This window comes from Rattus norvegicus, chromosome 13 (assembly GCF_036323735.1).
Source record: "Rattus norvegicus strain BN/NHsdMcwi chromosome 13, GRCr8, whole genome shotgun sequence".
In the NCBI taxonomy this organism is placed as follows: domain Eukaryota; kingdom Metazoa; phylum Chordata; class Mammalia; order Rodentia; family Muridae; genus Rattus; species Rattus norvegicus.
Window position 1 is genome coordinate 88,395,027 of NC_086031.1, and position 144,179 is coordinate 88,539,205.

General features: G+C 39.9%; 3 protein-coding genes and 1 non-coding gene across 15 annotated transcripts; 1 reads left to right on the top strand and 3 right to left on the bottom strand.

Annotated features, from left to right (window-relative positions):
• The first annotated feature begins 2,489 nt into the window (after window positions 1–2,489).
• Aim2 (absent in melanoma 2) lies at window positions 2,490–44,299 on the top strand. Of its 7 annotated transcripts, none has more exons than XM_039091426.2 (7): window positions 2,490–3,688; window positions 32,759–32,880; window positions 35,329–35,610; window positions 39,544–39,695; window positions 40,922–41,341; window positions 42,928–43,116; window positions 43,753–44,299. In XM_039091426.2, exons 3-7 carry the CDS (start codon window positions 35,349–35,351, stop codon window positions 43,798–43,800), a joined length of 1,071 nt encoding a protein of 356 aa, XP_038947354.1. In that variant the 5' UTR covers window positions 2,490–3,688; window positions 32,759–32,880; window positions 35,329–35,348; the 3' UTR covers window positions 43,801–44,299. The 7 variants fall into 7 exon arrangements, with proteins under 7 accessions (XP_038947354.1, XP_222949.5, NP_001414422.1 ...); NM_001427493.1 differs by having other exon boundaries at window positions 3,596–3,688; window positions 32,759–32,943; window positions 43,753–44,292; XM_063272376.1 differs by lacking the exon at window positions 2,490–3,688 and adding an exon at window positions 7,869–9,299.
• A 4,921-nt stretch (window positions 44,300–49,220) lies between these two features.
• Window positions 49,221–66,791, bottom strand: LOC102556096 (pyrin domain-containing protein 3-like). Of its 5 annotated transcripts, none has more exons than XM_039091428.2 (8): window positions 66,311–66,791; window positions 65,350–65,382; window positions 62,386–62,670; window positions 61,365–61,471; window positions 56,425–57,945; window positions 53,631–54,047; window positions 51,374–51,562; window positions 49,221–49,524 (listed from the first exon to the last, which is right to left on the bottom strand). In XM_039091428.2, exons 3-8 carry the CDS (start codon window positions 62,648–62,650, stop codon window positions 49,447–49,449), a joined length of 2,577 nt encoding a protein of 858 aa, XP_038947356.1. In that variant the 5' UTR covers window positions 62,651–62,670; window positions 65,350–65,382; window positions 66,311–66,791; the 3' UTR covers window positions 49,221–49,446. The 5 variants fall into 5 exon arrangements, with proteins under 5 accessions (XP_038947356.1, XP_038947358.1, XP_038947357.1 ...); XM_039091430.2 differs by having other exon boundaries at window positions 65,732–66,316; XM_039091429.2 differs by lacking the exon at window positions 66,311–66,791 and adding an exon at window positions 65,976–66,302.
• Window positions 59,644–59,726, bottom strand: Trnal-cag13 (transfer RNA leucine (anticodon CAG) 13). Its single transcript has one exon. It is a non-coding gene; the product is annotated as a tRNA-Leu (tRNA).
• Window positions 66,792–77,373: 10,582 nt separating the features above from the next.
• Ifi214 (interferon activated gene 214) lies at window positions 77,374–88,309 on the bottom strand. 2 transcript variants are annotated; one of them, XM_039090523.2, is made up of 4 exons: window positions 83,678–83,827; window positions 83,010–83,291; window positions 80,847–80,977; window positions 77,374–77,550 (listed from the first exon to the last, which is right to left on the bottom strand). In XM_039090523.2, exons 2-4 carry the CDS (start codon window positions 83,269–83,271, stop codon window positions 77,530–77,532), a joined length of 414 nt encoding a protein of 137 aa, XP_038946451.1. In that variant the 5' UTR covers window positions 83,272–83,291; window positions 83,678–83,827; the 3' UTR covers window positions 77,374–77,529. The 2 variants fall into 2 exon arrangements, with proteins under 2 accessions (XP_038946451.1, NP_001333295.1); NM_001346366.1 differs by lacking the exon at window positions 83,678–83,827 and adding an exon at window positions 88,167–88,309 and having other exon boundaries at window positions 77,383–77,550.
• Window positions 88,310–144,179: the final 55,870 nt, after the last annotated feature.

Below are 144,179 nucleotides of genomic sequence, written 5' to 3' on the forward strand. Positions count from 1 at the left end.
TCCTATTCTTCCCCTTGAGAAGGCTAGGCTGACACCATGACAGGCTTCAAATTTGCAGTCGAAGAGAAGAGGCCTAAGTCTCTGTTTCCAAGAACAGGGCAAGTCCTGCCCTCAGAAGCCGCCCCACTACCTGGCCTGAGGAAAGAACAGTAGGTCAGCAGCAGTTTCCAGACTTCCTCAGCTACTTCTTCAGCAACAGTTTCCAGCCCCAACACCCTGGTAATGGAATGTTCCTAGAGATAGAGCAAGATAAAGTTCACCCATCCTGGAAACTATTAATGTGCTTTAAATCAGGCCTTGGAGCTCATTTGGTTGTCTCTTTATTTTGGTAATGGGAGACCCCAGTGTGCTGGACTTCTGTGGAATAAAACACTCTTTGTGTTTACATACTATTTGAGTCCTGGATATCATTCTTCAGCAAATCATGGACCCTTATGCCCTGACCCCTGACACCTAAGTTTCCATTAACCGTAGGCGTGATAAACCAGGACATTTCCCAGGCACTCATTCATTGGTTCCATTCATTCCTGAAGCAGGTCTCACTAAGGCCACATAAAAGCAACTTGTTACCTGAGTCTAGTTTTCCATTTGTTTTGTTCGTCTATCTCTTTCTCTTCTGCAATTTCTAAAAGACATATCCAGAACTCCCCTATGGTCGGGAGAATAAGAGCAGCCTCCACAGGCTCATAGACATGAACGCTTAGTCATCATGGAGTGGCACTACTTGGGAAGGATTAGGAGGCCCTGTGGGGGAAGTGTGCCACTGGGGGGATGGGTGGGATTTGAGGTTTCAAAAGACCAAGTGAGGCCCGGTGGCTCTCTCTACTCGATGCTGCCGATATGGATATAGAACTCTCAGCTACCTTTCCAGCACCATGTCTGCCAGCACTCTGCCATGGCAGTAATGGACTACATTTCTGAAACTATTAGCAAACCCCAGTTAAACGCTTTCTTTATAAGAGTTGTCTTGGTGTTGATGACTCTTGATAGCAATGAAACACTGACTAGGACACTTCTTTATCAAGTTTTTTTAGGTTTGCCGCCGCACACACACACACTTCTGGTAGGATCCAACGACATTATTGTTTTGGAGCTGAGAGGTGCAGTCTTCTAAGGAAGAATTGATCACGTTATTAGCTTTATTGGACCTTTTCCTGCAGGCCTTGAGGCTTCAGTGGTTCTATTCATTTAGGCTGTTGTCTTTGTCAGCCTCAGTTTCCCTCCTCCATACTCAACCCTTCATGTGATATGATTTTTCTGTCCTTTCTATCTTGTCTCCTAAATCCTTACCAACTTAGCTCTTCACACTGGGCACTTACTTGGGATGTTTTATTACCTTCGACTTGGTTTCCTTCCATTGTCTTTTACAATTGCATTCATCACACATCCTGATAGATGCTCAGTAGATGTTTGAAATCGCGCAAAAGAATGGATTGCATTTCATCCTATTCCCATAACCGTTGAGGCAAAGTGTAATTTACACTTAGTATAGTAAGAGGTTGCCAGCGACAACTAATACTAAAGTAGAATACGGAAAACAATACACCCAGCCGTAACACGAGACAACTGTATGGTCCAGAGAACGAGCTGTGATGAATGGACCTTCGGTTTTGAATGAGTAACTTTATTAGTCAGCAAGTTAACGTAAAAACAGAACAATACTAAAGGGGTATTCATCATCCCTTGAGTGTGGAGATCAGCTGGTGATGCCCCCTTTGGGGTAGTCCTTGACGTTTCCAATAGAGAGAGTCCTGGGCAGAGAAGAATGAAGGTGAGGTTTCCAACTAGAAGAACGAAGGGCTACAGTTAGAAGAAAACCAGCATTGAAGCAGATGCTTACAACACCCAGCAGAAACCAACACAGGAAGTTAAGGCCGTTAACTTTCTTTCTATGACTGAAAGTCACACTTTAGGCCCTGATACACCATGGTTAAAAAAAAAATGTTGGAAATAATTGACCTAGTTTTTAAGGACATAATATTTTTATTCTTGAGCTGTTTTGCCCTCCCTGTAACAGAGAAGGAAAACTAGACATCCCCAGGCAAGAAGCCTTGGAGGGCACGGTGAGACAAATAACACTCTGAAGTAGCAGGAGGACAAAACCAGCCTCTCACTGAGTAAACGGGGCATGCCAATTTAAAGAAGTAATGTGCACTATAGCTGCTAGGACAATCCTGGGTAATAAAAGAGATCTGATTATGCAGAACCCAACCTTTTTATTGTGTTGATATTTAAATCATAGAAAACCAACCACCAGCAAGTGGGTGGGTGCTGTGCCCAGGGCTGTGTTAGCCCCTTAGGCTATGAGCTCCCTGGCAATACAGGAATTACCTCTCATGGAGTTCCCTATGTCTAAAATACCTCTGGTTGAGACCTCACAGCTGAAGGAGAAATTCTGCTGAGGCTTGTCAGGAAAAGGAAACTGAAAACTAGACTTTGTTTGGGCAGAGCCTTAATATATAATTATTTTGCCCCAGCATCAGGGCTTACTTAGGACTCAGCTACAGGGCTAAGACTTGCCAAGTTTCAAAGTGAAAGGAGGCAGTAAGTACTTTCTGTCTCTCAAGACCTGATTTTCATGATTTTCATGTCCTACCACTAATAGTGAACATCTTTGTGAGGTGAATGGTTTGAACTATCAGGATTTACACCAGTCCCCGAATTGAGGACTTAGGCTGCTGCAGAGAGAAAAATCCAGGGAGGTAAGTAAGGTATGTCAGAAATTTTCCGGAAAAAGCTTTAGGACCATTTTGCTAATCAGTAAATTAGGAGGAAAGAGGAGTCATGGGCTTCTGTGGTTAGAAGGAAGGATTATATTCCAGAAAAGAATAAGGCTGCAGGGAGCCTGGTTCTAAACCCTCAGTTGACTGTGGAACACACGTTATCTTTTATTGTACTACAACTGAGACCTTTACAAAAGAAAGTGCATTTGGTTGTGGCAGGAATTAGAACATATTGTTCAGAGGGTTGACCCAGACTGAGCCTAAAAGGAACTCTGATTTTCTGGGTGTGTTGGTCTGTAGGTGTTTTATTGACATGGATTTATATTTAGAAGAGGGTTTTTGGTTTCTAGCTGAAGGGGAAAAGCAACATAGGGGGTAGAGAGCAATTTCTCGATATAAGTTAAGAATAACGGCATGGCAGAAAGCCTATGATGTCACATTAGCTTGAAAGCATGGAGCTTGAAACTCTAAGTAACCTTCCCATCGAAGACATGTCAAGTCAAGCAGATCATGTTATTCCATAATCCCAGATGTTCAAGTGGCCCGGCATTTTTTCAAAAATTATGTATGCTTTTAATCTCCATTTCCTTTACTTTATTAGGTATTAGAAAATTCATTTCGGTCTACTTCCAACTGGATCCCACTTCTTTCCCACTTCCGTAGTGAAATCCCTAGAATTTGGGGGAAAGAGTGTTCCTATGATATCTGCAGAGGTTTGTATACCTGCTGGTGGCTTGGGAAGGTTTTGGGACTTTCACAAAGTAGAACTTACTGGAGAAACCTTATTGGAGGAAGTGGGACACTGAGGGCGGGCTGTGAGAGGTGATAGGCTGTCTCACTTGTAACTCTGCTTCCTGTATGAGAAAGAATTACAACTCGCCTGCCTCCTGTCCTGCCTGCTGCCACGCTTTTCTTACTGGCTACTATGTTTTCCCTGGCCTGAAGAACTCCACCCTCATGGACCTGTAAGTAAAAATAAAATCTACTTCTCCCCTATGCTGCTGATGTTCATTTTATCAAAGCAGAAAAGAAACTAATACAGTAACGACTCTTTGAAAGTCACTGATAACCTTTGTGCCCTTACTGAAAGCGTGGTAGATATTTCTAAGTATGGATCAGAACATAGTTGTTAATTATGTTTTTAAATCTTTTTGCTTTTTATGTTATTTTATTCTTGGCTATTTAAAACTTTAGTTATCGAAGGAACTGTTTTGTAAGTCCCGATCCTCAAGGCACATTTGTCATTTGTTCATGGAGAACTGTCAGACTTTGTTCACAGCTGTTGGCTTTACTCAGTGAGGGGCATACTGTTTAGAACTGTTATATTTGCCTTAGTGACTTTAACATTTAATCATTGTATAGCAACTCTGTCCTTAATGGCACTATTTGTCTTAGAGTCTTCTCTGACTAATATTAATAGAGCTGTTCTAACTAGGGCTTTTGTGCTTAGTGCCTGATACATAGGTCCACATTTCTGCTTCGCGACTCTTCAGCACTTCAGTTTCCCCAATGTATCTTTTGTAAACACCCTAGGAGCCACAGTGGGTTTTAATCCAGTTTAGCATTCCTTTTAAACCTGTGAGTCTAATTCATGTGTGTTCTGTCCATTGAGATATTTGAATCTTGTGTGACCGTCTTATATCCCTTCATATGATGTTTCCTTTTCCATGTCTGTTTTCTTCTTTTTAAACAATTCGCTTAAGATTAGTCTTTATACAGAATGATGCCTACTGTGATAGTCGTGTTTTCAAAAGTACCATTCATACATCTCGCGGGGACATGCCATTTATCATTACCCAGAAAATGATTTCTGATGTGGGTTTTGGGGAAATGCTGTAACGTAGAGTTTACTGCTTCAGGGAGGTGAATGAGCACACAGCATAGCCACTCTGAAGTGGAAGGCCCTGTGTGATTTAGTACATAGACAAGGCTGTATACCTTCCCCTGAATCTAGCTCCAAGATATGAGACTTGCTCTTTCTATTTATCCCCACAACTGTTTAAATATTACCTTCTCAAAGAGACACAGTCACTACCAACTTGAGTTACACCACACAGGCCCAGCCCACGTTCTTAATGAAAACTATGTGCTATACATACTTATACTTGTTTTGGAAATAGTGAAGAAATCTTGTCTGATTCATGACTCACTTCCTCTCAGACTTGTAAGATGCCTGACTGGACAAAATGAGCTGATTTGTGAACAACGGCTGTTGATTTCCTGGTTTATCTCTCAAATGCGTCTCTTTTGCATTTTTTATTTTAAAAAGGAGTTTTGCAAGTTTTTAAGACATACGGGTTGGCTGTTTAATCACAAGTTCATAGGGAGTGTAGCAAAGTTTGGGTCTTTTGGGATACTCCCATGACGCAACTGCATAATCTGTCGTGGGGGCAGCCCGACCTGCAGCAATCATTCTCAGGGGAAGGCATGTTGGTACTGGCACGGCGCTGTGTGGTTTGGAGAGCTCTCTCTGCCATGTTACATATTAAATCCTCATAGTACCATCTCCTGCTGTCCATATTTAACTGATGGCGAATCAACCCCATGAGATAAGTACAAGTTAGGGTCAGAGCCTGATTTATATACTCCTGTCTTGGTACCACCTTTTACTAGGGCATTTTTCTAAGTTAAATCTGGACACCCATCTGTAGTTGTGATTTTTGGAGATTTGTAAGAAGCCGTTCAATCGACATCAAGTAGTGACCTGATATATAGCTGCTCACCACGGGAACAAAGCCTTAGGCATCTGTTGTCCAGAGTCTGGTGGAGTGGATGTTTGTCGTGAGGCTTTTCTAAGAAGAAGAATGCTGTCTGACATTTCAAAGTCTCTTTTAGTTGCTTGCTCTCCCCATAGCATGATAAATATAAACTTCACACTATAATAATAACATATGTTGTGCACACCAGGTGTCAGGTATACCTTATGAATTGCATACTTATGTAATTTAGCCACATCTCACGTGGAGTCTGTGCAGTAGGGACCATCAGACGATTCTTCATCAAAGTACTAGAAAACATCTTTGATCCCATCACAGAGCTAGAAAGTGAAAACATGTAATTCTAACACATGTAGTCTCTGTACCAGGAAAATATCACCCAATAGAAATATAATATAAATAAATACACTTACATTTTCTAGTAGCTACCTTAAAAAACAAAAGCAAAACCCAATAACAGCAGCCCAATATGTTTGATTAAAGTCAAAGTATCCAAAATATTTACTGAGTCTTCAAAACTCTGGCATATATTTTGTTCTCAGAGAACGTAATTTCTGGTGGTAAATTTTCATCTATATTTACATTTATATTTATATATATTTAAAATTCACAAAATTTACAGTTGAAAATGTAGGTTTACATATTCAAGTAATTTTAATCACACTGATTTTTCTAGAAACCAAATTGAGTTTGTTTTTAATTAAAATTAAATATAATATAAAATTCAGTCCTGTCAGCTGCACACATGAAATATTTGAGAACTGCATCTAGTTGTTGTAAGCAGGTTGCTCTGGAATTCAAGCCTGTTTTCTATTTGTTTACTAATTAACTGATTAATTGATTTCTGGTGTGTATGTGTGTGTGACATACATGTGTGTGTCCGTCTGTCCGTTGGTCTGTCTGTCTGCGTATGCATGCCAGAGTTCAGGGTGGGGTATCTTCCTTGATTTGCTCTCCATTTTATTCTTTGCAACAGGGTCTTCTCCTAATGAACCTGGAACTCAAATGATTTGGTTGGGTTACTAGGCCAGAGAACTGTAGGGATCTACCCATCTGTCTTCCCAGTTCTGGAATTATAGTGCGTCCTTTGTGCCCATCTTTTAACATGGGAGCTGGCAGTTTACTAATTAAGCCATCTCCCTAACCTCTATAATTCATATAGAGATTCAGTTGCAGAATAGAATCACTCTTTTCTCTGTGCCTCTGCTCCAACTGCCCAATCCTGGAAAAAGCTCTTTCCACCTTCTCCTCAAGGGTTTTCCAGGTTTCTCTGACTTTCATCCCATAATATCCACAATGTCTCCTCATATTGACTTTAACACACAACTGTCAGACCCTGCATATATCTAAACATTTGCTTGGAGAAAGGCAAAATGCTTTGCAGAAGAAAACACAAACAAACTACAGGTAAGAAAAGTCAAGATGAGAGCAAGCAGCCAGAGAGCTATAGCAATCCCAGAAGAAAATAGCAGCCAGAACAGATTGTGTACCAGAACCCTGGGATTAATGAGGTTCCAAACTAGCTTGTGAAGTTATTTTTGAAACCCTCTCACATCCTTCTTTTTGGTGGTATGGTGATATAGGGAAAGTGGCATTGTCCTTTGGAAAGGCTACTGAAGAAAAAAAAATGAGAATGCAGGCAAAGCCTACTGGGTAATGTAAAGAAAAGGAATCAGTTGTGAGCCTCGCCTCTCTTGCATTCTGGTCAGAGCTGAGCACTAACTTAAAAATAGAGACACAGGTTATTTTGGTCATGTTATTCCTGTCCGCATGCCGTGTCAGGAGCTGTGCTCTTGTCCTACCTTAGTGAGTGGACGGAGGAGCTCCCTGCAAACTGACCTGTATCCCAGGATTGGGTCTTTGTATTTTATATTCTGTGAGGTGATCTCTCGGAAGATGATTACTGTGAACACATACTGACTTAGCAGGTCAGGGGGGAAAGCCACTGAAACTGAAATTCTTGAGCCTGTATGAACTCGTCCAACTTCTCTGTGCATAAAGCGAGGCCTTGTCCTTGCTCTGTATGGAGAGGAGACAGCCAAGAGTGACTGAATGTTCTTCAGGCTGGGCAAAGCCAAGCAGAGATAAAGCCAAAGACAGTAATCCCACCCAGCTGTGGCACCCTTCAGATTGGCTAAGGTTTAGGCTTTTGTCATCTCTAATGGGCTCCCGCAGCAGGTGTGATTAGCTTGATTTTCCACATGATGGCGTTGAGAATCGTGGGGACCCAGGTAGAACACTCAGGGAACAGGGCCATCCAGGCATAGAGCCTTGAACACAACTCATCTTCGATCTCAGCACCTTTTACACAAGCCCTGCTTCTTTTCCAATATTTTTTAAAAGAATGTCTTTCGTTATTAGTATTGTGGGGTCAGGTTTTCCCTTCCACCTTTTCACGGCAAGCACTTTACCTGGTGAGCCATCTTCCCCAGCCTCAGATTGTCTGCTGTACGTTAATTTGTGTGGAAAAGAATACACGAAACCAGATTCACGGCTGGAGAGGAGCCTTCCAAGAGTCTAGAGCCTTTCTTGGCCTCAGGTTCAGATGGATTTCATAGTCAGGCTTTATTTATCCTAGCCTCTTCTTCCTTCCACAGGGACACTTCTGAGTCCATGAATTTCTGTCCTGCTACCTGCCCACCCCCCTCATCTCACGTATTTCCTCTTTTCTCCTTTTCTCTGTCCCACCCTTTCCTACGTCTTCCCTCACTCACTGAGTGCCTGTGTATACGGTTGGCTTCAGGATCTCCAAGGACACTCACTTCAGATACTTGGAAGCTTAAAAATGAAAGCTTTATTTTCAGGCGCTCCGGGAAGCGGCCATTTTGGGATCTGAACCACTCCCAAGGGGAAGTTGTATTGCATTTTTAAAGGATGCGGACACAAAGCGAGGGGGATGCTGGGAGGAGCAGCAGTGTTAGCAAACTGTATTTTGACATTAGGGGTTAAGCACGGGAATACCCGTTGGAGACTGGGCCGTATTCAGGGCACCTGGCTTCAAGGTCTTTAATTCATTCTTCTAGACATTTGGTTCAGAGCTCAGAGTGATAAGGAGACAAAGGAGTGATTGGTCAGCTGAATGTGGTTAATCGGGGCATATCAGGAAACTGGCGAAGAAGTAGAAACTTAAGTGTTCTTTGGAAAGTCAGTAATGTTCGATGATGCTTTGCTTGGGCAAACACATGAAAGAGTGTTTCCCTAAAGCAGCTACAGAGAAAGGGATGTTTTTCTGAAGCACACTCATGAAGGAACATTTTGCTGAAGCAGACGCAGGAGAGAGGATGTTCTGCTAAAGCAAGCACGTGAAAGGACCCGTGATAGATTCTTTGCAAACAACATGCATGTGTTGGTCGGCCTTACGTTGTGTAGTTGAGCTCCATTTGACTCCACAGAGAGAAACACACCAAAAAAAAAAAAAATCTTCTCTAGGGGTTCCTACGGTTTCATGCCACTTCCGCTTCCACGAACTCAGGCCACTAATATGACTCTCACGGAGGTCACGTGATGTTTAGGTCACTCAATGGAAAGTGCCGTGGCTTGGCTGGCTTGTATAAATAGCTTTGCAACACTTCTTGATCTCCACTTCACTGAGAGAGACACAGCCGAGAACTTGTGGAGTCCCTCGTGTTTCTGGTTCCTCCTGATGAGCCGGCTGCCGATTTGGCGGGGGCCTGGCTGTCTCTGCTGGTTCATGCCACTGCTACTGATTTGCATTTGCTATCCGGACATTACTGAACTAGACAGCTGGTATATTCGTGAAGTGCTAGCGAGTGGATCGAGCTGCCGCAGGGGATTTCCATGAGCTGAATTGCCGATTTCCTAACAACGAGGACCCGAGTTGCTCAGGTCCACTGCCCCGGTATCCTAAGAATCTTTCTTTTCCACCACCTCTGGTGGGTGGTGGGCTGGATGGGAGAGTAGAGTGTTTAAGAACCCATTTTAAGGTAGGATTTGAAAAATTTAAACCTACATGGTTTTTTTGTTTTTGTTTTTTTGTTTTTTGTTTTTTGTTTTTTTTGTAACTTGTGCACCTTGGTTTAGATAAGTTATATATATATATATATATATATATATATATATATATATATATATATATATATATATATATATATATACCAGTTAATAGATAATTAAGAGAATATCTGGAAAAGGTGCATAGGTGTTCGTTCCCAGGTCTGGGAACATGAACTTGTCAACTTTGCAAGCAAGATGGAGAAGTTGTCCTCGAGATGGCTGGACTCAGACACCTGTCTGCTTATAAGTTGTCACTGAGATGTCTGGACTCAAAACACTGTTTATAATGAGGCTGTTCCACTATGGGGAAGGCCACAGCTCCCCTAGGATCTGGGACCTGGAATTTTGTTTTGGGAAATGAAATGGTAGTATTTAGAATACGTTTCTTTTGCTTGTTCCCAGCAAAATTAGGATTATGGTCAATATTAGGAAAAGAAAAGTGAAGAAAATGTCGTTCTTTGAGTCAAATGAAACAAAACAAAAATGTCTTTAGGGTGTCAGGTTTTAAAAATGAAGATTCGGAAAGAAACAAGGTTGGTATCCCAGAGGAGAGAGTGTTTTGAATGATGGTAGATGAAGGCGTTTGAAACTGGAGCTTTATGTGAGCACGGCCCGCAGTGCTGGGCAGGTATCTTTGGCATCCATTGTCTTGAGGATCAAGGGCAGCCTCTACTTGGTAGTTTTCTTACTGTGACACACACACTGACTAGGGTTGAGTTGCTAGGTAACTTGAAGGGTGTTTCTAAAATCAGGCTCAGAATTGGTATGATAGCTGTGGTAATGCTTAGGAGAAAAACAGCAATGAAGACCTCTGGCAACCTGTGGGATGAGCGCTGAGCTGTGCACTGCAGGGGTGGCATGAGCTGAGCATTGCAGGGAATATCCTGGCCTCAAATCATAGATGCTGTCACTACCTTACCTTTCACAGCCACACCATTTTAGCCAACTGGTCCTACGACTGTTCTTAGAGATTTGCTTTCTCAGCACATTAATATTTGAACGTTTTATTCTCTGACTGACATCCTTCCTGCTTCCGAGTCTCCTTTGACTTCCGTTGCCTTGTTGTCTTTACCTGTGTCTTCTTTGACCTCATCCACATCTGCAGTTGCTATTTCCTCTTCTTTTGAATTAACATTTTGGTTAGCATACAGACCACCGAGTTTCATTATGACCTTTCCTATCAGCCCTTTCTGCTATCCCCACTCTGGTCTCACTGCCCTGCAGTTTTTGAACTACACCATCTCAAGGTGTTTTGGCCTAATCTACCTTCGATGCTTTTTCTACTGCTGTTGGATTACAGTTGAGGATATTAACAACTCATCCCATATGTCTCTTATTCCTGGGTTAGACCATCAAGACCCCCACTGATCTTCCTGTTTGAAACCTTCCCCAGAGTGACTGAATATGGATGGAAAAGCCACTGACATCTGCAGCTCATGTCACTGTATGTTTTTGACTCTCAAACTCTCCTGGGTCTGGACTTTGAGGAAACCAGGGCTGGCAATTATTGTCACCTACCTGTTACCTCCATATCACTCATTGTAACTGAAGTTAGCTTCGGAACACACTTCTTTATCACGTGCCTCTGATGAGGCTTTATAACAAAACCCCTATTTTATATTAGAGCTGCTCTATCTAATACATGACTCACGAACTGTGGTACTTAAGCACTCAGATGCTGGTCTCACAATCAAGTCTCAGGTTGGACTATTGACTTTAAGGGCTCACTCCCTGGTGCACACAGGAGCTGTTATGACACTTAAAAAATATTATTGGGATTGTAATGAAAAGGTGACAGGAGATATACTTAAGTCTGCAGGAGAAGAAATGGAGAGCTGGTTGGCAGTTGGCAAAAGTCATGCTTGAATAATCTCCATCAAGTACTCTGGTTAAGTAAAACTCATGCCTAATTCTAGTTTGGTCAGTATTTGACAACATTACCCCTTTAAACAATCTGGGTACTGAAAGGCCTGCTCTGTTCCTTAGCTCTCCCTTCTGGAGGACCTGATGGTTACCATGTTTTGAGGGTCTTAAGATCAGATTCTAGAACTATAACTGTGTTTTGAAACCACTTGCACAGTATCCGATGATGGGAATGTGTCGGTATCATCATGAACCTTCCTGTCTCTAGAATCGTTGTTAGGTCCAAGGTAGTGGCTTCCCCCATAGTGTTCTGTGTTTCTCCATCACAGCATCTCCACATTGTCACAAAGGTCCGTGGGCCAGGGGCCTGTAGCTCTCTCGCAGGTGGTAGAGCCTTTAAGACTTGGGCCTAAGTGGGAGTGAGGTCAGTGGGGGTATTTCTCCAAAGCGGCTGTTGAGCAAGTGGTTCCTCTTTCCATTCCTCTCTTTCACTTTCTACAAACATGAGGTAAAAGCACGACTGCTTTTTTCATATGTTCCCACCATGGCAGACTGTGCCACCACCATCTCAGAGCAATGGGGGCCAGTTTGTCATGATCGGAAACATCCAAAACTGTGTGGACAAACACAATTTCTTCTTTGGAGCTTAATCATATCCAGCACGTTGTTATAATGCAGGAGACCACCTAACACGAACAGCACCTTCTCTTTGTCCATTTAATTAAGCTGATTCTTTTTATGCACACTGTCCAGATACAGTATCACTTGAGAACACATGAGTCGCAAACAATTTGAAACGTGGATAGTGTGAATAAGGGTCGTATTTCTATTCCAATAAATCTTATATTCAAGACATAAAAGGTGGTGGGAACCGAACTGGACATATACAATTATAGATGTTAGGCTCTCTGACCCTTTTTCAGAGCCAGTACTGTGCTTGATATGTGATTTAAAAGTCTGCATATAGAGACCCACAGCCAAACATTAAGCAGAACTTGGGGAACCCCCAGGAAGAGAGGGAGGAAGGATTATAGGACCCAAAGGGGTTAAGGACACCACAAGAAAACCCACAGAATCAACTAACCTGAGCTCAGAGAGGCTCACGGAAACTCAGCTGCCAACCAGGGAGCCTGTATGGGATGGACCTAGGCCCTTTGCACTTATGCTACAGTTGTGTAGCGTTGTCTTCTTGTGGGACTCCTAACACTGGGAGCAGGGGCTGTCTCTGTTGCCTGCCTTTGGGACATTTTTCCTCTTAGTGGATTGCCTTGTCTAGCTTTAACAGAAGAGGGTGCCTGCTCTTGCTATAACTTGATATGCTATAGTTGGTTGATATCTATTGAGGCAGAGGAGGTATAGATGGGGAATGGGAAGAGGGGAGGGGAGGGAGAGGGACTAGGAGGAGAGGAGGGAGAGATACTCTGGTCAGTATGTAAAATAAATTTATAAAGATTTTAAAAGGCCTCAATATATCTGCAAGTTGTATGTCTCTTACTATTATTTTTATGATGAGAATGTAAGGAAATGCTGTTTTGGAAGGATTAGTATATCTGTTCTGATGAGCTTAAGAGATTTGAATTATTGTTATTGGATATGAAAGGTCTTAAGAGATTTGAGTTATTGTTATTGGGAATGAAAGGTCTTAAGTGTGAGCTAGCAAGATCTGATTCACTTAAGGCAGCTGGATGTGTTATATAAAAGTTCTACCTCAACTCTGAGTGATACCATAGAGATTTTTTTAAATGTATATTCATAAATCAAATATTTAAAAGTAAGAAAAATGAAGGATCTTTCCTCCTGGGTTAAAAGATACTTCGTTATGGAGGTTTGGAATGGGCATCTCTTTAGTTTTCCCCATGTCTAAAGAGATATGGTTTCTACAATCCTTGAGTTAGAAAATCAAGTCGTCAAGTTTCTGAAGTGAGTCACATCCATAGTCTGTGCCAGTTATTAAAACATATCGAAATGCTCCACACAGGTTAACATATGGGATTTTTGCTAACATCTCTATGAGGTCAATACTGATGTAACACTCTCCACCTGACAGTTATAGACTTAGATGTCGGACAAGTTAGAGTATGGTTATCCTGTTAACTCTCCTAAGTGGAGAGATGAAGCTGGAGTCGGGGCACTCTCATTCCAAAGCCCACTCTCACTGCTTTCTGTTCTTTCCCTCACACTAGCTCTCCGTGCCCCTTCTAACTCTACAGTGGTTTGCTGTGGCTGTGAGATTGTGGGTTGGTGCACGGGGAGACTGTCCTGACGATGATGCTCTGAGATGTGGCCTGGAAGATGAATAGTGAGCAGGATAAAGCACCTCCATATTGTTCGTTTTGTTTTTAAATAAATCACATACAGTGCATAGAGGGACAACCTCCTCCCAAGCAGGGCTGGTGGTGCCTGGCAGGATATTGAGGGCTGTGACTGCTCAGTGTAGTGGTTTGCCTAAGGTTGGCAGAAACTCTGACCTTCTGTTCACTATGGTTCAAAGACCGTTTTCTGTAAGCTGAAAGAGAGGCCCAGGGGGCTTCTGCTTCCTGCGCTTTGAAGTTCTTTCATCCACAGATGCCCACTGCTGAGGAACTCCCTGAGATCACAAGCATGCAGTTTAGCCTATGGTTTTGTGTTTCCTGTGGAGTTGGATTTTGTTTTTATTTTTGATTCTTTTGTTGTTTTGTTTTGTTGCAAAAGCTGTATTGAATCTTTGAGTAGCTTCCTCATATCTCTCCCATGGAAGCGACTCCCACCCCAGCTCATACATTTGCAATGCCAGGAGCAGCCACAGAGCACTAGCAAAGCTTTAGTCTTGCCAGTCCTTGGCTTTCCCTGGAAACTGGGTACCTGTGCTGCGCTGGCCTGAGAATGCTGTTGGCAGCTGTATGTGTGGTTGTGTGCTGTGGAAGTGTTAGTGGGCCAGAGGAGCTAGGAAATGTTTAGAGAGGTAATCTTGTGAAGAAACAATTGAATAATGTATGTTACAGCTGGAAAACAAGACTGTGGAAAAAATAGCAACAAAATCCACAAAAACTTTGAGGTAGAAGTTAAATCCTTGGTTACTATCCTCCCTGACATTCATTGCAATCAGACATTTACTAAGCTTAGTGCATGAGCCAGGCATTGTGGGAAGTGATAGTCTGACATTATCCCGTTTTTATTTAAAAATTTCCTACTGAATAGTCTTTATGTGTTTACTTTATAGACAAGTAGCATGCCTGAGATCTGTGAATGTAAGGACCAGAATTTGAAGACTCACACATGCAGCACACAAGGCATGCATGCACACATGCATACATGCACACATGCACACATGCACATACAAATGCACACATGCACCTACTCTTCCTACTATAGTATTGCTTTTTCTGAATCACAGAAGGGAGGGCTTGGACATCGGATTCAAGAAGGATATTTTCTGCACAAGCATGCAGATCTAAATGAAGGCAATAGTGTTTCAGAGAGCAACACCCTCTCTCTTGGTAGCAGTCTTCCCAGAGTCCAGACCCACACTTGACTTGGACACTTGACAATATGCATAGAAATGAACATGGATGATGAGATATTTCAAATTATATATATATATATATATATATATATATATATATATATATATTCATGACACCCAGGCCCTCTTCTATACTATAGTTTCTTCTCATCTTGGTCCCTTCTGACATCAACATAATAACCACAGCATCACAACAATCATTTATAACTACCTGCCTGAAGTATTGAAACAAGGTTAATATGCTTTTCTCTCCAATGGTCCTGTCTCCTTAGGGAATTTTTAATAATACACAAAGTAGGATATTTTTAATTAGGTGATTAAAATTTCAAATGTTTCTTGTCTAACCTTCATTATGCTATTTTAAAGGTAGGGTTTTCTACTGCAAAGCAAGCATGGAGGTCTTAAAGATTTCAGGTCACACAGACTGTGTTGGCAAGGATGGTTTAGGTAGAAGGTGATCTAGGTGCTTTTCAGTATAGGCTGCAAAGAAGAAAGACCAAAGAATAAAGGTGTAGGTCAGAGGGTTAGAGGTTAGAAGGGTATTTTAATTTATAGCTGTAAATGAAGGACTCAGAGGAGCTCATTCATGAATGGAGGCCTTGGGGCCCCAAATAGCCAATGTAAGACACTACTTGATCTGTAGCAGAATTCAAAGGGTAGGTGTTGGCTCAAGGAACCAAAGCTTGATTGGTTGCAGTTGACCCTTGCCAAAAAACATTTTCCATTCAGGCTCCATATATTCCCCACCTTGGCAATAGCCTACGAATTCTTTAGTGTAAGAGGAAAACAGCAGGTAGATCTGAAAGTTTCTTTTCTTTGAATCCAGATTAACTAAATGAATCATGGTAAATTGTAGGACATTTATACCAAAGTAGCCAAATTTTCCATAATTATATTAAATTCATACAGAGGAATGAAAATCACTTGGCAGAATTTTCACAGATCAGCAGTGGGACTATGAGTGGTTTTTATAGTATGCTTGTTTGACTAAAATTTCTGATTTTTGAAGCAATGATTTAAATTGCTTTTGTAACATGTACAAAGGTAAGAACAAGCAAGCTTAATAAAATAAATGGTAAAACAGAAGAAAACTGTATGTTTTTTGGAGAATTTCTACTTTTCATTTCTTTTTTTTTTGCTAGCAAAAGCAACACAGAATAATCTACTGAAAATAAATTATAGGTACAAAGCAGACAGTTAAAAACAATCCTTAACTTTGGAAAATTGATTTGAAAATGTAAACTTGCAAAAATAGCTAAAAAGTGATTGTGATGGGGGTGCTGTTCAACTGTCAAGTTACCAACAATTTTAAAACAGTACCCACACTGAGAATATTGTTTCTTAAAATAATTGACTATACACATAAATACGTATAGTAGCGGTAAACAGTTGCTTAAAGGTATAACAAGAACAGCTCAAGTAACCATGGGCCCAGCACTCAGTTCTAGAACAAATTAGTGCAGGGACTTCTAAAACTCCATGATGATACCCACTCTTATCCACTTTCTGCCTTCCTGAAATACACACTGAGTATCTTGGACTGTTATCACTTTGTATCGTTCAACAATATGCTGCTTTTATAATATACATTCATATATATTATACACTACTAGGTCTACAGATGTTGCCAATGTCATTCATGTTCTTTGTGGTTCATTTCCATCTGTATTGTACAGCACTCTCTGCAAATCTGACAGTCTCCCCTTTCTCTTTCTACCCTTACTTGCTCTCACTGTCCTTCATCTTTTCTCTCCCTCCTATCTTTCCTCTCCCCTCTGTGGGTCCTAACCAATCAGCATGGTTGAAAGCTTCCTCCAGGAATGGGAGTTGGAATATGTATATTTTTAAAATTTAATAGAAGATTTTGCATTTATTTCAAGCAAATTACATCTTTGTGCACCACCAGCAGTATGATCTAGATGATACATATGGGTTGGATAAATGTCTCAATGGGTAAAAATTTCTTACTGGGTAATGTGAGGACCTGAGATTAGAACTCTAGAACTCACAAAAGGCAAAGATAATGTACACCTTTAACCTTGGTGCTTGAGGAGCAGACAGAGGTGGTTTGGATCCCTGGTCCTTGCTGGCCATCGACTGAAACTATAAGTGTAAGTTCCAGGATAAATGAACAATCTCTCTCTCTCTCTCTCTCTCTCTCTCTCTCTCTCTCTCTCTCTCTCTCTCTCTCTCTCTCTCTCTCTCACACACACACACACACACACACATACACACAGACCACCCCACATTGACTTCCCCATACCCATTCACTCAGACCCACCTACCAATACACTCATAAATATGCATACACATATACCTATAAATACAGAACATAACACACCTGCACATAAATGCACATACATACATGCACACACACACATATGTGCATCCCACAGCCACATGCATGTATGTTCACATACATACATAACACATGTCTACATGTATATATGCACACCCCACATGGATATGACTATACATATACGTGTGCACACACAGACACAAGCTCCTTTATATCCACATGCACATCCACATATAACTATCACATAGACAAACATTCTCACACATGCACATACACACCATTAAAGGACACAAAAACCACACACATGCACAAACATATATACCAACATATGCACAGGAACATACACAAAGATAGTAAGAGTTTTCATGTTATAGATGTGAGGTAGAGCTTAGAAAGTATCTAAACCTCTTTGTATAGACACTAAAAAACAAGGAGATATAAAATTGAAAGGCAGGACATCTAAGTGTTAATATACATTAAACTATAACCATGACAAAGCCATGCAATATGAAGCAAACACTTCAAATAGCATATAAGAGGAAACAATTCATAGATTTTAATTTACACACTGTTTACCTCTTCCTATGCTTCTGGACATATATCCATGTGCCTTCTGGTATGTCTCTACACTACAGTTTTACTCTTTAGTTAAAGTGACAATATTTGTGGATATGACAGAGGTTAGGAGTCAAGTATCATGCTATGTTGAATTTCTAAGACACAGATGCTGAGATTTGCCTGAGGGAGTCACAGGAGCATTTGTAGGTGAGAGAGGTAAACTGCATTGGGCAGAGGGAGAAGCTGAACTCACACATTAGTAGTAGCAGCTGCAGAAGCCCCCTCAGGTCCCCTCAGGCTTGGATGGCTTTCAGTTGTCCAGAGATGAGGCACCCTTTCCAGAAGTTAACAGTTGCCTTCAAGCTGAGTACAAGCAGCAGTGTGACCTTGGGCAAGGTGTCTCCCTTTGCAGAAGATGATTCTGGTACAAAACTCAGCTGTCAGTAGCATGTACTCTTAGTTGGGGCGGTGAGCAATGGGTTAAGGGATTGAAGGTCAGGGTGGTGACAATTTCCAGTGCAGTTACAATAAACAGTTACTGAACCACAACCACACAGAATAGGTAAGTCAGGGGTGAGCAGAAAGTGGTTTGTGGCCATCCTAGAAGACAGGGTAGAAAATATTTGAATGATTTTGTGGTAATATGCTTCATGGATTCAGGAGATATATCTTGGAGTGTCCAATTTTTTTGTGTGTGGGCTGGTATATATTTTAAAGAGCTTTGTGTTGTCCAGAGAAGAAAATAATGAAACAGTGACAAAGACGAAGAACTTGGGAAATGCCAGAAACTGAGCAGGGAAGCCAGGGTGGTTGGAAAGGTAAGCAAGCTTAGAAGAGACTTTTAGTAAGACAGCTGCTTTCACCTCTGTGCTTCTGTTTTCATCATTAGAGCTGATTCCATTCACTTTGTCACCAGGAAGTGGTGTGGGGTAATGTGGTAAGATTAGAATTTGGGCTGTGGTTTCTGCCGGCTCAAGTTCAGGAATCCTTTTTGTACAATGTGTTAATCATATAACCTTAACGAACCTAAGCCTCTATTTACCCATTCTCAATTTTGATGTAACATAAGTGAGTTATTAATCACTTGAAATGTTGACTGTAACTATTGAAGTTAGAGGTTCAGAGACAGTGACAGCCCAAGCCAGAAAAAGTTACCCAGACTACAGAAGTCTTGTATCATGTCCTGTGTGAGAACTCCCAACCAGACATTTTAAGGAAGAATTTTATGTCATCTTTAAATAAAAGACAAAGAAACGATGATGACACAAAGTAAATATGAGAAGTGGATGCATATGCATGTGTGTGTATGTATGTACATATGTATGCATGCATTTTTAGCTATCAACAAAGAGAAAAGAAACGGTTGGTATTTGGATATTACAGCTTTATTGACATAAGAGTGAGGTGTTGGTTACCAATATGCAGAAGAAATTTAATTAGAGAATCAGGGTGATGCTCTTGATATCAGGAATCAATAAACGATAGACTGCATTAGCTTATGAGAATCTTGGTGTATTAGATACCTTCATATTTGTGATGTTCAGGTATGTCATATGATTGATAAAATATCCCGGTCTATTCACAGGAGGACACAGGAATCAGGTGTCAGAGACAGAGATTCTATCTTATGCACACATACATGCATACATAAATGCATGCATGTATGCATATATGCACACACATGCACACATGCAGACACATACACACATGCAGACACATACACACATGTGCGTGTGTACACACATGCTCATACCATGTTGCCGTGCTTTGTCATGGCCTGAGTATATCCCAATGACTCGGTGCTTGTCCTTGTCTCTCCGTTTCCTGCTCTTCTGCCCTTCCGCAGCCTCTGTAACTGTCAGTTCTCTCTTTTATCCCCAGCTACATTAACTTTTCCATAATTTTGTAAATCTTATCCCACCTGACAAGCAATGAGCAAGCAGAAGTAGAAAGTTACTAACTGTAAAGAGAAGCGCAACAGAAGGACCTGTCTTTTACATACAGAAATGGTGTGATGGATTCTTATCATTAAAAGCTCATTAGCAAGTGATTATTATAAATGTTGGGCTGTAAACTGGAAAAAACCCTGTTATTATCCCCATGTATCCTGAATTTCAGCACAGGGGTGGTCCTTGCATATAGACTTCCATTGCAGAATCAGAAATCAACTGACTCCTCTTACAGTCCGCATGTCCTTACATCACCTCTGACTTATCCTTTTCACTAGTGTTCTGAGTATGAATCACACTAAACAGACATGGTAAGCAGTCATGATGAGTTGGGCATGGGATGGTCTTATAGAGATTAGTAAAACTCACACACAAGTAACATTTGTAGGCTGACATCTCAGTATATTACATTCTCTTTGCTCATTGTTATTTTTGAAACATGGACTTATCTAGCCCAAGTTGTCCTTGAAGTTCCTTTGTAGCCAGAGATGGCTTTGAAATGATCTTGCCACCCCCACCCTTTAAGTGCAGCATCCTGGCTGGCTTGATTTTTACATTGTTTATTAACAATATTTGAAGATGTCATATGCTCCTATAGCTTGCAATTTTATGAAAATAGAAACAACACAAAAGAATTTCATGATACTAGTAATGGTGCACGGCATTTGCTGGATGTTTTACATTTTTCAGTTAACATTTCTTAGTATTAACTATATAAACTCAATGTTCATAATGACTTCCCCCCATAGGTACACTCAGGTACTCTCATGGAGTAGGTACTTCAGAAGGCCACGAGACTTAAGCTCACCCAAGTCGATGTGTATTTTCATTTGTATGTTAGGGTAGCAGATCTCACGAATCTGTGTCTAATGCAACTATAATAGGATGACCAGGGAATCCTGACTTTGGGCTTGGAGGATTTAAGAATGATTTTAGAAGAAGAGAATTGTAAAGACAGATCTAGCTATGGTAAGTAATTGATCAAATAGAGGGGGATGGAAAGAGTAGCAAGATTTTTCTCAAGGCGGCAGGACTCAGTATAGGGGATTGAGGGATGTGGAGGAAGGCCTGACCACTGACCTGAGACTACTGGACAAATTGTCCCTCATGCAGGGACAACTCACACCAGAAACAAGGCCTGTGTGCAGGCAGAAGGTAAGGGGAATCTTCTACAGGGTAGCAAAACTGTCTGACCCTGCAGTTTCAGAAGCTTAGAGCTTTCTCGAAGGCCGTTATTTCTGCTTTGTCCCTCTTTCTGTTCATCTTTTTCAGGAGAGTATGGCCGAGCATACGTCAAGTAACCTAGACTAGAAGTCAGGAAATGAGGGGTGAAAATCATAGGAAAATGAGGAAATGACCAACTATATGTTTCCTAAATCTGAGGAGAGCTTTTGAGATCTGAAACCTTCCACTCTCTGGCTTTACTGAGTTATATTGGCATAGATAACTGGTAGGTGTTTACAGGATATAATGTAGTGTCTTCATGATGTAGTATCTTGTGAGATGATCATCATATAACCACACTAATCTACTTGTGTACATGTTTGTGTGTGTGTGTGTGTGTGTGTGTGTTTGTGTGTGTGTGTGTGCGCGTGTGTGTGTCCACATGGATATCCTTTTACTGTGGGTATGGTGAGGATGTTTGAGATCTATTTTATTTTCACAAGTTTCAAATATATATTACACTATTGATCCCCATACTCTGTCTTCATCCTGCCTTCTGGTACCCACAGGCTTATGCTTCTGTTCTCTAGTGCTCTGACCTTTTTTTCTAAGTCTCCCTCCCTTGTCCTTCTTCTGCCCAGTGTCACGCTGTCTGAGCTCTCTGAGTCTCTTGGGCATGCTTCCATATCCCCTCCTTCCTCAGCCACATCCTCTCCACAGCATCAGTCGCCATCTGCATTCTGATGCCGCTTGCTTTATCCAGAGTTCTGACCTTTCATTTAAGCTCCAGGCTCAGAGGTTCCATTAAATCTCTGTATTTACATATCTCATGAGTACCTCAAATTCAACACTTCCTGCACGCAGCCCACATTCATATCACCTGCTCTGACCTTCTCCTCCTCTTCCTGGGTTTTTTTTTTTTTTTTTTTTTGTAACGATGACACTTTTTGAATACTTTTCTGTCCCAGCATTTTGGGTTTAGCCTTCAAATCTCTACCTCTTTTCTTTCTTTGTTTTCTTCTTTTTCTCGTTTGTTTTTTTGTTTTGTTTTGTTTTGTTTTGTTTTTATTAGGCACATGTCACCTTTGGGGTTTTTCAGCATCTTCCAAATACTTCACAGAAGTAAGCCCAACTTTCAGCTTCCTTTGCAGTGCAGATGGCTGGAGCTGACAAGGGCTTGCCCTAACGAGGTTTGAGTCTGACATCTTTGTTATTAAGAACCAGAAACATGGAGGGCGTCGACCTTGCCAATACGGCTCCTTTAGGGGTGTTTAACTTTCAGGCACCAACTGAAATTGCAAAGGGATTGCCGACACAGAGGCAGCACTGGGGCTGAACTTGTAGCAGTTGCTGAGGAACCAGATCTTGACACTCTGCAGGTGACAGCAGCGGCAAGCTTCCTTCCTCAGAACAGCTACTGTGCGGTTTGAGGTGTTGGTGGGGGAAGAGGTGGGGGCCCTTTTCCTGTGAGTTTAGACCAGACTTTGAGCCTTCATCCTTTACTGGTCTCTGAGGTTATTATTTTTAAGAAAACAGACTTTATTAAACCAGCTGGAGTCAATTCTGTTGTTTGCAGCAAGACTCTTGAGCAATTTGAGGTTATCGATCCTTCCGTGGAAGGAAATTTAGCTATATTTTGAACTGTGTGACAGGTTCAGGGAAGGATGGGATGAACAAGAAATAGGAACCGTGGGGTTGGAGAATGGTAGGACCTATCGCTAGGGTTTGCTTAATCTCTCTATTCCTAAAAATGGTTTTGTATCTTAGGAATGGAATTATTCCCAGATGGTCTAAAAAGGCAAGGCATAGAAAGGGAAAGAGAATGAGCATCTTAGCAGAACACAGTAGATGCACACAGAAGTGACAGGTGTGTTCCTGAGCACCCGACTTCCTTCGAGTCTTCATTTCATTCCAGCTCCAGTAGCTTAAGCTTTGAGTCAGAACTACTATAGTGTTCTGTGAGGTAACCTGGGGAAAAAGAGAGCCCTTAGTGGCTGAGTTAATGCTGTATCTGAGGCAATTGTGCATTATATGTGCATATGCATATTATATATGTGTGTTATAGATTATATATATATAGAATACTATATATAACACACACATAAAATATTATGAAAGAACTTCCATTTCACTAAAGTAGGCTTCTTCTACTCCACAGAATTCCTATTTACTGAGACCCTGACCCCAGGGCAGGCACTGCAACACATGCAGTGCACATCTTTAATTCTAGCACCTGGAGATGTGACCCAGGTGAACTACCAGGTCAAGGGGGGTTTGGGATATTGTGGAAATTGTCTTTCAATAAAATTAAAAAAAATAATTGACTCTGAACAGGATGAGTCCAAGCGCTTTCCCCACTAATGAATCCTTTCTAAACTAATTTATCTGGATTAATTCTACTTCTAAAATGGCATTTAATTTATTATGGATCATGTTTGGTGTTAATGTCATTGTGCATGATTTCTGGGGCCGATGGCATGGTAAACACTTCAGCAAGAATTTTCAGAGCCTCTTTTATTTAAGACTTAATCCTTATTTTCATCGAATCCATATATTGCTCTGGCTTAAAATTCAAATAGTACTATAAGCATTGGGAAAGTAGCTCCTTTGGTGATGGGAATGCTATTCGGTGACAGAGTGCTGGCCTAGCATGCACAGTGTCCTCAGTTTAGTCCCCTTGCACTGGTCAAAAAACAAATGAAATCAAAACAAAACAGTGTAACTCTCTGCCCCATGTGTTCCTACTTCAAGTGCTACTCACCTGCACCAAGTATTTTGACCCTTTGCTTTCAGTTTTATGCTCTGAGACAGGATCTCTCGGTGAAGCCCTGGCTGGCATTGAACTTACCATGTAGGCCAACCTGAGGCAACTCTCTCCCCACTAATTCTCAAGTGACGAAATGTCAGGTGCATGCCACAGTGCCTGGCCATGTTCAGCCTTTTCTAATGATAATACGTTTTTAATCTCCCAGTTTTAGCTATGCTATAACCTACTTTCAGTTTCCTGCAACGGAAGCTAAAAATTTCGTTTCCTCACCCCTCTCTTTTCCTATGATTTTGAGAGTCCCCACATCTCACACATACAGATGATTTCAATATCCAAGTGTAGTCATCTCACACTTTCTGATTAAAACCCACAGACACTTAGCATTTTGCATCCCACTCTGCATCTCAAACTTCCCCTTGACCTGGTGGTTCACCTGGTTCAGCCTCTAGGTGCTAGAATTAAAGATGAACACTGCGTGTACTGCAGGGCCTGTCTCGGGGTCAGGGTCTCAGCAAGTAGGAATTCTGTAAAGTATAAGCTTTGATGCTATTAAAAAACAAAACAAAACAAACATCAAAAGTCACTTACTTTTTAAATATCTGAATGGTAAAGAAGTAGAAGTTGCAAGTGAAAGACAATGTTATCCCTTGAGAAATAATGGACTTTGGCAACTATGTCAGTAAATGAGTACACTATACATATAAAATAAAACCACAAAACGGAAAAAACAAATTGAAGAAAAAAAAATAGAGACATGTCCCAAGTTCATGGAGAAGTAGATTCCGTACCATTCATGAGTCATTTCTCAACTCAATCTATACATTCAATGCAAGCAAAATTCCAATGAATGACTTCATGAATTCTCAAAAATTGGTTGTAATGTTATAGAGAAAAGTAAAAAAAATCTTGAATCATTTATACAATCCTGAAAAATAAGAAATTTGGAGGACTGAAGTTACCCAGCTTCAAGACTAGCAATGGGGCTGTGGAAACTCAGACAGTATGACAGTGATGGAAAAACACACACGTACGAAGCTGGGCCTGTGTGCTGCTCTAGTAGAGGACCCCAACTGTGCTCCCGGCACCTACAAAGGCAGCTCACATCCATTTGTCATTCTAGTTCCAGGGTTTCCAATGCCCTCTTCTGGTTCCCAGAGTTTCTCGAGTACATGAGAAAACACACAGCCTCACATATAAAGAGTAAATAAAATTAAAAATATATGTACAACCAATGGGTCAGAGTACAAATCCTAAAAGTAGACCCAAATAAGCACGGTTAAGTGATAGATTCTTGATGAAGTAGAAAAAGTAATGAAATGACTATTTTTTAATTTCAGTAAAAATAGATTTTTTTCATATAATAATTCCTTACCTAAAATTATCTTCCCTCTAGTTCTCTCAGTTTTTCCCCACACCCCTCCTATATGGACTAACACATAGTAATTGGACAATACAAACAAACTGAAGGAAAAGAGCCCAAGAGAAGGCACAAGACCCAGAGACCCATTCATTCACACACTACGGAATCCCATAGAATCACTAAACTGGAAGTCATAATATATACTTGGCGCAGACACTTGTAGGCTCTGTGCATACTGCCTTAGTCTCTGTGAGTTCACATGAGCTTGGTCGTGCTGATTCACAGGCCCTCGTTTTCTTGGTTTTCTCCATCTCTCTGGCTCTTACTCTCTTTCCATCTCCTCTTCTGGGGGCTTTGTTGAGCTCTGAGGTGGAGGATTTGAAGGAGACATCACATTTAGGGCCGAGAGTTCCAAGGTCTCTTACTTGCTTCATAATGTCTGACAGCCGGTCTCGATATTTGTATATTTGTATCTATATTATATTTCATCTGCTGCAGAAGGAAGCTTCTCTGATAATGGCAAAAGGTACTCTTTTCAGCAAAGGATTCCAGGCAGCTGGTCACCAATGCCTGGAACGTAAAATACTGAAGATTCTCAAAGAGGGTTGGGAGATGATGACTCAGATAGAGCTGATTGCTGCCAATCCTGGCAACCTGAGGCTAATCTTAGGAACCCACACAGTGGAAGGAGAGCCTGACTCCTGAGAGTCCTTTGTTGACTTCCACATGGACACAGTAGCATGTGTACAAATGTGCTTCCTCCCTTTCCCCCTCTTCCCTCCCCTCTCCCTTTCCTCCTCTTCCCTCCCCTCCCCCTTTCCCTCTCTTCCTCTCCCTCTCTCTTCCCCTCCCCTCCCCCTCTTTCTCCATCCCTCCTTCTCCCCTCCCCCATCCATTCCCTCTCCCTCTCTCCCTCTCTCCCTCTCTCTTGCCTGCTTTCCCTTCATTCTTACTCTCAATCTCTCGCTCTTTCTTGCTTACACCCTTGCTCTCTCACTGTCAGTCTTTTTCTCTCTAAATAAATAATTTCATCAACGTGAAACCTTTTCAAATATTCTTAGAAGATAGCATAGGTGAAACTCTACACACCTGCATGTATGGTCAAGGCTTTAAATGGAACTCCAAAGACCGCAAGCTCGGAAAGAAGTGAACATTTTTAGAGAAATTAAAATTTTCTGCTATTTGAAAGAATTGCCAGAGAGCAATTAAAATATATTTGCCAAGGTCATGTCTGATGCATTATTTATGTTAAAAAATACATAAAGAACTCATTTCAGTTGTTAAAACACCCAGAAATCTATTAATAAATGGATCAAATATCTTGACTGGCACCTGACCAAAGGGAGTAGATAAATGTCAGACAATTAAGTGAAGAGAGGCTTTGTCTCATGTGCCATTAGCGCAGCATAAAGCATAAGCAAGGACGTCACACCCTCCTCTCCCATCTGCAATCCAGAGCTCTGACAGTACCATGCACCAGCAAGGTCATGGACCAACAGGAAAGCTAGCTCGCTGTTAGAGGAAATGCAAAGTGAAACAGTGTGTTGTGGTAAATATTAAAAAACATAACCTCTTAACACCACTAGGGCCTGCACCCATAGGGCCACAAGGCACTGTGGGGTACAATACCTGAACCTTTTATCCCACACCATTGCCAGCACCTGTGGGACCTCATGGCACTGCAGGGCAGCTTTATCTCAGTGGCTCCCCTCTGCCCCCAAGTACTCCAGGCTTCACATCCCAATCCCATAGTGTGCTTGGTGTGTCCCGCCAGCACACATTTCTCTTGAATTCAATTAAGTCGCTGCATGAAAGAGCACACCACACAATAATCCCTGATTCAGTTGATAAGATATAATTTGCCCATCTAGCCAGAACAAAATCCTGTATACATATGTGCAGAGAAAAATCTTAATATCTGCCGCCATGTTCTCCCAGCTCCTTCTGCTCACTCCCGCTCCTTCTCCTCTTTCTAAAACTTTGTTCCCGCCCATCCTTCCTTCTTGTCCAATGATAGCCTTCGTTCTATCCTGTCCCTGCCTTTCCGAATAAAGATATCATCTTCAGAACAGCGTTGGTGGGTTCTTATAAAGCCACTTCTGCTTTGACTGTACATCCCTTGGTGACACACAGAACTAAAAGCCATACACAGAGGAACCTGGTCATGGATATTTACAGCAGTATTAGTGATAGTTGAATAAACTTGAGAGTAACCAAAATGTTATCCAGTAGGAAAAATGAATTTTCAAATGTTGGTTTATCTAGACAATAGAATATTATTCAGCACCAAAAATAAATAAAGTGAAGACAAAGCAAAACAGAAAACCTACAAAGGAAACTTAAATACATATTAAACAAGATTGATAGAGCAATCTGAAAAGACTGAGTAGTGTGTGATATATGCGTGGTAACTTCTGACAAAGGTAATAATGATGATAATAACCATGGAGATGGTGAAAGATGGCGGCTGGTTGCAGTTAGTGGTAAGTAAGCGTGACTAGGCAGACATTGATGTATGCTTAAGGTTGGGGAAACCATTCTGAATTGGTGGCTGCCTGTCATTACACATCTTCCTCATACATACAGACACCTTTGATTCCAGGACTGAAGCCTGATGTGAGCTGAAGACTTTGAACAATAATGTGTGCCAGTGTATGCCTCTCAATCTTAGCAAAAGTTCCACTCTGGAATGCTGGTAGTAGTGGAAACTGTATATGAGGTGGACCAGACCCATGGGTTGCCTTTACCTTTGGCTCTGTGTTGCAAGCTGCTTTGTAAAGTAAAGTCTGCTAAAACAAACTCCCAAAATCAAAACAAAGCAATGTGCCTTGGTTGTCCCTTGTTTATCCAACTAGACCATATTTTACTTGTTTGGAAGGACTGCAGAGTGTCTCTAGGGCATTGCATTGCTGGGTTGAAGCTCTTCTGTTGAGCTTTGTCTCTGACCCTAGACAGCATTTCTCTGTGGCTCCTGCTTTCTTTGCTCACTCCTGTGTGACTTCTTATTAGGTAGTCATTTTATTCTAGAACACAGTCCAAACTTCTTATTTTTCTTCCCTCCATCCCATTGTCTTCTCTTTACACTTATACAGAACGTTCTTCAGCTGCATCTTCCCGTTGACTTTAAAAGGATTTCTTCTATGACATTCAGTGTTTCAAAAATCCTTTTGTTAGTCCGTTCATTATCACAATTGTCAGTATTTCTTCATTGTTGCAACTTCTGTCTAAACGTCTTGTTGACTGACTATATTTTTCTTTTACCCTATGCCTTGTCTCTTTCTTTTAAGTACCCTTTCCTTTTCCCGTTGCTGTAGTAAAATTCCCCCAATGAAATTAATTCAGGGAACAAAGGGTTAATTTGGGCTCACAGTTTGAAAGTACAGTCATCACATCAGGAGAGACACAGTCAGGCAGCTGTTCACAGTGCATCCACATTAAGGATCCCAGCCCAGGGATTGGGGTCTGATCTTCCTGCCTTAGTTAACTTAATCAAAATAACCTCCCACAGGCATGGCCAGATGCCCATATCCCCGTGGTTCTATCTTGAAGCCTTCAGAGTACTCTCTAGTCTTAAATGTCTTACTCACACATTAAATACATATATTTCAAATGGTGGTAGATTATATATGTGGGGGAAAAGTAATACGCAGGTTACAGAATGTAATGAGCATGGATGGTTCATTGATAGGGTCCTCTTTGAGGTTATATCTGTGGACATATCGGGATGATTCTTGTAGTGAGAGTTGAAAGAGGCCCCTCACTGCTTGACTTGGATCACAGAGCACAGTTAGAGGTTATTCATCTGCCCTCATGGCTTCTGGAGCTTGTTTCTGTTAGAACTGTTCTTGTAACTTGTCACTGTATATTTGTAATTGAATCTCCACTTTCAGGACTTCAGGTAGCAGCTCAACACATAGAACCTCTTCATATTCGATCTGTCACTGTAAACATGTATGTCATCATTGTTGAAGCCTTGAATTAGAACGGAGATCTTCACATCCACCACTGGCTTTGGAGTCTGAGAGAAGATGGAGGATTTTAGATGCATTTTTGTTTGAGATGCATTTGTTTGCAATTTTTTTTGTTCAGTTCGGTTTTATTTTTGTTTTGGTTAGGTTTGTTTTTTTGGACATGGACACTCATATAGCACAGACCTTAGGGTTAAATTTGTGTAGATCAACATGTCCTGAGATATTTATCCTCACCTTTGCCTTCTAAACACCCTGAGAAGGTCCTAATGATCAGAAATCAGGTGGTACCTTAGGTCTGTTTGCTACACAAGTATCAGCAACTCATCTGTTATCACTTCTTACAGACTCTTGGTCATTTCTTTCTTTATGGCACTGTAGCTTTGAGATGAATCATCAGGAAGCATCTATAAAATTTTATTTTTTATGACTATGAAAGGAACAATATCTCAGCTAACTTAGCTGGATCCTACCAGCCATGAGCATGGGACTCTTTTTGGTGCCTTGGGGCAAAGGTCAATGCTTAGCAACAGTACTGTAAAACAGCTTCATGTACCAGATGGAGGCAGTACATGCGTGTTGGGCAACAAGGGTAAGAAGCAAAGCAGAGTGTTGGATCAGGGTGATTTTACGGTTTTTCGACAGGAGAGACGTCTGAGGGCCCCAGCTATGCTGCGCATCCTCTGAGAGTTTGACCATGAACAAATGACATGAGCTCTGAAAGTAGACATTTTCTTTACTGTCACTCCAGCTCTGTCCCCTGGAGTCTCTTGGTTCGACTCATTTCTCTTGAGCTTCAATCACTCTTAAAGATTTCCTGCCAGTCTTTTTAGGAGACTGACATTTTCTGCAGTTCCGCATGCAAGGTCCCTGAGGCACCTCTATGGCAGTAGCCCAGGAGTTTAATGACTTAAACCCTCATCCAGCACTGGGAGTCTTCCACCTGACATGTCTGCCCTGGGGCCCTCTGTCTTAGCCTAAGACAATTGGTCAGCTTGCAAGATCCCAACCTTTCTCCTCCACTTTTCCTCATATTTTCATCTTCTGTCTTTTGAAAACATAGTTTTGAAAAAAAATACCCATCCACCTTCTTTTCCCAGTTCCCAACACAAGCCCTCACCTCCCATCCCAGGCTAATCTGCTATTCCTTGTGAAATATCACTACTTTGAACCTTGTCTATCACTTTTCTATTAGTAGCTGACTTTAACTCAATGATTACTCTCACATGGTTTTGTTATAAGTTCTTGATTCAGTAGCATGGCATTATAACAGTGGCCATTTAATGGAGATGTTCACCTTTTCCCCATTTTACACTTGAGGATATGGACATATTAGAAGGTTGTAATTTACCAGATGTCACACAGCCAATAAATGGCAGAGCCAGGATTTGAGTCTGTGTCTGTCTAGCTGTATAGCTGTCAGCCGTAGGCAGCAAGTGAACACTGTTGGAACTCCTTGAAGAATTGAGAAATCTTGGCACAAGAAAGGTGGGCGTCTGTCCCTCACAGCAGATGTCAGATGCAGGAAATGGGAGAGTGGGCTTCCTTTGTTTCAGAAGGTGTGCTCCAGAGGAATCCTCCTCAGGCTCATTCACAGGAGCAGTTTTCCTTTTGTTCTTCTATACCACAGCTTGCCCGCCCCCTTCTAGATCATTCTCATCAGCATGAAACAAAGTCTGATGCCTCCCATGTTAGAAAAGCAAGCAAGTACAAGTGTCTTTCTCCATTTCCTTCCCCACCTCCCACCCTGTCTTCTGTCACATTTCTCTGACACTTTTACAGCAAGAGCTGTAAAACTTCCACCCCGCATTCCTTGTTGCTCTTTTTGTTACCAATAACTCCACATGGCTAAACCCCTGGCACATCTGTAATCCTCACCTTAGGTAGCATTACAACAAAACAAACAAAGGAGACACAGTTGGTTCTATTTTAACTTTAAGAGTGATCTTCTTTTCTTAGCTTCTGAAACGTGTGTTCTCCTTTGCTATAATCCCTCAACTGCCACTTCCTAAAGAGGACGCTCGGTCTGCTGTTGGCGGTGGCCCGTGAGCTAGCTTTGAATTCTTGTTTCTCTCTCAGCAGTTCTTCTGATTGATTTACTCATGCTGAGTTCACCCAGGTCTATGCCATACCAGTAGACACACAGGCCAAAATATGACGTCCCGGTAGGGCACAAGTCCCTACTTAGTGGTAAACCACGTCAAATGATCTTGATAATTTGTGCTTGATGTTTGCCTGGTAACACTAACTTGAAGATAGCTGATGCCCAGGCCTAAGGACCACCAAGGGCAACACTAACCAGGGTTACACCCGAGTCTCACGGGCAGAGAAAACTCTGTAATGTGAGTAGGGGGTGTCCTTTGCCTACTTCCAGGCTGGTGACTTGAAGCTGTTGTACTAAAGCCTGTAGGCAGTTGTTTAATTCCATTGCGTGTTGGGAGGCTTTTCCTGTGAAGTGGGGCTCGGGTCTAAAAGGCTTTTCTTTCTGTTTGTTGCTACTTCCCACTGCAGTAAGCAGAATTCTGAGCTAGATTTGGGTCCTATCACCTGTGGGTGGAGACCTTTTTGCTCATCCTTCTGTCCAACCCAGATCCAAGGAGGAGAACTAAAGGAAGTGAGCAGACTGGCTTCCACAGTTCCAGTCAGTCTAACCCATAGTCTAGTCTAAGGGCTTATAGAATTCTTCCAGGGAGTGATATTTCACTGTGCTAGCATGGTACTGAGTTTAAAGTCTAAGGCTTGGGATGAGTTATTTCTCCTCCTCCTCTTCCTCCTCCTCCTCCTCCTCCTCCTCTTCCTCTTCCTCCTCCTCTTCCTCCTCCTCTTCCTCCTCCTCTTCTTCTTCCTCCCCTCCTTCCTCCTCTTCCTCCTCTTCTTCCTCTTCCTCCTCCCCCTTCCTTCTCCCCCTCCTCCTCCTACTATTCTTCTTCTTCCTCTTCTTCTTCTTCTTCTTCTTCTTCTTCTTCTTCTTCTTCTTCTTCTTCTTCTTCTTCTTCTTCTTCTTCTTCTTCTTCTTCTTCTTCCTCCCTCCTCCCTCCTCCTTCTCCTTCTCCTCCTCCTCATCCTCCTTCTCTTTCTTCTCCTCTCCCCCCTCCACTTTGTGAACTTGGAGGAGTGTCAACATGGACAAATCTTTCCCTTCCATTTCTTCATTGTGTCTTTTCTTACTATCCAATGAAACCAAGACACAAAGGTCTCTCACATGGCTTCTTTAGGTATTAGAAGGGCAGGTTGGGCTCTGTACAGCCAGTTAAAATTTGTGTGCCTGTGGTAAGATGGCTGCTAGGGGACCTTATTTAGCTGCCATCTTGTTCTGTGATCTTTCAACTGGGCTTCTCAGTCAAACCAAAGGTACCCTGAAAACAGCCCAGAAGATGCCTAGAGCTGTGTTTTTAGTTAGAGAAGCTTTGCTTACTCAGTCAGTGAATGTTTGTTGAATAGTTGTTGTATCACAGATGGTATTTTCAGAACTAGGACTGCAGAAAAGAACAATGGAGTCCTTGCCCACAAACTACTTTCACTCTAGCACAGAATGTGAACCAAAACACAAACAAAAACTACTGGATTGCTAAGTAGACAAGTAGAGAGGTCCTGGAAAGTTTGTGGTAACAGAGGAACAGGGTCAGCTCTAGTTTTATAAAATACATGCAGGGAAAGTCAAACAGAAACCTACAGAGAGGTTGGGTTTCAGTTATTCTGACACACTGTGAAGAGAGATAAATGGTTTTGACAGGGGAAAATGATGGCAATTTGTGATGTTATTATTAATATTTCGAGTTACAAATGAGCATGTAAGGAATGGTTGTTGTGAAATAACAGTAACGTTAGAATTTTGTTGTTTTGTTTTGTGGTTTGTTTTGTTTTTAATCCAAAGGTATCATTGCACATTCTGTGAATAATACAAAGGCAGTTGGCAAAAGAGAGAGCAGAGGGCTTGGATTCAGAAGACTTGAGGTCAGGCCATCTAGTCATCCTTTATAAGCTGTGTGGCATCAAGTAAGTGATTCTGCCTCGAATCCCAATTTAACCTACAACTGCTACGGAGCTGGTGTTTTCCAGGTATGCCATACAGGACAACTTCATGTCCTGGTAACACACCTCCTAGATAGAAAGTCATTCTTGCCAATATGTTCTTTTTCCGTCCCATCTCTCAGACTCCCTGTGCAAGCACTTTGAATATACACTGTGCGCGGTATAGCATGTGCTCTCAGATTGCAGCTGCCACTCTTGATGGCCATGAAGCTGCCAATCAGATCGGAGTGCATTTCCTTCGAGTATCTCCACTCTCTAACCAACCCCTCACTGGTTGTGTTTCATGGTGCTTTCAGTTGAACCCCAAGCTTCCTGTATAGTAGTCAAGGGCTCTACTGCCAAGATTCATTTTGGTCCCAACAAATACTTTACAACTTTTTAAGCAGACTTACTATGTAGTAAAATTGTATGTAAATAAGATAATCACCTTCAGAGAAATTGGTGTTTTAATTTTTCGTATAAAATGTGATTGAATGTGACTGTTTTTATTGAAGAAGGGTGTAGGAAGATTCAAATTTCACACAGACCAGTAGAACACAGGCTGAGGTGGTTAGCGCATTGCACATGCTAAGCCAGAGGAGACTTCCTTCCTCCCTGGTATCAAAAGGACTGGTGCCCTGGTGCAGATTTATCCCAATGCTATTTCAGGTGTATTTCTTAAGTTGGAAAAGATGCTTATGGTAGTTTTGAGCTTTGAGTATGAGCACCACCCATGTAAACAGAGCCACTCTGATCTTTTCTTTACCTGCCCAGTTTTTACCAGGGCAGTGATAAGGTGTCATTAATAACTCTACAGAGCTCATTGACATTGCCCGCACTGATGGGAAACCTCCGGGTCTTTGGCCAGTTGCTTTGCTCTTATGATCCACATCTTAGCCATATGTCTTCTACATTATTCTCTCAAAAGTAACATTATTAGCAATGTCAATGATATTCTCCTACATTGTCATCACATACTGAGGCACGTTGCTTGCCCATCTCCTTTCACTGCTTTTCACCTAGACAGCTGATAATTTCTCACAGATATGTGTTTTTTTCATGTATTCTGCAAAGAAGGTGTTTATTAATTATGGACACTCAAGGTGGTACAGTCCCAGCTTGGACCTTCTAAGTTGATGTTTGCATTATTTGTATTTTGATGAAGAAATTTAGAATATGCATTCAATGAAATGGAATACAATCTCACCTCTCTAACATGTCCTTTATGTACATTGTTCAGGAAGTTTTTCTTTTTTCTCAATGTAAAGTGAAGAAAACAATTCCAGTGTTTCTCAATTGTATTGCTATTCCTATTTAGGTATTTTATCTGGGTGAGTATTTACTTTTCTGTGATTTAAGGCAAAGATCAATAATCATTCCTCACATAGTTTTTGAATACTTTTCATTGCTTGTCATTCTTTCTTACAGATTTATTCATGTTGTTTCTGTGACACGTTTCTTTGTATGTGTGGTTTTGATTTAACTCTGACATTTTTCTGCTTTAATATCTGATTTTCTTAATTATTACATCTTTATAATAAGATGTAATATAAGTATTATATAATATAATATAAGTAATATAAGTATAATATAAGATGCCTATAAGTATTTATAGGCAGTAAGCATAATGTTTCTTGGTGAATATTTTTTAATCATTTTGTATATCTTTGTCCTTATCTTTTCACGAACTTTAGAATGATCCTTAGACATTTTCTCTGAGATTTTGCATGTAGTTTGTATATTAATTGACAAAGCTGACATCTTCATTTTATTGAATGTTCCCATTCAGAATATCACATACATCCTAAATTAATAGAGAGATAAGCTAAAGAACAGGGGAAAGAATCCGTAAATAGACAAACTCAGATATGGGAAAGTGAATTTTTGGCAGAAGAAGAAGTCATAGTCTTTTCCATGTGATCATGGAAGAATGTTTGCTATTGGAACAAGAGGATCTTTTTATATTTTTATACCATATACAAAAGAATCCAGAATAGGTCATAGATATACAAGTTAAACCTTTAAAATCTCTAGAGAAGAGCTCAGGAGTTAGCTCTTCTGATCTTGATTGGAAAAGAGGGGACACCCAAAATGTGGTCTTCAAGCCAATGAACTGGTAAATGTATTTTGAGAATATATATGTTAAGGTTTTAAATTGTATGTCTGAAGTATACATACTATGTCACATACCCTATGCTTTAGAGGGGACAGGAACATAGACCCTAAGAATCCCTAGGTTATCACATGCCCTTTGAAAGAATCCTTTCCTGGCACTAGTGACCATCTTGCATAGTGATTCACCTTTCATGTTTCACCTAAGGCTCTCTTCCTGCTCTGTCATCTTGGGTATTTCCTGTTACCTATTCACCCTGTGTATCCTGAGTGGAGACTTACATAGAATGCTGTAATCTTACAGTCGAGGTTTCTTTTTAGGCTGATCCTGAGTCTGGGAGATGGAGAGTGACTTTCGGGAAATGCTGTTGTTGACCGGCCTGGACCACATCACGGAGGAGGAACTGAAACGGTTCAAGTACTTGGCCCTGACTGAGTTTAACATTCCCAGGAAGACACTGAACATTGCAGACAGGACGGAGTTAGCTGACCAACTAATTCAAAGTGCAGGAGCAGCATCTGCGGTGGCGAAAGCCATTAGTATTTTTCAGAAGTTGAATTATATGGATATTGCAAAGGCTCTTGAAGAGAAAAAGAAAGAAGGTGTGTAGAGTGCCCCCTCCCCCAATGAGATGAGAGAAATGAAGCCCTTGTACACTGCATGGTAGGAAATTAATTTGCTTAATCACCAGGCCCTTCACCTCCCTGCTCGGGAGTCACTAAACAGCATGTTACAAATTCCTTAGCCAGTAGTGAGGGCTGCCACCGTTGTCTCTTTCTCCACCAAACTATTGGTAGAAACTGTGGAAATGGGATGTCGGTGTTAATGTCCAAGGTCTCATTACACAGTAGTTAAGGTTTTCACACTTTGCTGAAGGCCTGTCTGTAACATTAAGAAAGCACATCCTTGAACAGACAAACCAGAGACTCCTTTAACTTTGCCATGGATTATCCACTTCTGTACTGAGCCATCCTGCCATGGTCCCAGTCAGTATTTTTTTTAGGAAGCCTTTGTGCTTCTACTCCATGGAATTTTTATTCCCTTATTTATCTCCAGTATAGATGCCGTTACAAATTTTCAGGACACAAAGCACGTGTTTGCATTCAATAAGCCACTTCCGGATTTCCACAGAATCATACGCAGGTTGTTAAGTTCCCAGTCGCTCCCTAAGAACAAGTGGTGTTTCCTTTGTGTTCAAATGACTAATAAGAGCCAACAAAAGAATACTTCATCAAGGGAATCCTTAAAATGAGAGATTCCAAAGGCAGTAGTTTAGGGACACTGTAATACAGAAGCTGCAAAATGTTACCTGATGGCAGAGTTGATGTGTGTGATGCAGGAGGAGAGGCTTGGCTTCCCGAGGGTTATTTCTACACCATTGAAGTGATGAAGTAAGGGCAAAATCACATACAGATGTGAGATGTTATATGACTTTGAGGAACTTAGAGCGAGGCCTGATTAATGATCATTTTAAGGGTGGCTGACATCGGATGGAAAGTGTAGTTCTTACATTTGACCACATGGTGACAGTAAGAGCACACCATTGCTCCCAGTCACTTCTGTTCATCTACTGGCAACCCAACTGAATAATTCTGATAGCATCGTTTAGTTCCCCCCCTCCCCCCAATTACTTTTTATTTGTTTTTTTTTTTCTGGATAAGATGATATAAAACACCGTTACTTAAAAATTTCCTTCAGTTTACTGTTGTAATGATGGTGGAATTTTGATTAGCTCAAAATGATCTACTTTGAGACGTGGTTGAAAACTCAGGGGTGAGTGCTGATCTAGAAGTCAGTTTAGTTTCTTTGCAGCTTAGAAGCACTGCCTGAAGTCATCTGCAAGCTTGCCTCAACCACCGCCGTGTCAGTGATGCCAGTGGCTGTTATGGTAGAGCACTGATCTCTGGGCTATTTCCGAGAAGTTTCACCTCGTATTTATTCTAGTAAATGTTCAGCATGTCATGACCTTGCCTCATGAAAAGTGGGGGCTATCTGAACAACTTAAACAATGTCATCAAAGAATGATAACAGGCTTGAGCAAGAGAATGGGTAAGAAAATTATGAGGACAAATAAGTATGACAAAGTCAAGCAAATCTAAGCAAATTCTCTAATTATAATGATCTTAGATAGGTGAAAAGTATGCATCGAATTATTTGATAAAATGAGAGGTATCTAGCGGAAGATGACAGTTTTCCAAATGCTTCCTCACAAAACTGTGAATGACCTTTATAAAAAGGTCAGTGTGATTGATAGGTTGGAATAGCATGACATGTTTATTCCCTTGAGCTTCCTTAACTCTTTCTCCTCTCCTGTGCTGTCAATATAGATTAGATATTCTTATGTGCACATTTATCAAAAAAATAAAGAAAAAATTTATAGAACTAACCATTAGAAGATCAGTTGAACTTCTTGCAAACATATTTAATCATTTTGGTGTTAGTTATACACCATCATCATATCCTAAGTTTATGTACCATAACCGCACAACAGAGTTAGAAATGGGACAAAAATATCTAGTAAGTTTATAGTTTTGCATTGGGTTTCATTCAGAGCTTTCTTGGGCACATGCGATTCACAGACCAAAGATTAGACATACCTACAAGAACAAATGTCTCTATAGGATTCCTGAGCAAGACTCAAATCCTTTCTGTTGTCTGAAATAGAGTGACAGAATAGTTATTATGTGACCACTGTTAGCCATATACATTAAATTATTTGATTTCTAACAAAATTAAATCTGTGCACATTCTGGAATGGTTCAGATTCTGTGAGAAACCACATCTAAAGAGGTTCTTATCACACCTTTACCTATAAGTTCCTTAAGTAATTGAACACCGACCATATTAAGAGATGGTCACTTAAAAATCAGGACAAGAAGTTTCTTTTCGGAATAAAATAAAGGGTTAGTGTCTGCACATTTGAGGAAGAGAAAGCAGTAACTTATTCTTAGTCCTTGTTCTATTTCTTCTTCATTCTCTCTTCACTCACCTACCACCCTATTCTTTAACCCAGGCTGCGCTTTGCATATGTTGGCTAGTATCAATTACAAGGAGATACCTTGTTTCAGGCTCTCCGATTGGACCGGGTGGCTGCTTGTATTCTGTGGTCAAATAAAAATATTAACTACATTGTATGGTTTAATAAGATCACTAACTGGACTTAGCAGTGAGGTGGAGCTGCTGGCTAGAGTCTTTGATCCTCTTTAATTAACTAAGTTTGCAGGATAAAGGTCCTAAATGGGCAGCATTGCTACTTAGATTCTCCATTTGTGTATGGCCGAAGATTGGGGTCTGAGGATGGGAAGGATGCTGCTGCTGGGACACTTGGTATGGGCATGACCTGAGACGACCACACACACACACACACACACACACACACACACACACACACCCCACACCAGCCCACCCCACACACCCATGTATAAAATAAAATCGTAGACTTTTATCCCAGTTTGGCTCACGCTGAACCGCAGGCTCGTCACTCTCATCACTTCTCGGTCACTAGGTTTGGGGAGACCAGGTACTCTACTCCAAAGAAATATTGGACACACTTGCCTTTAGCAAGAAGCCCCCCCCCCTTTTTTTCAAACACTGGGGCTGAGTGGTGTGATTTTCTCAATAGGCTGTGGCTAGCAATGTCAGATGGTTCCTTTCAAAGACATTTGTGTGCATGAGATTGCCTATAACCTTCAGGAAGCCTGATATGTTGCTCTGAGGCTGGGTGGGGTCAGCATTCCACAGTGGAGGAAAGGCAGATTTGGATGCTGTGCTCTACACACATGCATATGTGTATACCCTTACCCAGCAAGTCTCAGGTCTTTTACAGAGTAGTAAGACCATAGGAAAGTTGACTATGATTCAAAGCCAACAGATCTGTTGCATGAGGCTCTTAAAGGTGCTATTGGATATTCTGTTTGGGTGACTCCACAGTAAGACCCACTTCATTTTGTTTATGTCTAACTTATCCCTGTTATTCTAGTCTTGCCAGTGTATTCAATATTTCTTAAGGGATGAGGTGAGAATAAACCTTCTACAATGCCTACATTATAGTGGGGTGCCACATGGGCACTCCCTGCCCTTCATCCTCACCATCGAAGTTGTAGAACCATGGGGTTCTCTCTATACAGTACTGTCCCATTTTGGGGGGGAGATAATGTGGTTAAAAATGAAAACATTCCACTCAATCTCTAGAGGAACTTTTCTCAGTCTTATGGTTCTGTTGCATTCAGAGATTTTCCCAATGTGCCTGTCTGTGGATAGTCATGTGTTGTATTCCTGTGAGGACCTGAAGATGGGAAACTTCTAATCCATCACCCTGCCACTGTCTCCTTTCTAATTTTCTTCTTGAAAGTTAATGGTATTTTAATGATATTTTAATTAAAATTAGAATTCTAATGAGAATTCTAATTCTCAGCTATGCTTATCATAGATTTTAATGTGTCTTTTTCTTGTTTCTTCTTTTTTTCTTCTTTTTCTTCTTTTTTCTTTCTTTTCTCCTTCTCCTCTGCCTCTTCCTCCTCCTCCTCCTTCTTCAGCTGAAAGTAAATATGTGACAAATACAAAGAAGAGAGGAACACAGAAAGTAGAAAATAGAAGTCAAGCTAAAAACTGTTCTGTTGCTTCTGCCACCTGCAGTGACAAAGACTTCAAGGGACACTCTGCTACAGAAGTCTGTCCTCAAGTTAAGGTAGGCTAGTGCCACTCTTATCAGAGCATTTTGTCATCACTATCCCCTCATCCACCACATAAAGTCTTCTGCTCTTTGTCTCAGAACATACAAACCAAGAAAACAAGGCTATTATAGGAAAGATATGTCTGCATTACAAAAAGAAAAGTCACTCAAATTTATCAGTGTCCATGCCCAGGAAGCTCCTAATTTCTGCCATGCTCTGGACATAATAACATGTTGCTATGTTAACCTCTATTTGAAGAAAACTCTGCCGGGACCTTATACAGTGAGTAATTTTCAGGGTGCTCTTATCACTAGTTCTTTTGAGAAGGTTTAGGATGAGAGAGAACGGGGAGAGTTCTAGTTCAATAGATTGCAGCAAAGAGTTCAACCTATCCATGGGAGACTTGGGGGCTAAGAATGCCCTTCAGGATTGTCATGATGTGGGTAGAAAAGACAGTTCCTTTAGTCACGATGTGCCTGCTCTTATTGTGGTGAAATAAATGGCTCTTTGTAGCAGAGGGAATAAAACTGGAAGACAGTCCTTGTCCCTTAGTCCTAATAAAGTAGCATGTACCACAAAATCCACTAAGCATCTTCAATTTCATTTTCTGTAATGAAAATGTCACGTAACTTTACAGAGGAGTCAGCTTAGGGTATGGGCACCATTCTATGTAGAGCACCCAACCATTTCTTCTGTGTTTGGCTCAGAAATTTCCAGAATTGTCAAGAAAACAATACAGTACCCAAGTTTAAATGTTACAATTGAACAAGTAGACATAAAAATACATATTGTATAGTCTCTGAAAAATCCAAATAAAATGCCTAGGACTGAAGACATATTCTAAAGTAGTTCTCAGTGCGGGAGCTCTGTGCACACCACTTATTGAAGAGCCAAATAAATGCTCAGCATTGGAGGGAAAACTATGCTGTCATAGAATCACAAGGAGATAGAATCTAATTCAGCCCCTCACAATGATTCGGGTGTCTGACACAGTCTTTTCATAGCAAAGAAGGGTTCTGATTCAGGAATTTTGTCTCCAGAGTCAGTGCACTGCCCCATCTGAATACTGAGCGCAGAGCATTCCTTTGATGTCCTTTCAATCTAGGTAGTTTCAAGTCTCTACTCTCTTCCTAACGTCTCCATTTTCCCTTCAGCTCAGCTTCTTTGTTTCTGGGGCCTTCCTGAGAATGAAGGCTGCCTGAGTGGATCCATAGCTAACATCTTCTTTCTCTTGTCACAGCCTCAGAAGAAACAGATGGTGGCAGAACAGGAAGCCATCAGAGAAGATTTACAGCAAGATTCACTAGTAGTCATGGTGCTGAAAGCTATGAATCCCTTTGAGTGTGAGACCCAGGAAGGAAAACAAAAGATATTCCATGCCACAGTGGCCACAGAGACAGAATTTTTCTTTGTAAAAGTTTTAAATGCACAGTTTAAAGATAAATTTATTCCAAAGAGAACAATTCAAATATCAAATTATCTCCGTCACAGTTACTTTGTGGAGGTCACCAGTTCCTCAGTTGTGGTTGATGTTGAATCTAGCCACAAAGTCTGCGTTCCTAATAACATTATGAAGAAAGCTGGAGAAACTCCTAAGATTAGTAAACTGAAAACTCTGCCGTGCGGGACAATTGTGAATGGCTTATTTAAAGTCCAGAAGGTAAGTTCCTATATGCAATTTTATATTGATCAGTAAGAATAATATAACATATAACACCTATTGGAACTTTAGAAATTAACTTTCAATGTTTTCACCCTAAATAAAAGATAAAACAATAAAAATAAATTTAAGAGTTGATTTTAAATAGTTTTAACAATTTTTTTTACACAAAGTTAAGGGTTTGTAGGGTGGTAATTTGCCAAAACTTGTGTACAAAGCTGGGAAATTTTTATTTTGTTATTTTGATTGTTCTGCTTTTGGAGACATGGTCTTACTGTGTAGCTTTCTCCTGTGTGGCATGCACTGAGATTTCCTGTCTCTACCTCTTGTGTGCTGGGATCCAAGTGCATGCCAGCACACCCAGCAAAGGTTTGATTTTGAAATTACTTTCTTTGTAGCTTCTGAAACATAGACACAGGCATTTCCCCTCTGTGTTGCTTTTATACACTTATGTACCATCCATATTCAAAGTCACTTTTGTTTTGAGCACTCTGCAGAGGGCTGATGTGCAGGGATGGTTTGAAGACACACACACACACACACACACACACACACACACACACACACACATACACACACACAGAGAGAGAGAGAGAGAGAGAGAGAGAGAGAGAGAGAGAGAGAGAGAGAGAGAGAGAAGTGGGCCTGACTTGAGCTTCTGAAACATTAAGGCTCACCCCAGTGATCCATTTCCTCCAACAAGACCACTCCTACTCCAACAAGGTCACATATTTGAAATTCTGCCACTCCCTACGATTCTGTGGGGACCCTTTTCATTTAAGCCAGGAATCAGGAAAAACAAAAAAACTAGTTTTGTATGAACAGTTTTCTGGCCTAAGACAGATCCTGAAGAGCCACAGGGAGCCTGTTAATTTCTGCACCTAGTAGCCAGGATGACCTCTCTAGTCTTGTCAGAAAAGGAGGCAGGAGGAAATCTTCCTCCTTGGAAAATTAAAGGATAAAAACACCCCATCTCCCACCCACCACTCCCAGTTTCGAGCCCTCCGTTTGATCAATTACCCACTAATGTCTACTCAGTAAGTGAATAAAACTAACATTTAAATACTGATTATTTTGCTTAACTGACCAGCATCTGGTCTCCTTCTAATCTGGACTTGATTGGGAATGATATTTCATTCATGATCGACTTTTGAACTTTTAGATTTATTTACTAGGTCTTTTATTGTTAGTTCATGTGTCTCTGTACTTGTTTCCCTAAGTGACTCTCCTCCTAACCACAAGGTGTTCCTTTTCCATGACTGTCTCCTGTGTGCTGGCCCTGGAGAAGTACCACCTTCCCTGTCTAGTAGCAATTTCTGTGAGCTATCCTGGCCTTCCAAAAGCAAAGAGCTTAGGACTACTAGAGAAAAGTGGACACAAGAGGCAACATGCTTTTCATAAAATTCTTCCACCCCCTCCACTGAGATTTGCTAGTAATCGTTAGGGAGAAGCCCATTCGTTTGGAAGCAGGGATTATTTCTCACATTTCTTTTGGAAAGCTGCTCCAGTCTTGTCTGATAATTGATTTATGTGCTGTTCTTCTTTAGTCATCTCAGCAGGGGTTGATTCGTATTTGCCTTCCACAGATAACAGAGCAAAAAGATAGAGTAATATATGGCATACATGACAAAAGAGGGACCATGGAGGTGTTGGTGCTTGGAAACCAGAGCAAAACAAAATGCGAGGAAGGAGACAAGATTAGACTCACTTTCTTTGAGGTGTCAAACAATAGAGGGAAAATTCAGTTGAAATCTGGACCCTGTAGCATCTATAAGGTATGGAAATTCTCAAAAGAAGATATTGTTTTGTGTTGTTTGTCAGAAATCCAGTGGACAGAATACGACAGAGAAGAACCTGATATACAAACAAACACATGCCCATAGGGACACACAATCTCCCCTGCCCTCTCCCAAAAAAACTCCATGAGTTTCTTGAATACAGTCTAAATCTGAAGGCAGCTTGCTTGAAGTTGCACACATCATTCTGGAAAATGCAGTTAAAGTCAAGTCAGACTATAAAACACCCTAACAGCGAATGCCTGAGCCAGTGAAACCATCCTCGCATGTGTCATAGTCCAGGGCAGTTAAGTCAGTTATCACATCCCCTCACTGATGACCCCGTTGATACTGCTTTCCATTTTCTTTCATGGCTCAACAGTATTTATATAGACTGTCATTAGATGGGGACCTGAGAAGTCTTTATATCCTTCTTTAGGTAGAAGCATGTGTATTCAGAGCAGATACACTTTAGGGGAGGCAGCAAGAGTGAAAGAATTAAGAGAGGACATTGGGCCTGGGAGGAGATTTGATGAGAAGAAAGGCACATTTCAGGAGAATGCAGTAACTGGAAGTAGAGGAGAGTTAATTAATCAATCAACAACAGTTCAGTCTACGTCTTTCTTTCTTCTCCAGGTTATTAAGGCTGCAAAGCCCAAAACTAAGGTGAAAAGTGTGGAGTGAAGTCAACTCATCTCAAAAGCACTGTTCTGAAGAATCCTAATTCTGCTTCTTGAACCAGACTTAATTAACTACCTGAGGATAGCAGTTTACAGCCGCATATTCCTATTATATTAGTAAGAAAAGGACAAACACACTCACACACAAAAAAACCCAACTGAAAATGTATTATTAATTAATTATTATTAATTAAATTATTGCTTTGTCTAAGGGTTGGGCTATTATTCTTCTCTACAAAGAAATTGAGGGTATAAGTATGGCAGAATTGGAGATGTGACAGCTATGGCTGGTATGAGAGAAGCCTGCGGTTGATAGAGAAGAAGGTTGGTGATATATCTTTTTTAATTTTAATTTTTTTAATTTTCTTTCGGGGAGGAGGTTACAAGGGTGGAGGTTGGATATGGGAGGACTAAGACATGAGTGAGATGATGTTAAAAAAAAGGAAAGATTGTTGAAAAATAAATAAACATGATTTTATTCAGAATTCAGAAAGTTACAAAAATTTTGTGGCTGTTCTATTTTTATTGCTTACTCGATTTTTGATATTATAATATAACAATATTATTTTCCCCTTTCCTTTCTTCCCTTTAAACCTCCTTGTTTTCTTTCAAATTCATGGCCTCTTATTTCATCAATTGTTGCTACAAACACACACACACACACACACACACACACACACACATATATTTTTCACAAATCCAACCTGCTCAATCTGTGTAATGTTTCTTATGTGTATATTTTCAAGAATGACCATTTGCTATTAAATAATTAATTAGTGTTCTCTTTCCCAGGAGAAACTGTTTTTCCAATAAAATAATCTTAGATCATTTGCAAAGATCATAACATTTTTTTAGATTCCAGCCAGAGAGCTGAGGATACAGTTCAAGCACATGAGAAAAATCTAAAGGAAGGCAAACATCTTCAGATAGTGAGGAGATGGAAATATTTTCTCCCCGGGGCAGGTCGTGCATACTTAACAACCCCCAAATTATAATTAAGCTAAAATGCTAACACACTGTCTGTGGTTGAGCTCATGACAATGGAGATCTACAGAGAAAGTCAGCCATAAGAAGAGCTCACACTCATTTTCAGGCACTATCCTGGGTGAGCATGACTAAGTCTAGGCATAGGCTTTGGAAAGATGAGGTACTGTGGGGAAAGCATGAAGGTCTCCCTTGTTCTTCTCATATAAGGTGAAATTCCTCTAGTGTTGCAGGATATTTAGTCACACAATGAACCCCAAGATTGTGTTGTTAACTGGAAAAACTCTGTTTCTAGTTGTGTGACTCAACCATATCACTTGCCTAAATCCCTCTGGCTGGAATACAGATACGCACTCTGTACACAACTTTAACCCCAAACAGTGAAGGTAAAGTTAGTTTGTAGAAGGAAGCACCCATGTTTGAAAGATGTCTAATTGAGTGGAAGACAAAGTGACAAGTCAGAGAAAGATCTTAGAGAATATGATATGTCCAACTCTCATGACAAGAGAGAGGAAAGGGAACCTACTTGAGGAACAGTGCAGAGGCAGGGGGTGGGGGGGTTGTGGGGGTGGGAGACAGTTTTACTGGGTCAGTTGTATAGAAACAAGCTAGATACAGGTGAAGACAGAATGAGCCAGAGAATGAGAAAGAGTCAGAAGGTTAAAACATATTGCCAAAGTTAGTTTAAGGCCTAGCAGGGAAATCAAGAAGGAGACGCTGAGAGAAGCCATATTGAATCAGAGTGGAGAGGAGTTTTGAACATGGAGGCTAGAAGCTTCCAGGACTAGGCCTAGGTTAGTAGACGGAGGCAGTAAGCCCCCAAGATGACAATTACTCCCTGCCTGAGGGAGGGCATGGGTCTCAAAAGAACTGGAAGCCACTTTTGAGAACATTCTGCTCAAGCTCCTGGCCCATTTCTTAAATTCCCCCCACAACTTTTATGTGATTTATTGTAAGTTTCACATCATGCACCCCAGCTACACTCATCTCCCCATCCCCCATCTCTACTCTCTGCCATTGTAACCTCCCCTCAAAATAAAACACACACACACACACACACACACACACACATACACACACACACAAACATTAAAAAAATCTGTCACATAGGCCCTAGTGTCTCAGAGTGTACCCCTCTGTTTACACATCTTCATTTGCAAATAGTCCAATGAGTCATTGGTCTGGTCCGAGGTCTGGCTTCTGTCACACCATCAATATTGGGCCCACAACAGGAGTCTTCTCGGGTATGTTGCTGTTTGCCCAGTGTCATGGAGATCCTTCAGCTTTGGATCAGCAGGACCAGCCCTTTCATATGCCCCAAGATGCTGCCCTAGTATGTTGCTGGTCCTCATAGCTGGGTAATGGGTAAGCTGTGCCCTGAGTGACCCTGCCACTCATCTATTCTGAGGTGGCCTGAGTGGGAGTGATCTCTGCCCCCTTGTGCCTTGCTACCTGAGGCAGTGGGGAGAGCTGGATCCAGGGTCATGATAGCAGGAGAGCTATCCTGTTCCTCAGTGGTGGGAGAGTGGGCCCTTTACCTTGCCTGGGTAACATAGTGGGGCTGGCCCTGATGGAAAAGGCACAAATGAGCCAGCCCCAAGGTTGCAAAAGCAGGAGAGCTGACCAGCATCATTGCTGCTTCCCTGCCTCAACTGGACAGCTCAGTGGAGATGGCTCTGGAGGTGTGGATGCAGGTGAGCCAGTCTGGAGTGTGTGAGAATGGGATTGCTGACCTTCTTACTGCTGATGTGGCATTGGGTGGCTTTGTCAGAGCAGTGCTGGAGAACTCATCCTGGTGGTGTGGATAAGGGAGTGCTGGTGGACTGACCAGTTCACCCACCACACAGACCCACACTCAAGGCTTTGAGTTGGCCCACACCCAAATCTCCATAATTATGAGTTCTTTGTGTAATCTGGATATTAATCCTTTGTCAGTTATATAGCAAAAAAAAAATCTAACAAAAAAGCCAACACCAGGCTTGAGAAACTGTCTTTTGAGTAGCAGGTTAAGGTTATCCAACAGATTTACAAAACATTACAGGCTATTGTTATTGCCCGTTGTTGCCCCCACACCTGCCCTCCACCACCAGGTGAGGGTAAGTCCCTATTGCAGAAGATTCCTTGTACTTCAGATAGGTAGTCTAGAGGCCCATGGGCTGGAACTGACATGATAGTTTTCTACTCGAGTATTATCTTTTGTGGTAACAGGAGGTCCATAGAAGCTTACAAAAGAGGGAAGCAACCATCAGTACACCCAGCCATAATGCCCGTGAACCATAAAAATGTTCAGTATGGCACCATAAACCTAAGAGTGAAGTAATGTCATGAATGCCTTAGTGGTAAGCAACAGTGCTCTAGTTGGGTTTGAAATCTACTCAACAAGAATGAAATCATTCCTGGTACTAGGGACCCAGGGCTAGTGAAGTCATGGATTTTAGAAGAGAACCTACAATCAGCACTTTTCAAACCAGCATAATCCCTATCATCATAGAAAATCTCAAGCAATCAAAATGTAGAGTTATGGATCCCAGTCCCAAGGGACATCTACAATAGAAGTCTTGAACCCAAGGCTCAGAGAACGTGGAAGAGGGATCGTAAAGATTGTAAGCACCAGAGCTGTGCTTTCTAGTCATATATATATATACTAAACTATTTTACCTATATGACTTCTGTGGCAGCTAGTTAGCTCCTCACTGGCATCAGCCATAAAAAGTGCAAATAAATGAACCTATATGTATTTGAATAGAATTTTATAATTTTTATAATTATTATTATTATTTTTTACTTACTCATTGTAGAATTTAAGATTTATTGCATTGAAAAAAAAGATTTATTGCATTGTGGTCAGATAGGATACAATAGTAACTTCAACTTTTCTAAAGTTGTTAAGGTTTATTTTGTATCACATTATGTGAGGTGTGTGTGTGTGTGTGTGTGTGTGTGTGGTGTGTTGGTGGTCATGGTCGTGGTGGTAGTGGTGGTTCATTTTTTTTAAAACAAGCTTCCATGGGCTGCAGAGCACAATGAGTCTTGTTCCTTGTTCAGGTGGGACAGTCTGTAGATATCTGCTATGTCTATTTGATGAAGAATGCCACTTAATTTTGATGTTTCTCTGCTTTTGTGTCCCAATAGCCTATCTCATGGGGAAAGCGGTATGGTGAAATCATCTGGTATTACTGAGGTGGTGTTAATCTGGTTCTTGAAGTGCAGTGGTGTGCTTTTTATGAAATTGGGTGAACAAGAGTTTGGAGCATAGCTGATTAGTATTCAATATCTTGTTAGAATATGCTGCCTTTCTTTATGTCTCCTGAAATTTGTCCCTAATCAGCATAATAATGTTATAATTTTAACCACTTCATTGGTTCTCCTACTGTAGTAAAGAAAATCAGATTCTGTGATTAAGGTATATAACGACCAAACTATTTCTATAAAGAAGTAAATATATGAAGATACATATACTTAGGCAGTCAAATAACTACATTTATGTACATATGTAAATAGCTGTTTGTCTTTATTTAAATATAAATGTATATACATGTGTATGCTCTTAACATAATATCAGGTGAAGATATATATATACATATGTATATGTGTATGTATGTATAATATCAAGATTTAGATATTGTATTGTATACTATTATTTACTATAGTAACACACATAATCAGAGAGAAAAATAATTGAAAATGAAACAATATATTGTAAGCCTTGGATCTTCAGACACAATGCCTAATGGTAGAACTTTAATGTCTCTTTGTCCCACAGCTGTTGGAAGTAAAAAGCCTTGAATTTAGAGTAGTAAACCTCCTCCTTCTGCCCCTCGGGGTCTCCACCCTCTTATCCCTTGTGTGCCCACTCCTGTTCTCTGTCTTTCTGCTCAAAAGCAAGCTAATTGCCTTCAATATCTGTCTCACACAAGTCTTTGCTTGGAATACCTCCTAGTAGCTCTAGACTCACAAAGTGGAAGCCATGGACTGCCGTGGGAGAGTTGCCAAGGAACCCTGGGTTGTAAGTAAATGAATGGACTCAGATGATCCACATCACAGGGCTAAATGTTCTAACAGATTAGGGACTTCATGAAACCACCAGAGAACCCTCATTTGGTAAAATAATCATTCATACCCTGTCCAGAGATGAACTTTGAAAAGGCATTCCCTCACCCTCTTTTTTTTTCTCAGCCAATGAAACCCTCCCTGGGACATAAGTCTTGGTAACGGCAATTCATATTATACTCCAGACCCTACCTTCCTTTTACCTTGATTTCTATGATTGGAATACAGCCTGGTTCTTCAAGAAAAGGGTTTTGTCCTTCCCTTTCACACCTGTAGTACTTTCTGGCATATTCCTTGAACACTGTGTGTTTTACCCTAATCTGTAAAACACCAACAATTATTTTATAATGACTTATAAATGCATAAAGGAGACACCTGAGGAAGCACCCATTTACATAAAATATTTATTAGTCTTTTTTTCATATTTTGAGACATACAGATGGAAATATGTAATATAGATAATCTAAATTGCATAAGGAACGAATTAAAAGGATAGTAGTCCCTAGGATTAAGAGCTGGAGTTGATATGCATTTTATTTCACTATATGCCATATATACATTTTTCTTCTGCACTTGAAGCTTATCAGCAATCTTTCCATTCTTGTTGAGGAAACCATCAATAGAGGCTTTGAGCTGTTTCGATAATTGCATAGGGATCGGGAGATCTACTGGTTCTCCTCCTATTCTTGATGACCTTGAAGAAGAAAAGGATGCAGTCAGGTCAGTTGGGACATAGCTTGCCACACTCTTCTTTACTCATATCATCTCTATGAATCACCTCCCTTTCTTATCCTCAACTGACCCCTTTACAGAATCTCTGTCTTTGGAATTAACTTCACTCCCGCTTCTTTAGAGCATAAAATGTCCTACTTACACATACTAGGCCTGGGCACAGGTAGAAGAGCAGAAGATATTATGGAGCAATAGTAGGGAGGAAGAAACTCCCAAAGGCAGGAGTTGAGTAGAAGATATTGCACAGATGGTTTAAAAAAACAGTACAGAAGGCACGCCTGATGCAGCTGCTGGGGGTTGGGGGTGGGGATTCAGAATGTTTGATTTATGGCCCTGGGAATAACAGAGATCTAGAAACATTTCTGTGACTGAATAGGTCAGCTCCTATATTTCATCTGTGCATTAATATTAGACTTTGGTAGTGTATAGTGAATCTCAGTGTGTGACAAGAACATGGGCCTTGGTACATTGGGCTCTGATTTCTTAAAACATCCTGTGAATCATACGATGTATGTTGTGAGTTCTGTTCATGGTCGCCTGTGATGAACATTGTTTCCTAGAAACCCCTGAGCTTCAGGGTCTTCAGTCAATTTAAAAATATCAGAGCCAGAGTTTTAAACACTTCAGACCCAATTTCTTATAAAGTAATTTCTCTGTTTTGATACATCCATCAATTTTATTATTTAACTTAGGAAATAATGTTTAAGAGTCTTTATGAGTATCTTCTTTTTACCATGATTTACTCAATTGACTGGATAAGCCAGAGACCACGGCAAAACCAAATACTATTGTTCTGTTAAGGAATGTAGCAACAGAATGACTCCTAATGACATTCTGCTATACCTGTAGATCGGTGTTTGACTTAGTCAACACTAGAAAAACTCCCTTCTCCAGTAGGTGGAAACTAACACTGAGACCCAAACATAGGTAATACACAGATATAGAGGCCTTGGAACATGGGGTTCTAAATTGGCTATCTTCATCAAACCCCTTCCCTCAGATTTCAGGGAGCTATGTGGACAAGGATGCAGAAAACATCTAAGACCAGAAGAATGGAAGTCACCAAGGAAACAAAATGTTCTAAACAAAGCAGGAACGACACACATAGGAACTCACAGTAGAGACTGAGGAGCAATGAGCAGAGCATGCACAAATCCAACACTGTGAGGGGGAAGCATCTATAAGCATCCATCCCTAAGCAGGAAGCTATTTCAAGCAGACAACTGCTTGCAAAGGAAAACAATAGTTTTCTCCAATGGCATCTCACTGGACATACAAAACATACTTAAATGTAGATGACAGAATCAAAATGAACTCAATGGCCATTTTGGATATTTTTGTTGCTGTTATTGTTACATAATGTTTAGGAAATTTTTTTTAATCTACCATACTGATTTTTTGCTTGTACATTATGGTTTTTTCTCTTTTGTTTCTAAGGTGTGCGCGCGCGCGCACACACACACACATACACACATGTATGCTTTTTTGTTTTATTCTGGTTATTTTGTTTTGCTTGTTTGTTTCCTAAAGATAGATGAAGGAGGGGTAGAGTTGGATAGATGGGTAGGTGGGAGTATCTGAAAGGAGATACGGGAGGAGAAACTGTGGTAAGAATATATTCTATGGAAAAATTATTTTTTAAAACAACCAAAATAGAAAGAAACAAAGAAAAATAGCCTCATTTTTAAAACTATGGTAAGAAAATGTTCACATATATTAACACTTAGAGCATAATCTCCTTTCTGTTACAGCCAGGTCTTACCAGCGTATTAAAAGTGATTGTAGACTAAGTGACACCATAGAGCACGCACCTGCATATAACTGTGCCTCACAGATCTCAGCTGCCAATTATCAAAACTTGAGCTCAGCTCAAAGCAGAAGAGTCTAAGTTTATCCCCAGGCTCACAGTATATATTGGCCAATTGTCCGTATACCACCACTTCCATTCTCCCTGTTCGATCTTCTATTCCGTAGTAAGTGAATTCACTCTTCACTGTTTTCTGAAAAACAAAACAAAACAAAACATTCATCTTCTGAAAAATGTGTCATGGGTCGAGATGTCTATGAGATATAAATAGCATTACTTGTCTCTGATGTGGCAAATGCATTCCTAGGTGTAGAATTGTGGGAACAAGACAGCTTCAGGCATTTCGGTTCATAAGTCCTATCTTAGGAAATGTCTCTCAAGATTTTCTTATTGAAGGTCTTCATTTGGTGGATTATTCTAGAAAACTTTTCCTGCTACCATATGGGTAGAGATGAGAGTTCTTAAGGAGCCCAAGTAGAAGAAAATCAGAGTATAACTAATTGCCATTGTGGGTGTCTTAGGTAATGCCACTAGAAATAAGAAGGGTGACTTGTGACTCATTGTAAGTCTGGGATTAGTCAAGTCTCGTTAAATGGACCGTGTTTTCTCTATGCTTACGTGTATTTACTGCATTCCAAGTGCTTCAAACATTAAGTCTGCACCAGCCAATTTTGCTTTCCTCCCCTTTATTTGGTTTCCTTTGTTAAGGTGTACTTGCATAGTCACTGAAACATACTATACAGAAACACCAGACTCCACTGGTGAATATGTACAACAGAATATAAGACCACACTTTAAACAATGGTTGGGTCTTCTAAGCATGATGCTTACAGGGGAACTGCAACTAAAAGATACACCTCTAAATCTATAGACTAAGTCCATAGTCTAAGAATCCTTCACTCCACTCTAAATGTTTTTATCCTCTGTCTTAATGTGAGATGTAAAGAAAACCCGTATGTATTTCTCAGTCTGTTATATTTGCTTCTCTTAAGATTTCAAGTAAAGCTTGCTTGCTCAACAATCACTTGATAAATCTAAACCCAATCAGAATAGCTAAGACCATGAAAACATTGGACAGCAAATGCTGATGTGACTGTGAGGAAGGGGACATTGTTGGTGACATTGCAAATTGGTACAGTCACTCTAGAAATCAGTGTGGAGAATGCCCTAAAATATAAAAAGTATCTTCCATATGACCATTGTTTAGCATATGCCCCAAAGAATTGACACTCTATTCCATAAGCACCTGTTCAGCCATATTCCTTGCTGATTTATTTACAATAGCTAGGAGACCATGACAATCTAAATGTCCTTCAACTAATGAATGGATAATAAAAATATGATGCACGTATAAAATAGAATACTATTTAGTTGTAAAGGAAAATGAAGTTTGCAGGTAAATGCACGGAACTAGCAAATATGCAAATTAATGTAACCTGGATCCAGAAAGACAAATGTGTAGAGTGTTTCCACAAGCATTAGAGCTAGCAGAGTGTCAGTCCTCAGGAGGCAGAAAGGGAATCCATTCAGCCCTATGCAGAAGCTGGTGTTCTTTCAAACTTCTAGTGTCTGACACCAGGCAGTTTGTTTTAGGCATATTTAATCACAGTACAATTTTGGGAAAAAAGTTTTCTGATAATAATTAACTCAATCCTATGTGTAAGAGAAAGCTTAAGACATGTTTACATGGAGACTCTTTATAAGGGAGAGGTAACCTCCTCCATGAAGATGAGTTAGTTCTATTGGCTGAAAAACACAAAAGTCTGGGAGAGCCACAGATAGCTCAGAGGTCACCAAGCTCTTAACTACCTATGCTCCATTTGTAAAGTACATGTGACATCTCCCATAAGAATGGTTTCTATTGACTGAGAAACAATGTGCTAGATAAAAGTCCACGGAGAAAGAATCTGTGCAAAGGCTTCTCCCAGTATTGATAATTACATTGCTACTGATATAGGTAGGGAAGAATTTCATTGTATATTGACACAAAGTACTTTAAATGGATCATCAGAGTGAAATGCCAGATTTTGCTAGGTCTTATGTAGAGTGTCTTTCTAAAACATTTTCATGATGATACCTTGAAAAGAATGAGAAGCAACCATCCCACACCTTAAAATGGGGAACTCCGCTTTCTGCTCCCTGATCAAGGAGACCTTGTTTTCCTGTGTGCAGAAAACTGACCATATTCCAGCTGCTAGGCCTCCTGCGTATGCAACCTTAGATTTGCAAATGAAATTTTACAAAATAATTTAACAGCTTACCTCATATACTTTAAATATTCCATTCACAAATGTTCCTTCTCTTTGTGTACAAAGAGTATCAATTTTAGGTGTTGAGTTGGCTCTTCGTCTCAGGGAAGATGGGATATTCATCACATTGTTGCCATTCACTTCTGCTACACATGCAGTTTTGTGTATCTCTAGAAACCCATTGTAGCCAAAATAATCTGAGATGACAATGACTTTATTAGGGATGAAAATTTTCTTGAGGGCTATGTCAAACACCTTCACTCTGAAGAATTCAGTCTCTGTAGCCACAGTGGCATGGAACATCTGTTTGTTTTCTCTCGTGTCAAATGTGAATGGCTTTGTTGCTTTTAACACCATCACTTGTTTGGGACCTTGCTGTTGACCATCTTCTTCAGAAGGTTGTGTAGATACATTCCTCAGTCTTGGTTTCTGCATAGAATGCACACAGAAAACCAGGCACAGTTAATACAAACTCTAAGGAATGGCACTATTAGGCAGAGTGGAGAGATCTAAGCAGTGTTTAATATACTGATGTAAGTGATGGGAAATGAATAGAGATCTGGGTAAGGACGCCAGCATGTCATAATTACTCACAGTAGGTAAATAGGTGGCATTAATACTTTGATGGCATTTGACCATACACTCAAGACCTTGTGAATGCTAGACAAATTGTCTCCCTGTCAGCTTCACCACAAGTGTAATGAGCATAATAGCACATTTTTAAAACTTAGATTACAATTCTCTTCACACACACAAACACACAAAGTCAACATTGACTGTCTTGTAAAACACTTAGAGAGGCAGCCACTGGAAGCAACCCCAGGGCTCTGCTGATTTGAATAATTCAGATTAGAAGTTCTTCCACTTGCTTAAGATCATCCCTGGACAAGAATCCTGGATTTGCAATAGAAAGGGTTATTTGACTACCTGTCTCCACAGTACTCCACAGACTTCACAGCACCCTCCCTCCGTCCCTCCCTCCCTCCCTCCCTCCCTCCTTCCCACCCTCCCTCCCTCCCTTCTTCCCTCTCACCCTCCCAATCTTTCTCTCTTCCTTCCTCCCTCCCACCTTCCCTCCCTCTTTCTTTCTTTCTTTCTTTCTTTCTTTCTTTCTTTCTTTCTTTCTTTCTTTCTCTCTCTCTCTCCCTCCCTCCCCCTCCCTCCTTCCTTCCTTTCTTTCCTTCTTTCTTTCTTTCCTCAGCTCTTTCCTTTTCGCTTTGAAACAAAGTCTCACTGTGTGTTCTTGGTTGACTCTGAACTTGCCCTATAGATCAGGCTGTCTGGCCTTGAGCTCACAGAGGTCCACCAGCCGCATTTGGAATTATAGGTGTGTGCCACCACATCAAGCTACTCCGTGTCCTTTCTGAATCCAGGAGCACACTTGGACATGGAGAAGAACAGTGGCAACAACAGGAAACCTAGAGGCCAATACAGAGAGGTAGCTATAAGCCAACAGCATTTCCTGTGACCTGATTTGGAACCATGTGAATGTCAGAGCTTAACTGTGACTTTTTGTCAATGTGGTCCAAGGTTTTCTAACCTTAGCAAGTGTATTCCTAATGCGACTTAAGCAGTACCTCAGAATAGTGCTAAGAACATCCGCCAAAAAGTGCATAGGACCTCAGGAGCAGATGTTATATACTTCTTTAGAAAGGAACGAGGTTCTTGGTGTTTGCAGGAATACAGAATACTGGAAAGAGCCTAAAGCCAAACCACACAGGATTATTTTTTACAATGTATGAACTATTGCAATGCTTCAGATAATAAAATCTATATTGTTAATTAACTTGGATATTTAAATCTATATTGATTGATTGAATGGAAGTTCAAGACTTGTTAACTATTTTTAAAAATATTTTGTGACTTTGTGTGCTGGGGGAGAGTGCTTGTGTGTGTGTGTGTGTGTGTGTGTGTGTGTGTGTGTGTGTGTCTGTCTGTCTGTCTGTCTGTCTGTGATCACAGGACAACATTAAATGTTAGCTCTCATCTTCTACTTTGTCTGAGATAGGGTCTGTAGTTCCCCACTGCGCATGCCTAACATGGTGGCCTGTGAGCTTCTGCAGATTCTCTGTCACTACCCCAAGTCTCTGCTTTGGAGAACACTGGGGTTAATCACATGGATGTTCCTGAGTCCAGATTTTGCATGGGTTCAGGTGACCTCAGTTCAGGTTGTCAGAGTTCTGGGGCTAGCGCTTTCACCCACTAGCCATCTTCCAGGCCCACTTAAATAAAATTTAAAAACATACACTACAGAAAGTTATGTGAATTGTGACACAAATCTGGTAAGTAAAGGATATTCTGCAAATATGTAACAAAAGACAAAATTGGATAGGAAACGTGACATTTTTATAAAGCGATTCTAGATCATTTAAAACTTATTTTTGTGTATTACATACCTTCCTAAGTTTTCTAAAATGATATTGGTATAATTAAAAAATAAAATGGAAATCATTGAGAATACGTTTTATATTTCTACATCATGTTTTCCACGTTTTGCCTATGGTAAAAACAGATGAAAGCCAAAATAACAAAAACAGTAAAACTAAATGCATGTTTAATTGTGTCTCTTAAAGAACAAGGGTGCTCAGGTGTTCAATAACAAAGCAGCGCTTAAGAGAAGTATAAAATGAATTTAGGGAAGGACCTCAAATCATATGTTTAAAGTAGACAACTGACTTATTTCAACAAGATGTATGGTGATGCATCATAGACAGTTAAGGGGAACATCTTCCAAGATTATGTTAAGTTTTGTCATCATTTTATCATGAGATATAATTAATAACTTATTAATTCATTAAGTCATTACCTTGAGTGGTGTTGCTGGAGACACCAAGGTAGCACTGTGCACTGTTGCGGAAGACACCTGAGGGGTATTGTGACTGCTGGGCACTGTTGCAGGGGTCACCTGCAGATTATTACAACCACTGGTCATTGCTGCTGGGGTCATTCCTAAGGTCTGGACCCGGCTGGGCACTGTTGCTGGGGTCACCTGATTTTTATTGAAACTGCTGGATACTGTTGCTGCAGGCACCCGAGGACTATTGTGACCACTGGTCATTGTTGCTGGGGTCATTCCTAAGGTCTGGATACTGGTGGGCACTGTGGCTCGGGTCACCTGACGTTTATTGAAACTGCTGGATACTGTTGCTGCAGGCACCCGAGGACTATTGTGACCACTGGTCATTGTTGCTGGGGCCACTAAGGTCTGGACCCGGCTGGGCACTGTTGCTGGGGTCACCTGAGGTCTATTGAAACCGCTGGATACTGTTGCTGCAGGCACCCGAGGACTATTGTGACCACTGGTCATTGTTGCTGGGGTCATTCCTAAGGTCTGGACACTGGGCACTGTGGCTCGGGTCACCTGACGTTTATTGAAACTGCTGGATACTGTTGCTGCAGGCACCCGAGGACTATTGTGACCACTGGTCATTGTTGCTGGGGCCATTTGAAAGGTCTGGATACTGGTGGTCACTATTGCTTGAGGCATCCATGTGGCCTCCACACTGCTGGACACTGTGGCTGGAGTCATCTGAGATTTATTGAAACCACTGGATACTGTTGCTGCAGGCTCCTGAGGACAATTACAACCACTGGTCATTGTTGCTGGGGTCATTTGAGAGGTCTGGACACTGGTGGGCACTGTGGCTCGGGTCACCTGACGTTTATTGAAACCACTGGATACTGTTGCTGCAGGCACCCGAGGACTATTGTGACCACTGGTCATTGTTGCTGGGGTCATTCCTAAGGTCTGGACACTGGTGGGCACTGTGGCTCGGGTCACCTGACGTTTATTGAAACTGCTGGATACTGTTGCTGCAGGCACCCGAGGACTATTGTGACCACTGGTCATTGTTGCTGGGGTCATTTGAGAGGTCTGGACACTGGTGGGCACTGTGGCTCGGGTCACCTGACGTTTATTGAAACTGCTGGATACTGTTGCTGCAGGCACCCGAGGACTATTGTGACCACTGGTCATTGTTGCCGGGACACTGCTGGGCTCTGTTTTTGGAGACATCAGGGTAGCTTGGTGATTATAAGAAAGTGTTGAGGTTTTTTGACAGGTCTGGATATTCTGGATGCTCCTGGACATCGTTACTGGAGACACCTGGGAAACCTTGACATAGGTGGAACATGGTGCTGAAGAACCTTGAGATGTTGCCAATATGGTGGATGATATTTCTGAAAGCTCCAATGGCGTCTGGAGGCAGCTGGAAGTCAGGGGTTCACTCTCAGCTGGGCATGTGTTGGTTGCCGAAAGTTCTGAAAGGTTAGACTCTTCCATCCAAAACTGGGCTTTTATAATGTCAGGGATAACATCTTTGCTTTCCTGAAAGGAAATAGATTTTAAAAATTCTTTGTATCCTAGTAAATAGTTTTGAAAAAATCAGGTCAAACACAACTTTGTCTTTTTCCCTTGCAAAAATGCTTCTACTCTGCCAGTGTCTCTGTTGCCCCTACCCTGCCCCAGGTGGGCTACACAAGGCATTTTTAGATCCCATGTAGGTACTTCCTAAAGCTAGCCCCTTCCCTTCCTAATCAAAATGTCTCTTAGAAATGTAGTCACTAAACTGCACTGGTCTGGCTCAGAATACTGATTCTGCATATCTTTTTTTTCTCTCTGCTGATTTGTTTTTATTTTTCCTAATTGAAATGTGGTCCATGTTATCAGACCATCTGCCCTGTAACAAAACACATCAGTAAACAAGACTGAGACAGTGTTTTGTTAGGAGAAACATCAGATTTTGCTCTTGTTAAAAAAAATTTTGGGGGTTGGGGATTTAGCTTAGTGGTAGAGCCCTGGGTTCGGTTCCCAGCTCCGAAAAAAAGAAAAGAAAAAGCACCTAGAACTGACTTTTGGGGGCTGGAGAGATGACTCAGCGGTTAAGAGCACCCGACTGCTCTTCCAGAGGTCATGAGTTCAATTCCCAGCAACCACATGGTGGCTCACAACCATCTGTAAAGAGATCCGATGCCCTCTTCTGGTGTATCTGAAGACAGCTACAATGTACTTATATATAATAAATAAATAAATCTTAAATAAAAAATTAAAAAAAATTTTTCCTGAAAGGGCACTTTTTGATATAAAGAGTGAAAACTTGGAAAATAGAACACACACACACACACACACACACACACACACACACACACACACAAGATGCTGCTCCCTTCCTTACATATCTGAGCCCAAGATGCACATCAACTTTCTTTAGATAAACTTATGATACCAAACACACATATCTTATGAAACAGAGAAAAGGTAACCTGGTGTTGTTCAACTCAGAGCTAATGGATGGGAAACAAGCCGTTCAGCAAAACCGGCTCCCATTTGTGGGGTTTTTCTCCCCTCAGCTTCCTAATGAAACCACTTCAAATTGTCTGCTTTTTGGGATACAAGAATCCCTGTCACCATCCTTTCAGGTGATCTGATTATAACTGTGTAATAGGTTCCCTGAGATAATGGACCACAGAATTAAATATCCGGGAGACCGGATGGAGCTCGATTGATATCGTACCTGCCTTGTATGTGCTAGGCGGGGCTCATTTTTACATAAGGAGCATGTGTGCATAAGGCAATACATCTGCTTAGGGCCTTTTAATTATACTTATATAAACTTATTTGAGGCATAAAACTTGCTTAAACAGCTTCAAATGTAAAAAGTAAGTAGGTGAAACCTTGTAGAAACTCTGTCACGTTAATTGCTACTGTTTTCTTTATGTGTTTCAGAAGAAAGAAAAGAAAGCCATACCAAAGGGAAAAATGACAGGGGTTTCTTTATTCTGATAATAATGTAGCGGGCATAATGAACAACAGAAGAGGAGAAGGGGCTTTGCTTTCATAGGGCTGGTTGCAAAGGAGTATGCAGATTTGCTGCCAAGAGTCCCGTGCAGTGCAAGATTCCCCAGTGTATTTGTAAAATATAGTCATTAAAAAGTCTTTGCTCAAACAAAGAAACAAACAAAAACAAAAAACAAAGAAAAAAGAAAGAAAAGAAAACAGCTGATGTCATTTGAACAAAACACTAGTTGTCAGAAGTGGGATTCGAACCCACGCCTCCAAGGGAGACTGCAACCTGAACACAGTACCTTAGACTGCTCAGCCATCCTGACACACTGAGCAAAACACTATTTATGGGCTTTTCTTCAGGCTTAGATAAGTTTTAATTATATTATTATCATTACTTATGAAGACAGATAATTAGATGTGCACATTGATTTTACATTTCAAGTAATGCAACTCTAATAATTAAAATGACAAAACATTGATCATATAGAGATTCCTGGTGCGATAGAATTCAATAAACGAAACATATGTAAACAGTTGTCAGGGTTTCACAATGTACAGTAAAAGAATGGTTACACTGAATAAATCAGTTAGCGGGAGATTAGATGAGAAGCTCCTTCAAGATTTTTATCATTGCGAAAAAGTCTGGAGTATCTTAAATGAATGGACCATAGAGTTAACATTTCTGTCAATCATCTTGTATTTCACCCGGTAGGTAGGTAGAATGCTTGCCTAGGAAACCCAATTGTAACTCTTTTAAATATATGTAAAGGTAAAGTGTTTTAAATGATCAAATTATGTGATAAGCCCTGCTTAAATGAAACTACCATATATAGCCTGTTAAGATAATAAATTATTTCTTAATAACTAACGTATACCTTGTCGAGAGCAAAAGCTTCTCACTGAGGTCGTCATAGAAACATCTGATAATGTGATGACTGATTTAGTCAAATGATAGAATCATGGAGGCTTTACGGTATTTTTGGAGTTTATTTTCCCCTTTTTTTTAAAAGAAAAAATGCATACATTTCCTACTGGTAATGACTGATCTTCTCTTTTGTGTATTAGAGGTTGAACTTGAGGTCTTATGTGTGCCAAGCTAGGCTCCACTACAGGGTTTTATCCTCAGTCCCTGTCATGCGTTTTAAAATTATAGGAAGAACAATGATTTTAATACCAAGATGATTAATTCTGTGTTACTGGGTTCTGAGTGTATCGATTCCTTGGGAACTTCACTTTCTAAACACATGGCCAGAGGAGAGCATAGGATCATCTTGTACAGGGACGGAAACACTTCATGTACGTCACTACTTTACGCACATTCCATGGTGGGAGAACATGACATCTAGATTCAGGAAGTACAAGTTGAGTTTAGTGCCTTTTAACAGGCTTTGGAAAGACATATCCTTAAACCGACTGCTACTACTTTTGCAAAGGTTGTTAAAAGGAATAATGAGGGGTTGGAGAGGTGACTTATGGGACAAGAATATTTGCTGCACATACATGAGGACCTAAGATCAGATCTCAGCACCCACACAAAATCTGGGCTTTCCATACATGATTCCAGCACTGTGAAAGGCACAGTTAGGACAGTCTCTGAGGCTTCCTACCTACCAACATAGCTGTAGATTCGGGGTGAGACTCTATATCTCAAAGGAGCAAGGCAGAGAGTAATCGAGCAGAATATTTGACGTCCTCCTTTGACATCAATGGCATCATGCACACACATGCATATAAGCAAGTAATGTTTTTATGTATTTGTTACAGAAAATTATATTATGACAAAATACACATCAATTTTAAAACAAAATGAGTAACCAGAAATGATTAATGTGTTCAGCCTTCCTTTTGTCTTAGTTAGGTCCTTGGCACAGATGAGGGGCTTAGACTAAGTACTCAGAGAAAGGTCCTGGGGAGAACAAGCTTAGTGGATGCTTTTTTCAGTGAGATCTTAGACTGCGTACCTCTGATGAAGACGTCGTCCTAGCTGGCTCTACTTCTGGAATTTCCATCTTGTTGGAGGTAAGTAGGGGAGTACTGGATTCAGACTTTCTTTCGACTTTGTTTCTAACTGATGAAATAAAGAAAAGACAATAAATAAATGAAGTGGTCCTGTTGTAAGACAGATGGTGCACTTACTTCCTACTTGTGTCTCAGTATATTTCCTGCCCCTGCCACCAACAAGGCAGACACAGGAACTGCCTCTGGGTTTCCTCGCTCTAGTCTTGGGGATTTCAATGCCTACCAGCCAAGCCCCACCCCAGCCCTTTTATCCTATAGTTGGATTTTAAGAGTATAAAATTTGCATGATAATTTGACAGATTATCTTCTATAGGTCACCCCAAATTAGAGAAACAGAAGAAGGTGTAACCAGTTCTGACCAGTGACAAAGGGGTAACAGTGAACTTCCATTTGGGGCTCCTTTTTATTTTCTTGAGACAGGATCTCACCATGAACTTGAGACTAGTCCTTAAACTGGTGATCTCTCTGCCCAAGCCAGCTGAGTGCTAAGATCACAGACGTGAGGCAATGTGCCCATATTCGCTTCCATTTATTGTGAATCCAGTAACAGGGAACTTCACATCTCTTAGATTCAGCTCTCTACTTAAATGTCGGCTCACACGTGTTGCGGGAAGACATATTAATGATGGTGTTTCTTAATTTGGAACTGTGAGGAATTTTAAATGTGGCATTCAATTTTTCCTTTGTAATTTTCTACCCATTCCATTGTACTGGAAGCTACTGTTTCTCTAAGCAGCTTCTGTTTTTGTTATTTTCTTCCCTTCACCTACCCCAGAGACATCTACTTCCAAACCCATTACAGCTCTGTGTAGGAAAGGAGTTCCCTACGTTTCCCCCATTTAAAGGGGTGCTATCCTATGGGATGCACACACTAGGGAAGAAGCATGCCAGCTATGATCCCTGCAAGGAGCTAAGGTTAGGGAGGAAAGAGAAAAAGTGGGCATCCAGACTGCTTCTCTTTACCTTTCTCCATCTCTTTTCTAAGTGTATCAGCATGATCTTCAAATTCTGGAATACCTTCCCACACTTCTATCAGTTTGCTCAATCCAGCGTCCTCTGGGAACTTTTCTTCCATTAAGTCAGCAATCTTAATTCTGTCATAATCATCTTGCATTTTCTGAGTCAGTTTTAGGTCATGGGTCAGTAAGGACTTAAGCGTTCTAAAGTTATAGTCATTGATACGTTCTAATCCGAACATTAGAACAATTTTCTTGTAGTGATTCACCATCTCTCAAGTTATGGATAAGCCTACAAGAGAATAGCAGTAGACCGAATTACACATATAGAGAGACCATTTAAAATACAAGAGTATATCTAGGTGAGCGAACAACGCACGGCATGGTGTTGTTCATAGCAGTGCATGTGAAAAAAAGGAGCACTGATTACTAACTGTGCCACCGTGGGAAACGATATGTGCAGAACTGCTTGGTTAGTAAATAAGTCTAAGAACTTCTTTCCTGTTGATGACGATGGCTGAGTGAGGTCAGTGGTTAAGGGAAAGCATGGAAATCACCTTTAGTTACAGGTGTAGAGTATGGGCTATAAAGGTTTAAATCCCAGGCCCCTTTTCCCATTATATATTGATGCTGGATCTTGGTTCCTCTCCCCATTTTTTCTTTTAATAGTTCTTTATTATTTTATTTATTTATCTATTTACTTATTTATATACATCCTAAATGCTGTCTCCCCTCTCAGTTCCCCCTCACAGAGTTCCTCCTTCCATTCCCCCTCCCCTTTGCCTCCATGGTATCCCCCCATCCTGGTGCATCACATTGCTGCAGGATTAGGCACATCCTCTCCCACTGAGGCCAGAAGTGGCAACCCTCTGCTATATATGTATCAGGGACCTTGGACCAGCCCGCTTATGCTGTTTGGTTGGCAGCTCAGTCTCTAGGAGCTCCCAGGGTTCCAGGGGAGTTGACACTGTCTTTATTGGTACTAGAACCTGCCCCTAGATGTCCCCCAGTGAGTTCCTGACTTGCCCATGCTCAAGTGGCTTATCTGTAAATGGTCTACATTCTCTCTCCACCTACAGAATGGGTGTTGGCTACAACAGGATGAACCTTGCTGGGGCTGGGCATTGACTCTAACCCACTTGGATTTTTGTTAGGCAACTTCCATTAGCATCCCATAGACCTTGCTTTCTGTGTCCACAGAACTGTCGTTTTGCTAAGTACTTTCTAGTGCCAGATGACAGCATTCAAGGGGGTGAGGTGGGGGTGAGTTATTTCAATAGCGACTTACTTTTTCTCCTTTCAGGTTTGACTTTTTACTTGGTTTTCTTTGCTTATAGTGCCAGTTTTCTCTGTACAGACTGTGTTTAAATGCTGCTAAAAATAAGTTAATAGCTGACCAGTTCCTTTAAAGAAAATCCTTACTCCTTAAAATACTTTGGAAGTCCCTGTATAATCTGCCCCTTTTACAAATGTTTTTTTTTTATATTTATGATATGACACTCTATGGAATACACAGCACCCATTGCCTTGCCATGGTCTGGGAAGTATGGTGTCCTTTTCATCACTAGTCTTGCATTGCCTTCTCTGCCTGTCATGTATGATAACCATTAAGAATCAACCGAGATATTTGCCTTATGGAAACTCCCCAAATTCCCCTAATAAACCAAAGTTCCTCTTCTGTATATGATTAGGAGTTTCTGTACATCCATAATAACTCTTGAGGATGGATTAATTCTGATATCTGCTTAAATTGATATAAGCCATTTTACTTATTTTAGTTTAGTTTTGTCTGTCTGTCTGTCTGTCTGTCTGTCTGTCTGTCTGTCTGTCGGTCTGCCTGTCTCTGTGTGTTTGTGTTTGCGTGTGTTTAATATTCTAATCAGAATGCTAATGTCCTCGGACTATCAACTTTTTTTTCAACAGCATTGTCAAAGCAGACCAGGTTCAGAGGATGAAAGGCAAGTCTACAGAGAGAAACAGAACATCGATGGTGAAGAGCTCTGAAGATCAGATCACATGGAATACCGTATTCTCCAGAGCAGTCTGCTTTCAGCAAAACAGTGGGGGGATTTTATATTACAATGGCCTAAGACACTACGAACCAAAAGAGTTTCAAAAATATGAAGGCTGTATTTATTTTATGATTTTTTCCGACATCAAGCTTATTCCGAAATATAAACTGATGTGAAATTACAGGCATCTTGATCTATTTGATACACTCTCCTTACATGTAAATGCTCATGCTTCGATGTTGTCATACTATTTATTTCAATTTGGAATAGTGATCATAATCTCAAAATATGCAGTAATATGGTATTTTGGGTATTGCCTTAAGACCCATCTCCAGCCAGCAAATCCTAGATATCGAAGTATGGTCATCCCTAATGGTGCAGAGAGGTGCCCTCAACTGACCCTGAGTGAAACAGAACCTGAGAACAAGCATTTGAATGCAGAAGAAGAAAGCCTCGACAGTGTTCTCTGGCACCAGCACGTCAGCAGTGTCAGACGAGCTAATGCACAGGGAAGAACTCTTGGAAGTGTGGTAAGTGTGCAACATGGTGTGCAGACGTGGCCTGAGAAAGCCTCTGCCTCAGGAGTGAAACTCTCCTCAGATAGAGGAGAGACAGGAAGAGGAAACAGCCGAAGCTCAGTAATGCTTTGGTCTTTGGTTGTCAGTCACGAGTTATAAAGAGAAGTCAAGAAAGGGAATACAGATGTACCATAAAAGAAGTGTCCATAATAGAAGATGGAAAAATATGTCCTCGACTTACCCTACAGGTACCTAACACAATCAATCAATTAACATTAATGAACATCCTTTGTCAAATTTTCTTTAACATGTGTAGCTAAATGTTACCATTAAGACATGCATTAAAGGATATTTTAAAATAAATCTTTTATAGTAACTACTGAAAGCCAATTTTTCTATATTAACATTGTCTTAATTAGAAATAAAAATAAACATTCTTACCAGAAAACCAACCAAAGGACAATCGTTTATCTCCTAGAAATAGATAACAGTTTTAATAATAGAATTATCTAATAATAATTTAGAAATCCAGTTTTTATACTTGATTTAGGAGTGTTTACCTTAATTTCTCAGTGAACAAGGTCTTAACTTTTTATAATCTTAAAACATCTGAGCAGCATAATTAATAAACCAAGGTCAAGCACAGTGCACAGAGGGTCTTCAGAATAGTCTAAAAATTCGAAATATACATCTATTTCTAATTAACCCTCCATCTCTTTTCTACATCTTACCACCAGAAAACAAAACCAAAGAAAACTAAAGACAAAAATAATCCAAAGCAATTAACTTTCATGATGACACAAATTAACAAGGTCTACAATACCTTATTTATCCACTTGATGCAGAAGTGAACGACCATCAGATGTGCTTATGAAGTCATTAAAACACAGTGTTTGCACTTACTATGCACCTGAGATATTTTTGACCACATGTGCCCATCGGTCCTCAGGCTGTGTACTGTTGCAATAACTAGGTAGTGCAGCTTGATATCTAGATGCATTTTCCACTGAATCTTACTTCATGACAATTTCTCCAGTAACAAACTTGTCTGTTGCCCAGCCACTTACCACAACCACAACCGCCGGTTCCTAAGCACTCTCCAGTCAAGGTAACTAAAGTCCTCTTCTCCTTATTCAGTTATCCTAACTTATCTCTAAAAAGCATATTTTACAATCTGAAATATACTTCTTTTGGTGCAGTCCTACTGGCAGAGGAATAAGGACTCCTGCTATCTTCATGAGCCAAGGCCCTGAGCCCAGCTACTGCAGATTCACTGCTCAGTATAGCAGCCACCAGCTCAGCTTCCTTCTCTCTCAACCGAAAGATCAGCAAGGATTTCACCTGTAATCTCCTTCATTCAGAGACAACCTACTTTTCCACAGAAAGCAGGGGCAGCACTCACCTCTTCAGAAATTTCTTCAGTGGTATCCGGCTTTTGCAGCGTAGGAAGCAGTGAGTGAGTGAGTGAGTGTGTGTGTGTGTGTGTGTGTGTGTGTGTGTGTGTGTGTGTGTGTATACGCAAGGATTTTGTAATCTCCCCAAATTCTTAGGAAATGAAGTGTTTACAGAAAGAGAAGGAATGCCAACACTGGTTAGATTCACTGCACAGACTGCTCAGACTGAAAAGTACTGGGTGTCTCATCCTGTGCTATTTTGTGGGGAGCAGAGCGATAAAACGTGAGATCTCTCTCAACAATGTTCATAGCTTTCGATTTCCTCAGATACTGAAACTTAAGAGTTTTCTTCCTGTAAAGTTACGAAAAAAGTCAGAGAGCTAGTTACACTCAGGATTTTTCTTGCAAGTCTTTAAAGGGACAAGATTCAAAATTAAAACCCTCATGTCCTACAAGCTTACAACAGGGTTCCTAGGAATCTTTATTCCTTTGAATGAAAGTGAAACCTTAGACCAAAACAGTCAACTCAACCAGCCACTTCTTTTTTCCTCCTCCGGATGGTGGCAGCATCAGGAAATCTTGGCTGTGTCAGTTGCCAGCTGCATGTGAATACGTTTCACAGAAAATCTGAGATGAGACAGTTTCTGGGTTAAATTATTCCTCTAGCATCTACTCATCCATTAGTAATTCCCAAGACTCAGACTTGCCAGAGCATAAATGTTACAAACAAACAACTCTAAGCTCCAACCTCAAATAAATAGAAAGGCATTTGGCATTAACCTCTAGATGGTAAAATTAAACTGCCCTCCTTCATAGGTGAACTTAACGCTTCCTCATTGTCTCTACATTATTCATGGGTAAGCACAGGGTACCCTGGGGTCTTGGAAACAATGGGAAAACTCTGAGCTTTGATTGAGATTGGGGGCTGAAGTAATGCTTGTCCTGCTGCATTTTTTCTGGGAAGGAGAGCTCAAGGATTCATGATTGTTGTAATCCTCAAGCATGGAACAAATGAAATGGCATCACACAGCAGATAATGGTGTGCGAGCCTACCCGATGGTCTACAAAATAGGATAAGACCATAGCTAGGGCAACCGTGTCTACATAGTCTACTCCTGTAACCAGATCTGCCCTCACCACTAAAAATAGCCAAGAAGAGAAGCCAGACAGAAACCTATCAGTGGGCCATTGTGCTTCTGTAAGAGCCACCCGAGTGGAGGTTCTTCCTGCTCCCTCAGGAAACAGGAACAGCCTCATTACACAGCCAGAGAAGAGTGACTGCATCAGTTAAAGTACACTTCACACCCAAGTGAGGGTTTCTGTCTGTGCCAATATCAGAGGTGTTCTTTTGCGAGGCATCAAGGAGAAAAATGCTGCTCTTTTGACCTCTGTGAAATAGTTTCAAGGTTAGTGGTCCCCAAGGTTTTTGACAATATACTCTGATACCCAGTGTTTGTAAAAGCCCCACAGAGGCTGTGCTCTCAGAAGCTAAAGCCATGAGCTGCAGTCATGCAATCTTCTCAAAAAATCTCTAGTATATTCAACCAATGTTGGTATAAGGTTGGTTTGAATATGTATTTAGCTGACATGACAGTCTTTTGGGGCCAATGGGCAAGGAGAGTAAGGGAGTGCCCAGTAGCTGCTTATTTTTTTTTTATCTTGATTAACTTGAGTATTTCTTATTTACATTTCGATTGTTATTCCCCTTCCCCGTTTCCCGGACAACATCCTCCTAACCCCTCCCCATCCTCTTCTATATGGGTGTTCCCCTCCTCATCCTCCCCCCATTACTGCCCTCCCCCCAACAATCACGTTCACTGGGGGTTCAGTCTTAGCAGGACCAAGGGCTTCCCCTTCCATTGGTGCTCTTACTAGGCTATTCATTGCTACCTATGAGGTTGGAGCCCAGGGTCAGACCATGTATAGTCTTTGGGTAGTGGCTTAGTCCCTGGAAGCTCTGGTTGGTTGGCATTGTTGTTCATATGGGGTCTCGAGCCCCTTCAAGCTCTTTGAGTCCTTTCTCTGATTCCTTCAACGGGGGTCCTATTCTCAGTTCAGTGGTTTGCTGCTGGCATTCGCCTCTGTATTTGCTGTTTTCTGGCTGTGTCTCTCAGGAGAGATCTACATCTGGTTCCTGTTGGCCTGCACTTCTTTGCTTCATCCATCTTATCTAATTGGGTGGCTGTATATGTATGGGCCACATGTGGGGCAGGCTCTGAATGGGTGTTCCTTCTGCCTCTGTTTTAAACTTTGCCTCTCTATTCCCTGCCAAGGGTATTCTTGTTCCCCTTTTAAAGAAGGAGTGAAGCATTCACATTTTGGTCATCCCTCCTGAGTTTCATGTGTTCTGTGCATCAGGGCAATTCAAATATTTGGGCTAATAGCCACTTATCAATGAGTACACACCATGTGTGTTTTTCTGTGATTGGGTTACCTCACTCAGGATGATATTTTCCAGTTCCATCCATTTCCCTATGGATTTCATAAAGTCATTGTTTTTGATAGCTGAGTAATATTCCATTGTGTAGATGTACCACATTTTCTGTATCCATTCCTCTGTTGAAGGGCATCTGGGTTCTTTCCAGCTTCTGGCTATTATAAATAAGGCTGCTATGAACATAGTGGAGCATGTGTCTTTCTTATATGTTGGAGCATCTTTTCGGTATATGCCCAAGAGAGGTATAGCTGGGTCCTCAGGTAGTTCAATGTCCAATTTTCTGAGGAACCTCCAGACTGATTTCCAGAATGGTTGTACCAGTCTGCAATCCCACCAACAATGGAGGAGTGTTCCTCTTTCTCCACATCCTCGCCAGCATTTGCTGTCCCCTGAGTTTTTGATCTTAGCCATTCTCACTGGTGTGTGGTGATTGGTAAAGATCTTTTCCCAATCTGTTGGTTGCCGTTTTGTCCTAACCCCAGTGTCCTTTGCCTTAGAGCTTTGCAGTTTTATAAGATCCCATTTGTCGATTCTTGATCTTAGAGCATAAGCCATTGGTGTTGTGTTCAGGAAATTTTCTCCAGTGCCCATGTGTTCGAGATGCTTACCCACTTTTTCTTCTATTAGTTTGAGTGTATCTGGTTTGATGTGGAGGTCCTTGATCCTCTTGGACTTAGGCTTTGTACAGGGTGATAAACATGAATCGATCTGCATTCTTCTACATGCTGACCTCCAGGTGAACTAGCACCATTTGCTGAAAATGCTATCTTTTTTCCATTGGATGGTTTTGGCTCCTTTGTCAAAAATCAAGTGACCATAGGTGTGTGGGTTCATTTCTGGGTCTTCAATTCTGTTCCATTGGTCTATCTGTCTGTCTCTGTACCAATACCATGCAGTTTTTATCACTATTGCTCTGTAATACTGCTTGAGTTCAGGGATAGTGATTCCCCCTGAAGTCCTTTTATTGTTGAGGATAGTTTAGATATCTTGGATTTTTTGTTATTCCAGATGAATTTGCAAATGGTTCAGTCTTAGCAGGACCAAGGGCTTCCCCTTCCACTGGTGATCTTACTAGGATATTCATTGCTACCTATGAGGTCAGAGTCCAGGGTCAGTCCATGTATAGTCTTTAGGTAGTGGCTTAGTCCCTCGAAACTCTGGTTGGTTGGCATTGTTGTTCATATGGTGTCTTGAGCCCCTTCAAGCTCTTCCAGTTCTTTCTCTGATTCCTTCAACGGGGGTCCTATTCTCAGTTCAGTGGTTTGCTGCTGGCATTTGCCTCTGTATTTGCTGTATTCTGTCTGTGTCTCTCAGGAGTTATCTACATCTGGCTCCTGTCGGTCTGCACTTCTTTGCTTCATCCATCTTGTCTAATTGGGTGGCTGTATATGTATGGGCCACATGTGGGGCAGGCTCTGAATGGGTGTTCCTTCTGTCTCTGTTTTAATCTTTGCCTCTCTGTTCCCCGCCAAGGGTATTCTTGTTCCCCTTTTAAAGAAGGAGTGAAGCATTCACATTTTGATCATCCGTCTTGAGTTTCATGTGTTCTATGCATCTAGGGTAATTCAAGCATTTGGGCTAATAGCCACTTATCAATCTCTATTGGCTTCTACTTGTTTATTTATGTTTTCCTGCATTTCTCCAAGGGAGTTCTTCATGTCTTTCTTGAAGTCCTCCAGCATCATGATCAAATATGATTTTGAATCTAGATCTTGCTTTTCTGGTGTGTTTGGATATTCAGTGTTTGCTTTGGTGGGAGAATTGGGCTCTGACGATGCCATGTAGTCTTGGTTTCTGTTGCTTGGGTTCCTGCGCTTGCCTCCCACCATCAGATTGTCTCTGGTGTTACTTTGTTCTGCTATTTCTGACAGTGGCTAGACCGTCCTATAGGCCTGTGTGTCAGGAGTGCTGAAGACCTGTTTTCCTCTTTTCTTTCAGCCAGTTATGGGGACAGAGCGTTCTGCTTTCGGGCATGTAGTCTTTCCTTTCTACTGGTCTTGAGCTATTCCTGTGGGCCTGTGTCCAGAGTCTACCAGGCAGGTCGTTTGGAGCAGAAAAGTTGGTCTTACCTGTGGTCCCGTGGCTCAAGTTGCTTGTGGGGGGACTCTCCGTGAGGGCGGCAACCAGGAGGGCCTGCGCCGCCTTTTCTGGGAGCCCCCGTGCACCGGGGTCCCAGATGGCATTAGGTGTTTTCCTCTGGAGTCAGAAATGTGGGCAGAGTGTAGTCTCTTTTGGTTTCCCAGTCGTTTCTGCCCCTCTGAAGGTTTAGCTCTCCCTCCCACGGGATTTAGGTGCAGAGAACTGTTGACTGTGTCCCTTCAGGTCTGGGCGGTGTCTGGAGCGCGGGGGACCTGCAGCTCCAGTGCCCCTATCTTCAGGTCCCAGAGGCCGTATACAGTTTCCTCTTGGGCCAGGAATGTGGGCAGGGGTGGGCAGTATTGATGGTCTCTCCTGCTCTGCAGTCTCAGGAGTGCCCACCTGTCCAGGAGGTGAACTCTCTCTCCCAAGGTGTTTGGGAGCAGTGAGCTGCGGGCCAGGATCAGCGAGGCTGGGGCTCCAGCTAAAAACTGGAAGTGTCCGGTTCCAGAGGAATTTTGCAGATGTGTGTCCTGAGACCACCAGGCAGGTTGCTTGGAACAGAAAAGTTGGTCTTACCTGTGGTCCCGCAGCTCGTGGGGGGTTGCTTTTGAGCTCTCTCTCCGTGAGGGCGGCAACCAGGAGGGCCTGTGCAGCCTTTTCCCCAGTAGCTGCTTATTAAAGAGCCAAAGTTCCCAATATCTCAGCACATTTGTCTGTTTAAAGGAAAAGGTACTCAAGAGGGACAACTTGTAATAAGGACTTGGAAAAATGATCATGAACAACAGTGACTTTTTTTTATCAGAGCTTTTACAACACTGAACAGTTACACAACTCCTAGGAACAAATGAGTTATCTATCTACCTCCAATCCTAATTATTCCAAGTCTTAATTATTAATTGTTGTGTCAGGGCCTAACTCAGTAGGTAGCTTCATTCCTAAGATATATGGTTCTGAGTTATATAAGAATTGTTTAGTTAACCATGAGCAAAGGAGCAAGAAAAAGAACAAGCAAGAGAACAAGCCAGTGGTCAGCATTTTTTTTTTTTTTGAGTACCTACCTTTAGTTCTTGGCCTAGCTTTAGTGATAGACTTTAACCTGGAAGTGTAAGCTGAAAGGCCGTTTCCTTTCCAAGTTGCCCTTAATCAGAATGTTCTATCACAATAGAGAAGAAAGTAGAGCTCCAGTGCTAAGCAATTAGTGTTATGGGGATTATCAGACTTAGAGTTCATTGAAGTTGGACTTCTCCCTATGGTTAGTTTTGGATCTCATGTTTCATTTCAGTGATAATCCTATAAAGGTGAATGTAGGAACTATATACATTTTTAGGGTTTTAAAATACCACATGAACATATAGAGCAATTGAGGCTTTGTAGAGGTCCATTAAAGGAAATCCACTTTTTCCTGGGTAAAAGGATAGCTGAGTTATACTTCTGTCTAGGAGTTAAGAGATAATATTCTGAAATGCTCCAATGATAAGAACATTGTATAGTATTTACTAAGGCCTAACTAAAGTATTAAGGCCTCGATGGGATGTTGAGGCCTAGGTAACTTGTTACACAGCAAGTCTGCCATTTTGTGCTATTTCTATTATTATAAGGAAACTTTCTCATATATTGTTTCTGCTGTTACTAGGAAACATACTCATGCCAAAGTTGACTACATATTTTGTTATGTTCTATGCCCTTGGGAGCCAATCACAATAGAAATCAGTAGAAATGCTTTGTATAGTTACCTAAAATAAGCTTGGACTGAACCAACAACCCAACAGCACTTTCTCTATCTGTATATAAACTTTTATGGTATTTGGGTTTGTAAGCTGTCCCAAGGAAGGATCCCAACTTAGGATGGACACCTGCACCAATATAAGAAAGTATTTGATAAAAGACTGCCATTTTGAGTAATGGGTCTAGTAAAGTTTAAGTCCCCAAGAACTTTCTGAAAACTGACATCCTACTTGGCAGAAAGAGACATATAACTAACATCCTGGTTGACAAGCTAAGACATGAATGTTAGACAAGTCCTATCCAAGTTAACAAACTAAGAAATGAATGTTAGACGAGGCAAGCCCCTGCCACAGTTGAATACCTCGACCAATGGGAACAGGATAAGAGTACAACAAAGACATGTTTCTAAGAAAGATCCCTATTCCTAAATCCTGATTGATGGAATAACTTGGCAAAGATGTTTGTAGGTATCATGATTAAAAAGCTGTATAGGATCTTTACTCAATATCATGGTTCAGCTACTGAGCCTGGGATGTGGCTCTGATCTATCGATCTTAGGTTGTGGTGGTCAATCAACCGTTCCCATTTGACTGAGATTGGTGTTTGAGTGGTTTGTGCACTGATTCCCAGACCACAACAGTATTGTTTCCTCCATCAAGAACTAATTCATTATCATGTAGGTGGGGGGTCTCTGCAGGTGTCAAAGCAGAGAGTGAGTAAAGAGGTGAGAATGAAAACATGGTTCAAATCGACTTTGTCAGTCAACCTGGATCAAACCCTGAGGAGTCTGATGCCAGGCACTTTGTTTCCAACCAACTGAAACACAGTATAATTTGAAAAAAAAAAGAAAGTTTCCTGGTGTAATACAGTCCCTGGAGCACAAGGAAGCATAATTATATTTAAACTCAACTCAAGGTACATGCCATTTCTTTCAAGAAAATGAGTTAAGGGTCTACATTAGGATCTGGCTTAATCTTGGTCATACAGGCATGTAGAGGTCATTTGGACTACTGGCTACTTCTGGTCCTGGTTGTGGAAGCTGGGGGGAGCCCATGGCTGTAAAGGTCATGTAGATTACTAGCTACCTCTGACTCTGGTTGTAAGAGGAATTTGCTATGTCCTGGCCCAGATCACTAGATTATTAATCACCTCTAATTCCCAGATTCTGGATAGAAGATCATGTTTTACTTTGAGAGGTCAACACTGTGTACTTAACATTCACAGTGTCCCTGGAAATCTGTGGACACAAGGACCTTTGTGCTCACAACATATCTGGGCCATGGGATCACCTGATCAGGATACTGCCTCTTAGAAATCTGATGACATGCAAAGAAGATGGGAGATTATTTCTGTAATGGGATGAAAGACCTATACTACTGAAATGATGTCCTTTGATATAGCCACTTACATTACATCTACTATGAAAGATGGTGAAGCCTGCTCATTTCTCTCGGTTCTTTATAGAACATATGTGTCCCTTTCCTTCTATCTTTTTACTTTGGGCAGTGAACCAAAGTCTAAGCACTCTTTCCCTGACACTTTGGGTGTTTTTCCTCTTCACCTTGACCTGCTTTCCCTCATGCTTTGAAACCATCTGTACATGTGTACTTTCTTGTCTCTACCTTCCCCCTTCTAGCAGCTACGTAGACATACAAAATGCTTGATAGCTTTTCCTCTGAAACTCTCATGAAATTGTCCTCAAGCTTCCTTCAGAGTCGGTTTCTAAATTCTTTTATGAACAACACTGAGAACTCCAACAGGCGCTTTTATTTCCTAGCGTGGTAATGACAGCACCTATTTGTCTGAATAGACACCAATACTCTGACGTCAGTCTCGACCTATGTCTTTGAGCAAAACAGAAGTAAGATGTTCCTTTTAGGGGCCTATCCCTGCTCGAACCATGAAGTTTTGACAACGTACAGCGTACTAGCTATCAGTTCTCTCTTATGCAGTGGGACTCAAATCCATTCCAGATACAGTTGGTTACTACTTTAAAAGTAGTGCCACTATAGTACTAGATGTTATACTTTTTCTTTTTCCTGAACTTACAAAGAGATCACAACAGGTCGAGTGGACTTTCTATTTTGAGTGAGGTAATCAGACATAGGTTTAGAAAGAGAGGAGATTGTGTCTTTATATAAACATTAGAGGGATTATAAACCACTTTCTGCTTACTGTGCCCAGGTACATTCAACATATTGTTCTTATCTTCATGGAATAGCATTGAAGAGCACATTTGTGAATACATTTTCAAATTTGTCAAGTTATAATCCTTCCAAACCTATTAGGGTAACAAGATTTTTTTCCTACTCTCTTAGTTTCTTTTGTATTTTTATATGAGGGTGTCACATATCAGGTTATTTTAAGAAACATATTTATTTCTCTCTCAGAAAGAGCTGGGAAACCAAAGATAAAGACTTTGGCATTTAGTGAGATTTCTTTCTGTATCCTTGTTACCAGATGTGCTGTGTAATTTTATGTCAACTTGACATGAGCTAGGGTTATCTGCAAGGAGAGAAGCTCAATTGAGAAAATTGCTTCCTAAGATCTGAATGTAAGGTCTTTTCTTAATTAATGCTTTATGGAGAAGGGCACAGCTCATTGTGAATGTTGGCCTTGAGTTTTATAAGAAAAAAAACAGTCTGAGCAAAACATGAAGAATAATCCAGTAAGCAGCACCACTCCATGGCCTCTGCATCAGTTCCTGCATCCAGGTTCCTTCCCTGGGTTCCTGTCCTAACTACTTTCATTGGTGGATAGGGATAGTGAACCAAATAGACCCCATCAACTTGCTTTTGCTCACAGAATTTCATCACATCAATAGATACCATAAGACATAAGAAAATTGTATTCAGGAAATTGAATTGAACATTCATACAGATTTCAAATTAGGTGGGAACGTTTATTTAAAGCTAGAGGATATTGCAGGTTAGGAAGAAATAAGAAGTCAAAGTGAAGAACAGGCCACATAAATGAAGATACTCAAGCATAACAATCACTATGTGGTGATAACGTTATGGAGTTCAAGGGAAGTAGGACGTTTGTTGTCCAAGGGACATAGCACAGGTGATTCTCTATTTTTGTTGACCAACTTGGGTACCACAGGCTTTGTTCACTGCATAGGTCCCTTCCCATGATGTATCTAATATTTATTAATCACTAGCATATAAAATAATACATAGGCATAAGATGGTAAATATGAGATAGTTTGTCTCGTTGTATATGCACCAAGACCCGTCTAGGCTGTATCAGGCCTTCTCTTTTAGTATCAAGACATGTTCTGAGATATGTATTACTAAAAAAAAAATTGTTAAAGAAAGCTAAAAGAATAGTTTACTTCTATTGTTTGAAACATGTATCTGAAACCTGCTGCACTTGAGGGTTCTAGGTTGTCAATGGTTTTGCAGGTCCATTGTTCATAGAGGCGTTCGTTTGCATAGTATTTGAAAGTAAGTCTCTGAAGCTGCCAGTTCACTGTTAGAAGAGGGTTGGATATAAACCCCAAGTCAAGTGGAGTTCCAGGCTGCTAAACTATACCCTATGCTTGATTAATTCCTTCTCACATGGTAGTAATATAAAAAAATCCAAGGAATCAGTCCTTTTGGCCATTTTTGTAGTGTTATCAATCAATTTATGAGAACTGATGAAACCCTTATGACCTTAGCACATTCCAATTAGTCATATTTTCCAATGTCACTCCACTGGGGCCTTTGACTACACAAATTTCTAAGGAGTCAGAAACACTTATGCTTCGTTCTTAACCCATTATAGCTGCTATCTCTACCCTTTCTTTTCTCCTTTCCTCCATGTTAGATCATTGTCCAGTGTCATTACTGATACTGATTATAGATGTAACATGATATAGATTCACTTAGGAGACAATACTTTGGGCATGTTTGTGGGGAATTGTTGTTATTTTTTTCTGTAAATCTATTTTGGAACTCAGCCTAAATGTGAGGGACAACATTACACTGTCAAAGGCTGTGAACTGAATATAAAAAGAAAGAGAGCTCTCCTAAGAGCACACAATTGCCCTCTGATTTCTGCTCTGCTGATACAATGTGATCTGTCACTTCATTCTCATCTACCATTAAACTGTGAGCAAACCTAAGGCTTTTCTCTCAGTTGCTGTTTCTATTGTCATGCAATTGAAAGCCAATTAATACTGCAGGAAGCCTTGACTGAGGCTCAAGACTGGATTTTTAGTTCATTTCCTTAGCTTTGGTTTTGGACAGCTTCCTCATGTTCTCAAGGTTTCCCTGACCCTTCCTTCACCTTATATTCAGAGGTGAGACAACTTACTGTTGCAAGCAGTACAGTGTACTCTTATCATTCACTTCTGGAAATTCTTATTTCAAATGATGAAACTCTACAATGTACTCACATTTACTCAGGGAAAAGTGTAGGAAGGGCTGCATCATTTCTGAAGACATTAATCTCCACAGTTGCATTCCAGCCCGCATGTCAGCCTTGACATGCTCTTTATTGATAGCTTGATTTCTCTGAGGATGACCCAATCTGTTCTTTTATATGCAAGGCTTTGTCTTTATTTATTTATTTATTTTTTTGGTTCTTTTTTTTCGGAGCTGGGGACCGAACAAGGCTTTGTTTTTAAATATCTCACCCGAAGCATAAATGAAAATATTTCATCAAACATATTTATCCCACCCTGATCCGCAGACCCAGTTGTAAAGCAACTGGCAAATGCAAGAAACGTGAAGTACCTGATTCAGATGGGGAAAAAAAACCCCTTTTTTCTTTTAAAGTATAAGCACTATAAAATCAAAACATGTAATAAAATGCAAAAAAATGTAGAAAGAAAAAGTACCATTTCCTAGAGCAAAAAAACTGGCTTTAATCAGTTGAATGACTTTTTTTTTAAGAGTTGGAACTGGATCTTATCTGTATGAACATCAGTGGAATCATAGTCTCCATGACAAGAATTTGTGCAGTTTCATAACTGAAGCAGGACCAAGTGGTTGCTTTTCACTTCCTAGCCTTGATGACCTTGAAGAAAATAGTAATGACATTAGATTAGTCTTGGTGGAGCTGGTCACACACCTCCCCATTTATTCACACTATCTTGTCTCTCTGAGCCAGTCCTATTCTTTTTACCATCACCTGCCTACTATAACGATTTTCTGTTCCTGCAGTCACATTATACTTTTTGGCTTGAGACTACAAAAATGTGTTCTTTTCTCTAAACCAACATCAGTGAAGGTGGAAGAGAATGATAGGCCATGGAACAATGAAAGAGAAGAAGGTGGGATACCTAAAGGCAAGGGTTTGAATAGACAGCTTGGATTGGGCAGGAGAGCAGGAAGAATGCACAAAAGGCATGCCCAAACAGCTGCTGTGGGAAAGTTTAGAATGTTGGCTGATGGTCCTGAGAACTAGGGCTCTCTAAGAACATAACTATGTGAGTTAGGAGGTTAGCCCCTGTATTTTCATTTGTTTGTACTATGTTCTTAGCCTTGCTTTAATATGCAATGAATACTGTGTGTGTGTGTGTGTGTGTGTGTGTGTGTGTGTGTGTGTGTGTGTGTGTGTGTGTGTGTCAGGGTGAGGAGACCATGGATTTTGGCAGCGTTGTGGTCTAGTTTGCTCCAGGCACTCTTGGCAGCTTATATGAGCTGTTGTGAGTTCTGCTTTTGGGTCTTAGTGATGTGCATAAATTCTATGTCGTAGATGACCACTTTTAGTCAATTTGAAAAGAAGCCACAAAGCCAGAATTTACAACACATCTCTTAAATCAAAGCCACATTCTTATCAGATAATCTCTCTGCTTGGGTTAATACTTTTATTACTAACTTAAAACAAAACAAAAATCCTGGCTGTTTGGAATGGGAGCTGGCTTAGAACCCACTATGCTAGCCCCCAACTCCTATATATCAACCTGCTTTCAGGTTCCTAAATGGTGGAATTAACGTGTGAACCACTATGCCCAGCCCATAACCTAACAGCATTTAAGAATCTTTCTGAATTTCCTTTTTCTCAAAGAAAAAAGAATTCACTCTAAAGAATTCTCTCTCAGTAGCCACAGTGGCATGGAACATCTTTTTGTTCCCTCTTGTTATATGCAAATGGTTCTGTTGCTTTTAACACCATCACTTGTTTGGAACCTTGCTGGTGACCCTCTTCATCAGCAGGTTCTCTGTGTATCTTCTTCAGTCTTGGTTTCTGCACAGAATGTACACAGCAAAAATGCTACAATAAAGACTTAAATAATTGGGTAGAGTGAGGGAAAAAATCTCAACAATACCTGACATGATATAGCTTAGTTCATAGAAGAAATGGAGATTTGGGTAATAATTTCAGCCTAGTAGATAATCTCATACTTAGCAGATAATTTCATACTTAGCAGAAATTTCATACTTAGTAGATAAGCCTAGTATATGTGCATTTCCCTAGTGTTGACAAATAAACTTACATAGTAGCTCACAGCATGACATCGGCATCTGAAAATAATGTACAGGACTTAAGAAATGATAGTCACAGGGATTTTCAGTATGCTTTGCAGGTACAGAGAAGACTGGATACAGCCTAAAGCCATACCACACAGGGTAATCTTCATGCAGTGTTTCAGATAATAGAATCATTTATGCCTACGCTGATTGCCTGATTGGCAGTTCAGCATATATTAAATATTTTAAATATTTAAAAAATGATTTCCTGTGAGAATAAGTATAAGAATGTTCATAGGTGTGTGAATGACAGAGAGGACAAGCTGTGCTGTTAGTCTCTGCTTTTCACTTCATCTGAGACGGGTGGGCTGGCCCGTGAGCTGTTAGGGAATCTTGTGTGTCTGCCTCTGATCCCTCCATTGGAGCACACTGTGATGATAGACATGATTGTTACACTCTGGATTTCACTTGGTATGCTCTTAGTTTTTGTCAACTAGATGCAAACTAAATGACCAGAAAGAGGGAATCTAGACTGACAAGTTGCCTTGATTAGATGGAGCATTAGATTGGCAGCCAGCTATAGTGCATGTTGCTGTTGATATTGCTGTTAATGATTGATGTGGGAACACCTAGCAGTTCTCTCTGAGCAGTGTCATCTCAGGCTTCTGTTCCTGTGTTTTGTCCCTGATGGAAGCAGGTAAAGATAGACAAGCAACCTGGACAATATGGGAGGGAGTTGGAGGTCATTTGAGAAGCCAGGATCCTGAGGTTATTGCTAAAGACACCTGAGGACTCTGGGTCTGGCAAACATTTAAGATGGCTCTGTAGTCCCCTGAGGTATTTGTGACAACAGTTCAGTATGTGGCATCTGTTTACATTAAAATCTTTTAACTGACCATCTAAAAGCCTTATTTCATTTAATCTGCTGTCTGTAGTCTATTGCTATCAAAAGGACTTCATAATGGCAAACCCTCCCAAGGAGGAAAAAAATTTATTTAATTGAATTTTTGATTTAAGAATTTGATAATATGCTGAGTAATTTAATCATATGAAGAGATTATGGAATCCTAGGTTTATATGGGTTTATTTTCCCTGTTTTCAGTGATCAACATCTCTTTCTCTTGATAACAGTTGATTTTCTTCCTTTATTGTGTTGGAAGACTAGACCCAAACTCTTGTGCATGCCAAACTGCTTTCTTCTCTCCTACTTATTAACTGCCCTCACCCAGTCATGGTTTTAAATATTAGATGAAGCACAATAATTTTAGAAACAAGAAACTCAAGATCCTGAGAACAACATCTTTTAAACAGAAGATTGGAGGTAGGATTGCCTCACACTGGTTCAACCATTTCATTTACTCTTCTATGCGTCTCTGTAGTGACAGAAAGGCGGGTTTATGTTTAGAAAGTCCGAGTTGAGGTTCAATGTTCTTTAACGGGCTTTGGAAAGCTATGTCTTTAAATTGACTACCATTTAAACAATGTCTAAAGAAAAAAGTAATGATTTAACCTATTTTATATTCCTTTATTGTGCCTGTTTGGGTGGATGTACCATTGTGGCCATGCAGAGATCACAAAGCATCTCGTGGGAGATGGTTCTCTCAGTCTATCCTGTGGGATCTATGAATTGAACATGGACTATCAGCATGGCATTACACACCTTTCTTTGATGAGTCATCTTGTCTACCTAAGTAATGATTTTATATTTTTTAGAGAACTACATTACACAAGTTACAGGATGCAGTAGTTCAGACACATGAATGACAAGTAAATATGAAATTAATTACTTCAAATATTGACTTTTACTATGTCCTATGACTAAATAGAAAAATACTGACTTGGTGGTTAAATAGGGAGGGACTTCAGTAGTTTTTTTCACTCGGAGCTTAGCTACCATACCTGTGTACTCCTCCTGCCTGTTTCTGGTTCCACATCTTCATTTATGGTGGACATAGGTTGGGAAGTACTGGGTTCTTCTCGTCTTTGTCTTTTCTCTGCTGTTTTCCTTTTCTTTATCTGTTTCATTTTAGCTGATGTAGGAGAGAAAAGACAGTAAACACAGGGAACTGGTCTCAGGGAACTGAAGCACATCGTTTGTTCTCAGGTCCTGCTTGCCTCATTGTGCTTACCTCCCTCTACTAAGAGAACTTTGTGTGCCCACATGGTGCCCCAAACTATCAAGTCAGGCACAGGACAGCCTTAGGCTTTTCCTTGTTCTCTCCAAGGGAAGTTGGTACAGTTGTCCCATCCTGGGGACTTGTATGTCTATCAGTCAAGTCCTGCCCCAACCCTTGTATCCTACAGTCTGTTTCTAAGAATTTAAAATTTAGGTCTGGAGGTTTCAGTGGGTAAAGTCCTTGCTCTCAAGCATGGAAACCTGAATTTGGGTATCTGGTGACAACTAAAATTGCCCATCTAGAGCTTTTAGTCTAAGCAGACATATTCTAACTTGCTTGTTTAACTGAAAATGAGAGCCTCACATTCCATAAGATACTTTCCCTCAAAAACAGCATAGAGCACAATAGAGGAACTCACCAAGTGTTGACCACTGGCCTTCAAATGCTCCAATGATAATAATCATTGACAAATTTCCCTCTGTAGATGATCACTAAGAACTAGAAAATCCTTGAGCAAAATGATCTGATTAGTGATATGACAGATGCTATTTACCCTTTGTTCTGTTTGGTTTTTCTATTAATTTGATTTTTGCTTGTCTGTTGGCTTTGATATAGAGTCTAGCTACATAGCTACAGTCTGTCCTTAAACTGAATGTCTCTGTCTCAGCTTTGTGAGTACTAGGACTGAAAGAACCTAGCTCGAGTCTCAGGATGGCACGCCCCAGGAAACACCGATCCCGGACGAGCCCCCAAATGAAAGATCCCCGAAGAGAGACCCTTACTCAAGTCTCAGGAGGTCGCGGACCCCAGACACAGAGAGACCATTTTGGATGTAATAAGCAAAGGCGAGGTTTATTACGGAGATCTATTATGGAGATCTCCGGGCTGACATGTATCCTGCGCAGGAGACAGAGGTGTCGACCCAGACTTTTAGAAGCAAGGGGCTTTTATAGGGTGAGGAACAGAGGGATGGGGAGAGTCGGCGCGGCTATAAGTGATTGGCTCATTCAAACAGACAACACAGCAGAAGAGTACATGTTGACTGGGGCGTTCAGGATTTTAGAAGCTAGGGGCTTATCAGGGTTTGAAGGACATCTGGTTAAGGTGTGACTCTGAGTAAGCTGAGGGAGGTGCCCTTCTGCCAGATGGTTTATGAGTCAGTCATGATAACTCGGGCTGGTTCCTGCATTCCTTTTCTTTATCTTTATGGTCTGTTAGTCTTAGCGGCAGGGCGGGCCCGTGTCATGTCTGGACTTGCCTGGGCTTGTTTTTCAGTGTTTAGCCCTGAGTCTGTGAATTTTGAAACTTATTCTTTTAATTTTATATTTTTAAACCTTAAATCTGTATGATTTTCCTTTCAGGACCACAGATAAGACTATTTTAAAATTATTCAGGCTTTCTTTTTTTTCTGTTTAAAACTAGGTGCCTTTATAAGTGAAACTACTTTTTTTTTTTGGAGCTGGGGACTGAACCCAGGGCCTTGTGCTTGCTAGGCAAGCGCTCTACCACTGAGCTAAATCCCCAACCCGTGAAACTACTTCTTAACACTGAGAGGTAGGCTTTCATGTAATTATTGACTACATTTGTTTTTGTATATCAGATAATATTGAGTATCTTAATGGAGCATTGACTTTAACTAATTTTAATATTTTGAAATAAAAAATCCCTAACTTTATTTTAAAATTTTCTCTTCTTTCTACAGTAGTGAAAAGTCTCATCTCACCAGAACTTCTGTGTTTTTAGTTTTCAGAATGCCCCCAAAGATATTCAACCCCAAATACATCAAGATTCTTCTTAAGAAGGACATTTTGTAAGATGTCATTATTTTGACAACCGGAATGTTGCCATCCTGAGGCACACACCATAATAGGCCGTGTCAGGTAGGAACACTGTGGAGTGAGCACAAATTTGGAGGAATTGAAGAAAGGGTTGCATGCAAACTTACCTTTTGCCTTTGCTTTCTTGAGTGTATCAGCAATGTTTCTAAGTCCAGGAATCTCCTTATACAGTTTTATCAGTTGGTCCAATCCAGCATCTTTTGGGAACTTGTCCTCCATCAAGTCAGCAATCTTAACTCTGTCATACTTATCTTGCATTTTATTTAGTTTTAGTTCTTTTCTCAACAAGGCCTTAACCATTTTAAACTCATGGTCAGTAATATCCATTAATCCTGTCAGAAGAACAATTCTCTTGTATTCATTCACCATCTCTCAAATTATGGGTGAACCTAAATGAGAAGAATAGCATACAGAATTACACACATTTACAGACAAATTCGAAAACAAGATAACACCCACCCAGGTGAGTGAAAGACCCATACCATAGAGCTCACAGTTGCCTTTATGAGAGAGATTATGAAATGAGCTACTTTGAAAAATAAGTGTGGAATTAATCCACTAATAAACAAGCCTAGAAAATGCTTCCGTGTTAACAACAGTATCTGACTTAGGTTTGTCAAGGTCTTTGGTGGAAGAAAGTGGAAATACACAGTTGCTGCAGTGTTTAGAGTATGGGCTATAAGCACTGTCTTAGTCATTGTTCTATTGGTGTGAAGAGACACTATGACCATAGCAACTCTTATAAAAGACAGCATTTAGTTGGGAGCTTGCTTACAGTTTCAGAGGTTTAATCCACCATCATCATGGTAGGGAGCCTGGCAGCAGGCAGGGAGACATGGTGCTGGAGAAATAGCTGTGAGTCTATATCAAGCATCAGGAAGAAGCCACTGGACCTTGCTTAGGCTTTTGAATGTCTAAGTCCACCCCCAGTGACACTTTCTTCAACAAGGCCACACCTATTCCAACAAGGCTGTACTTCCTAATTCTTTAAAACAGTGCCAAGTCCTAGCAAGTAGGCATTCAAATCTACGAACCCATGTGGGGAGCATTTCTTATTCAAACAACCAGATATGTTGAAATTCTGGGTGTTCTTTCTAATAATCATTGATGTTGGAGCCTGTCTCTGGTTGTGTAGTGTTTGTTGGTTCCCTACACTCCTGGCTGAAATGAATTATGTGCAGAGGGGCTGCATCCTCTCAGCATAAATAAATAATGGTTAGCTACAACACACAGCCTGAACTGGGGGCACTGACACTTGCCTACTTGGCTCTAAACATCTCGTATTGGTGTTCTGTTTCTGTCAAATCCTCATCTCAGGGTTCTCTGGGACCAAAGGACTATCACTGTGCTGAACACCTACATACTTTCTAGAGTCAGATCGCAACATTTGTTGGGTAGAAGTATGCCAATAGTTGCTTGTTTTCTCTCCTTTCTGCTTGATGTCCTATGATATCATTCATCACTCTTATTTTTTCATTGACTCTGTTTTCTGTATCTAAGCCATGATTGCATTCAGTTTAAATTCCTCAATAATTCCTCAATTTGTCTAAAAAAAAAACTTTCCTTAAAATATCCTGGGAGGCCCAAAATGATCTGTCCTTGTCCTTTATTCTTAATATGAGAGACCTGAGGGTTTACAGGCCTTTTGCACTTGTCTTGCTTTGTGATGTAGCTAATTAGAGTTTCGCTGCCATTCACTCATTTCTTTCTATCTGCTGCCTATGATAACTTTTAAGAAGGAAAACAAGATGTGACTTTGCTTTCTGGAGTGTTCCAGAATTCCTAAAAGAACATGATCTCATGAGTCTGGATCTGATTAGCCACTTGTGTACTTTCTGAATGACTCAGCATCTGGATGGATTCCAAATTAGCTTAAATTTGCAAATATTGTGGGTTAGGAATTATGTTCTGTATATCTTTTGTATAACTGGAATGGTACGTTTCCTGGGTCTATTCATTGCTTTTCTTTTGAGAAAAATTATAGGCATCATGTGGCTGAAAAGGCCCAGAGGATGAAAGGAAAATCTACTCGAAGATACATGGTAGTTAGGATGATTAAAGATATTGAAGAATGTGAGTTTTCTGTAAACCTTCAGAAATGAAGACTGTTATCTTAATGTTCCTACGGCTGTGATAAAATATTGACCAAAAGCTACTTGGGGTAGAAAGGGCTCCAGCCTCCAGTTTATTGCCTAAAATCTTGTCCTAATTTCCTTTAGTGATGAACTCTAGTATACAAGAACACTGCATAATAAACTCTTTCCTCCTCATGCCACAGAGGGATGCTGCTTATTGGCTTGTTCTCCATAGCTTGCTCAGCATGCTCTCTTACAGCACCCAAGACCACCAGTCCAGGGATGGCACTTCTTACAGCGAACTGGGCCTTCCACATCAATCAAGACTTGTGAGAGTAACCAATCAATAACTGATTTGGCTTAAGGACCATTCCCTGTGATGGAATGTATACCTGACCCTGCTTGGGTTACCAATAACCAGAGACTAGATAACCTAGGGGACCTCAAGGACCCTAGGGAAAACCAAATAATACTGGTATAAAAAGAGAAAAAAAACCGTAGTGATAAAATGACTCCTAACAGTACCCTGCTGTACTCATAGAGCAGTGTGTAGTGTATTCTGCTCTACCTACATTTCAGTTATCATCAGAGAAGTTTCCACTGTTATAGATGGGAGCAAATATAGAGACCCACAGCTAGACTCCTATGCAGAAAATAAGAAACATTGGAATATCCAGCCTTCCATAGAATGTCCTCATCAAATCCCTTCCCTCAGAGAACAAAACAGAAGAGGAGGTGTGAAAGAGTAGAAGAGCCACAGGGGATGGGGGACACCAAGAAAACATGACCTTCAAAGCCAACCTGAGCAAAGCTTATAAAACTCACAGAGACTGAAGAAAAATGCACGGGGCCTGCACAGGTCTACATTAGGTTATTTGCTTACCGTATGGCTTCCAGTTTAATTTTTTTCTTTTTCTTGGGTGTGAAAATTAGTGGGCCTCTGATTCTTGTGCCTTCTTTTGCTTTCCCTTCTGTTTTTGTTTTGTTTAACTTTGTTGTGTTAGTTTTTGTTTTACCTTACAATACTTAGTTTTGTTGTATTTTTCTAAAATTAATAAAAATCTAGCAAGCAGAGCAAAAGTTAGCAACTGAACTATTATTTATACCTGATGGACGATGGAAACATCAATGAAGTGACACTAGTGGAATCAGTCATTCCAGACCAGGCCTCATGCTCAGGACTAGCTAGCTGACCAACATATAATGGACATCACTGTGTGTGTGTGTGTGTGTGTGTGTGTGTGTGTGTGTGTGTGTGCATGAGTGTACTTTTGTTTGTGTACAGTTTGGTAGATATTTTCTCTTTGGGTGTTGTATTTTGTTTTCTTGTTTTGGGGGTTTTGTTGTGTAAGATTTTTATTTCTTTTGAGAAAGAACTTAGGTTTGGGTAGGTAGAGAGGGACAGAGGATCTGAAAAAGATTTGAGGAGTGGAAGAATTATAAAAATATATTTAAATTTAAAATTATTTTAAATAATAAAAATGTAATATAATACAAATTGATATATAGCCATATGTTATTAATAAACATTCACTGGAGAGGGAAATTTTTAAATCAAATCATTTTATATTGTAACTAAAGGAAAAGTCATTTCATCGATATTAGATTTAAAGTTGGTTTAAAATACTACAAAATGATAACATTCCTACAAATACTTGATTTATCTAATAATAATAGTAAGGACCAGAATATCATGGTACATTAGAAGAAGTACATGATATTAGAAGTACATCTCTATGGAGGCTCTGCCAGAGCCTGACTAATACAGATGCAGATGCTCACAACCATCCAGCAGACTAAGCATGGGGACCTGGATGGAGGAGTTAGGGGAAGGACTGAAGGAGCTGAAGGAGTTTGCAGCCCCATGGGAAGAAAAACAATATTAATCAACCAGATCCCCTATAGCTCCCAGAGACTAAACCACCAACCAAGGAGTACACATGGAGGGACCCATGGCTTCAGCTGTAAATGTAGTAGAGGATGGCCTTGTCTGGCATTAATGGGAGGGGAGACCCTTGGTCATGTGAAGGCTTGATGACCCAGCATAAGGGAATACTAGGGCGGTGAGGCAGGAGTAGTTGGTTTTGTGGGGGAGCACCCTCCTAGAGGCAGGGGGAAGAGGGGATGGTATAGGGGTTTTGTGAATGGGAAACTGGGAAGGGGGAGAACATTTGAAATGTAAATAAATAAAGTAACCAGTAGTAGTAGTAGTGGTAGTAGTAGTAGTAGTAGTAGTAGTAATAATAATAATAATAATAATAATAATAATAATAATAATAATGGTAATAAAGAAGAAGAAGAACATCTCTTGATTGCTAACGGGAACAAAAAAAGTAAAATCTTTTGCAGTGAATTAGAAAGTTTAGTAACATAAATGGTAAACTTAGCGAGACTGGTTCAAGGTTCACAGAAATCTGAAATCAATATTTAAGAGCTTCTATCCAAGTTCACACAAAGTCCTCTGCCATGGTACATATCTTCTTCAAAATGTTCTATAAGTGTACAAGAAACATCACTCTCTACATCTTACCATTTGAGAATCAAAAGGAAAACAAAAGAGCCCAAACATTTAACTTTCCAGGTGATAGAAATTACCAGTAATGGAAATACCACCTTTGGAGAAGTGTGAAGAAGAGAACACAGAATATGCTAGGGAAACTGTTAAAACATTGTATGTTTACATATTATGAATCTGAGAAACTTCCGACTATACATGGTGCTTGGATACTAGAAAATTCCGTTTCATGTCCAGGGGCACTTTTCACTCATGATAATTTTTCAAGTCACTATCTTGGCTTTTTCCTACTCACTCACCCACAGACCCAGGTAACCATGAGCTCCCTATCCAAGATAATTAAATAATTATAATAACATATTATTATAATTATAATAATATTTACAAATTATCTATATTTTATATATAATATGATTATGTTATAATTATAATAATTTATATTACCCACTCACTCAGATTTATACTTAGAAAGTGCATTAAACAATCTAAAATATGCAACATGCTTTAGTCTTAGCTCCTTTCTCTGTGGTGGAGGACTAAAGATGGCTGCCGTGGGCTCCCTGCTGAGTGCAGCAGACACCAGATCTGCATCACCCAACCAACAAAGGTCTTTTCTCTGTTCTTGTTGTTTTCACAGATGTAGCTAATATCTACAGAAAACAGGTAGATCTCACGTTGCTGGTAGTTCTCTAGAGAGAGAAAAGCTTCTGAGATCTTCTACAGGGTAGGACTCAAGGCTTCTCCACTCCTCTTCTTCCTCTCCTCTGTTTTTCTTCCTCTTCTTGTTTTGTGGGAAGAGGAATGAAGGAACAGCAAGTTCTCCTCCCAGAAGTGTGCATAGCTTTCGATTTCCTCAGATATTGAAACTCAACAGCTTCTTCTTGTATTTCCTTTAGTTTTCAGACACTCACACTCCATTGCTATGTTTTGCAATAAACTCACCAGTAGTCACTAGAAATGTACTTTCTTTTGAATAAAGATGAACCCCCAAAAGGCAAAGCTGAGTCCCCAGGCCAGTTGTTTTTTTCCTGCTGAGGATTTAGGTAGCAGCAAGAGAATTTGGCAATTGCCAGCTGTACTCGAATGGATTTAAAAACAAAATCTGAGATGAAATCACTTTTGGTTTAAATGCTTCATGCAGCATTCATTCTTTTATTAGTTCCCTGAACTTGACATAGTATGATGTTGTTAGAAATATACTACTCCAAGCTCAAGTAAAGGCAAAGGATTTTGGCATCAGCCTTCCTCTTGTCTGTTGTTGTTGTTGTTAATTTATTTATTTTTAAAGACAGAGTCTCATTGTGTAACCTTGGCTGGCCTGGAACTCTCTCTGTAGAGCAGACCCAGTTTAGGTTTAAATCTTTTAACCAGCTTTGGAAAATCATGTTCTTTAGCTGGTCATTACCTTAGTTAAGAACTTTTAAAAATATGCCATCATCTGTGTTTCCATCATTGGGACTTACAGTACACTGAAGTATTTCTGAAACAATATAGATGACTAGAAACTGAATTTGCTGACACTAGACCCCTTTTTCACTAGTTCCTTAGACTGCATAAAATACTAATTATTCTCAAAAAGGAAAGGGAAAGCCAGAGAGAAGCTTTTTTCTTGAGAGCTCAGCTGCTCGACCTGTGTTGCCTCTGCCTCTGGGGTTGATTCTGGTTGCACTCCTTTACTCATGGTGGGTGTAGGTTGGGAAATGCTGGCTTCTTCTTCCTTCTGTTTGGCTAATGTAGTTTTCTCCTTTTCCTTTCTTCATCTTTTGAACTGATGTAGTAAAGAAAGCAGAGAGAACCTGAAAGCTGATACTACTTTTCCACTCAGCTCCTGCCTATGTCTCAGTGTACTTGCCTACCTATGTTGCAGAAGTCCAACATAGCCACAAGATAGCCAAAGGTCCCAAGCCGGACACAAGTACTGTGGACAGTCTTCATGGGGATAATTCTAAATTACAGCAACAGAGAAAGAAATTATGGCTTAATTTGTGATGTGGCAAAGTAGTGATGTTAGACTTCTTATCCCTATTACTGTTGTTGTTTTGGTATTTGATGCAGGGTCTGACTATGTAGTCTTGGCTGGTCTCAAAATGCTCTCCTTGCTCTAGCCTCCTGAGTGCAGGGATCACGGGTGTGTGCACTATGTTTAAATTTTTGTCATGTTTTCCAATTGACTTTAAAAGGGAACTTGCTCATATCTGAGATACAGTTTTATTTATTATTATTAAATATTGTCACACATTTACTGCCAGGATGAATAATAATGGGATAAAATATTAACTAAGCATGAGTATTAACTTAATAAGTTTTAACAAATTTTTTTTAAATTAATTTTTATTTTAAAATATTTTATATAACTATTTTTCTTTTTCCTTATCATTTTCCACTTTCAATTTTTTTTAGATTTAATTTTTATTATTTTGGGTGTATGAATGTTTTTGCTTGCATATATGTCTGTGTACCACATGTATGTCTGGTGCCCAAGGAGGTGGTAAAACTCCATGTGGGTGCTGGTAATCAAACCCAGGTCCTTTGAAAGAGAAACAAATAACTCTTAACAACTGAACCAACTCTTCAGCCCATAACATTAAATTTTGTTTGAAAATTTTACACATTTGTGTGATTCATTCTGGCTCTGTCCGAGTCTGAGAATTGCTGAAGGCAGACCCCAGACCCAAATAGCACACAAAAGCAAAGAGCATTTATTTTGTAGAAATCTCTTACTTGCCAAGGTCAGCCATCCATACAAAATAGAGACAACCCAGAGAGGAGCTCACAGGTTCCTTTTATGAGGGGCTGGAGGAATTTTCTAGGATGGTTATGTAACCTCTAACATGAATGGCTAGAACTGCAGCAGCAACATTAGTACACTTTTGATTGGTTCTATTATTTTTGGTGAGACTTGGATAATCTAGAAACTGTCTCAGTTCTGAGCTCATTTTTCTCCTTCAGTTAGATATTCCAGGAAATGACTCAGTTCTGGGCTTAACCCTTTTGATCCACTGTCAGGACGGTCATTGATTAATGACACATTTTTTTATGGCTGCCCCAAGGAAACTTGATCATTTTCCTGAGAAAGTCAAAATTTTTCATTCCCAAGGTTTTTGGATCTCTCAGCTTAATTAAGTTTTTAATTTTACTTTATCATTTTCCAATATGTATATTGTGTTAAAATCTATAATCTCCTTCTCCTTTAAACAAATTTCAACCCTCCCGAAGACATCAATCTCCAATACATTAGAATTATTGTAAGAAAGAAGTTCTTGAGTATGAACTAGTTCAAGAAGGTGGAGAAAGGGTGGGTGCTCACTCTACCATAGTGCTCCCCGTTATCTTTTCCTTCTTGAAGGTTTTCAGAAAGATCTTTAAGCTCTTCTATGAGTTCACACACTTCTATCAGTTTGTATAGTCCAGCCTCTTAGGGGAATGTGTCCTCCATCAGGTCAGCCAGCTGAAACCTGTCATAATCACCTTGCATTTTTTTAAAGTTAGTTTTGGTTTGTTTCTTAGTAAGATGGACTTAATTGTCCTAGCCTGGTAGTTTTCCATACCGTCTAATCCTTTCAGAAGAACAATTTTCTTGTATTTACTCACCATTTCTCAAATTATGGATGAGCCTAAAAGATAAAAATGGATATAGTATTGCGTGTGTGCACACACACACATACAAACACACAGGCACACACACACACACACACACACACACACACACACACACACACACACACTCTTCCCCCAACAGGATATTCCTTTGTAAGTGAATGATCTTTTCTTTTCTATTCCATAGTGTTGTCCATGAGTACGCCTGGGAAAGAGAGTTAAATACAAAATGTGGCACTGGGAAAATTAAGTGTGGAACTAGTCTGTTGATAAACAAGTCTAGAAATTCTTCCCTAGTAATATCTGACTTATGTCTGTCTTTGTAGTGGGAGAATGTATGGAATTTAGCAATCACTGTAGTGTTTAGAGTTGTGAGTGTTCAAATCCTGGGTCCTTCTTTTATCCCTTATTTGTGCTGGAACCTGTTCCTGGATGTATGTTTGACTCCTCCTGCGCTCTTGGCCAAAGTGCAAAGGGTCAGAACCCTCTTCTCCTATACTGGAATCATTGTTGATGGCTTCACTACTGCCCTTGCTCACTTCCATTTCGTAAACAGTTCTCGTTGTAATCTCATATACTTGTACCCTGATCTCTGTGTATTCTGTGCCGCTATTACTGTCATGCTGAACAACTGAGTACTTTTTAGTGTCAGATCACAACATTTCCTAAGGGACATTATATCAACAGCTGTTTGTTTGTCCTCTTTTTAGGCTTGATTTCCTTTAAAGATTTAATTTGTTAATGCAGACTTTTTTTTATCTACACGTCATGCTTAAATCCCACTAAAGTCCTGCATCTAGTATAAAATACAAAAGGTTTAACATTTATAAGATTCGAACTGTTTCATGACTTGTGACAATGCAAGTATATCCAAAATATACTTGGATGCAAGATGGCAAGAAGATATGGATATTTTTTATGAACCTGAATTACATGCGAACGTTCATGTTTTGTTGTAGAAATACTATTAAAGTTTTGCCATGTTGATGACTGAATTCAGAATATGTGAGTGCAGGTGCCAAATTTTGGACAGTAGAATATATTCAGCTCCCCTGGTATAAATAGGCACCAAAGCCAAATGTAATTCAAATCTATCATTAATTATCATTAATTATTATTATTAATTTTATTTATTTACATTTCAAATGTTATTCCCCCCTTCCCAGTTTTCCCTCTATAAATCCCCCATTTCCCCTTTCCCTTGCTTCTATGAGGGTGCTCCTCCACCCACCCACTCCTACCTCACTGCCCTAGCATTCCTCTACACTGGGGCATCGAGCCTTCACAGCAGCAAAGGCCTTCTTCCCATTGATGCCAGATAAGGCCATCCTCTGCTACATATGCAGCTAGAGCCATGGGTCCCTCCATGTGTACTCTTCGGTTGGTGGTTTAGTCCCTGGGAGCTCTGGGGCTGTGTGGTTAGTTGATTTTGTTTTTCTTCCTATAGGGTTTCAAACTCCTTCAGCTCCTTCAACCTAACTCCTTCATTGGAGTCCCTGTGCTCAGTCTGATGGTTGGCTGCGAGCATCCATCATCTGTTCTGGTCAAGCTCTGGCAGAGTCTCTCAGGAGACAGCTATACCAGGCTCCTGTCAGCAAGTGATTCTTGGCATCAGCAATAGTGTTAATATATTTTAGGTGGGTGGGAGGTCCCATTCTTCAACCTGAGGCTGTGTCTACCCACTGGACATAGTCTCTGTAGATTCTGGCTCCCCTTTGCCGGGTATTTCTGCTAATGTCCTCCCTGTTGGGTCCTGGGAACCTCTTGCTTTCCTGGCACCTGGGACTTTCCAGTGACTCCCAGAGTTCCCCATCCCCTACTGCTACACATCTCTGTTCATTTTCCTGACCCTCTGTACTCCCCTCACCTATCTCCTTCCACACATGATCCTGTTCCCTTCTCCCCTCTCCCTCCCAGATCCCTCTCTCTTTCTACTTCCCATGTTTATTTTGTTCCCCCTTCTAAGTAGGACTGAAGCTCAAGAAGAAGGAAGATCAAAGTATGGATGCCTTAGTTTTAGTCGTTTTAATGGTAAGACCCACACAGAAACAGCTACTGCAAGTGTAGGAAGGAAACTGAGTAAATCTGAGAAAAACTTCAAACCAAAGGCAGAGCAGAATGAAAAACAAGCCCGCTTACTGTGCTTCTGCTTCAAAGGTGAAGCCCTGGTCAAAGAAAGGGAAAACAGGAAGAATATAAACATGATTGACAGAGAATAGAGGGCATAAGCACCAATTTATTTATTTTTTAAATGTAAGAGGGCAATAATGAACAGAAAGCAAAACAAACAACAAAAGAGCCAGAAAAATCGCAGTGTTATCAGTGTATGCATGAGGCTTCTAGACAGCCCCTGACATTTAACTTTTGTTAACTTCTAAAGACACACACCTGCATGTTGTTCGTAAAACATTCCTCAATGGTGAGATGATTTAAAAACAAATTACTTTACACAATAACTCTTTGAAAGGCCAGATTATTTATAGTAATGTACTTTCAGGGAACATTTTTCAATAGCTATCACAAAACTATAGAGTTGCACTTTCTACAGAAAGACAATATTTTGAGGCTATGGATTTATTCAGTAAAATAGTACATTGTGTTTCTTATAATTCGTGTTTATTAACCACTCAAAAATAGTGTCCCGAAATATACTGTGTCCCATAAATGCACACACGAACACATGCCCACCTGAGTGTGTACATAGCATGCGTTCCATTAGTATATGAGAGAGCACACATAAACTGCAATGTGAAAAAGCCACAAGAAAAAGCAGACACTGATTTATGGCAGATTTAGTATTGTGTCTCTCCGTTCCTAAATGGACAGGATGAAAACATCTGCAAAGAGTTAGAAAGTTTAGCAATAGAACTGATAAGCTTGAGAGGAGTTTTCTCGTGGGGGAACAGCCCTCAAAGCCATATTTAAAAGGTTTTGTTCAAGTACACATGATGTGCTATTCCAGAGCATACAATTACTCCTGTGGAATATTCCACAGGTAGGTAATAGAATTTTTTTTTTTTTACATTAGCTCTATCTCTTCTCCATGTCCTAATGTAAGAAAATAAAAACACAAACTAACAACCAAAAGCAGTGAAAACTCCAGGTGATGAAAGTTCCCTCACAGTGCTTGAAACACTGCTTTCAATCCTGGAGTAGAAGGGTGTGATGCAGGTTGTTAAACGAAATCATTAAAACATCGTTTGTTTGAGTAGCTGTGCTTGTCAATCAGAGACATTTTCTACTACGCATGCCCATTACCTCGCATGCTGTGTAACGCTCTAATACTAGAGGGAGTGCAGCTCCGTGTCTGGATGTACTTTTGACTAACTACTGTTTCAGGTTAATTCTTATTATTACTATCCAGTCAAACACCACAGACAAGAGGTTCCTTCGCACTGGTTAGCCAAGCTAACCAAGGCCATCTTCTTGTGTTCTATGTACTAACCCTTACTCTTAGAAAGTTTGTTTTAATATCTGCCACGAGCAAAATGCACTTGTGTTAGCCCAGGCTCCAGTAAGGGTAGGATAAAGATGTTTGCTCTCTTCTCTAGTGAAGCAGTGCAATACGGCTTCTGAGGGCTCGATGCCCAAAGTACAGCCCAGATCCCTCCACTTTCCCCTGAAGGAACCAACAGGGGTGTCCCCTGTGCCACTGAGGGTTTCCCAGAGTGCTCAACTCCATTTCCTGGAGCTCTCGACTCCATTCAGTAGGAACAACACTCATCTCCCTGGAAATTTCTTTAGCAGCGTCGTCCAGATTCTAGTTCATCTGCAAGGCAAGAAACAGGGCTGGTTTCATCTGAGTCAGAAATGAATAATGTTCAGTTTCTCGGAAACAGGGACAAGGATGTTGCAATCCCTAAATTGCTAAGAACATAAACTGTTTTAAGAGATGGGAAGAATGACATTGCTCAGTCATAGCAGCTCAAGTGGAGCAACCCCGAGAGTCTTGTACTGTGTTCCCCCGGCCCCGGGAGATAAGAGTTGCAAGAGCCCCTCCCATTGTTCTTAAGTTTCTATTTCCGCAGCTAGCAAGATTCGATGGTTTCCTGCCTAGATACACTTTATTTACCACTAAGGCCTGCTATGCCGTTGTTTTTCTTATAAGTCTCTACAAGTACATGTCCCAACCTTAAAACTTCATGTCCAACAGACTTACCCCTGGGTCACTGAGAATTCCATTCCTTTAAATAAAGGCAATATCCGAAAGGGAAAGAGTGGCTTCTTCAGATTCTTCTCCCTCTTTCCCACTCAGGGTAGATGTAGTGGGAGGAGAATTCAGCAGGTGACTATTGCCACCAAGAACTGAACATATTTCCTGCAGAGAAGATCCTATGTGGTACAGTTACTTTCACTTTAAATTCTTCCTAAACCGTTTTCCCACTTATTAATAATTCTCTCAGCCTGAAAATCATCAGAGAAGGATATTACTCACATGCACATCTAATGATAAATAAATGGGAAGGGATTTGGAATTAGACGGCCTCTGGCCAAGAGCTAAACTGTTTTCTTTTAGCAGTTTAGTGATTTAGCAGCTGGTGAATAAGTTAATGCTTCCTTAGCATTTCTCCACTATTTATGGATATTTATGGATGGATAAGCCCAGTGGGTACAGTGTGACTATGAAATATTACTCTGGAAGTCTTGACATTTGGGGCAGAGCTCTTAGGCATTAGTCAATTTCATGCAGTAAATTTTTTTCATAGTCTTTGCTCTTGCTGGGTTTTTCCCAGATCCTACCTATCTCCCTATGTGCTCAAACATCATCATGATCTCTCTCTCTCTCTCTCTCTCTCTCTCTCTCTCTCTCTCTCTCTCTCTCTCTCTTTCATCTATCAACAAAATAAAAATCAAAATAAGCAGTAGGAAGCAGTGTTCTAGGGAGGTCTATGGAATCCCTTTGGCAAAAGATTCAACAGGATGTAACTCAAATCTGTAGATTTTTTTAGGTTTCACAAAGGGTCTTTCATGTTAGTTGTCTCTGCCTCTAGTCCTTATTTTGAACTTCCTCTCGCCTCTTACTCATTGATCCTATTTTAGTTCCTCCTTTATATTTTTTGTAATGCTATGTTATATTTTTTTTTCTTCCTTGGAAGATCCCCTTTATCCACCTGGTCCCTTATTAACTATCCAACCACTGTGGTATATATATATATATATATATATATATATATATATATATATATATACCTAAAGCTTAAAAGCTCACATGTACATGTAAGAGAAAACATGCAGTATTATTTGCTGGGGTGCCTTACCTCACTCAGAATGATTATTTCTAATTCCAGCTACTTACCTTCAAATTTAAAAATAAAAATTTTCTTAACAGGTGAATAATATTCTACTGTGTGCACACTTCATATATCTTAATTATCAATTCATCGGGTGACAGACTGTTTCCACTTTAGCTAATAGGACAGCAATGAGCATTGATGAGCAAATATCTTTGTGGAATAATGTAGTGTCCTTAGGTATATGCCCGAGAGTGGGATAGTTTGGCATTATGAAAAATGAAATCTATGTTCAGCTTTTGAGGAAAGAACAAACTAATTTCCACAGTGTGTGTATTCCCACCAGAAACGAAGGAGTTTTACTCCGTCCTAGCCAGCATTGCTATCATTTGCCTTCGTTGTTCTTTGGCATTCTGAAAACACGTATACACACACACACACACACACACACACACACACACACACACACACGCACGCGCGCATAATCAGGATAGCTTAATAATCCTGAATAAGAAAGGAACAACAATGCCAAGCAACCAGAGCTTCCAGGGACTAAGCCACTACCCAAAGACTATACATGGACTGACCCTGGACTCTGACCTCATAGGTAGCAATGAATAGCCTAGTAAGGGCACCAGTGGAAGGGGAAGCCCTTGGTCCTGCCAAGACTGAACCCCCAGTGAACAGGATTGTTGGGGGAGGGAGGTAATGGGGGGAGGATGGGGTAGAGAACACCCATATAGAAGGGGAGGGGGAGGGATTAGCGGGATGTTGGCCCAGAAACCGGGAAGGGGAATAACAATTGAAATGTAAATAAGAAATACTCAAGTTAATAAAGATGAAAAAAAATAGAAAGAAAGAAAGGAAGGAAAGAACTGCTAGAGGCATCACCATAGTCAATTTTACGTTGTACTGCAGAGTTATGGTAATAAAAAACAATGTGCTTTTGGTACAAAAACAAACATACTGATCAATGGAATTGAACGGAAGACCTAGACATAAGCCCTATAAACACCCGAGTTTTTGTTTTTGTCTTTTTAATAAAGAGGACAGAAATACAAACTGGATAAAACAACAGCATCTTCGACTTTTCGTGCTGGGCAAACTGGATGTCTGCATGTAGAAGAACGTAAATAAATTCACACTTATCACCCTGCACAAAACTCAACTCCAAATGGATTGAAGACCTCAACATTAAACCAGGTATACTGAACCTCCTAGAAAAAAAGTGGGAAATAGCTTTGAATTCATTGGCACAGGAAAATACTTTCTGAACAGAATAGCATTAGTACAAGCAGTAAGATCAACAATGAAATGGGATTTCCCAACTGATAGAGGGCTAATAGCCAAAATATGTAAGGAACTCAGAAACTAGACCTCAGAAAACTCCATTAAAACTGGAGCGCAAAGTTAAACAGAGAACTCTCAATAAAGTAAACTCAAATGGCTGAGATAACACAGAGAAATGTTAGCCATCAGGGAAATGCAGTACCAGAGACGTTTAATATCCATTATCCTCATGGCTTGTAATGTTTCTCCAACATCCGTGTTTCATTATTTGAGATCCTTCTGTTTGTTTTTACATCCCATTTTAATAGAGCTATTTGCTCTTGTGATGCTGAAATTTTTAGTTCAATGCATATTCTCCATTCATTGCATATTCTCTGTTCTAGCCCTCTGTCAAAGGTTTGATTAGTAAAATTCATACCCAGTAGTCTAAGAATGATCGCAGCCTTTACTCAAGCCTTTCACATCATAACATCTTATTTATTAACTATTGACCTTAAGGCCTATGCTATCAGGGATCATTCAGAAAGTCCTGTCTCAGGTTAACGACTTCAAGCCTATTCCTCACTTTCTCTTGTATCAAATGCAGAATATCTTGTCTTATTTTGAAATCTTTGATGCTTTTAGAGTTGATTTTGTGTAGAGTACAGATATGGATCTATTTTTTATTGGTTGTCTATATGTATCTATTCAGTTTGACCAGTATCACTTGTTTAAGGTGTCTTTACTCCTGTGTATATTTTTGGTTTTGTTTTTATTTTTGTAAAACAATCATGTGTCTTTAAGTGTGTAGACTTATGTCTGGATTTCAACTCAATTCCATTACTCAACGTATCTGTTTATAAGCTAACCCCACGCTGTTATTACTATACAAGCTCTGTATCACAGCTTGAAATATCGTCGATGGTAACTATAGCAGTTCTTTTATTACTCAAGGCTGTATTAACTATCCTGAGGCTGTGTGTGTGTGTGTGTGTGTGTGTGTGTGTGTAGTTGAAGATTGTTTTTCCAGATTCTCTGAAGAATCATGTTAGAGATTTAATGGAGTTCATATTGAATCTGTAGTTTTGATGGGATGGACATCTTCATTTTATTCATTCAACCAGCCCCTGGGCATGGGCCATCTTTCCATATTTTGGTGTCTTCAATTTTTTTATCCAATTTCTGAAAAGTTTAGTTAGGAAGTCTTTCATTGTTTGGTTAGGGTCATTGCAGCTTATAATTTTTGGTTTTGGATGCTGTGAAAAGCACTGTTTCCCTGATTTCTTTTCCAGTCAGTTTGTCATTTGAAGGTTACTGGCTTTTTTGTGTGTTGATCTTGGTTTATAATCACTTTTATATGTTCTCAGATTCAGTTTCCAAGTATTTCGATAAGATTTTTCTTTCTATATTCACATAAAATTTTGGTCAATCCATTTTCCCATAACTAAGACTTTGTGTGGAATTGATATTTGGGAAACAATATATTCATAAAATGAATTAGAAGATGTCCTTTGAGTTTCTACTTTGAGGATTGATGTTAGCTTTTCTTTGGAGATCAGATAAAAATTCTTTACTAATCTAGTACTGGGAGTTTTGGAATTAGGAGATGTTTAATTACTGAGGCTATTTCACTATGGGTTATGGTTATGTTTAAATTATTTATTTCATATTGATTTAATTTTAGAAATATATTTTATCACAGAATTCATCCATTTCTTTAGGTTTTCTAGTTTAGTGGATCATAGACTTTTAAGTACGTTCTTATGTATCTTTGTATTCTCATTATCTATTATAATGTATCCCTTTGCATCTCTAATTTTATAATTTCTATTTACTCTATCTTTATTTTGTTAATTTGACTAAAAATTTGTCAATCTTGTTGATATTCTCAAAGAACCATCTCTTCATTTTATTGATGTCATTGTTTCTGTTTTTTGGTTTAAGCCCTGAGTTTGATTACGACTGTTTACTCTTTTTGAGTACTGTTTGTTTTCCTAGAGCTTTCAAATCCATCACTAAATTATCAATATGGTACCTCTCCAGGTTTTTTCTGTAGAAACTTAGTGCTATGAACTTGCCTCTTAGAACTACTGTCATTATGTTTTTTTTTTAATAATTCAATTCTAAAAGATGTTTAATTCTTTCTCGATTTCTGTTTTGACCTAGTTTTTATCCCTCAGAGAGTTGTTTACCTTCTTTTTTTTTATTAACTTGAGTATTTCTTATATACATTTCGAGTGTTATTCCCTATCCAGGTTTCCGGGCAAACATCCCCCTCCCCCCTCCCCTTCTTTATGGATGTTCCCCTCCCCATCCTCCCCCCATTGCCGCCCTCCCCCCAACAATCTAGTTCACTGGGGGTTCAGTCTTAGCAGGACCCAGGGATTCCCCTTCCACTGGTGCTCTTACTAGGCTATTCATTGCTACCTATGAGGTCAGAGTCCAGGGTCAGTCCATGTATAGTCTTTAGGTAGTGACTTAGTCCCTGGAAGCTCTGGTTGCTTGGCATTGTTGTACATATGGGGTCTCGAGCCCCTTCAAGCTCTTCCAGTTCTTTCTCTGATTCCTTCAATGGGGGTCCTATTCTCAGTTCAGTGGTTTGCTGCTGGCATTCGCCTCTGTGTTTGCTGTATTCTGGCTGTGTCTCTCAGGAGCGATCTACATCCGGCTCCTGTCGGCCTGCACTTCTTTGCTTCATCCATCTTGTCTAATTGGATGGCTGTATATGTATGGGCCACATGTGGGGCAGGCTCTGAATGGGTGTTCCTTCTGTGTCTGTTTTAATCTTTGCCTCTCTATTCCCTCAAAAGGGTATTCTTGTTCCCCTTTTAAAGAAGGAGTGAAGCATTCACATTTTGATCATCTGTCTTGAGTTTCATGTGTTCTATGCATCTAGGGTAATTCAAGCATTTGGGCTAATAGCCACATATCAATGAGTGCTTACCATGTGTGTTTTTCTGTGATTGGGTTCCCTCACTCAGGATGATATTTTCCAGTTCCAACCATTTGCCTACGAATTTCATAAAGTCATTGATTTTGATAGCTGAGTAATATTCCATTGTGTAGATGTACCACATTTTCTGTATCCATTCCTCGGTTGAAGGGCATCTGGGTTCTTTCCAGCTTCTGGCTATTATAAATAAGGCTGCGATGAACATAGTGGAGCACGTGTCTTTTTTATATGTTGGGGCATCTTTTGGGTATATGCCCAAGAGAGGTATAGCTGGATCCTCAGGCAGTTCAATGTCCAATTTTCTGAGGAACCTCCAGACTGATTTCCAGAATGGTTTTACCAGTCTGCAATCCCACCAACAATGGAGGAGTGTTCCTCTTTCTCCGCATCCTCGCCAGCATCTGCTGTCCACTGAGTTTTTGATCTTAGCCATTCTCACTGGTGTGAGGTGAAATCTCAGCGTTGTTTTGATTTGCATTTCCCTTATGACTAAAGATGATAAACATTTCTTTAGGTGTTTCTCAGCCATTCGGCATTCCTCAGCTGTGAATTCATTGTTTAGCTCTGAACCCCATTTTTTAATAGGGTTATTTGTCTCCCTGTGGTCTAACTTCTTGACTTCTTTGTATATTTTGGATATAAGGCCTCTATCTGTTGTGGGATTGGTAAAGATCTTTTCCCAATCTGTTGGTTGCTGTTTTCTCCTAACCACAGTGTCTTTGCCTTAGAGAAGCTTTGCAGTTTTATGAGATCCCATTTGTCGATTCTTGATCTTAGAGCATAAGCCAGTGGTGTTTTGTTCAGGAAATTTTTTCCAGTGCCCATGTGTTCCAGATGCTTCCCTAGTTTTTCTTCTATTAGTTTGAGTGTATCTGGTTTGATGTGGAGGTCCTTGATCCACTTGTACTTAAGCTTTGTACAGGGTGATAAGCATGGATCGATCTGCATTCTTCTACATGTTGACCTCCAGTTGAACCAGCACCATTTGCTGAAAATGCTATCTTTTTTCCATTGGATGGTTTTGGCTCCTTTGTCAAAAATTAAGTGCCCGTAGGTGTGTGGGTTAATTTCTGGGTCTTCAATTCTGTTCCATTGGTCTATCTGTCTGTCTCTGTACCAATACCATGCAGTTTTTATCACTATTGCTCTGTAATACTGCTTGAGTTCAGGGATAGTATTCCCCCTGAAGTCCTTTTATTGTTGAGGATAGCTTTAGCTATCCTGGGTTTTTTGTTATTCCAGATGAATTTGCAAATTGTTCTGTCTAACTCTTTGAAGAATTGGATTGGTATTTTGATGGGGATTGCATTGAATCTGTAGATCGCTTTTGGTAAAATGGCCATTTTTACTATGTTAATCCTGCCAATCCATGAGCATGGGAGATCTTTCCATATTCTGAAGTCTTCTTCAATTTCTTTGTTCAGAGTCTTGAAGTTCTTATTGTACAAATCTTTTACTTGCTTGGTTAAAGTCACACTGAGGTACTTTATATTATTTGGGTCTATTATGAAGGGTGTCGTTTCCCTAATTTCTTTCTCGGCTTGTTTCTCTTTTGTGTAGAGGAAGGCTACTGATTTATTTGAGTTAATTTTATACCCAGCCACTTTGCTGAAGTTGTTTATCAGCTTTAGTAGTTCTCTGGTGGAACTTTTGGGATCACTTACATATACTATCATATCATCTGCAAATAGTGATATTTTGACTTCTTCTTTTCCAATCTGTATCCCCTTGACCTCCTTCTGTTGTCTGATGGCTCTGGCTAGAACTTCAAGAACTATATTGAATAAGTAGGGAGAGAGTGGGCAGCCTTGTCTAGTCCCAGATTTTAGTGGGATTGCTTCAAGTTTCTCTCCATTTAGTTTAATGTTAGCAACTGGTTTGCTGTATATGGCTTTTACTATGTTTAGGTATGGGCCTTGAATTCCTATTCTTTCCAGGACTTTCATCATGAAGGGGTGTTGAATTTTGTCAAATGCTTTCTCAGCATCTAATGAAATGATCATGTGGTTTTGATCTTTCAGTTTGTTTATATAATGGATCACGTTGATCGTTTTCCGTATATTAAACCATCCCTGCATGCCTGGGATGAAGCCTACTTGATCATGTTGGATGATTGTTTTGATGTGCTCTTGGATTCGGTTTGCCAGAATTTTATTGAGTATTTTTGCGTCGATATTCATAAGGAAAATTGGTCTGAAGTTCTCTTTCTTTGTTGGGTCTTTGTGTGGTTTAGGTATAAGAATAATTGTGGCTTCATAGAAGCAATTCAGTAGTGCTCCATCTGTTTCAATTTTGTGGAATATTTTGGATAATATTGGTACGATGTCTTCTATGAAGGTCTGATAGAATTCTGCACTAAACCCGTCTGGACCTGGGCTCTTTTTGGTTGGGATACCTTTAAGGACTGCTTCTATTTCCTTAGGAGTTATGGGGTTGTTTAACTGGTTTATCTGTTCCTGATTCAACTTCGGTACCTGGTATCTGTCTAGGAAATTGTCCATTTCCTGCAGATTTTCAAGTTTTGTTGAATATAGGCTTTTATAGTAAGATCTGATGATTTTTTGAATTTCCTCTGAATGTGTACTTATGTCTCCCTTTTCATTTCTGATTTTGTTAATTTGGATACACTCTCTGTGTCCTCTCGTTAGTCTGGGTAAGGGTTTATCTATCTTGTTGATTTTCTCAAAGAACCAACTTTTGGTTCTGTTGATTCTTTCTATGGTCCTTTTTGTTTCTACTTGGTTATTTCAGCTCTTAGTTTGATTATTTCCTGCCTTCTACTCCTCCTGGGTGTATTTGCTTCTTTTTGTTCTAGAGCTTTTAGGTGTGCTGTCAAGCTGCTGACATATGCTCTTTCCTGTTTCTTTCTGCAGGCACTCAGTGCTATGAATTTTCCTCTTAGCACAGCTTTCATTGTGTCCCATAAGTTTGGGTATGTTATACCTTCATTTTCATTAAATTCTAAAAAGTCTTTAATTTCTTTCTTTATTTCTTCCTTGACCAGGTTATCATTGAGTAGAGCATTGTTCAATTTCCACGTATATGTGGGCATTCTTCCCTTATTGTTATTGAAGACCAGTTTTAGGCCGTGGTGGTCTGATAGCACGCATGGGATTATTTCTATCTTTCTGTACCTGTTGAGGCCCGTTTTTGACCAATTATATGGTCAGTTTTGGAGAAAGTACCATGAGGAGCTGAGAAGAAGGTGTATCCTTTTGCTTTAGGATAGAATGTCGTATAAATATCTGTTAAGTCCATTTGGCTCATGACTTCTCTTAGTCTGTCTATGTCTCTGTTTAATTTCTGTTTCCATGATCTGTCCATTGATGAGAGTGGGGTGTTGAAATCTCCTACTATTATTGTATGAGGTGCAATGTGTGTTTTGAGCTTTAGTAAGGTTTCTTTTACGTATGTAGGTGCCCTTGTATTTGGGGCATAGATATTTAGGATTGAGAGTTCATCTTGGTGGATTTTTCCTTTGATGAATATGAAGTGTCCTTCCGTATCTTTTTTGATGAATTTTAGTTGAAAATTGATTTTATTTGATATTAGAATGGCTACTCCAGCTTGCTTCTTCTGACCATTTGCTTGGAAAGTTGTTTTCCAGCCTTTCACTCTGAGGTAGTGTCTGTCTTTGTCGCTGAGGTGTGTTTCCTGTAGGCAGCAGAATGCAGGGTCCTCGTTGCGTATCCAGTTTGTTAATCTATGTCTTTTTATTGGGGAGTTGAGGCCATTGATGTTGAGAGATATTAAGGAATAGTGATTATTGCTTCCTGTTATATTCATATTTGGATATGAGGTTATGTTTGTGTGCTTTTCTTCTCTTTGTTTTGTTGCCAAGACGATTAGTTTCTTGCTTCTTCTAGGGTATAGCTTGCCTCCTAATGTTGGGCTTTATCATTTATTATCCTTTGTAGTGCTGGATTTGTAGAAAGATATTGTGTAAATTTGGTTTTGTCATGGAATATCTTGGTTTCTCCATCTATGTTAATTGAGAGTTTTGCAGGATACAACAACCTGGGCTGGCATTTGTGTTCTCTTAGGGTCTGTATGACATCTGTCCAGGATCTTCTGGCTTTCATAGTTTCTGGCGAAAAGTCTGGTGTGATTCTGATAGGTGTGCCTTTATATGTTACTTGACCTTTTTCCCTTACTGCTTTTAATATTCTTTCTTTATTTTGTGCGTTTGGTGTTTTGACTATTATGTGACAGGAGGTGTTTCTTTTCTGGTCCAATCTATTTGGAGTTCTGTAGGCTTCTTGTATGTCTATGGGTATCTCTGTTTTTAGGTTAGGGAAGTTTTCTTCTATGATTTTGTTGAAGATATTTACTGGTCCTTTGAGCTGGGAGTCTTCACTCTCTTCTATACCTATTATCCTTAGGTTTGATCTTCTCATTGAGTCCTGGATTTCCTGTATGTTTTGGACCAGTAGCTTTTTCCGCTTTACATTATCTTTGACAGTTGAGTCAATGATTTCTATGGAATCTTCTGCTCCTGAGATTCTCTCTTCCATCTCTTGTATTCTGTTGGTGAGGCTTGTATCTACAGCTCCTTGTCTCTTCTTTTGGTTTTCTATATCCAGGGTTGTTTCCATGTGTTCTTTCTTGATTGCTTCTATTTCCATTTTTAATTCCTTCAACTGTTTGATTGTGTTTTCCTGGAATTCTTTCAGGGATTTTTGCGATTCCTCTCTGTAGGCTTCCACTTGTTCTCTAAGGGAGTTCTTCACGTCTTTCTTGAAGTCCTCCAGCACATGATCAAATATGATTTTGAAACTAGATCTTGCTTTTCTGGTGTGTTTGGATATTTCGTGTTTGCTTTGGTGGGAGAATTGGGCTCCGAGGATGCCATGTATTCTTGGTTTCTGTTGCTTGGGTTCCTTCGCTTGCCTCTTGCCATCAGATTATCTCTAGTGTTACTTTGTTCTGCTATTTATGACAGTGGCTAGACTGTCCTATAAGCCTGTGTGTCAGGAGTGCTGTAGACCTGTTTTCCTGTTTTCTTTCAGCCAGTTATGGGGACAGAGTGTTCTGCTTTCGGGCGTGTAGTTTTTCCTCTCTACAGGTCTTCAGCTGTTCCTGTGGGCCTGTGTCTGGAGTTCACCAGGCAGGTCACTTGCAGCAGAAAAGTTGGTCTTACCTGTGGTCCCGAGGCTCAAGTTTGCTTGTGGGGTGTTTTCCTCTGGCATCAGAGATGTGTGCAGAGTGCAGTCTCTTCTGGTTTCCCAGGCGTGTCTGCCTCTCTGAAGGTTTAGCTCTCCCTCCCATGGGATTTGGGTGCAGAGAACTGTTTATCCCGTAGGTCCCTTCAGATTATGGCGGTGTCTCAGGCGCAGCGGTCCTCCTGCTCCTGGGCCCTCCTCTACGGGAACCCAGAGGCCGTATACAGTTTACTCTTGGGCCAGGGATGTGGGCAGGGGTAGGCAGTGTTGGTGGTCTCTTCTGCTCTGCAGCCTCAGGAATGCCCACCTGACCAGGTGGTGAGTTCTCTCTCCCACGGGGTCTGGGAGCAGAGAGCTGCTGCAGGCCGGGATCCACGGGTTTGGGACTCCCGGTAAACAGCGGAAGTGCCCGGTCCTAGAGGAATTTTGCCTCTTTGTGTCCTGAGTTCACCAGGCTGGTCTCTTGAAGCAGAAAAGTTGGTCTTACCTATGGTCCCGAGGCTCAAGTTTGCTCGTGGGGTGCTGCCTACGAGCTCTCTGTGGCTGTAGCAACCAGGAAGTCAGTTGTTTACCTTCTATGGGTGTAATGCAATGCTTTGGGGGAGGGAGTTATAGCCCCCCTTTGCTTCTGAATAACTGCAGGAAATTTCTATACTTTCTCTAGACAATTTTAGCTCCCGAGTAAATGACACAGGCACCTATATTTTGTTAATAAGCTCTTGGCAGTTTCTAAACTATTCTAACCCTGTAAGGCTATTACCCAGACAAATGCCTCATTACTTGAGAATCTAATCTTGTCTGGCTTGCTCTACTCCATATGTGACCACATATTGACTTTCTCATTGTGATTTCATTGCAAATCCTCTTGGTCCCACCACATGTTCTCTTCACTCCTTCCTCTCTCTTTGTGTGTGTGTGTGTGTGTTTTTTTTTTCTCTTTCCTTTCTCTCCACCTAGGACCCTGACTGGGATCTAAAGTCCATTTTTCCTATCTCCTCTGCCCAAGCATAGGCTGAATCAGCTCTTTATTATCCCATCAGAGATGATAAAGAACAAATTTTACATAACAAAGAGACCAGGATACTTGACTATGGCATCATCTGGACTGTAGAGAGATGCCTAGGTATAGAAATTAGCCTCTGAATATACAATGTACAAGACCAACCCCCAACACATGGGTTTTTATATTTCCTGTTGTTTCTATGGTTGACTTGCAGTTTTAGTCATTGGGGATCAGATTGAATGCAAGGTATTATTTCAAGTTTTCTATATCTGATAAGACTTGCTTTATGTCCCAATATGTGGTAAATTTTGAAGGAAGTTCCATGGACTTCTGAGAAAGAAGTATAGTCTTCAGCATTTGGATAGCATTTTATGTAGATGTCTGTTAGGTCTATTTGATTTATAATGTTAGTTTACTCCAAAATTTCTCTGGTAATTTTTGTCTGAATGACCTGTCTATTGGTGACAGTTGCATATTAAAGTTACTCGCTATGATTATGCTAGGCTCAATATATAATTTTATCTCTAGTAATGTTTCTTTTATGAATTTCTGACAACGTCATGACACTGAGAACCGGGCATAGGCCTGCAAGATTTAAGAAGAAACACACACTCGGGTCATTCGTATTAAAAGAATGCCATCTGGGCTTTACTGAGATCTCCTTATATACCAGAGGCAAAAGCTGTGGAAAAATAGCAAAGCAGGTGAAAATCCCCAATCAGGAAAACAGGAGAACAGGAAAAATCTGTGCTGTGGAAAGTCCCGGGCCCAAATCAGAGCTGAGAGCAGCTGGCAAGGGTGTAAACAACTTCTTGCTATAGCAGGCTAAAAGGCTCAGTGAGGGGGAAGGGAAACACCAAGGTGGGGCCCAACAAATTTCAGTAACATTATATCTGTTGCATAAATGTTAAGACATATTTTCTTGGTATGATTTCCTTTAATAATTATATAATGCCCTTCCTTTTTACTTCTGATTAGTTTTGACTCAAAGGCTGTGTTATTAAATATTAAAATAGTTTTTACACCCTGCTTGCCTCTTGGTTCCATTTACTTAGAACACCATTTTCCATTTTTCTACTCTAAATTCATGGTAGAATCTTGGAGGGTAGAGTATGTTTTTATTTAATGCAGCAGATAGATCCTGATTTTTAATCGAATTGGTTAGTATATGTCTTTTTATTGGATAAATTGAGACCATTAATATTGAGGGTTATTACTGAACATCATTTATTAATTTCTTAATTAATTATTCATTAATTATTTGTTATAGTGGATTTTTCCCTCTTTTGATGAACTGTTCTTGGGTTTTCTATTCCTTGTGTCCTGTTGGGTGTATTAACCTTTCATATTCAGACTTTTGAGTTTTGTAGTGTTTTCTATAGATCTGGCTTAGTAGAGGGAAAATACTAAAAGTTGTTTTTATCATGAAATGTTTTTTCTCTCTCTCTCGCTGTATATTGTATAATATAATACATATATATTATATTTATCAATTGTTTCTATCAGTTTTAACCGATAGGGGTCAGATTAGATGCAGCAATATTTAAATATATTTCTGGGTATAACAGTCTAGGATGACATCTGTGGTCTTTTAGAGTTTCTAGAACATTTGCCCTGACCTTTCTTCTCAGAGTCTCATTGAAAGTCAGGATTTATTCTAATAGGTCTGCCTTTATAAGTGAGTTAGTCTTTTTCCCATGAAACTTTTAATATCTTTTTTGTTCTGTACATTTAATGTTTGAATTATTATATAACATGGAGAGTTTCTCTTCTGGTCCTGTCTCTTTCCTGTCGGTATGCTGCTTTCACCTTGATAATCATCTTTCTTTAGTGCAGCAATTTACCAATGCTTTTGTTAAAATATTGTCTGTCCCTCTCACCTGGGTTGTTTCTTCTTCTTCTTCTTCTTCTTCTTCTTCTTCTTCTTCTTCTTCTTCTTCTTCTTCTTCTTCTTCTTCTTCTTCTCCTTCTCCTTCTCCTTCTCCTTCTCCTTCTCCTTCTCCTTCTCCTTCTCCTTCTCCTTCTCCTTCTCCTTCTCCTTCTCCTTCTCCTTCTCCTTCTCCTTCTCCTTCTCCTCCTCCTCCTCCTCCTCCTCCTCCTCCTCCTCCTCCTCCTCCTTCTTCTTCTTCTTCTTCTTCTTCTTCTTCTTCCTTCATCATCATCTATTATTCATATATTTTTCTTTGACATAATATCCCAGATTTCCTAGATGTTCTGTGTTTCGATTCTTTTAGATTTAACCTTTTCTTTGATGCAGATATCCATTGCTTCTACCTGTCTTCAAGACTTGAATTTCTCTCTTCCATTCTTTTAATCTGTTGGTGAGGCTTTCTATTTAACTCCTAATTTTTCACTTTGAGTTTTACTTTAGCTTTTCTTTACTTTAGTCATTCTATCTCTTTGTTATGTTCTCCTTTCATGTCTTTAATTGTTTTTCTTAATTAATCCAACTGTATTTTCAAGGTCTTCAATGAGGTATTTATTCATTATTTTTTAAGGTCCTTTAGCATATTCACAATTGTTATTTTAAACTCCTTGTCATGACTTTCTGCTAAACTCCTCTTCTTACAATACAGTTGGTAGCTTAAGGAGAAGGTATGTTGTATTGATTATTTTTGTTTTTGATTTTGTACTGGGAACCAAGTATCTGTAGTTATGACATGTAAAGTGTTTTTTGGTGTAGATATCTGGTAGGTTTTCAGTTTTTTGGTTGCTGTTGCCCAAAGAGGAAAGATTAGACAAGGAAAATAATGCTTAGTTTTCAGTCTTGGGGTCACTCCGGGTATTAATGTTCAGACTCCAACTAGTCCAGAATTGGTGCAGTGGGAGGTATGGCTATTAGGCTAGCACAGTGTTTCTCAACCTTCCTAACACTAAGACCCTTGAATACAGTTCCTCATGTGGTAATAACCCTTAATCATAAATTCTATTGCTACTTGAAAGCTACAATTTTGCTATTATTATGAATTATAATGTAAATATCTGACATGCAGATGACTTTAGGCAACACCTATGAATGGGTCATACAACCCCCAAGGAGTTGCAACCTGTAGGTTTAAAACATGTGGGAAGGAAAAGAGGGTTAGCTCCATGGTTCTCTTAAATAGGACTTAGGGTCCAGCTCTAGGAAGATGAGTATAGGCAAAACTAGGGTTACTTTGGCTATGACTGTGGATGGAAGTAAGTCCCATATTGAAGGAGGTGGGCTATGTTCAGGAGCTGAAGTGGGAAGTCAGCAGCTGTGCAAAGAGTACTCTCTGACTAGACCAGAATGGAGGAGTGGAAGAAAGGCACAGGTAGCCAATGGGTATTTTAGTTAAATATGGTGGCTGTGCAATCCCTGTTAAAGAGAAGTTTTTTGAATCATCAGAATCACAAAGGGGTAGAGATGGGGTAGCAGGAGTGACTGAATGGGGCTGATTCTTTTGTCATGTAACCAGCATGACCTTCACTACCAAACAAAGCTGAAAAATGAAATGAAAGAAAGAAGGAAGGAAGGAAGGAAGGAAGGAAATAAATAAATACACAAAGAAAGAAAGAAAGAAAGGAAGGAAGGAAGGAAGGAAGAAAGGAAGAAAGAAAGAAAGAAAGAAAGAAAGAAAGAAAGAAAGAAAGAAAAAAGAAAGAACACACTTTAATGAATCCCTTTACTGGGATTAATCTCATAATTCTATAAAGGTTTCCATAGGACAGTTTCTCCTAGGTCCGCACAGTGATCCTAAGCTACTTGCTAATAACAGCTAGAGAAGGATTTGTGTAAAGCTGTCACAGTGTGCATCCCATACATGTGAAACTTGTTGTTTGCACCAGTCATAGGAGTCTTTCCACTAGGTGTTGAGAAAGTGTTCTTGCTCTGGCCTACATGGAAATGATTCCCAGTTCATATAGATTCTTCAAATTTTATGACAGACAAACAAAAGCCTGATATGAAGTATTTGAAAAAAATCATTGAAGCTGCACCTTTGAAGGCTGAAGACATGAGCTAAAATCATGCCGTTTTCTCAACCTATATGTACAGTGTTAAACAGCCAGAGTTGATATAAGGGTCTTTGGCTGGCTAAGTCACTGGCAGTCCTTTTGCTCAAGGAAGTCCCGATTAAAGAGGAAATTCAAATACCTGCTAATTAAGGAACCAAACTGCAATCACATAACCTGTTCCTAGTTCTGAGTCATTGGAATTAATAGCAACTCACTGTAAAAAGCAGCTTCTCTGATAGGGGCTGAGACTAGCACTAATCTGTGGATAGAAATATGAATATTTTAAAGGAAAACTGATAATACATTTTATGTTTCCTCTCTAGGGCCTACTGACCTCCAGGTGAGAGGTTTTAACAAAGTGTATAACACTAGGTATGAGTCTTCTCTTGTGTAGCAAGCCTCAAATCCAAACTGAAAGCAGGTGGATACCAGCATTACCACTGTAACAACCACGCCATCACTGTGCCGGGCAGTCTATGTTTTCTTTTGCCCAAAAGTCATTGATAACAATGTTACTGGTCTTTCTATCCACTTTGACTGGCAAAACTAAAAGCAGGAGAGAAGGTAAGTCCTTATATAAACATCAGAGAGACTATTATATAATAGTTTCCTCCCAGATCAAAATCTTTCACCTTAGAGTAAAGCTTGCTAAGACAAAGGGTATTAAAAAGGATGCAGAATAGCAGGGTATTCTAAGAATGGGTGAAACCTCCCCCTGCCTGGAGGATCATTAAGGTCAAGAAGTGAACAATTCAGAGACTCCAGGAAGTCTCTGAAACCAGATATAATAGTGTCCTCTCTCCCCCAAAATGTATAGACTGTCAGGTATGTTGATAGGAACCCTAGGACAAACTAAATACACCAGAAAAAGTAGAGATGAGCTAAGCTGCCTGGAAAAGGCTGGGAGCCACTGAACTTCCTGAGGAAAGTACTGTGTAGTGCATTGTACTGTCTGCAGGCTGTGAAGGATACTCCAGGTTTCTAGATCTTGTGAGCTGTTACTCATTTTGGAGTGGACTGGCAACATTGCTATCTTTGGGTCATTTCTGCTCCTATAAGTAATGCCTCATCAATATTCTTATAAAAACCACAATAAAAATAAATCCTATTGGTTCACAAAGTTGGACGTGGGTTGAATCTCAACTTTGGCCTGGGCTGAGTAGACATTTATTCACATCTCCCCAGGAATACTGTTTCACAACATAGATATAGGACACTTCCAGCCCATTGTCACCCTTGTCTTCATTGCATAGCATTTCTAGATATATATAATATTATATATATTTCAATATATATGTATATATATATGTATGTATTGAAAGTTTAGGTTTATGTAAGATACAATTCTCTGTGTTAGACTATTACAGAAAACACACTTTCATCCATAGTCTGTTTTGTGTTGTATCAGAACACTACAGGTAGCATGTTATAGAAGGAGAATAAATGTATTACTCAAGACTTCTGGAAGCCTGGAAATCCAAGCTATGATCTTTGGTGTTTGATGAGGTTTGTTCTTTCTTTCTGTATCCTTGTTAATAGATATTGTGATGGTCAGAGGCTAAGCCAGGGGTTTCCAAAATCTTGCCCTTTTATTCAAAGCTTTGGGGTAAAAGCTCACACAGATTTGTATAGAAGCAGTAAAATGTTCTTCAAAGCAAATAACAGTCCAGATCAGAAAGCAATAATGTGAGGAGAGCAGCTGTGGGCCATATAGGTAAAGGTATTCCCGGGCTCCAGTTTTTGCTTGGAGTTTCTTTCAAGGAGTTCAAGAGGAGGAGTTGTTTTGCTGAAGTGATGTAACACAGCTGAGTCTTTATTTCAACAGATGGGCTTAGATCAGGTAGACATTTACTCCTTGTGCATGTGCCTTTCCACAGAGCAGTTTATTTTGATTATGTACACACAGGTATACATAGGAAGGAGGTGGTAAACAGGTATCCATCATAAAAGTTCACTTTAAAGACACTGTCTGAATGTACATTTACTCAAACTAGTCTAGGCTGGACCGAGCTATCTTGCACGGTATCAAGAAGTTTCTGTGACACGTTTGAATATAAGTAAGGTTTTAATGAAGGCATTCCCAAGGCCATTAATCATTTTCAAGGTTCACAGCATATATATATATATATACATATATATATATATGTATATATATATATTCAATCTGATGTGTGTGGGTCTCCATGCTGCCAATAGGTTTCTGGTGCAATGTTTGCAGTATGGTGTGTGTACACAGTAGTCGTGGATAATAATCTCTGGCTAGAAACTGCATTGTGAGTATAGGACGAGAAAAGTGGAGTTTTAAGGTACTAAACCGTAGTCTGTCTCTCCCTCACATGCTGGAAGAACAAAGCTAAGCTAAACAACTAATACAAGGAAAACAAACATACAGAAGGTCCTCCCACAAATGCTTCCTAGTGACATTAATCTATTGATGAGAAGAGACTGTGAATTAAATGCATCCTATTAAATACAAATTCCCAGTATCATTAGAATTGGGAATAAGATATGGATTTACAAGATGAGAGAGGCACTCTTAGCTTTTGCCTCTTCCTGCCTATATTTCTATTGTCGAAGCCCTATCTGTGCTCCTTACCTCCATTTTATATCCCTGCCCCATTTGACTGTGACTATTGAATGTAAACCTGATAGAATCAGGAATCACTTGTGAGAATCCTTTGAGCACGTGCAAGGGGTTGGGGGCTTTCTAGACTGTGCTAAGGAATTTGCAAACACTCATCTTTTAAGTGTGGATGGTATTGTTGAATAGGGTCAGGTCCTTAACTGAAGAAAGTAAAGAAAGTGAAGAAAGGAGAGAGAGAGAGAGAGAGAGAGAGAGAGAGAGAGAGAGAGAGAGAGAGAGAGAGAGAGAGATCAACTCTAGAACTCACCTCTCTCTCTGCTTCCTCCTGCAGGTACATGACCAGCCACCTCACTTTTCTCCACCATTAATGCATGGGCAAAAATAAACCCATTGTTCCTTCAGTTGCTTTTGTCAAGTAAGTTTTCACAGCAGTGAGAGAATGCAATACTCTAGACAGGCCTCTCTGGGAATACTAATTTCTTAATTCCTTTGATTTCCCTTATCATAAGCCTTCTTCATTTTGCTTTAAAATTTTCCAGTGATTTTATTTCACTGTGGAATTGACGATGTGATTCTTTTCCGTTGAAAATAGTACACCCCACCCCAAACACCTCATGGGGGCAGGATTTTTTCCAAATGACTAAACTCTCCAGTACTCAGCATAAAGGTTTCGTCCTATACTCAGCATATTAATTTTGGAAACTACACTCAAGGCTGATTCAGGCTTCTCCAGCATCTTATTGATACCTTGACTTTTATGGGCAGAAAACACATAGTCTATTTGCTCCTGAATATGTTTTGTCATATTTGCAGTCTGCATTCTCTAGTTATATCTAGGAGTCACTAACTTTTTATTTTATAGCAATTCTCAAACAGTTCAAAGATCCTCTCAAAGGCACACTGCTTTATAGAAAACGCGTGTGTGTGTGTGTTTACGTTTTAAGTATAAAACTTACAAATCAATAATTATAGAAGTTATAGAAATAAAATATGAAATTTAGATCATAGAAAAATGTATAAAGAATCTAAGAAAGCACCGTTTCCTAAAATTAAGAGCTGGTTTTTAAAGGGCTGGTATTTCAACGGGCTACAAGCACATTTATTTTCTGTACTTGAGTCTTATCTCCGCAAACAGTATCACTGGCATCCAGGTTTTCAGAAGTATGGTTCCAGAGAGATTCTCATAACTGAATGTCAGTTGACTGGATTTCCTTCACATTCTGGCACTGATGACCTTAAAGAAGAAAACAATGAAGTCAGATCAGTCGAAATGCAGCCAGTTCTCAACTTTTCTTGCTGACTACTCACCTACTCCCATATGCCCTTTTCTCATTCTGATCTTAAATGCATCTCTGTCCTGCAGTCTTCTTAATTGTAAAATTAACTAGTCACTCCTACAGTTTGACATAGGTGGAAGGGCAGGGTGTGTTACAAAGGTACAGGGGGAAAGAAAATGCTGCAAGACCTCAGGTAAGGACTGAGTTGCAGAGTTTCATTGAACAGGGAGGTTGGGAAGAGGGAGAAAAAGGCTTTGTTGGTGCAGCTGCCAGTGGGGAAGGTTTGGAATTTTGGCTAATGACTGATGGTTTGGAGAACAATGGTAGTGTAACAGCATTTCTATGTGAATGAAGAAGTCATTACTTAGGTTTCTTTTGTTTAAATTATAATAGTGTTGTGTGTGTGTATATAAAAAGAATCCCACACAGATGTGCGTAAGTCTGACAAGGAGTGTGGATTTTAGCATCTTGTTGTTGTGGATTGCCCTGGTATTGTTTGTATTTTGATATTAACTCTGCTTCCTTAAGAGAGGCTGCCCTGACGAAGGAGTGGATCACATACTTAGGTGATTCTATGTAAACCTTCTCCCCATTTTAACTGGTCAAATAAAGGCTAGAGCCTGTGATAGGGCTGTGGAAGGGAAAGGTCGGGCTGGAGGTTTTAGAGCAGGGAAGAGAAGAAGGAGAGAGGCAGACAAAGAGAAAGAAGAGACAGAGGAAGACAGAGGAAAAGGAGGTGGAAGGAAGATGGAGCAGAATCACGTGGCCTGGAGAAGCCACGAATAGCAAGGGATCTCATAGCTGAGGAATAGAATAGTGTAGTGTAGATCTGCCCAATCTAGGTGTGCAGCTTATAAACAACATAAGTGAGTGGTGTGGTGTGGTGTGTTCTTTACACGGGCTTATTAGGGTTGGAGATTTACTGCAACACCTTGTCATCTGATTTGCTCAGGGCATCCTTTGGAAACTTATGATTTCTGCCCATGGTCCTCTGCAACAGAAAGTATTTGCATGTTATAAAGGGAGACCCCGAGGTTGTTTGAGCTTTAGTCTTTGATCAATTTGAAAAATCAGAGTCAGAATTTGAAACAAACTCCTTAATTTTCCTGTCAATTATTCCATCTGCTTTGATAAATGGGATAGTTATTTTTTAAAATCAATTAGTTAAACATATAACAATGTTTGAGTCTTTCTGAATTTGTTTTCCTTATTATGATTTAAAAACCTTATAAAAATAATGGAAGGAAGCTTATATGTTAAATGAGCAAACATTAATTTTCACCCTACCTATTGGATTTTCTATGTAATGCCAATAGTCAAGCTTTACTAGGGTATTAAAAAGTATAATATTCTTAGGAAGAATAGTGTTTCCTACAGCACGTACCTGCATATAACTGTGACTTACAGACTTCAGCTGCCATGAATCTTCAGTGGAAGTCAATTCAAAGCAGACAAGTCTAAGTTTACTGCCTCGTTCACACCTGATATTGGTGAGTCGTCCATGAACCACCACTTCCATTTTCCCTGTATCATCTTCAATTTCATAGTAAATGAAATTATTCCTCTCAGTTTTCTGAAAACAAAAATAAAAAGAAAAACAAATTAACACTGAATCTTCTAGAACTTATGTCAAACTTGTCACATCTATGAGAAGCAAAATGTTGTCAACATAGACCTGTCCCCAACGAGGCAACTGTGGTTCTTAGTTCAACAAAACACGCAAAAACACAACAGAAGTAAACCACAAAACCCATCTGATTACCTTGCAGATTATGTAGGGACATCCAAGAGGTGTGAGAAAAAAGGCTACTTGTAGCTCATTGTGAGTTTGGGCGACATTATTATAAGCCCACTTTATTTAATTTATTTTAACTTTTATTGAAAATAAAGTTATTTTCACACAATATATTCTGATCATATCTTCCCTTTCCCCCACCTCCTCTCAGATACATCCCATCTTGACATCTCTATATCTTTCTCTCTCTTAAGAAAATGAACCAGCAATTAAAAAAGATAGACTAATAAGAATAAAACAAAACAAACTAACAGGAAAAATGAAACAAAGACATAGCCCAAGAAACAGATACACAGACAAATATACAAACAGCTATATAGACAGACAGATGCCTATGCACACGCATGCACACATACACATACATGCCCACATACGTGTGTACACATAGACATATGCACACACATATAAACACATGAACACACATGTACACACATACACACACAACTCCTTTAAAAATGGATAACATTTGCTCAGTGTACATTTTGATTCACTCTACTCCAAATCTCACAAAGGTTTAGTCACTACAGCATTTAGTTAGTTTCTATGTTTTAGTTTGTATCCCACTTAGTTTACTTATTGTGTAACCAAATGTACCAGCACAGCCGAAGACAGCATAGATTAAAAAAGTAAAAAGCCATGACTGTATTCATATACATGGGATTAAGAAATCATACATTGAACAACAGTGAACAAGTATACAAATGAATTGGTATTATTGGCCCTTAATGAAACACTCCAAAGTTATAGAATTCTTTAAATTTCCCCACTTTCATTGTATCTACTTATAAACTCTGAAATTAAACTTTCCTGTTAAACCCCTCTTTCATTATTTAAGACAGTAGTCACATTATCTATCAAAAGATCTTGAAAGAAGAAAGAATATGAAAATGAGAACTCATTAAAGATATAATCCTGGCTTGTTAGACATGGCTTCACTCTGGGGCAGAATAATCTATTTGGTTTCTTAAACTCATCATTTCAAACTGTAGCAAGGCTAGGAGTTTATTCACAATTGAGTAAGGAAACTATCAAAGAAATAAAATCTAAAAAGAAAATGTGCTATAAACTAACAGTGTCTGGGACTAGGGTGGCTGTAGATGGACTGTCATAGCCAGGAAAATACCAAAGATTATTGATACATTTCTTTCTAAAGAATTCCTGGTGGTGCTTTGAGGAGAAGAATATTAAGAGACCATGGAAATCCCAAAAGTGAGGCAACCTTGCCTGGTCTCTTTCTGCTATGGAAGGCAATGATTTCCTGTGTTAAGCAAGTTGAGCAAATTAAAATTTAAAATTTCAGAGGGCAGAAGAAATTTTACAAATAATGCTATGGCTTACCTTAGTTACTACATAATCTCCATTCACAAATGTCCCTCTTGTTTGTGAGAAAAGATGAGAAATTTTCGGAGTTGCATTGGCTCTTTGCCTCAGTGTATTTGGGACAACCATCGTTTGGTTAATGTTCACATCAGACACACAGGAAGGTTTGTATATCTCCAGAAACCCGTTGCACCCAAAGTAATCAGATATGGCAATGATCTTTCTTGGGGTGAACTTGCTCTTTAGAGTTATTTCGAATACCTTCACCCTGAAGAATTCAGTCTCAGTAGCCACAGTGGCATGGAACATCATTTTGCCTTCTCTCATGTCATATATAAATGGTTCCGTTACTTTCAACACCATTACGTGTTTGGGACCTTGGTGGTGACCTTCTTCCCTAGAGGGCTCCCTTGGTACAGCTCTTCTCCTTGGTGTCTACATGGAATACACATGGCATAAAATTATATAGTTCAGACAGATCATAAGGAACAATCCCACTGAATAGAAAGGGTAACATATAATCAATGGTTGCCATTCTACAACCTAGCTTAAGGAAGAAATGTATATTTACCTAAATATTTACTTAAAATTAACCTAAATCACAACCCAGTGATTCCAGTCCATACAAATTATACCTGGTAGATTAAGGTATTATATTTGTACTTCTGGGGAATGAATCCAACGCCTTCAATGCTCTAGTAAAGTTTTCTATCTAGGAACATTTTGAAGATTTCAATTCAAAACATTTTCTAAGAAAAAAATTAGAACTTTTTTTTTTTTTTGCAAATGGGTTAGGTAGACAGCCACAGGAAGATCATCTCAAACATTGTTAAGCAGCAAGGGTTCAGGCTAGAAGCTCTTTTTTTTTGCCTAATAACAGGCATTGAAGAAAATCCTGGAACCAGACAAAAAGCATGACCACTTTGACCACCTCCTCAGTGTCCACCTCCATTTCTGTGTATCAGGAAAAAACGTTGAAATGGAGGTAACACTGAAGGACTGAAAGAGGAGGCATGTTGGCAAGTATAGCCAACCTGGGTATCAGCACAGGGAGGCGGGTATGAACTAGCGGCGCTCTCTATGGTTTGACCTAGAAATGTACACAGACTTCACCCTGTGGGTGGCAGGGTTTTGCTGTGATTCCTCATGAGTGTGTTCTACCATCAGGAGGTACATTTCCGGTATAATGAGCAGTAGTTCACAATATGGAAACAACACCTTGACAAAAACTGCAAAATGTAAAATTAAATCAAGTGTCTCACTATACTCCTTACAGAATTGGAATGACTGGGTGATCACCGACTTAGACATTTTCTCAGTGGAGAAGAGCATACAGTGTATTTTACAGTTGAATTTAGGGAAGGGGTCAGTAACTATACACAATAAAACTTAGTGATTATTTGAATAAAAATAGCGTGTACATCTAGATTAACGAAGAAGCCTTCCAAGTTTGTGCTAATCAGGGTCATTATATTGTTAGAAGAGATCATTACCCTGGATGGACTACTGTATCTTGTTGCTGTTGATGAAGCTGCATGTGGAGCCAGGAGACTTCTGGGTGTTGTTGCTGAAGACATCGGAGATGCCTGGACTTTCCTGGATGCTTCTACTTTAGGAAGGGGAAGGGCCTTCCCAGTACTGGATGCTGCTTCTTGTATCAATTGAGTGGCGCACCCACTTCTAGACATTGTTGACGGAGGAACATAAAAAGCTTGGGCAGGAATGGATCCTGTTCCTGGATGAATTTGAGTAGCCTGGGCTCTGCATCTATCTATTGACCTAGGTACCTGAGGAGCTGTAACACTACTGGGTGTTGCTGATGGAGATGCCTGAGAAGCCTGGAAATAATTGGGTATGTTTGGTATATATTCTAGAGGGGCCTGGACATTCTTGGATGCTTTTACTGTAGCAGAGTTATGAGCCTGACCATTACTAGATGTTCTCTGTGTGACAGAGATGCTTCTGGATGTGGTTGCTAGAGAATGAGGAACCTGAGCATTGTTGGATGCTGTTGCTGGAGGAGGCATCTTTATGGGATGGGCTTTGCTTGTCAGTGTTGCTGAAGGCACTCTGGTATTTTGGATACTTCTGGTTGCTATTGCTTGCCTTTGAGGAGCCTCTGTGCTATTTGGTGCTGCTGGTGTAGGAAGGGGAAGGTCCTGGATGCTGCTGGATACTGTTACTGGAGACTTCTGAAGAGCACTGGAAGAGTGGAACACTGATTTTGAAGATGTAAGAGGGACCCCAACATTACTGAGTGCTGTTGCTGATGGTACATGAGGAACCTGGACACCACCAAACCGTGTAGAAGGCACATGAGAGTTCAGGTGGATGCTGGAGTCTGAGGCTGGAGACAATGGGAATTTCTGGCAAGGTGATGTTGGAGAGCGTGGGGACGTCTTTAAATCCACGTGTGCTTCTAGAGGCTTATGAGAAGACTGACGTCTGCTAGGAGCAATGACTGGATGTCCTTCAAAAGTCTGGATTTCACTTGAAGCTGGGAAGTTGCTGGTTGTTGAAAATTCTACGAGCTGCTGTTTTTCCTGGAGACCCTTTGTCTTTATGATACTATGATTTTTGATGTTTGTGTTTTTCTGTTTCTAAAGGAAAATAGGATTGAGATATAATTTTTAGTCCTGCTTAATGGTTTTTAAAAACCAAACCAAGTACATCTTTTCTTTTTCCTTTCTGAAAAGAGAACCTTTACCCTGTCAGTTTTCTCCTGGGCTGAAGGAAGTATTTTAACCCATACATAGGGTTTTCTAACACTTAGCCCACTCCCTTCATATTCAATATTACAATTTCTCTTAAGCCAGTTATTGAATTGTCATTGGTCTGGAATGGAATCCTTGTTCAAAATATTGTCAGGAGCCATAATGGGACAAGCTAATAACTAGCAGGTGATCTTCCTGAGATGGCCTATTTCAGATTATTACATAATCTGTGACAGGTTGCTCTTATAAGGCAAGGCCATAGGAGATTTCATTTTAGGAAAGATCCCTGCTGTTAATATGCTTTTCCTGTTATTATTAAACATATATAACAATCATTAAGTAATAGTCCATCCCTTTTTGACTTCTTAAGTCTTAATGATGATCCTATAAGAGTTACTAAAATTATATCAGTGATTAATTAAACTCTTTTATAGTGGGACTGCTATTAGGTCCTCTTCTGATAGTCAAAACTTCAGTGAGAACTCTGCCAGTCTCCCAAGTGCCACCAGTTAATTACTCTTAGATGGTAACCAGACTTTCTCCTACTCAGAGCACATTCAAAGAGGTCGTAAAACAATTAACCAAAGCTCATAAAAAGGGAACTAATGATTTATTATAGGTGCTAGGACAGAAGATAAAATATTGACTAGGTTTATTTATACAAAGCTTCACTAATAACTTAGTTCTGGTTTTAAACCTTCAGGGAACCTGTGGGGCTGTGACAGGTGATGGATTTTAGCCAGATAATTACTCCTAATGGACAAGCACGTAAACATCCTGTTGTAAACTTCTATTTCAATTTATGATTTGATTTTTTTGTGTGTGTGAACTTGTGATAAACTTTTTAAAATGTGATCGTGTATTCTGAAAGATGTAGAAGTACTGAGGACAAAGAGGAGAAAGAAGAAATTTTTCCTTTTCCCCTCCTGGAAGAATTTCTCCCTTTCCCCACTTAGGACCTTTCTGCTTTTCCCCTTAGGTAGCTTTCATAGGAAACTTTTTACAACTCAGTAATAAATGCTATAATCACTTTTCTAAGTATCCCTGTTCCTTACTGTGACTTCCGACTGGCAGGCTGAAAGTTAGAGCTGCACAGTTCCTGCTGAGTTACAACAAAGGCCACATTACTTCATCCCTGCTGTTAGACTACAGGTGTCAATCACTTAAATCAGTAGCTTTAAAGAGCAAGACAGTTTTTTAGGACATTTTAGAAGTTATCATCAGCATTTCAGTACCGTTAGAGAGCTGTAAAGTCCCGAGACCCTCAGATTTTAAAGCCATCACCAGAGTCCTACTCTGTGCACTGACCACTACCCACTCTCTGGGCTGGGAGGCTCCTGGCAAAATACCTTAGAAAACTCACCAGATCTTATTCAATCTGGTTCAACTCCATGTGAACTTGTGGGAGGCTAGGCCTGTAGTAAAATTGGCTCATATTTCTGGACTTTCCTTCATGTAGACTTTCAAAGTCATAAAATATTCAATCTTTGTTATATATTTCTCTTTAGCACACAGGGATCCTAGTCCCCACACGTTCAAATAATGTGAATGAAGTTGTGTGACAGATACCATAAAATAATGGACCACATAGATGAATTCTGGTATATGGGGATATAGCTCAGTTGACACAGTGCTGGAGTATGCCTGAAGCCTATCTGGACTCATTTAAACTTTTGTTTAGATCCTTAAAATGATCATCATTCCAGTTAAATGAAACTATGTGTGTGGGTGTGGGAAACACTTGTGCTTTGGGCAACAGATTAAGTTAGGGTCTTCATTATACTCTTCTAATCTTAGAATTATAATACTATAATAATTATAAATTTAGCTTTAATATGAAAGTACATTAGTACGAAAATAGGTCCAGATAACTGTAATAGCCACTTTTACTGGTTTCTTTGTATGTTTTTGATCACATAGAGTACTCAATACAGTTGTACCATGTAACAAAATGAGGTTTGTGTAAATGGCAGCCAGGCTCTCAAAAAGTATACCTGATAAAGGACACTATCTTTAAATACATACATTATTAGGAGATGTTCTTTCACTGTTAACGTCATTGTAATTATATTAAGAAGTCTTCAAGATGGTAACAGGAAGCCATTCCCTTTGATGAGGAATGGCAGGGAAAGTTTGGGATATGCCTGGGAGGGATCTGGAGCTGACCCTCAGCAGAAGTGACCATTACAGTTACAGAGCATTTGGTCAGTAGTGGACAGGAATAAAGACTTCCCAAACAGGGAAATATCATGTGTCAAAATATCTCCTGAGTAGAACACAGAATGCTGAAATAACCTCAAAACTTGGGTCACCAGCAAAGGGGAAAGGGCTGAAAAGAAATCAGGCTTGATACCCTCTCGCATCTCTGTCTGCCTCCCCTATTCTTTCTTCTGATCCCAAAGCAGAGAGTTGGTTGACAACATTAGAAATCCTTTTGTAGTGGTTGTACCAGTTTGTAATCCCACCAACAATGGAGGAGTGTTCCTTTTTCTCTACGTTCTCGCCAGCATCTACTGTCATCTGAACTTTTGAATCTTAGCCATTTGGACTGGTGTGAGGTGGAATCTCCAGGGGTGTTTTGATTTGCATTTCCCTGATGACTAAGGATGTTGAACATTTCTTTAAGTGCTTTTCAGCCATTTGAGATTGCTCAGTGGAAATCAGTCTGGTGGTTCCTCAGAAAACTGGAAATAGTGTACCTGACAACCCAGCTATACCTCTTCTAGGCATATACCCAAAAGATGCTCCAACATATAACAAGGATACATGCTCCACTATGTTCATAGCAGCCTTATTTATAATAGTCAGAAGCTGGAAACAACCCAGATGTCATTCAACAGAGGAATGGATACAGAAAATGTGGTACATCTACACAATGGAGTGCTACTCAGCTATTAAAAACAATGATTTCATGAAATTCATAGGCAAATGGATGGGACTTGAAAATATCATCTTGAGTGAGGTAACCCAGTCACAAAGGAACACACATGGCATGTACTCTCTGATAAATGGATACTAGCCAAAAAGAAGCTCAGAATACACATAACTCATAGACCATATGAAACCCAAGAAGAAAGAAGAACACACCAAAGTTTGGATGCTACAATCCTACTCAGTTGGGGGAAGAGAATAATCTCAGAAGTAGAGGGAGAGAGGGATCTGAGAGAGAGAGAGAGGGGGAGGGAAAATGGGAGCAGTTCAGATATGGGAGGAGATGGGGGAGAAGTACAGAGGGTCAGGAAATTGAAAGTAGGTGTGTAGCAGTGGGGGAGGGGGTACTAGGGATGGTCCCTAGAAACTCCCAGATGCCAAGGACCCAACAGGGAGGACATTAGCTGAAATATTCAATGAAGGGGAGAGAGAACCTGTAGAGACCATATTCAGTGGATAAGTGCAGCTCCCACTTGAGGGATGGGGCCATCCTCCCACCTCAAAAATGCTAATCTAGAATTCTTCCTGTCAAAAGAAAATGCAGGGACAAAGAGTGGAGCAGAAACTGAAGAAAAGGCCATCTAGAGACTGCCCCACTTAGGGATTCATTTCATCTGCTGCTACCCAGACAACAGTTTGGGAAGGGACAAGCATTGGGAATAGGAAAGTGATACCTTGCTTGAGGAAATGCTGGGTGGTGTTGGTGGAGGCTTATGAGGGGTCTGGAGAAAATCTTCATCGTTTTTTATATCAGTTCCTGAACGTTCTGGAAGCTGATTCTGCTCCTGAGCAAGCTTCTTCTTCTTTCCACCTTCAGTTTTTGTGTTTTGTTTTCTCTTTTTCTGAAAGAACAACAGTGCCTTTCTCTCTAGATTCTCTCCTGTGTTGGAAATTGAACTCCAAGCCTTATACACACTAAGTTGTGCTTTTCTATAGTTTTATCTTCAGACCTTAGGCATGTCTTTTAAATTAAATGAAGCATATTTAATTTAATCAAGATTATAAAAATTTTTGCTTTTGTTAATGAATTCTAACTATATTTGTTTCATTGTGCGCATACCTCATTCTTAACAGATGAATTGCATTGTGCAATGGTTTGAATAAGAAGGGCCCATAAAAACATAGATTTGAATGTCCACCATTCATGAAACTTGAAAGTAAGTTAGTATGCAAATAGGTCCACATAACTGTCATGGCCACTTTTACTGGTTTCTTTTTTATGTTTTTGATCCTTCAAGGTACAACTTTTCTAAAATTCAGCCATTGCTGTGAAGCTGATGCCACTCAAGCCCAAACTGTCCTTAACTGTCACCAATTTTCTTGGACTGTATACATTTCTAATTATATTGTTGTCACCATTTATGAACACGGAGAATTAGATATGCCTAAGGATTTCAATTCATGCTAAATAACAGGACTGTCAGTTAAAAGAATTGAACATTGATCACATAGAATGTTCAATATAATTGTTCCATGTAACAAAATGATATTTGTGTAAATTTGATAAAGGGTGATATCTTTAAATACATACATTATTAGGAGATGTTCTTTCACTGTTATCTTCATTGTAATTATATTAAGAAGTCTTCAAGATGGTAACAGGAAGCCATTCCCCTTGATGAGGAATGGCAGGGAAAGTTTGGGATATGCCTGGGAGGGATCTGGAGTTGACCCTCAGCAGAAGTGACCATTACAGTTACAGAGCATTTGGTCTGTAGTGGACAGGAATAAAGACTTCCCAAACAGGGAAATATCATGTGTCAAAATACCTCCTGAGTAGAACACAGAATGTTGAAAATAACCTCAAAAGTTGGATCACCAGCAAAAGGGAAAAAGGCTGAGAAGAAACTAAACAGTGGTGGGTCGATATGCTCTTGTGTCTCTTTCTGTCTCCCCTACAGTTTCTTCTGAGCCCAAAGCAGAGAATCCTTTCATAAATACTCATCTTTTCAATACCAACTGAGGCTGTGTTCTGTGATTAGATATCTTAATGTGTTATTTAATAAAATGAGGAAAGTCTTTGCAGTAGGGTATTAGTGAAAAGTTTTTCCAAGATTGTAGCGAGCACAGTGATACGTTTTGGGAAGGGACAAGCACTGAGAATAGGAAAGTGATACCATGTTTGAGGAAACACCGGGTGGTGTCGGTGGAGGCTTATGAGGGGTCTGGAGACAATCTTCATCGTTTTTCATATCAGTTCCTGAACATTCTGGAAGCTGAGTCTGCTCCTGGGCGAGCTTCTTCTTCTTTCCACCTTCAGTTTTTGTGTTTTGTTTTCTCTCTTTCTGAAAGACAATAGAGGAAGAAAAAGACAAAATTGCCTTTCTCTCTAGATTCTCTCATGTGTTGGAAAGTGAACGCCAAGCCTTCTACACACTAAGTTGTGCTTTTCTGTAGTTTTATCTTCAGGCCTTAGGCATGTCTCTAAAATTAAACAAAGCACAATACTTTCTAGACCATAAGAATCTTTGCTTTTATTAATGAATTCTAATTATATTTGTTTCATGGTGCACACACCTCACTCTTAACAGATGAATTGTATTGTGTGCTGGTTTGAATAAGAAGGGCCCCCGGAAACTCATAGATTTGAATCGTTGTCTAACAGGGAGTGTCTTAGGAAGTGTCCTGTGGTTGGGTTGTTGTGAGTTTATGGAGGAAGTGGGTTAGTGGGGGTGGGCTTTGAGGTTTCAAATGCTCAAGCCAAGCTGAGTGTTACTCTTTGTTCCTGTTGTATGTGGGTATATCAAACTCTCAGCTCCTCTCCAGCACTATGCCTGCATTCTGCCATGCTTCTTACTGTGGCAGTAATGGCCTCAACCTCTGAAGATAAGCCAGCCCCAATGAAATGTGTTCTTTTATAAGAGTGAACCTAGTCAGTTTCTACTCACAGCAGTAGAAACTGTAATCAAGAGATTTAGGATTGCCTCATAGCGTAGTATAAACATTGCACTAATGTCACTCTACTTATCCCCATGGTGACAGAAGAACATCAGGTGTAGAATGACAAAAGTTCATATTTTAGGTTTCGTCATTTCAGAAGCCACATCCCAAAGCAGACACTTTTCAGCAAGCATCTTTGAAAAGTAACCGTAGTGATTTTACGCCTGCATCATTGAGGGTTATGCTGCACAAGTTGGACCACACAGCAAATCTGAAACTAAATGAGTTAGAACTTGGAACTCTGTTCTCACTAGGGCCTTAGACTAGATAGAGTACTAAATATTCCTAAAGAATTAACGAGGAGTAGAAACTTCTTGTGAGAGATTAGCCACCTTACCTTTGAAGATGGTTTATTTTTGTTTGATTCAGAAGTACTGGGTTCATCTTGCTTTCTTTTTTTCACAGCCGTTTTGCCTTTTTTTTTATTTTTCTTTTGAACTGTAGGGATAGGGAAAACACACCAAACCCAGGGAAATGGTTATAACAGCTGAAGTTCATTCGGAACTACTTATTTCCTTTTCCTAAAGTAAAATTAAATTGATATTCCATTTATGTTCATTAATGGTTTTAAGAAAGACTGTCATTTCAAGAACTATTTGGTCTCTTCCTGTATCTATGTGTTTACTTTCTTCTGCCTCTTTCAGGCAGAAGACAGCTCAGAGTACTATGTCAGGTACAGGCTCTGCCTTGGAGAATCTTTGCCCTTCTCAGGTACAGCATACATAGCCTCTCCATTCTGGGAACGTCTGTTTATATCAAATCCCACCAAGTTCTAACCCTCTTATTACCACAGACTGACTTAAAGAACCTGAAATTTTTATGATAATAACAGTAGGTAACCTTCTAAGGAGGATCATTCAAAACTATAGCAAAAGAGAAATTATGACTTGATGTATCAAGGTAGTGACATTGGATTTGGATTTCTTATATTTTGAGTTTACATTTTTCTGTGTAAATCGGGGTGTTCTCAAACTGTGGGTTTCCCTGCCTTAGCATCCTTATGCTAACTGCTAGGGTTCAGAGCAATATACCAGCATACCTATTATATTCTAAACCCAGTGACTTACTTTATGAAGAGAAACTTCTTCACTAACATCCAACCTAACATCTCTAAGATACAGGCTTCTACTTAAATATTAGATCACATTTCTCACCAGAAAAGAGGTTAACGAAGGAGTAAGGTTGTTAATTGAGTATTAAATTTATTTTATTTAAATGACTCTTTCAAGTTTTACTTTATTTTATAGTTTTTCTTCTGTGTTCTACTCTAACCCAACCATTGCTCCTTATTTTATTTATCTCCCGGTAAATAGAATACAAAGGATGCCTATCCTGAAATACATCAGATTTATTTGTAAGAAAGGATTTTGTATCAGACTTGTAGATATTCCAAATGTTTCAACCCCTATAGTTCCCAAGGTACAGAATAGAAATGGGACATCAGCTGTGATCACTGCAGGGAGCTAGCAAGTTTGGGGAGGGTGGAGAAAGTGTGGGCACTCATTCACAGTGCTCACTGTTACCTTTTGCCTTCTCTCTTTTAAGATTGTCAGTGAGCTCTTTAAGCTCTTCTATGCTCTCACACACTTCTATCAATTTGCTTAGTCCAGCATCTTGGGGGAACTTGTCCTCCAACAGGTCAGCCAGTTGAATCCTGTCATAATCATCTTGCATTTTTTTAGTTAGGTTTAGTTCTTTTCTTAGTAAGGACTTGATGGTTCTAAATGCATAGTCCTTCATATCCTCTAATCCTTTTATAAGAACAATTTCCTTGTATTCATTCACCATTTTGCAAATTATAGATGAGCCTAAAAAACAAAAATAAGACACAGAGTTACAAACATACACAGACGTTTTCAAGACAGGATACTCTCATGTGAGTGAATGATCATTAATAATGTTGTCCATAATCATGAGAGATAAAGAGAGTTAAAGACAATGTACACCACTATACAAAATGTATGTAGAACTTCTGTTTTAAGAAACAAGTCTAGGAAAAATTCCCCCATTAACCATTAAGTGACTTCAGTCATTGGTAGTTGTGGCGAGAGAAAGGTGTTGAATCTGTAATTATTGTAGTGTTTAAAATACAGGTTATGAGTGCTAAAATACTTTTCCCATTCTTTCTTTGTGTTGAAGCAACTGAATTAACAATGGCTGAAGTCTCATGGCCCATGCTGAGGCACTGACCCTTGTCTACTAGGCTTTATTCTAAGCACCTCTCATTAGAATTCTGTCTCCCCTGGGCTTGGATTGTGCTCGCTGGATCCTTTCTGTTCATATTACTGTCAATTTCCCAAACATCTGCATACTTTTCAGAGTCCCACTGTAGAAATCTGTTAATAGTTTCTTCACTTCATCCTTTCAAGCTTGCCTTATAGATTCTTTCTCTTTCATAAACGCCATTTTCTACTACAAATCATCTTTAATTTTTCTCAAATTTTTAATCATTTCCTAATTTATTAAAGGCATTCCTTCACTCTAAAATATATCAGAAGCCCTTGATTAATCTGCCGTTATGTTTCTTTTTATTCCTGAGATCATATATAGCATTCCATTATATATATATGTATACATATATATATATAATCCCCCCAAATCTTATAAGCTATTGCCAGTGCTCTGAGTATCCTTCCATAACCTGATATAGACACCACATACTTGAGTCATAGAATATGGGGTTATCAGCTTATACTGACCCGGAAGTTGCATTCCCACTATACACACTATGTTATGCGCACTATGCAGAGAAAAGTAATCACCAATCTTACCCTTCCACTCAGAAATACTTCAAAAAGAGGGGGAAATATTCTAGTAGGCAGGGGTGTGGTAGATGACTACAGGAACACATCGTTTGTCAGACTCAGCTGGGAAGCAGCACATATCAACTGCAAACAGTTGTGAAGCATCGGGACACTTACACAGTTTTTATGCCAGACAAAAATCACAGCCTGAAGTGAAGAGGGGAGGGGCCACTGGACACAGAGTCCCATAACCACCAAGGAAGTTTTGACACTTGATAGCTACTGAGAGAGGGAGAACCTCCAGGGATGGTAGGATGTAGGATGATGTCATTGTGCAGATGAAGGCAGGTACAGGACAGAACGAGGCCTCTGATTGGACGAGAAGGAAGGATGGGTAGGAGAAAAGTTTTAGAGGAGGAGGAGACTGGAGAGAAGAGAGGAGGAGCAGTCGAGAGAACATGGAAGCAGATGTTAAAATTTCTTTCTGCATATTCACAGGTTGTTATGAATATTTTGAAGGGATGGATGTGTACAGGATTTTGTGTATCTAGATGAGCCAACTGTATCTTATCTAGGTGGCCAATTATAGTTTATCCATTGGATCAGCGGTTATTGTGTTGTGTGTTCTTTAATTGAGTTCAAGAGAGTGTGTGTTGCTGCACACTCTGGGCCGCCACAGAATTGGGATGCGTATGTCTGGCACGGTGGCAACCTGGCTTGGAAACTAGATGGGCAGAAAGATTGCTGCCAGCCTCAGAGAGAAGTCATCGGCAGGTGATAAGGGATGGAGCTTAGCAGTGAGACACTTTGTTGACTGAGATAAAGATACCCCATAGATGCCATGTGGCCCTGTGGTGCTGGCACTAGCGTGGGATAAAAGTAACTTTTTTAATTTTACTGCAACAGAAACTGTCCTTGCTGGGTTTAAAAAGTAAAATGAAATACAAAGTTGGGTGGGTAGGGAAGGCAGTATGAACCTCGAAGAGATTTCGGAAGGGGGTGGCGGGTGAACATGAGTAAAATACACCGTGTGAAGTTCTCAGAGAACTAAAAACAACAGAGAAGGAAAGAAAATGCAGTTCTTCTAAAATGAGAAATGCAAACTTGATTAGGCATTCCGATACTTTACGATGAAGACCTGATTAAAAAAAACAAAAGTTGAAATAGGAAGTACATCGACATGGTTGAGGGACAGAGGAAGGGGGGTGTAAGACACATCCTAAGTGAAATAACAGCAGCAGAAGGAAAACAAAACTTTGCTGATTACCAGCCTACGTGGAGGACCTGACTAATCTAATGACAATGTCTGCCAAATGTTATTTAAGAAACGAAACTCCCCACCCCAAATAAAACCACCACCACCACCACCACCACCACCACCACCACCACCACCATCACCACCTCCACCACCACCACCACCACCACCACCACCACCACCACCTCCACCACCACCACCACCACCAACAACAACAACAACAAAACAAAAAGAGAGAGAGAGAGAAAGAAATGTATGTATAGGTTGTTAATAAAACATTCCCTAACAGTGGAAAAACCCAAAATTAGTTAGAAGCAAAAGAACATCCTGCTTATCTACCTGAGTGGAGCTTTAATAGAACCGAAGGCAAAAACTATTATGAAATACCATAGAATGATAAACCTTCCCATCCTAGAAGAATTTAATAGTTTTAACTATGGATTTATCTGCTAATAATAGTGTATGTTCTTCGTTATTATTTGTTCCTTCACAGCGCTGTTGAAGCATGAGATTATACTTTCACACAAGTCAACATATCCACGCACACACTTCTACATCATACTCATTCAATATCGTGAGAACATACACATATCTACACATCTGTAAATTTGAAAAAAAAATGAAAAGGACAACCTACAGTTTTATGGTCAATACAGCAGTGTGTCCATTACTAAGTGAGTAAGGGAAAAACATCTGTAAAAATCTAGAAAGTTGGAGCAACATAATTGATAAACTTAGCAAGATCGGCCTAACTCAGATGCAACTCCCCAACTGACATTTAAATTACAAAGTTCGAGTACACATGAAGTCCTATGCCGGGGGACACAGAAAGCATTCAAAATATCCTAAAAGTAGACAACAGAAGTGTATTTCTATTTAAGTGACCTTTATATTCCCTACATCTTATGACAACAAAATAAAAACAAAAAATAAATAAATAGAATATTGCCTATAACAAAGAACAACTTTCACAATGACAGAAAGTTTCTTCCAGTGACTAAACACTCCCTCTTTTTTGAAGGAGAGCGAAAGAAAACTGTTAAATTCGCACATTGAATCGGGATGTATTTGTGAATCTTGGGGAAATTTTACTGTGCATGTCCACTGGTTCTCATGCTGTCTAAGATTAAGACTGGATAATGAAGCTCCATGTTCAAATGTATTTTTCACTGAGTATTATATCATGGTACTTTTTAATATCATTAACCTGTCTTTTACTCAGTCACTCGCCCCAACCGCCAGTTTCCCGCGCACCCTCCAGCCCGGGCTCCGGAAGCCTTCTCGTTTTCCATTTATTGATACTTATACTTAGGAAGCTAACTTTCTAATCTGCACTAATCAAAATTCACGGTTTCTTAGTCAAGCCCCAGACATGGGGGAAGAAAGATGCGGCCGTCCTTTTGAATGTGGCATCAGAACCCAGCTGTAGCAGGTTCACTGCCCGGCCTATGTGCCTGCCTCAGTCACCTCCGGGAAGAACCACGCTGATCCCCTGTGTTCTTGTGGGTTTCAGAAGCTATCTTTTCTTTTTTTGACAAGGGAAAGACTTACCTGCCTGGAAATTCCTCAGCAATGTCCAGTTTATAAATCTTCAGCAAGGCAGGAAATGGGCTTATCTGTTTTGAATAGGAAGAGAAATAACTCAAAAAAGTACACAGGAGTGTGTTGAAATTTCATTAAATGCTGAGAAAATGTAGGGTTTACAAAGTAACAGGGGGGACAAGAGAAACTGGTTGAAGTAAGTTCCTCACTTGAGCAGGGAGGGTAGTCCTTAGAGTGTGTTTGTAGTCTTCCTGGGTAGAGTCTTGATGAAACTGGACTCCTCCCAGCAGTGTACATAGCTTTCGATTTCCCCAGCTCTTGACAGAGAAAGCGTTATTTCCTGTTATTAAGGTAATCTCCAGGAAGAAGCACAGTGCCCCGACCACGACCACGACAGGTACAGAGAGTAAGAGAGAGAAAGTTAGCTTTTCTTTACTCAGTTATTCTTCTTACAAATATAAACCAATACAAATTCCAACACTGAGTGTTTCCTCTCCAAGAGACTTACAGGTGTGGCACTAGGAATCTTATTCCCATCTGAATGAAGATGAATCACAAAGAGATACAAAGGAGTCACTCAGCCATTTTGCCCTTCTTGCTTGTCCAGAATGAAAGCAGTCAGAGTTGAGCTCCATTGTTGTTCCTTGATTTTGACATAGCCGGCAAGCTTAGCTGTAATACATTAGTTTCATGCCTGCCAGCTTGCTAGATACAAAAGCAGCTTGACTGTAGAGAGAGAAAAAATAATTTGACTGAGAAAGAAAGTCAAGTTGACCACATTCTGAAGCTATTATTGTTATTATTATTATTATTAGTATTAGTATTATTATTATTTCTTCAACCATAGACTTCAACCAGAACCAACTTGAAAAAGAAAAAGAGTTGGAAAGAGGTTGAGCCCCCTACAGCCCTCCCTGTACCTGTTTATGAGCTCATTATGATTTTCTGCCTGTAGAAACTGACCCTGGAAAACAGCTCGTGAGTCTGAGCTAAGCCCATGACCAATCAGTCTTGGTGTGTGTTCAACAAATCAGCCCCGTTTAACTGAGATCAGTGTCTGAGTGCTTTGTGCTTTGATTCCAAGACCTTAGCAGTACTTCCTTGAACATTTCCTCAATAGGGAAATGTCTGTGATGAATCACTTTTGGTTTAAGCACTTTCCAAAGCATTCATTCATTTATTAATGGTTCCCAGGCCATATCTTCCCAGAGCATAGTGTTATAAGAAACATGTAACTGCAACCTCAACTAAGTAAAAAGCAATTGGGCAGTAACTGCCCTCTGTGCTGTACTGTAGTTTTAAGTGATTAAGAAAATGACCCCTTACCCCTTCTTAATGGGAAAACACAGCAGATTGTGGGCTATACAGTGCCAGCAGATGAAGCCTTGGAAACTTGCAGAGAGGCTCTGCAGGTCTGGTAGCTTCAGAGCTTAAAACAATGGTTGTCTGACTGGTTTGTCCTTTGCGGGATAGTGAATGGTGTCTGCACTATTGTTATTCTGAGACACCAGGGAAACTGATACCAACTTTTGGATGCTGGTTGGGAGGTTTAAACTTAATATAAAGTCCGATACCATGGATGTGATTGGATAGAAATCATCAATGTTTGTGTCCCAAGTGCAGGTGTTTGTCTTGTATCTTTTTATTTGACAACCCATGAGATTGGACTCATGTCTTCTGATAACTTCTACAGGTTCTTTTATTGTTTTAAAGTTTTCATTGTGCGAATCTTTCCCTTCATCGGCCACTCTCATTCCAAGATGGTGTATGTTTTTAGGCTTTTAAAAATTGGATGGTTTACTTACTTTTCTTCTTGGCATGTTTGTCATTTTTTCTATAGGAAATCTAGTGAGGTTTGTGTGCTAATTTTGTATCCTACTTGCTGAAAATGTTTATCAGCTATGGGAAATTTTGGTGAGGTCTTTAGGACTTTTTATAGAGAGAATCATATTGTCTGAAAATAAGGATAGTTTTGATTCTTTTTTTTAAATTTAAAATAGTTCTTTTCACTTAATTTTATTTTGTTTTAAGCCCAGTGGTATTTGGCTTTATTCTAGGTACCTGAACTATTGAGTCTTTGGTTCTAGGTCACCCAAGCAGTGTTCTAGCTCATGGAGTGGCTCTTAATTCAATCCAGATATTAGTTGGATGTTCCTTGCGCTCTGTACCACCATAGCATTGACATATGTGCAGGCTGGACCCCTCTGTAGAGCAAAGGGTTCATGGATACTTATATTTGGTGCTAATATCTCCCTTTTAGTACTGTGCAGAGTGCCTACCAGGGCCATAGATGCTGGAATGTAGTGGCGAAGACTCCATGCAGGCATCCAATTGACTTTTCCATACTCATTTCATTGTGTAGGTATTGCCTTCAACAGTGGGGCCTTGTTGTCAGTTTAGAAGAGCAACAAACCTGGCAACAGCTGGGGTTGGGTGGAGCTTCTCATGGGACCCCTTTGGCTGACAACTCAATTAGATGTAACAGAGAGGTCCATACTGGAAGCTTCATATGGTTACAAGAGATGGCTAGTCGGGACTCTGCCTCCCCCATTATTTGGTGATATTATTTAGATTGCTTTAATTTATGCATGTATTTTAGAAAATGACTACCATATTAGGTTTCCATACTATAACATGCACAGGCCTGCACAGGTCTTCACCAGTTCCTCTTCATATATATTATGGTTTCCAGTTCAGTGTGGCTATAGAATTCCTGAATTCTTGTGCTTTTCTTTTGGTTCTGAGAATATTCCTGCCGTCTCATGGACACTTATCCTTTTCTTGAATTGTCATATTCACTCCAATGTAATAAATTTTATCTTATTATATTTTATTTTGTTATATTCTTATTGGATTTTAAATTTACATTTCAAATGAAATTTTCCCCCACCCAACAACCCATATTTCCCCCACCCAACAACCTATCCCTTCCTGCCACCATGCCCTGATATTTCCCTACACTGGGGGATCCATCCTTGGCAGGACCAAGGGCTTCTCCTCCCTTTGGTGCCCAGCAAGGCCATCCTCTGCAGCTAGAGCCATGGGCCTGTCCATGTGTACTCTTTAGATGGAAGTTTAGTCCCTGGGAGCTCTGGTTGGTTGGTCTTGTTGTTCTTATGGGGTTTGAAATCTCTTCAGCACCTTCAATTCTTTCTCTAACTCCTCCAGTGGTGACCCCATTCTCAGATCAATGTTTGGCTGTGAGCATTTGCCTCTGTATTTGTCATGCTCTGGCAGAGCCTCTCAGGAGACAGCTATATGAGGCTCCTGTCAGCCTGCACTTCTTGGCATCAGCAATATTGTCTGGGTTTGGTGGCTGTATGTATATGGGCTGGATTCCCCAGGTGGGGCAGGCTCTGAATGGCCTTTCCTTCAGTTTCTGATCCAAATTTTCTCTCCATATCTCCTCCTATGAATATTTTTGTTCTCCCTTCTAAGGAGGACTGAAGCATCTGCACTTTGGTCATTCTTGATCTGCATAGGGTCTGTGGATTGTATATTGGGTATTTTGGGCTAATATCCACTTATCAGTGCATGCATACCATCTGTATTCTTTTGTAATTGGATTACCTCACTCAGGATATTTTCTAGTTCCATCCATTTGCCTATGAATTTCATGAAGTCATTGTTTTTCATAGCTGAGTAGAACTCCATTGTGTAGATGTACCATATTTTCTCTATCCATTCCTCTGTTTAAGGATATCTGGGTTCCTTCCGACTTCTGGATATTATAAACAAGGCTGTTATGAACATAAGTAGAGCATGTGTCCTTGTAATATGTTGGAGCATATTTTGGGTATATGCACAGGAGTGGTATAGCTAGGTCCTCAGGTAGTACTATGTCCAATTTCTGAGGAACCCCCAGTCTGATTTCCAGAGTGGTTGTACCAGTTTGCAATCCCATCAACAATGGAGGAATGTTTCTCTTTCTGCACATCCTTACCAACATCTGCTCTCACCTGTGTTTTTTATCTTAGCCATTCTGAAAGGTGTGAGGTGGAATCTCAGGGTTATTTTGATTTGCATTTCCCTGATGGCTAATAATGTTGAACATTTCTTTAGGTACTTCTCAGCCATTCAAGAATTCAGCTGAGAATTCTTTGGTTTGCTCTGTATTCCATTTTTAAATAGGGTTATTTGATTCTCTGGAGTCTAGCTTCTTGAATTCTTTGTATATATTGGATATTAGACCTCTATTGATGTAGGTTTGGTAAAGATCTTTTCCCAATCTGTTGGTTGTGATTTTGTCCTAATGACAGTGTCCTTTGCCATACAATTTTATGAGGTCCCATTTGTCAATTCTTGATCTTAGAGCATAAGTCATTGGTGTTCTATTCAGGGAATTTTCCCCAGTGCCCATGTGTTCAAGGCTTTTCCCTACTTTTTCTTCTATTAGTTTGTGTGTATCTGGTTTTATGTGGAGGTCCTTGATATACTTGGACTTAAGCTTTGTACTGGGCAATCAGAATGGATCGTTTTTGCATGCTGACCTCGAGTCGAACCAGTACCATTTGTTGAAAATGATATCTTTTTTCCACTGGATAGTTTTAGCTCCTTTGTCAAAGATCAAGTGACCATAGGTCTGTGGGTTCATTTCTGGATCTTCAAGTCTATCCCATTGACCTACCTGCCCATCTCTGTATCAATACCATATAATTTTATCACTATTGCTGTACAATAATGCTTGAGGTCAGGAATGGTGATTTCACCCAGTAGTTGTTTTATTGTTGAGGACAATTTTCACTATCCTGGGTTTTTTGTTACTCCAGATGAATTTGCAAATTGCTCTTTCTAACTCTATGAAGATTTGAGTTGGAATTTTGATGGGGATTGAGCTGAATCTGTAGATTGCTTTTGACAAGATGGCCATTTTTTATAATATTAATCCTGCCAATCCTTGAGCCTGGGAGATGTTTCCATTTGCTGAGATCTTCTTCATTTTCTTTCTTCAGAGACTTGAAATTCTTGTCATACAGATCTTTTATATGCTTGGTTAGATTCACACCAAGGTATTTTATATTATTTGTGACGACTGTGAAGGGTTTCATTTCCCTAATTTCTTTCTCTGCCTGTTTATCCTTTGAGTAGAGGAAGGCTACTGATTTGTTTGAGATAATTTTATATGCAGCCACTTTGTTGAAGTGGCTTATCAGGGTTAGTAGTTCTCTGGTGGTATTTTTGCAGTCACTTAAGCGTACTAGCCTATCATCTGAAAGTAGTGATATTTTGACTTCTTCCTTTCCAATTTGTATACCTTTGACTTCCTTTTGAGTCTGATTGCTCTGTCTAGGATATCTAGTACTATATTGAATAAGTAGGGAGAGAGTGAGCAGCCTTGTCTAATCTCTGATTTTAGTGGGACTGCTTCAAGTTTCTTTCTATTTAGTTTGATGTTGACTTTGCTGTATATTGCTTTTGCTATGTTTAGGTATGGGCCTTGAGTTCCTGATCTTTCCAATACTTTTCACCTGAAGTGGTGTTGAATTTTTGTCAAATGATTTCTCAGGATCTAATGAGATGATCAGCTGGTTTTTTTCTTTGAGTTTGTTTATATAGTGGATTACATTGATGATTTTACATATGTTGATTCATCCCTGCATGCTTGGGATGAAGCCTACTTGATCATGTGGATGATCATTTTGATGTGTTCTTGGATTCCATTTGTGAGAATTTTATGGAGTATTTTTGCATTGATATTCATAAGGGGAATTGGCCTGAAGTAATCTTTCTTTGCTGGGGCTTTGTATGGTTTATGTATAATTGCAATTGTGGCTGCTGTTTTGTCCTATTGATGGTGTCTTTAGCCTTGCAGAAAAATTTCCATTTCTTTGGGTCCCATTAATTTTTTTTTTGTTTCTTTTTTTTTTGTCGGAGCTGGGGACCGAACCCAGGGCCTTGCGCTCGCTAGGCAAGCGCTCTACCGCTGAGCTAAATCCCCAACCCCGGGTCCCATTAATTTATTGTTGATCTTAATTTCTGAGATATGGGTGCTCTGTTCAGAAATTGTTACCTGTACCAATGGGTTCAAGGATTTTCCTATCTTCCTCTTCTATGAGATTTAGTGTATCTGATTTTATCTTGAGGTGTTAAATCTACTTGGATTTGAGTTTTGTGCAGAGTGATAAATATAGATCTGTTGGTATTCTTCTACTTGCAGACATCCAGTTAGTCCACCGCTATTTGTTGACATTGCTTTCTTTTTTCCATTGTATGGCTTTGCCTTCTTTGTCAAAAATCAGTAGGTGTGATGGGTTTATTTCTGGGTCTTCAATTCAATTGATCATCCCGTCTCTTTCTATACCAATAACATGCAGCATTTATAACTATTGCTTTAGAGTAAACTTTGAAATCAAGGATGGTTATATATCTAAAAGTCCTTTTATTGTTCAGTATTGTTTTAGCTATCCTGGATTTTTGTTTTTCCACATGTAGTTGAAAATTGGTCTTTCAAGGTCTGAGAATTATTGTGTTGGGATTTTCATAGGAATTGCATTGAATCTGTAGATTGCTTTTAGTAAGATGGCAAATTTTATTATATTCATCCTACCAACCAATGAGCATGGGAGATCTTTACATCTTTCTATATCTTCTTCAGTTTCTTCCTTCAGAGACTTGAAGTTTTTGTCATACAGGTCTTTCACTTGCTTGGTTAGTGTTATAGTAAGATATTGCATAATTTTGAGGCTCTGTGAAGGGTGTTGTTTCTCTATTTTTTTCTCAGCCTGCTTATCATTTGTATAAATGGAGGGTAAATGATTTTTTGAGTTAATTTTTGTGTCCAGCCACTTTGCAGCAGATGCTTACCGGCTGTAGGAGCTCTCTTGTAGAATTTTTCATGTAACTTATATGTCCTATTATATCATCTGTAAATGGTGATACTTTGACTTCTTCCTTTGCAATTTGTGCCTCCCTGATCTCCTTTAGTTGTCTTATTGCTCTAACTAGGACACTAAGTACTCTATTGCAAAGGCAAAGAGTAGACAGCATTGTCTTGTCCCTGATTTTAGTAGAATTGTTTTAAGTTTCTCTTCCTTTAATTTGATTTTGGCCTTGCTTTTATTGTATTTAGGTATGAACCTTGTACCTCTGATCTCTCCAAGACTTTTTAACATGAAGGGATTTGGATTTTGACAAAAGCTTTTCTAGCATCTAATGAGATGTTTATATGTTTTACTTCTTTCTGTTTATTTATATGGTGGGTTAAGTTGATGTATTTTGTGAATGAATGATCCCTGCATCCCTGGGATGAAGCCTATTTAATCATAGATGAAGTTTTGATGTATTCTTGGATTCTTTGCAAGTATTTTCTTAAGTATTTTTGCATGAATACTCATAAGGAAAATTGGTCTAAAATTCTTTTTGTTGTTGTTGAGTCAGTGCAGATTAGCTACCAGCGTTGCTGTAGACTCATACATAGAATGAGTTTGGCAAAGTTCTATTTATATTTTGTGGAATAGTTTGGAGAGTTTTGGTATTAGCTCTCCTTTCAAACTCTGGCAGAGTTCTGTGCTAAAACCAGCTGACCCTAGGATTTTTTTTGGCTCGAAGACTTTTAATGACTGCTTCTATGTCCTTAGGTATTCTAAAACTATTTAGATAGTTTGCCTGATCTTGATTTAAATTTAGTAAGTGGTACATATCTAGAAAATCATCCATTTTTTCCCAATTTTGTGGAGTAGAGGCCTTTGAAGTAGTCCTCAGTGTCTGTTGTTATATCTCCCTTTTTATTTCTGATTTTGTTAATTTGCACATTGTATTTCTGCCTTTTAGTTAATTTGGCTAAGGGTTTGTCTATCTTGTTGATTTTATCAAAGAACCAACCCTAGATGTCATATTTTCTTTTTGTTTATAATTTATCGACTTCAGCTCTGAGTTTCATATTTCCTACCCTTTACTCCCCTGGGGTATATTTGCTTATTTTTTCTAAAGCTTTCATGTGTACTTTAAAATTGCTAGTATGAGAACTCTCCAGTTTCATTATGAAGGTATTTAGTGCTATGAACTTTTTCCTCTTAGCAATGCTTTCATTGTGTCCCATAGATTTGGATATGCCTCCATTTTAATTGAATTTTAGAAAATCTTTAATTTATTTCTTCACTGACTCAAAAGTGATTCAGTAGGGAGTTGTTCAATATCCATCAGTACTTAGGCTTTCTGTTCTTTCTGTTGTTGAAACCCATGGAGGTAGCCAAGCCCCTGCTGGAAAAGGTGCATGACTGAAACGCCAAGAGCTCTCCTTATGGCAAGACCTGAGGAGTTGGCTCCAGAAATGGCAAGGACCTGTGGGCATATTCATGCAATATCTTTCTTAAGGAGTACTTGGTTCAATTTTGCCTTGCATTTGCCTTCTTGGCTGCGCTACTTCAACTCTTTACTTTCACTTTACCTGTGACAGATATTTTTCTGGACCAGAAAAAGAAAGCTTGGACTATGATTTATTCTTGTTTGTTTCCTAACATTGTGGTGGCAGAATACATCTCCTTTGTGTGTTAGTAAAGATGATGTGGTTGAGACAATACAAGGCCCTGGTCTGGGTACATCACTAACATCTGGATATTATCTTCCAATGGGAACTTCATTTTGACAACAATTTCCCCACCAACCTGTTCCAGAAAACAGTTAGTTGATTCTCAAAAAGCTGGAAAGACCTTGCTGAATCATTGTCTCTAAGTCTTAAGGGAAACATTTATAGATGAGCCAAACAAGTTTGAGGGAACTGACTCAAGTTATTAATTTACTGAGAGCCCTGGGCATTAGAAAATTTAGATCTCCTGATTAGGATATGGGGAGATGCTAGGTGCTAATAATTAAATCAAAATTTCTTTGGTATGCAGTCTATCATCTTTCTGTACTGTATGGACAATTGCTATGAACCACAGTTAGTTGGTTATGTACAAATATGCTGGGTTATATATTAACTTCTTGCTGAAGCTATATTTCCTCTTTCTTGATGCAGTTCATGGGTTACCAGGAAACCATGGAGATTGAGGAGGAGAAGGAAGGAAGAAAGAACAGTATGTTGTAGAAAAGTCAATCCAGGTTTCTACCCTTCTACCCTTTCTTTGACCATTTAGTTCCCGGATAATTCCCACGTGCGCACATGTGTACACACACACACACACACACACACACACACACACACACACACACTGCATTTATATTTACAATAAGCCTTAAGTAGTACAGGAGCTGGGCAGATACCTACCCACTATGCCATTAGAATCTATTTTCCTATTGATAGCCCTGAGTTATTACTTGCTGTTTCATATGGGCTGCTCTTAACTCCAATTGACCAGTATTTGGAGCCACCATTTTTATGTCTCTGCTAAGCCATGGTGGCTTCTTTATCTCCTCTACCTTCTTCTGGTGGTTCTCCTCCAGCCCCAAGCCCAGGAAACCTAAACCCCACCTATATTTCTACTGCCCTGGCTACTCGCTATTGACTTCTTTATTTAGCAATCAGAAATAACTTGGGAGAATGGTCACTTAGGTCTACATGCAGACTCCAGGTCTTGGGGGCCCGCACTTAGTTTTACAATTACAAAACCAAATTTTACCAATTTTCCCTTTAGTCCAATAAAAGGCTCTTTTCTCTCAGATATTAAGTGAATATAATTATAATAATTAAGAAAATTATAAGACATGATGTACATTTATAACATCCAGACCATTATATTTGGTAATTTAAATAAAATATTTTATTGTTTGTCCTAAGTTAATGAGTTTACAATTCTGTACCTCAATCATCTTTGATTTTTAACTTGTATTACCATCTGAAAACTATTTTTTTAAATCTACAACACCTTCTTTAATGGTAAACAACTTACTTTTAATTGTGAGATAATAACTAGTCTTCAATCCCACCAGAGGTTTGAGAAGAAATAAACAAATATGCATACTCAAATGAGTATGCAGGAAGTGCAGAAATGCAACTTCCGAAATTCAAAAAATCTGGCAGAGACAGATGATTTCCTGGAAAGTCATTTTTTATAATGTTTGAGCATTTATCTTCAGCCTTCTGTCTCAGAACATCTGAAAGACTTTAAGTGAATAGCTAGCTCACCCTGTCTTCACAGAACTTAACAGTTGACTCTCCTGTATTTGTTTGGGATTTTTGGAGAGCATTTTTGTCTGCAGATAAAGTTAGGGCATTTCTCTTCCTATGGCAAGCTTGCCACAATTGAACCAGCTCCACATGGAGGTCTTGATGCCCAACATCTATTTTGATGTGGAATGGAGATACTATCAGGGGCAAACTTGTTTTATAGTCAAAAGATCTTTTAATAATAAAATAATTTTAATGCCATAGTCTGTGGATATCTGACATTTTTGAAGACTGTCTAATTTTAGTATAAGCGAATTGTTAAACGTGGACTATTTTTAGCTATTTACTCTTTGAATAACATTGAAAGCATTTTATTGTAATCAACTAAATTAGATTCTAATGTGACCATAAGTTTGGCTGACTATTAACTTGCATTACTTAATTATTTAAACAATTTGTAATAGCAGCTATTAAAAGGACTAGGATTATTTTTTGTTTGTTTGTTTTTAAATGAGCTGCATAGGCACAATGTGTATCTAAGAGTATCAGAATTAATCTTAAATCTTGTATCAATATATAAATAATTATATCAATAAAAACCTTAAATGTACATCAGTGTACAAAATTCTATATTTGTATACCAAAATATAACCTCAATTCTGCATCAAAATATAAAGATTTCTACCAATGTAAGATTATAACGGCTATAAAATGTTTTAATATTTAAAATTTAGTGAGTAAACAACAATCCATCCCTATTTGTCTTATTCTTACAATATTACTATATCCTCTGTCTTTCTCTTCAACCCCATTTTGTTTATCTAAGAAAGAAGAAAGAAGAGGAAAGGAAAGATGGAAATCCAGGAGTACAAGCTCTCCATTTAGTTTCCTCCCTGTCCAGAACTATAATTATCTGTAAATTATTTCTTAAAATTACCACATATCTATAATTTATAAAATAACTCAAACCACCCACCCTGATTGAAAAGCTTGCTCATCTTGCTTCCTTATAGAAGCCAAGACCAGCAGCCTAGGGACGGCACCGCTCACAATGGGCTGGGTCCTCCCCCTCTTGATCGCTAATTGAGAAAATACCTTATAGCTGGGTCTCATGAAGGCATTTCCACAACTGAGACTCCTTTTCTGTGAGAACTCCTGCTTGTGTCAAGGTGACACAGAAAACGAGCCAGTCCACACACACACTTTGTACTTACATGAAATAAGCTTTAGACGGCACACAGGCTGGGCAGACACCTACCATCCATGCTATTACCAGTGGCTAACCCCACGTTAGTCCTTACTGTGCTCCATCCGGGCTTTCGTTAACTCCAATTGGCCAGCCCTCAGGGCCATATTTTTATGTCTCACATAACCCCTGGCAGCTTCTCTTCCTGCTCCACCTTCTTCAACTTGTGGTTCTTCTCCAACCACCTGCCCCATTACTACCTCTTGGCATCTTTATTTATCAATCAGAAATAACTTGGGGGCAGGGTCACTTGGGTCTGTTTGCAGACTTCAGGTCTTGAGAACCTACACTCAGCATTACAATAGACCTAACCTCAACAAGAGTATGCACATCACTGTTAAATGTAGGAAGTTCTTCAAAGAGATTGTACATGAGAAAATAAATGTAAAACCTTTTCAGCTGTGAAAATAAGATGTATAAATAAAAGTGCTCTGAGTAGTTTCAGTGCCTGATCCTATGAACTGCACCTCTTGGTCAAAGTCTTCTTTTACGTCTTCCACACATCTTCCTTTGAGTTCTTCCTTTGAGTTCTGAACCCAGCTGGGACTGGACTCTGGCAAGTCCAGCTTTAATCCACGGTAATCTGTAAGATACAAGGGGTTATTTCTATCTGTTGGGGCTTGCTTTGTGACCAACTATATGGTTAATTTTTGGGAAAGCTCTATGAGGTGCTGAGAAGGTATATTCTTTTGTGTTTGGGTGAAATGTTCTGTAGTTATCTATTAGGTCCAGTTTAATCATGATATCTGTTCGTTTCATTATTTCTCTGTTTAGTTTCTGTCTCAATGACGTGTCCATTGATGAGAGTACTGTGTTGAAGTCTCAGTGTGATATAAGCTTTAGTAATATTTCTTTTATGAATGTGGGTGTTGGTATCAGGAACTGTTTCCAGCAGTGATATCACCTGGGTCACCTGTGCATCTGTTGCCATGGCAATGCCATACATTCCCAGCACCCGTGGTTCAGCTCCCACCTTCACCTGGGAATAGTTAGGTCATATTTCAAATAAAAGGCTTAATTTTCTTGTTCTCTCTCTCTCTCTCCTCTCCTCTCTCTCTCTCTCTCTCTCTCTCTCTCTCTCTCTCTCTCTCTCTCTCTCTC

What these genes read in the sequence shown, in the direction of transcription:
- LOC102556096 (XM_039091431.2), bottom strand. Translation starts at nt 62,650, where the DNA reads ATGGTGAATCACTACAAGAAAATTGTTCTAATGTTCGGATTAGAACGT. An exon ending in GGACGACGTCTTCATCAGAG is followed by an intron (nt 57,946 to 61,364) that starts GTACGCAGTCTA and finishes ATTTCCTTTCAG; the next exon opens with GAAAGCAAAGATGTTATCCC. An exon ending in CTCCAGCAACACCACTCAAG is followed by an intron (nt 54,048 to 56,424) that starts GTAATGACTTAA and finishes CATTCTATGCAG; the next exon opens with AAACCAAGACTGAGGAATGT.
- Ifi214 (XM_039090523.2), bottom strand. Translation starts at nt 83,271, where the DNA reads ATGGTGAATGAATACAAGAGAATTGTTCTTCTGACAGGATTAATGGAT. An exon ending in CAAGAAAGCAAAGGCAAAAG is followed by an intron (nt 80,978 to 83,009) that starts GTAAGTTTGCAT and finishes CTCCTACATCAG; the next exon opens with CTAAAATGAAACAGATAAAG. An exon ending in CAGGCAGGAGGAGTACACAG is followed by an intron (nt 77,551 to 80,846) that starts GTATGGTAGCTA and finishes ATTTTCTTCAAG; the next exon opens with GTCATCAAGGCTAGGAAGTG.
- Aim2 (XM_039091426.2), top strand. Translation starts at nt 35,349, where the DNA reads ATGGAGAGTGACTTTCGGGAAATGCTGTTGTTGACCGGCCTGGACCAC. An exon ending in TGAAGAGAAAAAGAAAGAAG is followed by an intron (nt 35,611 to 39,543) that starts GTGTGTAGAGTG and finishes CTCCTTCTTCAG; the next exon opens with CTGAAAGTAAATATGTGACA. An exon ending in GCTTATTTAAAGTCCAGAAG is followed by an intron (nt 41,342 to 42,927) that starts GTAAGTTCCTAT and finishes TGCCTTCCACAG; the next exon opens with ATAACAGAGCAAAAAGATAG.